This window comes from Rhipicephalus sanguineus, chromosome 4, assembly GCF_013339695.2.
Source record: "Rhipicephalus sanguineus isolate Rsan-2018 chromosome 4, BIME_Rsan_1.4, whole genome shotgun sequence".
NCBI lineage: Eukaryota > Metazoa > Arthropoda > Arachnida > Ixodida > Ixodidae > Rhipicephalus > Rhipicephalus sanguineus.
Genome location: NC_051179.1, coordinates 65,875,908 through 66,020,086, shown reverse-complemented (window position 1 = coordinate 66,020,086; position 144,179 = coordinate 65,875,908). Strand labels below are relative to the sequence as shown.

The window sequence follows — 144,179 nt, the reverse complement described above, 5'->3', positions numbered from 1 at the left end:
AAAAGAGACTGGGCTTGCGATGCACTGTGCGATGGAGTGCAGTTCCTCGCAATGTGCACTGAACAGCAAACGTGCAGAAAAGAACAAAAAGTTGCTTGCAGATGCATTTGCTGGCAGAGAAGTGCGACTGTCTATCTACACGTTCGCCCCTCGCGTTGTGCATTAGAAATAATTATTAGAACTGAGAACGGCCTCATCACTTCGGCGAAGATGCCAACATAACCGTGACCATATCTACAGTCTAAATTATGTTCACTGCATATTGCAACGCCATCTGCAAACTTCAAACCTAATATGCCGCTCACGCATGTCCTAACGGATTCTTACAGACCTTAGCAAAATCCTTCACATTAAAACGAAAGAGAGGACAATAAAAAAGGGGTTCACAGTGGTTAATCAACAAAGTACTACAATTGCATACAGTCTTTATGAATGACGCCCAACGTCCAGGGTTGAACTGGCATTAGCGGTCTGCCGGACTTGATGTAGGAGCGAGAGTTGCGCCCTCAGATCCGAGCTGACGAGTTGTGCCTCCCGCTCAAAACCCTTAATTTTTTTGCCTGCGTCAAGCAACAGAGCGTAGGTGCAACTGTATGTGACTATAGCGAGGACGTCAGTTGACGGCGCTTAAGATTTAATCGAGAGTTTGGTTTACAGCGCGAAGCTTGGTCAAGGACAACGATAAAGACACTTGAATATGCAGTCCCTGTCTTTTATGGTCATCCACGTTTAACTTTCGCGCTATAAGCCTAAGAGTGTGTATCATCAACGCGCGCAAATAGTCACCCAATTATGTTAATTTTTAATTCGATAGCGATTTACATGCCAGAAGCATGATATTATCATGAGGCATGCTCCGATTGAGTACGTTTGACCACTTGGGGTTTTTTTAAACTGAACAGCAAAGTAACTACACAGGTATTCTTGAATTTCGGCCCCATCGAAACGCGGCTGCTGCAGTCGGGAATTGAAGCCGCGTCCTCAAATGTAGCGGTGCGACACTACTGCCGCTATTCACGGATTTTTTTTTTTATTTTGAGCGAACACGGGGAGCTGTATGACTAACTGATAAAGTAGTATGAACAAAGTATTAACCCAAGAGATAGTAATGATTCTAAAAGTAGAATGTACAAATTAAAAGTTTCATGTACAAGAGCTTCATTTGGGCCAGTCGGTTCGTGCCTAATATCGAGGGTACAGCGCAACCAAATGTAGAAACAGTGTTAACTGAAGAATGAGACCTCTTTATAAGATAGGTGAAGTGATGGCGGGCTGATAACATCGATGCGCGGCCTTCCTGATCAACAATGGTATGCATAATCACGCGCGTGTTGTCGCGTATGTGCGCTGTTCTTTCGCCTTTTATAAAAGCGGCCGGAATGCCTTCAATAAATTCTGTTCAAAGTCAGCGCCCTTTCCTGCCGCTGTTTTCCTTCTTACATTAAGTTGCGCTGTACCTACGATATTTACGTCTTTCATGAATGTGACAAGAATAATCAAGTAAGAGTGCTACAACTAGCAGGTAGCACAATAAGAACGCACATGGTCTCTTATGCATTCGCGGAAGACGACTCAAACGTGAAAGCCATCTTCTTCTTCTTCTCGGTTGATGTACTGATCCTCCCCCGCCTCCTTCCGAAAGCTTCCTGCACCCAGCATGGTTCTGCACTGTCTGCGGAATCGGAGGCATTGCAAGCTTTTGCACTCCCTCCGTGATCGGCGCACCTTGGACCAAGCGACGATGTCACGTGATGACATCATCATGTGACGTCACGTGATGTGACGATATAGTCACGTCAGTCATGATGACGTCACAAATTCTGACGCTCTGTGATGTCATCCCGTGACGATGATTTTTTGCATCAGTCGTGTTGCCGCCGACGCCGCTGGACGCCAACGGTCAATTTTCGCGTTTGATTAGGCATCTAAGGCTATCGCCTTAAGAGTTTTCTTGCATTTAAAAATTAAACGTTGTGTGACAGACGCAGCCGTGAGTATGTGCTGTAGATGATCCGTATGAGCTGGCACTGGCGTCAGAGACTGGTGAAAAAGAAAAAGAAGTTTCACCGTTTTCCGCACGCGGAGCAAGCAAGCAAGCGATTATACCCGATACTGCTTACGCGACAGCAATAAGATTTCGAAATGCGTGTCTGCTTAATGAAATAGGCAAATTTTCATGGGATCAATTCAGCGACTTCGCACATCTAAGATTTGGCTGGAATAAGCAGTGGTGTGTATCACGGCAAGTAGAAGTTACTTTCACCACACTACGCTGCAGAATTCCGAAGTTGAATTATTATTTACACAAAGCTGGACTCAGCGCGTCTCCGTTATGTCAGTTTTGCGGTGAAATAGAGACAATAGAGCATTTCTTTTTATTCTGTCACCGGTATTCTAATCAGCGAAAAAGATGCCTCGTCGCTCCCCTTCAAAAGTTAGGATTACAAATCAATGTTCCGCAAATTTTATCATTTGGTGGCATTACATTAGGTTATAGCCACAGGGAGGTCCACTCTGCAGTGTTTGCTTACATACAGGAAACCAAAAGATTACCATGCTAGTTTATATTGGCTTATTTTCAGTACTAATTCCAACCGGTGTTACATCCGTCAAACTTCACACCTGATAGACTGACTGTGTGCTCTGCAGAATTTTCAAGTATTAGCTCTGTTTTTTTTTATCTATTTCAGTAAAAAATTACAACGTTTATCTTTAGCCTCAAGTATTTACCTCAAAATCCTGCCGCCCGGTTCTTGGCCCATCCCCCTTTGTGGGTAAGCGCCACTAGGAAGAGGTCATCATCATCATCATCAGCAAGCGAGCGAGGAGCGAGTTATCTACCGTACGTTGCTCGGCGTCTAAATCTGCGCGATGGAGCAACCTCCTGTGCCACCAGATCAGGTAAGTAGATTCTGAATATTATCGACAGAAATGACGCCATGTTGTGTTCTATTCTGTAGTGCCACTTAGCCATTTAACCAAGGGCAGGCTATGAGTTCAAATGGTAACGATAGAGGCTCTAGCACCGCGACGCCGTAGAAGCATTGCAGTCTGCTCATCTCTGTACACAGAGATGTTCTTCGTAAGGTACAAGGTATGTGGGTTCCTCCAACAGCTAGGTTAAACTGTCATCGCAGTTCGATCATGCGTAAGAATAGACGGAAGGGCGGGATGGCTCTATTAAGTGTTTTTTTTAAATTTTAGGTTCAATGCAATAAATATAAAAATTACCACAGCGTTTGCAGCCTCACGTACCTTAAAGGGCCCCTCAACAGCATCAGAAAATACAGAAAACGAGCGCAATATTCTCTCTTGACGCTTCTCGTCTTTCTGGCGCACTTCGTGACGCAGAACAGTGATTCCCGTGGCGTCTATATGGTACATACTCTCGATTGGTTCATACACGCGAAATATCAGATGTGAATTGTCCTCCGCACTGCTTTGCCATGCAGCCGCCCATCCGTTCTTCCTAGCCTCACACGACTGTCGTGCGCGATCTAATCATTTCTCTTCATTTTATGTGGTTGCGACTGCGCAAACGGAGATAGCAGAGTGTAGTCGACAAGCGCAAAATCTTGATAGGGTCAACGCTTAAGGCTCGTTCACACCGGCGACTAGCAACGGTCGCGCGACTAAGTTGGTCGCAAAGCGACTGGTCGCAAACGGTCGCAAATGGCCGTTTTGGTCGCAAAGCGATTGCTTTAGCTCAGTCGCTCGCTGCTCGATTTTTCAGTCGCGCGACTGCAGTCGCAAACCTCTGAATCAATCAGATGCGCAGGAACAGGACGTCGGCCTATTTTACGGGGCAACGGCAATGCGAGCTGTATACGAGCAGACGTGAATTCTATGTGGCGACGCATATAGGTCGCACGCAGGTGTGAACATCGGTCGCTTTGAGTCGCTTTTTGACCGCCAGTCGCAAACGGTCGCGCGACCGTTGCTAGTCGCCGGTGTGAACCAGCCTTTACCGCCTACCTTTAGTCAATCGGACCTATCCCGTCATTGTTTAATGTGAAGGGTTATGGCCATACGTGCTTTTGATCATAGTGGCGGCTCATGACCTGTGCTGTCGCATTTCAATAACCGTGCACTTCCCAACTCTATCCCCGTGATGCCGAGGACCAGAGACAGGAAGTTGTTAGCAGCACGTCTATGCTAAATTTTTATTTTTCGCGTCCACTGCCAAGCTTGTTTTCCTTCATACTCAACTAATGGGAGGTGAGGGGGGCGCCGAGGTAAAACTTGCCTCTCCCGTGATGGAGACCCCTGTGCGAACATACGGACTTCAATGACGCTCATTAGCAGGCTCCACAATGTGCAATGCCGGTCTAATGGGATCCCATTTTAAGGCGATGATGCGAAGTAACTATAGCACACATTTTGCTTGTCTGACAGCGTGTCACGTTACTAAATGTGACGCGCAGGTTTCTGATGTGTGCGTTCCTCGTCCGCAACATCCGCGCAAAAGCAAAATTTCTTTTTCTGGTACGTGTGTACGCTCGCAGTCGAATGCCGATATTAGTTAAGAAGGGCTTGGCATGTTTTGCAGCAACGGTGCTCCTTTCTATGTGAAAACCTGACTGCTGTGCTTGACACGGTCAAATTCCGCCACGTTGTGAATTTTCGCCATTAATTGGACAACTCTCATCGTCTCCAAGGCCTGCCACAGCCTCTCTAATTAACTTAATATGCCGCCGTTAAGAAATTGACAAAATCGCGGAATTTGACTGTCTAGAACAGCACCCCCCCCCCTGTCGGCCTAAGGAAATGCGCGTCGTCATCCAGTTCGGTGCATAACAACAGCCCTCGCAGCTTACCGTATTACCCGGTCTGCTGTGTCTTGAATCTTCCGGCGTTATCTTTCACAGAAGCCTGCCGCTAGAATACGTACAATGTTTGTAAGGATTGTATTGCAACGGAGTGGTAAAACAGTGTTCGTACAATGATACGTACTAGTGGGCCGCCACGTCCGGTAGGCTATCAATCGACCCTAGAACGACTAGCAACGCAGACTGCGTTGGTGCGTCTAGGATTGAAGCAAGGCGGTTAAACATCCTGGGACTGAAGAAGGTCGTCGCTGATCGCACGCAGCCGCACACCGCCGTACTTGCATGCTGGCACAGAAAGCTGCACCATGCGTCTCTTGTAACGAAGAATACAAATATGAAGCACGGATAGAGAACAGCGTTCGCGAAGTGCGCCTCGATCTCGTTACTGGAGATACGTATTGTGCTACTTCAGGAGGGTTTAAGAACTCTCTTATGCCTTATGGTGCTTCGTTGTCACGAAGATATTTTACATTCGCGAAGATTTGTGTGTGTGTGTGTGTGTGTGTGTGTGTGTGTGTGCGTGTGTGTGCGTGCGTGCGTGCGTGCGTGCGTGCGTGCGCGCGCGCGCGCGTGTGTGTGTGTGTGTGTGTGTGTGTGTGTGTGTGTGTGTGTGTGTGTGTGTGTGTGTGTGTGTGTGTGTGTGGTGTGTGTGTGTGTGTGTGTGTGTGTGTGTTTACTTTGCTGGATTTCCATCTTGTTCGTCGCTGGGATGCAAAGAAGCTTAAACTGACTGCTTCGTTGTTACGTTCCTTTCTCTTCCTTCAAACAGTGAAAGCATACTATAAAAGACGTACGCGGAAAACAACACACTGTAAAACCTTATTCGTCATTTCCGGCTTGCTTATAGAATAACAAAAAAAAGCTTTTCGTTCAGGAAAGCTTTGCCAGAGAGAGTGCTATGGTTGTCTAATGCCAAGGCTCTACTTCGGGTCCCCAGTTGTCTCTGTATCAACGTAGAGATCGTTTTATTCCGTCAAAAGGTCATAAAGGATTAGGAATAACGGCGTGTTTGCCCATTTGATACCCTTGGTCGCAATGTACGTGATCCGGAGACGTCGGTGCCAGGCAGAAGCTCGTCGACAACCACAGCGTGCAGCGTTCCCAGCCTTGCAACGGATTTATCCAATTGTTTTCGGACACCTAGTTGACGAGCTGGAAGGGAGTAGTGTTGCCTTCTTAAGACGCTGGCACAGTCGGTTTTTCACATTTCGTGGAGAAGAACTGGAATTTCCAGCGGCGCCATACTGAATCAAGAAAAAGAAACATTTTTTTTCTCCTACCTTATTGAGAAGTATGATACTTTTTGTTAACATGTTTATTGCAGTATAGTTGCTTGTTAACGTAAAGTGTATTACTGGAACCTGCATAAAATTGCTTGTAGCGTTTGTATAAGCTATACTGACGCAATTTATAAGTTGTTTATAAGCGCCTCTAGCGCTTGCGCGTACTGGTCCGATAAACTTTCCTTTGTGGTAATCACAGATGGCTACGCGCAGCCTTCCCATAATACAGTGCCTCATACTCTAAATCGATGATCTTTTATACCACACACATAGCTCTCTTGACTATCACATTTTTCGAAATACATATATAAATGGTGCATTCGGCAGGGCGCTACCGCTTTCTCACTAGGATTGCTACAATGCGGAGTCCGCTCTTCATCCGCCCTTACAAAAATAGATTTAAACTGTCTATAGACTGTCTAAAAATGAATTTAGACAGTCTATAGACTGTCTAAATCCATTTTTGTGAGGGCGAGCCAGAGAAAGCATGTCCAAACCGAACGTGCAGCCGCGCACCGGAGTAATAGGAGGCCGGAAGAGGATACACGTCACCGCGTTTCCGTTTCAATAAACAGTGCGCACAGTCGCAGTCGCAGCTGTCGTCGCACCAGAACGAAAGCTGGAGGAGTTGCATGATCAGATCTCGGATCTCGGTAGCGCTCCGGGAGCGGTGATGGGAGCGCCTCAGAAGCGCTCCGAGTTGGAGCGTGGTGCTCCGAAAGAACCGGTCCAATGTATGCAGTGTTCGGTTTCGATCAGCCGAATGTGAAGCGCGTCGCCAGAGCGCTCACAAACGGCCTGCCGAATGTTCGGTTAGTTTTCATCTCCCGTCCAAGATATTTACGGGACGCCTGGCCGCTCTCCCATATCAAACACACAGGGCTTTAAATCATCCCTGTAAGGTCTGGCGTGTCGAGAAGGGGAGATAGGCGTGTCTTTCTCCCAAAAGCGCGGCTTCCAAGAAGCCAGCCTCGAAGTCGAGGGTCGAAGCGCAGCGACGCTCGATTCGAATGTAGGAGGCGCGGGGACAGAAGAACACTTCTCAGCTGCCCATAACCGTTCGAAGAAAAAGACGCGCCCTATTTACCATCGGTTTAACGACCAACGCAGCGGCCCACGGCCCGCGGGATACCGGGAAGCGGCGCGAAGGAAGCCAAGACGGTGACACCAATAAATCTCGAATAGTGGCCACGACACCAATAAATCTCGCATAGTGTCCGCGAATGGCCTGTCAGCGGAGACGGTATGCCGCCGAGTATGGATGGCATGGTCCCGCTAACTAACCGGCCGCACAGTGTATGTAGCACGATCGGGGGAGCTGAACGGCGCCAACATCGCGTGTGTGTGTTTTAGTGCACTTCTAGGAATGTCGCTTCTCGGCCGTTTCTACGTCTCTCTCTCAGGCAGGTGGCTCAAAAAGCTTCAGAGAGAGAGAGAGCGTGGAGGCCTCCGGCAGACGAAATTACAGCCGGCCCAATAAGCGGTCTGAGTTGTTTTGATTTGCCGTGGGGAAAACTGGGAGGAGCAATGATGGTGTTAAAACCTGGCTCCCGGCTGCTCACGGGGGGTTCTTGTCGCAGGAGCGGTGCCATGCACTTGTCGGCTCTGCCGAATGCTGATGCGCAAGTTCCGATGTATATAGCTGCCACTTAACCTTGTATATACCCTGTATATAAATATCGAGTTGTTTTGCAAAGAAAGGAGTCGTCTCTCTCCTTGAGAAGTGTGAACAACCAAGATTAGGCAAGGCAGCTAGGACAACCTTCCACTCCCTTCTGCAACTGACAGCGGCTACGCAGCTGAGAGAGCTCTGCTCTGGAGTCAAGAGGGAGTGGGGAGAAGGTTGGGAATTTACTATCCCCATTCTTTCAAAACACAAGTTTTGCGTGCGACAACCTTACTTTAGGACCACGTTGTAGAGACAGCCTACAGTATCCAATATAGTATACGATACTCCTTTCTTTTTTTATATAAACACATGGCGCGGTTTTTCGTCGTCATGTCTAACCGGTCTTAGTATTCTGCGTAGGGACGGTTCACTACCCTCCTACAGTAGTGCATGGAATACTATAAATATTCACCCTTTTTTTTCTAAACACGGGGCTGTATTTAAACGCGTAAGCGATACTATGCCGACTCAACGAGAAAACCTACGCCTATCAACAAATGTTTAAGCTCTGAATAAATACAACGACGAAGAAAGGGCACAAGATGTGCGCTAACTTTCGACGAACAGTTTACTTCAACTGAGGCAGAACTTTACGAACTGACGGTGTCCACATGCTCTAACAGGATTCCGTGCGCAGAGGTAAGGTTTTTACCTTTGACACAACATACACAGCTGCTAATCATATCTCCTGGGTTGACACATTAAAAAGTTCCAGTGACGTTTCACACCGTGAGCCCGGGCAAAGTGCAAGCGAATCAGTGCTATCCCTTTGTGCATTGCCCGTAGAACGTCTCTTTACGTTGACCAGGATTGCTGTGATACATTTCACGACGGCGATTTCAGAAATGTGGCATGTACACGCTTGCGCGTAAAAGGGGTCGACCCGCCACCCCTTCACACCGGTCTGTTGGCTAAGTAGTGAGTTCTGGCTATTGTCGGCTCATATGACCTAATGTACGCAATCCCCTGCAAGAAAAACGATATAACCTTCAGTTAGTATGAATGTCATGATGTTCTTGCGTATACAGATATAACCTGTGTTGGCTATGGCTGAATACATTATAGCCTCTTCAGGTGGCGTTAGGCTAACTTTTGGCGTCGCGTTTACATATATTCGACTTCGCGATCAACAAGTGCACCCCCACACACATATCCAGTCGGACCGGTCACACGCAACAAGTTGCGCGCCTGCGTGCGCGCACCGTAACATTTACGTCTTCATTGTTTTTTTCGTGCAGCAACAGACTGGAACGGCCTTTGTAACGCCATCACAGTCATAACCTGTCCATCCACATTTTTAACCACCATAACATATTATTTGCACTGTAATAAAGTATGGCTTTCATTTTTTCATGTATGTACCCACCCTTTATGTAGTAACCATTTAATGGGGTTTTTAAGGAATAAGAATATAATGAAAAATGTTCCCTCTTCCTTTTAGACCCAGAATAACGACGGCGCGAATACACAGCAGGGCTTGTCTACCGCATCTCAGTCCCAGCCTGCAGGTGCGGGCAAGGTCGAGATGGCTTCTTCTGAGCATGCACCGACGGTACCCCAGTCAAAGCCTGCAGACGGTGCCAAGATTGAGATGGCGCCTTCTAAAGATGTGCCGACGGTACCCCGATCCCCGCCTGCAGACGTCGTTAAAGTCGAGATGGCGACGGTACCCCAGTCCCAGCCTGCAGATGCGGCCATTCTCGAGACGGCTTCTAAAGCTGCACAGACGATACCCCAGTCACCACCCTCTGATGCGGCTAAGGTCGAGATGGCTTCTCCTGAGGCTGTACCGACGGCACCCCAGTCCCCTGCAGGGACAGACAAGATCGAGGTGGCGTCTTCTAAGGATGCGCCGACGTTACCCCTTTCCGAGCCTGCAACCGGGGCCAAGGTCGAGGTGACTTCTCCGAAGCCTGCACCGATGGTGTCTCAGTCCCCGCCTGCAGACGCCGCCAAAATCGAGGTGGCGTCTTCTAAGGATGCACCGACGGTGCACCAGTCCCCTGCAGGTACAGACAAGATCGAGGTGGCGTCTTCTAAGGATGCACCGACGGTGCACCAGTCCCCTGCAGGTACAGACAAGATCGAGGTGGCGTCTTCTAAGGAGGCGCCGACGGCACCCCAGTCCCAGCCTGCAACCGCGCCCAAGGTCGAGGTGACTTCTCCGAAGGCTGCACCTATGGTGTCCCAGTCCCTGCCTGCAGACGCCGCCAAAGTCGAGGTGGCGTCTTCTAAGGATGCACCGACGGTGCACCAGTCACCGCCTGCAGATGCTCCCAAGATAGAGAATGGGTTCTCCGAGAGATGTATCGACAGTACCCCAGTTCCCAACTGCAGATGCGGTGAAGGTCGATGTGCCTTCTCGTAAGGCTGCACCGACGTTACCCCAGTCCCCGCCTCCAGATGCCGCCAAGCTCGCGGTTACTATTCCTAAATCTGCACCTACGGTACCCCAGTCCCATCCGGCATCCGCGGTTAAGGTCGAGGTAGCGTCTCCTAAGAATGCACCGACGGTACCCCAGTCACCACCTTCAGCCGCGGCCAAGGTAGAGGTGGCGTCTCCTGAGGCTGCAACGAGGACACGACTTTGCCACCTGGTGCGCCGTCCGGATTTCGAAGGTTATGGTTTTGTATTTCTCGAGGACAACGTGCGTAAGCAGCAGTTCGTCACATCAGTGGAACCGGGAAGCCCAGCCGAGGCTGCAGGTCTTCGAGTCAAAGACATCATCATTCAGGTGATATTACTCTACGTACCTCACATGTCCCACTAAACTAGATTAGTAGTGGTCAATGGCCGTAAACCGAATTTATCGCATAAGCCAAATTGCGCTTATGACATCATTTGCCCAAGGAAGAGCGAGCGATTTATAGCTGACTTTGATACTTCATCGTAAATTCTATGCCGCGTGCTGCACTATAATATTTAACTGGCATGTTAGCAGGAGCCTCGACTACCAATCGGCAGCATTTACTTACAATGTTCAAAAAGTGTTGCAGGGCCCGTTTTAATAATCAAAACATTTCACTAAGGCGTAACTGCTCGGTGGGACACATCGCAATTTAATAGTTGTAGGTGGTAGTATAGCGAGACATATTTAATTTGAAGAAGCTCTAAGAACGGCAAGAGAATAGAAGTAATATTATACGACATCAAAACTAGCTAGAAAAATGTAATGTCGTGCCAATCTGTCTAGTCACACTCTTTATAAACTCTTCCATTTAGAAAGAAAAAAAAGTCACAGTTTCGCCGCAAGGGCGAAGCAATGAATGCGATAGCAAGGAACTAATAGTTTCAGTTGGAACAGCGCTTCTGTTGCAAAGGCGGCCGAAGCAGCGAAGGAAACTAGCGTGCTTGAAGTGTCGAGCTGTGACACTTGATAGTTCGCGCTCATCTTCTGTTTTGTTCGTTTGGCGGCGTCCCTGAGCTCGAGTGACATTCGTACGCGCCGTAACATGAGCGCGGACATCACGGTGAAAGCGTGAAACATTCCTCTACCCCTCGCCACGAGAAAACCGCGCGAGCAGACAGCGGAAGGGCAAGCTTCTCCCATGCGCAAATATAAGAAGAAGCGAGCGAGCTCGCCGACGACTTTTAAATGCGCCCGTCGGGATCCTAGCGCCACCTCGCTGGTAATGAAGAAACGCTTATTATCGCCTGCTGTCTCCGAGTCCGTCCAGCGCTAAATGGTGTGTATATAACGCTCGCCGTTAGCTACGTGGAGGACCTGCGTTTCGTGGCGTAGTGGATAGCGCCGCTCGCTGCGGATCAAGAGGTCCCTGGTTCGATTCCGCGCTTCGGTAATGCACTACCTCTGCAACGTCTCTGCGTGAAAAGGAAAAAGAAAGAAACTGCCGCAGTAGACACCAAAAACTCGTTAATTCGGATTTCACGGGACCAGAAAAAATGTTGGAGTTAACCGAATGGCTATCATCGAAACAATCAAGAAACCAAAAACAAATTTCTATTACATCAATACACTTTCATTGGCTTGATGAATGCGTAAACCCTGCACTTAATTTGCATGAGAGCAGCGTGAAAGCCGCCATTTTTGCCATACTGCGACTTCGTTCTCAATGCGGCCACGGCGCCAGACTCGCGGGTTTAATTATCCTGAAAGGGGGTCTGCACCCCTCCCTTATTACATACCTCCGCCACCACCACGCTCACGTGACGATAGCTCTTTCGCAGATAAAATGGCCGGCAACTGACAGTTCATCCATCACGATCTAGCAAGCGAGTTCTATGCCAGGACACCGACCGCGGCTAAAAGCTCTTCAACTTCAACAGGTTCCGCCATGTTTGAGTTTTGTGACATCGCGAACGCATTGCATAAAGTTTAAACAAAGCTGCTCAGTGCCGAATCCGCGTGTGGACAAAACCGTGGTCACTAACTGATGAAGATAGCGATGCGCGCAGCGCCGCTTCGTTTCGATTGTCTGCGAAGGCCCTTTTCGCTCTTGAGTCACACATTTGCGGCGCTTCGCGCTCGGCGCGCCCCGTGGATCATCCGAATTCACCGGGTTGTGGCTCAATGTGGTCGAATTAACGAAAGTTTGATGCCATTAAACAATGCATATGCTGGCCGGGACCAAGGAAGAAGTCTGAATTATCCAATTTTCCGAATTAACGAGTGTCGAATCGACGAGCTTTTACTTTAGTATAGTAAGATAAAAGGCAGTGTGACATAATCGACGTCCTTCGTCCCGTTACTATGTTTGCGCTACTGCTATACAAATATGCTGAGGGTGCATGTACCCGTTCTGAGGAAGCAGCTGGCTGGGCGCAGCATGTGCAATGGGGCTATTTATCATCATCATCGCCATTATTAATTTTAGCCTATTTAGGTCCACTCCAGGAAGAAGGGCTCTGCCAATCATCTCCAGTTAACTCCATCTTGGGCCAGCTGATTTCATTTTATCTCTGCGAACCTCTGTTTCGTCACTCCACCTATCTTCACTGCATCGTAAACTTCAACTTACAACAAAGAACATATGTAATATAGCTTCGGTCTCAATGTTACTACGAATCGCAGTGCGCAACTCGACAAAAGCGAAAAGAGACGAAGACAGCAGGAGTGCACCAAAATGGGCTGGTTGGTACATCATAAAGACGGGAACAAACGGCGCTAGACAAGGGACGGTGAGGGAAAGACTCATAGGTCGTTCGTTCTGTCGCTGTATCACCGTCCGAGTCTAGCGCTGGTTGTTCCAGTCTTGACGATGACAAGCACTGACAGTGCCTTTGTCCAGCTACGTACTGCACTTTGTACCAAGATGGCAATCATGAACTAACCCAAACTTGAGGCTTCTAGCTCGAGCTGCTGAGCTTCGAGTCGCCAATCGCGTCGAGTTTCCACGGCACGTACTTCCCGCGCACATATGTTTATCACCGCATACGCTCGTGTGCGCAGGTGAACGGAGCGCAAATCGAGGGTGCCAGCCATCAGGACGTCCTCCGTCGCCTCTATTCGATTCCCAACGAGGCACGCCTGCTGGTGGCGGACGAAGCTGATTTTAACCGGTACAAGAAGCACGAAGACATCGACAGCCTGCCGAGCGTCACCGAGGTGAGCCTTGCGGCCGAGGCTGAAGCCAATCGCTCGGCCAGCAAGCCTGCTAGCCCACATGCCGGCCTTGCTCTGGCCAGCCTGCCACCTACCGTAACAGAATCGGATTAAATTAAATCTGAAGACATTCTTCAAGTGGTCAACAGTTTCACTGAGAAAGGGAGGAGAAAATGTTGCGCGCAAAGCACTTTATAGAGTGAGGTAGCTAGAAGCACTGAAGTACTCATGCACTGTTTGATTAGATTGCCATAAAGGTGAATAGCAATATTAGTCAACAGCAGGCAAACATCAGTCAATACCATTGCTATGCGAGAAAATATGGCAGCCTTTATAAAAACGATACGCATTCTTTTCTTCGGAATTAATAATGCCCTATTGTATACTGTCTCTTGACTTTAAGTGCGTGTGATGGTACGCAAGTCGTAATTTACGTCACTAAACGCCACAGACCGAAAGTTACATTTCCGTCCGTGGCGATGGCCCCAGTCCTTTCTCTCTATTTACCAACTGAGACGAACAGACGAACGCGAGAGAGATGAAGCGAATTAATAGTACGTTAACTTTTTCATTTTGCCCACGTCCTGCGGGCAGCCTGTTCAACTTACTTAGCGTAAATTGATGCTAGCCAAAGTGAAACACAAGAGAATATGGAAATGCCCGTGCAACAAATGGTTTGATAGTATTTTTCAGGCCACAGGTAAATGCCTCGGCGAGCTTAATATAGTTGATTTAAATACGTCTTGTAGGCGTTCTGATATTCAAGGTGTCCCAGGTAATCGACTATGACCCAATGGCACTTAATAAGAATGGCAAGAAAACTTGGAGACCGTATAGGAGGACTGTACCATCGTATATTTCGTGCAACATAAATGTCACAGTGGAATAAAAGTTCGATAAACCGGCTTAATGTGTGTCAAAGAGCCTGGGCCAAGTTTCGATGGGTGTTCCTGTCTTTCGTCAAATGCGGACTTGTCAACCATGTTCTGCTTGTTTCAATAACGTCACGTCAGAGATGCCAGGTGACCTCATCCACTAATTCTTTAAAACTAACCCAACAAGGTTGTCAAGACGCCTTTGACAAAGATACTTAGAGAAATGTGTGCCAGCCTGTCTGAGGCACATTACGCCCGTTTGTGCAATTTTTATTCCATACTGTGCTCCCGTCTGTTGGCTCTCAGTTTTACGTTGGATAGGTGCCATACACACCTATCCAACGTAGGTTAGATATCGTGCCATTCTATTCGTTTCCTGCAGCTTGCGTCACTATCAGCCGAGCACGGCGGCCGCCAGAAGTCGGTGGAGCACACCAGTCCGAATCCTACCATGCAAAAGCTACCCGCCGTCACATCTGGCACGCATGACCCTTTGGTGACAGTCAAACGGGAGCCCAGCAGCCCGACAGAAAGCACACTGCGACGACGAATTACCACCGACGAAGGATATCAACCAAGTTCCCAAGGCTCTGGCCGCCAGGTAGATACCTTCGCAAAAGCCATGCATGGTATTGTCCCATGTCATGATATATATGATCAATCCGCACTGACGCGCGCATGCTTGGGGCAACAGAAGAAAACGCTGAGCGTGTGATTCCACGAAAGACGTGTCCTCTTGTCTGTCACCAAGGCGTTACGAGTGATGACGAAAATTTGGGAATGAAGGTGCTCGTACCAATTGGAATGCAGCGCTTAATGAACACAAACACATGGGGCGAGAACGAGGACGGGCGCTGTCTGGGTGACACGGGTGAGAAGTGGGTGTCACGGGCGACACGTTATGTCACCCGTGACATAACTTGTATCAAGTTATGTCACGGGCACGGAGAAAGAAGTATTTGAGGAGGAGAATCTCTCGGCCGCGGCAGCGCGCGAGGGCGGCGCGATAGCGTCATGGCGGAATGCGGTTACGCCGAAGCACGACAGATGACGCTTTCGGCCTGTTGCCATTAAAGTCACTGGAACGGGAAAAGTACCGCGACCGTCGTGCGCGCCGCCATATTTGGTCCAGCGCCGCCGAAGCTGCGGCGGTGCGGTGCTGATTTCGCGTGGAGTAACGCATGTTTTACGCATTGCGTGCGATTTCGCAGCCCCGAATGAAGCATACCGTTGTTCTCTGACTGATTAGGAAAGAAATAGCGGCAATTTTCACTTGCCTACATGCGCACGCACGCGTACTAACGCGATAAAGAAATGCGAACTGCGCGGCATTTACGCGCTCGGCTGTCTGCATTTATTAAATGCGAAGCATTTCTTAGCGAATTTCTGTGACTATCTATCTATCTATCTATCTATCTATCTATCTATCTATCTATCTATCTATCTATCTATCTATCTATCTATCTATCTATCTATCTATCTATCTATCTATCTATCTATCTATCTATCTATCTATGTATCTGTCTGTCTGTCTATCTATCTATCTATCTATCTATCTATCTATCTATCTATCTATCTATCTATCTATCTATCTATCTATCTATCTATCTATCTATCTATCTATCTATCTATCTATCTATCTATCCGTCCCCGACTTTGTGTTGTCGTGGCCGCTTCGTTAATGGGATGTGCACCAAATTTGGTATGGCATAACATGACTGTATGACAAATTTAAATTAAGGTGACACCGTGAAAATAATGACATGCATGCCATGTACGGCATGATTTACATGCCACGCTCATGGTGCGCTCGCGACCGCTTCGATAGCTTGATACCAGTGTTGTATGCGTTACCGAAAAAAGTAACTAAATGCGTTACTCGTTACGCTAAAGAAAAAGGAACGCGTTACCGCCCTACGTTACCCATAAAAAAAGTTAACGCGTTACCGTTACCGTTACCGAAAAAAAGTAACGGACGTTACTTCTGCCGTTACTCCATGATCAGAAATTTTAATCAGCGCACCTTCGCAGCCGGAAGATACAATACCAACTTTATAAAGCCCATATTTATATTTAACATAATAGTTCCAGCCGAAAGAACAATTTTACTCGAAGTACTGATATAATTTTAACGAGAATAATTCGCAGAAATGCGCTGTACCTTGGCAGTACTGGCTAAAGTTGCCTATATAGTTACATGTGACGGCTTCTGACACTGCATGGGAAAGTCATTTTTTCGCGGTGGGACAATAAAATAAAAGTGATGAATTTCATCGTCAACGTTATCCGCAAAGAAAACTTCACTGAACAAATTTGCAGTAATTATGCGGCGGTGCTTTTACTTACAAACTAAATGCGCAATTTTTTAGCAGTAAATAAATGTTTAAATGGCATAAATCTAGGGAAAAGTATTTGCGCATATGGACATTTTTTTTTTCAATTTAACTTGTATAATTACCGCAAAGATGGCGTCTGTGTATGTGAAGGTGTTCAGCGTTAGCCTCAGTCGCAGGAATTCAATAACCAGAAACGCAGTTTGCAGGTAGCAAGAAGCAAACTGATTTTGAATACGGAATTGATGAACAATGCTAGAGTATTGCAGGGACAGCTTCCTAACGTAACTACTAAGTGCTGAATGCAAGCAACAGCTGCATTTCCAAGCTGTCATCGTACAGCTTGACTCGCTTCTTAGCGAATACGTCCACACCTATGCTAAATAGGTTCCATGAGACTGTTTGGCGTAGCGCACACCCACAAGGACAAAGAAGGAACACACACACACAGCGTACCTGTACTTTCGTTTACATCTGCGCACTCAAAGTTGGCAAAGCGTGCTGTTATAAGTTCATGTTTTCAGAGTTCACTGATGAAATCGTGCCGGCACAAGCTTGAAGCGAGCTTGTGGGCCCAGGCTAAACGTTTAATTGATTCTGGCTATCCCCTGCGCCTGTTAACCGCTGTCGCCGAAAATATCAGAAAAAGAAGGAAGAGCGAACACCAGTAATCAGACCGCCGCCACTAAGGCAACAAGGTTGCGGTGGTGCCCTACATGCACGCCATATCGCATAAATTTGCGCAGGATAGCGAGAAAGTCGGTGCGGACGTAGTTTTTTCCGCTCCCGAACGTCTGCAAAGGATATGCCAAAAAGGTTTAATGCGGACAGCAAAGAGAAGCGCGAGTGCACAATCAAGCACGCAAAAAGTTTGTAAATTGCAGTGAAGAGTAGTGTATTCTATTCCTCTCACGTGTGAACGCGTCTATATTGGCCAAACCGGAGGTGTGTAAACCAGAGATCAGAGAACATTCGTATAATGTCAACAAAGCTGTGTCTGGCCACTTGGGCATTCACTGCCAAAGGTGTGGTTGCGTTCCAGAGTTTGAGAGCACTCGTATTCTATATAGGGCTCGAGACAAAACAACCCGGGAAATAATCGAGGCATTTGAAATTGAAAAAGTGAAAGAAAAATGCGTGAGTGCGCCTTCTTTAGGTTTGTCCGATAAAGAAAGGAGGTATCTTGAATTGTCACTTTGAAGAAGGTGGGTGCAGATGTGATCACTGATGACGTGCACGCGGTCAATGCTGTACTATTACATGTTTTTTCTTGGTTTTATCGATCGCCTGTTGCTGTATAAAAAGGACACGTGTGATCAGAAATAAAACCATTAGTTGAAAGTTAGCGCTGTGTGCGTGTGTGTCCTTCTTTTGTCCTTGTGGGTGTGCGCTACGCCAAACAGTCTCATGGATCATAACCAACTAGCCCAACAAAGCGCCTTGAGCTAAATAGGAGCTCGACGGATGCGCTATATGGTACTCGTGTAATCGCTGTCGGGAAGAGCTGGTGCACGCGCGGAAAGTTTTCCTTGAGCCCGCTCAACGCAATATCATGCGGCACCAACGGTACTGAGACAGTCTCTCATCTTCAGATGGCGATGATGTCAAGAAGGCATTTCCGAAGAAGCCATCTTCCGTTGTGTTGGAGCTCACACCTAGCCTTGGTGTCCATACGCCTAGGAAATCTCGAGAGCTCACTTTTGACGAATAGGAGGACTGCATTTCGCTTCACTTCATCAATAATCAACGACAACTTGAAACTCGATAGCCAATCAACGACAACTGAAACTCGATAGCAAGGTAGCCGAAACTATTTCGGCAGTTTGCTCCCCATTGCAATTTCCCCCGCGCAAAAGGACCCCGTGCGGGCTCGCTTTGTCAGCGCTTGGCAGGCCGACAGCAGTCTGCCGCAGCGACAAAATAACCGAAGCAAAGTGCGAGTATGAATGAAGGGAGAGGGACAAAATAACGTCGGGGCGAGCTCTGAGAAAGGCGCTCCTACAAGACGAACTAATTTTGGTAGGACGGCGAGGATAATTGGAATGAAAAGTAACGAGTAACGTGAGACCTCACGTTACCGAAAATAGTACGAAAGTACGTTACCCGTTACAGTTCCCAAAGAGTAACGAGTACGTTACTAAGTTACTGAAAAAAGTAACGCGTTACCGGTAACGTCGTTACTTGTAACGCGTTACCGCCAACACTGCTTGATACACAACAAAATTGGCATGGCGTTCAAGAGTGTATGACGAACATAAGTGACTGGTTATAACGTGCAAATCTTGACAGACATGCCATGTAAAACGTGATTTACACGACATGGTTTCGGGGCGCTCGCGGTCGTTTAATGAAATGCATATATACCAATTTTTTTATGACGAGCTATTTCTGTATGACTAACGTTAGCGATAGGTGGTAACATGAAAATCATGACTTCCATGTCATGTACGGCATGACTTACTTGCCACGCTCATGCTGCGATGGCGGGTGGTTCGCTAGCTTGAAATGCACCCAAATTGGTATAGCGTGAGGTGACTGTATGACGAACACGAATGACAAGTGGTAAGGTGAAAATCATGACGGTATTTATGTTGGTCATACAGTCGCGTCACGCAATACCGATTTTGGTGCATATCAAACAAGCGAACCGGCCACGAGAGCATCATGGGCATGGCATGTAAATCATGCCATACATGACATGCGTGCCATTATTTTCATGTTACCACCTGTTATTAACGTTCGCATTACAGTCACGTCACGCAATACCGATTTTGGTGCATATCAAGCAAGCGAACCGGCCGCAAGAGCATCATGAGCATGGCATGTAGATCCTGCCTTACATGACATGCGTACCATTATTTTCATGTTACCGCACGGTATTTATGTTGGTCATACAGTCACGTCACGCAATACCGATTTTGGTGCATATCAAGCAAGCGAACCGGCCGCAAGAGCATCATGAGCATGGCATGTAAATCATGCGTTACATGACATGTGTACCATTATTTTCATGTTACCACCTGTTATTAACGTTCGCATTACAGTCACGTCACGCAATACCGATTTTGGTGCATATCAAGCAAGCGAACCGGCCGCAAGAGCATCATGAGCATGGCATGTAAATCATGCGTTACATGACATGTGTACCATTATTTTCATGTTACCGCACGGTATTTATGTTGGTCATACAGTCACGTCACGCAATACCGATTTTGGTGCATATCAAGCAAGCGAACCGGCCGCAAGAGCATCATGAGCATGGCATGTAAATCATGCGTTACATGACATGTGTACCATTATTTTCATGTTACCACCTGTTATTAACGTTCGCATTACAGTCACGTCACGCAATACCGATTTTGGTGCATATCAAGCAAGCGAACCGGCCGCAAGAGCATCATGAGCATGGCATGTAAATCATGCGTTACATGACATGTGTACCATTATTTTCATGTTACCGCACGGTATTTATGTTCGTCATACAGTCACGTCACGCAATACCGATTTCGGGGCATATCAAGCAAGCGAACCGGCCGCGAGAGCATCATGAGCATGGCATGTAAATCATGCGTTACATGACAGGTGTACCATTATTTCATGTTACCGCACGGTATTTATGTTGGTCATACAGTCACGTCACGCAATACCGATTTTGGTGCATATCAAGCAAGCGAACCGGCCGCAAGAGCATCATGAGCATGGCATGTAAATCATGCGTTACATGACATGTGTACCATTATTTTCATGTTACCACCTGTTATTACGTTCGCATTACAGTCACGTCACGCAATACCGATTTGGTGCATATCAAGCAAGCGAACCGGCCGCAAGAGCATCATGAGCATGGCATGTAAATCATGCGTTACATGACATGTGTACCATTATTTTCATGTTACCGCACGGTATTTATGTTGGTCATACAGTCACGTCACGCAATACCGATTTTGGTGCATATCAAGCAAGCGAACCGGCCGCAAGAGCATCATGAGCATGGCATGTAAATCATGCGTTACATGACATGTGTACCATTATTTTCATGTACCACCTGTTATTAACGTTCGCATTACAGTCACGTCACGCAATACCGATTTTGGTGCATATCAAGCAAGCGAACCGGCCGCAAGAGCATCATGAGCATGGCATGTAAATCATGCGTTACATGACATGTGTACCATTATTTTCATGTTACCGCACGGTATTTATGTTGGTCATACAGTCACGTCACGCAATACCGATTTTGGTGCATATCAAGCAAGCGAACCGGCCGCAAGAGCATCATGAGCATGGCATGTAAATCATGCGTTACATGACATGTGTACCATTATTTTCATGTTACCACCTGTTATTAACGTTCGCATTACAGTCACGTCACGCAATACCGATTTTGGTGCATATCAAGCAAGCGAACCGGCCGCAAGAGCATCATGAGCATGGCATGTAAATCATGCGTTACATGACATGTGTACCATTATTTTCATGTTACCGCACGGTATTATGTTCGTCATACAGTCACGTCACGCAATACCGATTTCGGGGCATATCAAGCAAGCGAACCGGCCGCGAGAGCATCAGCCATTATTTTCATGCTACCATCCGTTATTTGTGTTCGTCATACAGTCACGTCAGGCAGTACCGATCTGTAGCAGTCAGTTTTCATGGCGCGCTGATCATTATATGTGAGCCCAAAGGCGTCAATTTTACGCCAAACATAATAAAATGTTATTGTGCATGAACCTCCTGCGACAACCACGCGAACAAGCTGCACTAGTGCAGGGTAGGGGCCAACATTCCCCGAAACATACGCGAATTCTCAATGAAGCGCTTACCTCACAATGCGGGTATCAGTCGTGGGAACAAAATTTTCCCGCCTAATTCTGTGCAGCCACACAGCCCGTCGTTTGGCATCCTTTTTCCCGCTGGGAATGGCAAAAGAGAGCCTTACCCGGGCATTCTTCGATGCCTCGATAGGCTTTCGATGAAGTCTCAAAACGATACGGGATGTCGTAATGTTCCTATACGCTTTCCTGGGCCTATAAAAACAATCGCCCTCTAAAGCGCCGTGCGTCTGCGGCCGGGAGACACTAGCGAGGCGAGCGAGCTGGACCATTTATGTGGCGAAGCCACCGAAAGGGCGCGGCGGCGAAGAGAAAAGGAACGCGGTACTTTTCCCGTTACAGTGACTTTAGTTGCCATCTTTTACATGCTCTTCTATGGACGCGACGCATAAAAATCGTGATAGCGCCTCGTACATTGTAAAATTTCTAAGATTTCTGTCTGTAACATCAATCGGTAGATATCACAGACATTTTAGCTGCAGTTCCTAATCGATACTGCCAGAATTATAGGCCGCACAGCGCTTGGAACGAACGGCTAGTAGTGGCCCCTGAGCAGACGACGTCTGCCGCCGCATGCACGCGATCCTCGCTCCTCTCTCGCATGTTGTGCACGCGCATGCGCAGGTGGCCTTGGGAAGGAAAGTTCCCTTCGCTTTTGCTGGTTTCTTTCTCTTTAGCGATCTCAGTGGCTTCCGCGCGTTGCGCCGGCGGCGCCGACTCCTCGATGTTTGCGCGCGCTTGTCACGCCGCGACAAAGGAGAGTGCTTTGCAGATTTCGACCAGTGCTTCTTCAGGATGGGGCGGAAATGTGTCGTGCCGAACTGCAGCAGTGGGTACGCGTCCTGCAAGGAGAAGGTAATTACCTTCGAAGTTCCTAGTGACCCAGTGAGGTTGGAAGCGTGGGCTCGCGCCATACCAAGAAAAGACCGACAGTTGACGCCTCGTCACTACGTTTGCGAGAAGCACTTCTCGGACAGTGACATAGACAGGCGGCGCTATTATGGCGAACTTGGTGGCGAAGTTCTTCTTGACAAACCGAAACGGCCAGTGTTGTTACGAGACGCCGTGCCTTCATTCTTTCCGCACGCTGTTCCGGATACTTGTCTGCTGTTCTCAAAAAAAAGACAATGTGAAATTTCAACCACCTGGGGTTTTGTAACGTGCACCTAAATGTAAGCTCACGGGCCTTTAGCATTTCGCCTCCATCTAAATGCGGCCGCCGCAACAACCTAAATCTGAATTGATGGCATATAGGGTAAGTCCCATCATTCGTTGAAATAAATATACCCAACTCATTGATTTTACGTTATCAAAAATTATAGATTTCACGTTGTACAAAAAATATCACGGCGGTAATTTTCCTGCATGTGACGCCATTTTTCTCGTTAATTTACCGAAAAAATTTGGAGTGCGCTTGAGCTTTGCCTTTAAGAGTAGAACGCAATAGCGTAATCGGGCCCCGTGCGCATCGCCTTCTCAGTTGCTAGCCTCACCGACACGGACGCCGACACCGGTATTTCTGCGAAACGGGCTCTTCCCCGTTTCGCAAATATGAAGTCGATGTTGATTGTTGAAATAGCGGTCCATAAACCTCGTGGTGCTACTTTTGTGCCAAGGAAGTGCTTATTTTGAAATGAAATCACGTTTTAGTGGTCCGCATCGCGTTAGCGTACTTCATATCACCCGCCTGAACTCAGTCTTTCACACGTCACTGCTGCCGTGCCCAATGTTGCCCGCCTTTACTGCGCGGCGGCGTGTACTGGCGGCGTGCACCATTCGGGCATCCGGCAACAGCACATGTATGCGGCATTTTGTCGAACTTTCTGTTAGAGCGACTTTCACGAGCACGCAAAACACACGCGGCAGTACGCGATACCGAAACTACCACTGAGACGCGACCGCGTGAGCGAAGCAGGGTGCCGGGCGAAGCGCAGTTCGGCGAAAACAGAACCTTTGAACCACGCGCGCCATTCCCCATGGCAACGCCAAAGAGGTTCTTTTTTCCATGAATCAAACAGAAACGAAAAAACAGCATTTTATTGCGTCTCTTGATGCATGGAAGGTTCTTTTTTTATTGCTGCTAGTTTGATTACTAGTCATTAATCGTAGGCAGACTCTCATACGTCATCAGCATAATTTTGAAAATTTGCCACTCGTGGCGCTCATGGTGTTATACATTTAGGTTAATCTCTCGGTAAGTAGGGCACCGCTGTTGATAATATTGCCGTTTTGGATGTTGTCATACATTGAGCTTTCACTCTGACATAAAGTGTTATTTGCCTTTAGTGTCCCTTTAACGCTGTCGCGTTAAAATATGGAGCCGGCGAGGACGCACAAAAACACATCCATTCGGGCGTGAAGCGCGAACGGCGAATCGGCGACGAATAACCTTGAACCGACGAGCTTCGTTGGAGAGCGCGGTGAGAGGGACGCGCACATTTTTCCTTCTCCGCTAGCGGACTCTCACGACAGAGGGCGCGTGAGCGCTGTGCCCGATTTCGTGACGTTATTAGGGCGCCCCAGCGAGCGCAGTTTCGCCTCCTCAAGAATTCTTGCTCCGTGGTCACGGGTGAAGCCGTAGAGACAGCTACTAGTCCCCGTCTTTCCCGGAACCAGACCAAACAAGTTCTTCTTTTACTACAAGCGCGTACATGCCAGTGCGGATGGCTCATATATGACGCCATGTGACCCTATCCATACCACAAGTAAAGCGCAAGTAGTGTACACAACAGCCGCAACCACACCAGAAGCGTATCTTGGACAAATCGCGTTGATGGAGGTTTCTGTTACCCCCTTTTTCTACTTTGCCCCTCCTAATGCTAACGCTTTAACAAACGCAGGCCATTAGCCCTCGCGCACCAGCACCGTCGGCCGCTTCTGTCGAGCAGCGTGACGAGAGCAGCGAGCAGGTGTCGGTGCGACTACCACCGCTTGACCTTCTTGAGTTGACGGTGCGACTGCTGCTTCCGCTGCGCCTGCCCCTGCCCCTGCTTCTGGGCGTCATGATGACGTCCCTGCTTGCGGTGTACTACCTGTACGCCTACATCAAACGACCGTCGCAGAACTAGCCGTGCAGCGTCGCCTTTCTTTTGGACTTGTCTGCATGAACGTGCATCGCCGTAGATTTGCACAAAGTACCGTCTATGCTTGGGAAAATGAACAGTATCATAAAACAGGCCAGTTCATCTCTTAAGTGACGATGTTCACTGAGCAAATGTCGACAGCCGCCGCGTGCCAGCTGTGTGTGCTTACTTGAGCGCCTCTCGCTCATTGGTCTTCGAACGTTACTTTAGGAAGCAATACAAGAAATACTAGAAGTGTTAGGGTGCCCTACTTAGGAGATACGTTCACACGGAGGGTACAGGTGCAAGAGCTTCTCCTTGTACCCTCTCTTGTGAACGTGTCTACTTGTTCGTCCACCCTAGAACTTCCAAGTATGCATGCCATACGAGGCCACCGACGAGTTCTACTTGAATACAAGGGATAGAGTGTGCTGCTTTTTAGATGCGAAGCATCTCTTGCTCGGGGGTATGTCCCGCGGCATGAGCCTTGGCGTCCGCATTCACACTACGCATGCGCAACTCTCCTCGTTCCCTCTCTCCAACTGCAGCGCATTACTCTCCCCACTTCTCTCCCAGCACCTGCTTGCGCTTCTCCTGCGTTCTCGCTTCTGCGGCCGCTGCCTGCACGGCACCGCAGCTGGCATTGAAGCGCCAATGCCGGCTTGCCTACCTTGCGTCCTCCACCACGGTGGAGCTGGTAGGAATCCACCTCGCTGCTGACCTCATCCGTGAATCGGCGCACATCTATCGCGCCGCGATCTACACGGACTCGCGGTCGGCACTCCGCCAGCTCGCCAGAGAGGAGCGCGCCCCCCACTCGCACAGCGTGTAGCCGTCAAACTGCACGCACTGCGAGAACACGGTTGCGACGTGGCTCTTCAATGGATACCGTCACACGTTGGAACCGCGGGGAACGAAGCTGCTGACGACCTGGCGAGGACTGCACACGACCCTGCAGTTCCGCTGACAACGTACGCGGACTCCGTAGATTCAGCACGCCAGAACATCCGGCGAGAGCTCGCTCGCAACCACCCTGATGCGCGCGTAGCCTCCGGCTGCCCCCCGCGTTATCTACCGGAGGGAATGCTAAACCGTAAGGAGCGCTCCCTTCTGCTCGCACTGCGGACCGGCTCTGTCTGGCCCGCCGAGCGCCGGCACCGCCTTCGCGGTGCTCCCTCACCCCTATGCGGCGACTGCGGTGAGGAAGAAACACTCCAGCATCTCCTCATCTCCAGTACCGCTCTGGCGCCGCAACGGGAGCACCTCGCGCGCGCCTTCAGGAAGCTAGGGTTACCCTGCGCGACCATGAACGATGTGCTGCACCCGGCCGGAGCCATGAACCGTGTTCGCGGTGCCCTACGCGCGGTGCTCGAGTGCATTGATGCCGCGCAACTCGCAGACCGCCTCTAGGCCGTGCTTAGCGCCTGACCAGCAACGACAACGACGGATCTCCCCCCTTCCTCTGCCCCCAGCCCTCTACCTGTTGTGACCTTCCCTTTCCTCCCACCACCTATCTCCTCCTTCCCTTTTACCCCCCTTACCCTAAAGTGACGCGGTTGTGGTGTCCTCGACTGACAGACAGTTACTGTGTCATTCCCCCACCTTTCTATTTTCCATTTTCCATCAAGAACCTCTTCTCGCTTCTGCTCTCGCAGCGCATGTGCTACTCTCCTCCTCTAGTCTCCTCTCCTTCAAGCGGGTAGAGCGCTGCGCGCTTTGTCCAGCGCTTGCTTCGGTTGACTCCTCTGAGATGCGGGCTCGACATGCCGAAATTCTCTCCTGCACAACGCCGCGATGAGCGCCAGCGCATGCGCGTCCCCTCCCCCTCTCTCTCCTCTCCTACGCTGCCCCCCTCTCGCGCGCCTGTCGACCGCGTTCCCCGCTCGCCCTGTGAGATTTAACGGCTAGGCTAGAGGGAAGACACGATGCGCGTAGTGTTCTTCTTCGCGTTCCACGACGCGAGATCGGTAGCATGCCCAAGAACGCCAACGGAACGCGATCGTGCAAGTGCTCCGCCTTCGCATCGCCTCATGGTCCCTTTTAGCGGGAGATGGTGTAATTTTTTGTCGCTGTTCGAATCTGCTGCTACCGGTGCACTCGAGCGTATCTCATCACGAGAGGTGGTACGTAGCATAAACTTTCCGTGATCTAGCCGACTCATCTGACCATAAAAAAAAATTAAGTAATGTCACAAAACGAAGCCGCAATGTCTTCTTGCTTCAATGCACCTGAAGGTCCGTGTACACAGACGGTACGCATCCGTTTAAACCGAAGTCCGTTAAAAACCATGTCCCAGCGTCCATCGCCACCCCTCTTGTAGGTCCCCTTTTTTATATGTAAACATGTACAACTGTTTCTCATTGGTTCATCTGGCGGGCTGCGGAGCTACAAATTCGGCCATGTCGTGAACTGTAACGTCACGACAGCAGTTGCGTAGGATAGGGCACGTTGCGTTGAAGTGAAGGCATACCTAGATATCAGACATCACAGTACATATATATCACTATTGACTACGCACAGATGCATTCGCTTGCATCATCGAGGTTGCTAATTCACGTTACATTGCTGTACTATGCCATGCTATACATGCCAGTGCACCTACTTAAATCTGTCATTAATTTCGGACACCATATCGGCAACAGAGCAACAAAAACATTGTGAGCTATTCCACCGTAGTTGGATGACCAGCGAAGCTGGTTAGCACACGACCCAGAGGTGACCGAATTTGATCGAAGGTACGAATTCATTTATTGACTTGATTGCTGGTCATCGTTTTGATCGGTGGGTCATATCTTTTGGTCGTGTTGGCCTCGTGGTCACTATGGCACACACTGATCCACTCGCGTACAACCTTAGACACATTCTTAGCCAGAGTGAAATCTATGCACGAACGGCGCTGACTGGTGCATTGTGCGAAATGTGCGCTGCACATAAAACCAAACCACTCCAACACATATTGCGTAAAACGCCACTTATTCGGTCTGTCGATGTTCAAATAGCCAATGACTACGATTGGCGTGGTGCTGTCATCCCTGAGAGCCAATGAATGTGCGTCGGCATGAGTTTCTCGATTTGGCTCTTGGGTGCAGCCGAGAATTTGTACACAGCAATACAATTCCGTCCGCTCTTCGAACGACGCACACATCAGCACAGACGGCGACACCTTTATCTGGCGAGGCGGGCAGCATGTGCGGTTGAAAGCATGTATTGTCTTTTGCATACATGGCAACGCCTCCTGCCCTCGAGTCCGTACGCCGGCGAACTATACCTAACTATACGTTGCCTTACCCTAGCAGCTGTAGAACACAAATGGAACGTGCTACCGACAGCAGCTGGTTTCATTTATTTTATTGCGTTCCAGCGTGGACGACTACCGCCATTTTGGGGAGCCGGAGGAAACTATAGCCGAGCACGTGATCGGAGAGGGGACGTTTTTGTTGGCGTACAGAAAAAAATACACGGAACCCTAGCCATCTACAGCTTGGCTGTCATGCATTGACAAGAATGTGGAGAACGGCGGGGCAATCGCTGTTACTCTGTAACATAGCCTAAACAACTCGCCCAGATGTAAGTTTTGTTACCTTATTCCGCGCAGCTGAGTAACAGAACGTAGGCTGGAACGCTAATTTATGCGTGCTCTAAAGAGCATGCACATTCAAGAACCAAAGTGAATCTGTGCACTACATCCTCATTCATGTGTATCCTTCACTGCGTCGCTTTAACACCTAGGTTTCAACATGTGCCTTCAAGTAATCAGCTACAAAGTTATTCGTGCGACTTCTACAATCGCCTTATTTAACAGAACAATGTTATCGCCGGTGATGTCCGACTCAAGTAATGTGTCTATAGCGGCATAAGCAAAATTAATGTGTCTTTAGAGGCCAAACGAATTACGTGTCAAAAGTATTTTAATGCAAATCAAATAGTTTCAATGATTCTTTGCAGAGCGCCTCACGCCCTGACCCGAATGACAAGCCTTTTTCACAATATTTCCGGAGCATGCTACCAGATTTGGAATGCCATTAAGACGAAGGCCTAATAAAAGCGTGGTTTCCAAAAAAATAACCCTCACTTCAGGAGTTCCTTGATGGTAGTAGTATATTTTATTTTTATTTCTGAGTTATGAAAACGCGAGCAAGAGAGCATGCGCTTCGCACATACCCTTTCGCTACACGTTATACAAAAAGCGTGTTGTTGGAACTCACACCGGGCAGAATTGTCGGGCAGACTTTGGTGCCTTTACATATCTAGTTATTTTATTTTACTCTCAGGGTAAATTACAGAGAGGAGGGGCTATCGTACATGAATATATCAGTCGAATAATAGGCAAGAAAAAGTTTGAGAACTTAACACAACGTAGCAGTAATACATACGCAAATAAGCACGTAAGTACATTATTACACAGACCGTTTCAAGAAATGTGTCCGAAAAACCTCAAAAATGAGGCAAATTGATATTTTCAGGCTGCCTTCATAATTAATTTTTCTGTGCCGGCAGACATCTTAAGATGAGTGGGGGCATGATTTACGCCTGCAATTAATTGAAATTAAGTTAGATTTCTTTATTGGTGGAGACAGGCGGTCGTGTCAAATGGGAAAATTGCAGCCCTTCGTGTGAAGAATCTGTTGCCACTTTCAGATTTCGCAAAAGTGCTGGCAATTATTAGCGAGTAATGAAATCTGTCTTATTTAGCCGGCGTAACTGACACCGAAAATTCGGAAGAGCACAACTGCCATATTCTTCGGAGACGTCCAGAATGAGCGAGCGTCGTTGTACGAACCATCGATAAACTTTTCTTGTGGTTGTGCGTGTTTCATTTGCGATTAGAGCATGTATGGAGCTCGTACGGTAACAAATGCAGAACTAACACCTCTGGAATCGCCGTCACGAACAGTGACGTCATTCTGATCGTCTGCTAGTTGCGCTCATCAGAGCTTCAGTTCCGGTTTTTACCAGTGACTTTGGTTGAATTTCCTTCCTTCCCGATAATTACCGGAGACCATCTTTTTCAAAATCGCAAAGCGGCAATGGTCTCTTCTTAAGAATGACAGCGATTCTCCTACCGCCTGTCTCCGGTAATTCAAAATTTATTTAATTTATTTTATTTTACTGATGCCGTAATTGCGGTGTCTAGTCGTCTTGAGACGCCTCCCGCCACAGAAAAAGTAATTATGAAGGCAGCTATCAAATATTCCTTTTCCCTTATTTTTGATGATTTTCGGACACATTTCTTGAAACACTGTTTACGGTAAATATATAAGGCAACTCGCAGTAGTACAACACGGAGATAAAATCACGCAATGGTCAAGGTTATTAGATAACAAGGCGTTTTTAAATATATAGGGACGCGGATTGTTGTTAAGGACCAAGAAGCTGCTTCCAATCTCGTGCAGTCTTGGGCAATGATGACAATGAATGGGTAATTGTGTTACATTTGGGAACCTGAACCCTCGGCCAATTCTAGGGATGCTGATATGAAAAGTGCGGAATGTTTTAGCAATAAAGACCGATATGAGTTATGACAGTGAATCTTATGATCAAGACATGTAAAGGAAGTTGTAGCGATGCTTTCATGGTTACACTGGATATTTTGTGGCAATTAGATACGATGAAACGGGCAGCGCGGTTTTGTATTACCTCAATGTTTTGAATAAATGTAATGTGGCGGGGATCCCACAAAGCTGACGCTTTAGTGGTACCTTTGACATGTAACGTGTAGGAAAAAATATAAAATGAATTGAAAGCCCGTTTGCTAATACGCCAAAGCGCAGAAACGGAAGCAGTAGTACCTAAACCACGTCGAATAGATGATTATCTGTCTCTGTGACCAGTGCTCATCTAAGTCTTAAAATTAAGTTCTGTGCAAGTGGAAACTGATGTCAGTAACAGAGAATAAAATTTCACACTGACAACTTCGGGAGGCGCTACTTTGCTGGGTAGGGAGCGTGAAAAACGGGTCGTAAGAAGTGAGGGGACTGACCATCGTTATGTGCCGTTTTTGGCGCTGGTTGCCCAGCAAGTATATACTAAACAGCCCAAATACACCATCTTCCAAGGAGTAAGCTTCAAAACCGTAACACAAGCAAGCACTACTTTTTTACCCAGCGCGGGTTTTTCCTTTCTCTTTGAAAACAGTTATCGCGCTGCTAAGCTCGAGGACGCGAGTTCGATTCCTGGTCACGGCGGCCGCATTTCGATGGGGGCGAAATGCAAAGAACGCCCTTGTGCCTATAATTAGGTGTTCGTCAAAGAAGCACGGGTGGCCGAAATTAATTCGGGAGTCCCCCACAATGGCGTTCCTCATAATGAGGCTGTGGTTTTTGTACGTTGAATCGAAACCTCGTAGCCATATACAGTGATCGATTCTGCCGACAATTAGAAACAAGCCAAACTCTGAAACGGTTTTCAGATCGAGGTCTTCTGGGTACGCGCGGTGAACGCTTCGATGCGTGCGAGCCTATTGAGTATTCTTCATTCTTTCGCTTTTCTTTTCCTCCAATTCCCTCGCCCCACGTGTAGGGTAGCAATCCGGGTGCAACCTGGTTAGGCTCCATGCCTTCCTTTGGCCTTTTTCTCTCGCTACAAACAGCTGTGCAAAGAAAGACATACGTTTATACTTGTCAAAAATGCGAATAGCTCACCATACGATCCAGCCTTTCGCCATAAGACTTAACGATATTTAATGCGAAATGTATACATTATTTCCACATTCATGATTGCACTAAAAAATTAAAAAAGAACGTTTCAGAGTTCAACGCTATTTCTGGATGACCAATAGCGCCCGGCCCTCGGTTTCCGGCGCCAGCGCGAACACAGCCACGGCTGAGGTCACGAGCACAGCGCAGAATGGAAACGATCCGCCGTAGCGAGCGGCCGCCAGCAACCAACCATCCAAGTGCACAAACAGAAACGCCAGCAGCCAGCGTCCCGTCCAGGCACCCGCCACACCCATGGTCCGAACACGACCGGGCAGGAACTCGGCAACCAGCAGCGCGGGAACGTGGCACAGCCCTATGGAGTAGCTGGCCAGCAGCAGGCCGACCGCATGCACGCCAGACCAGTTGGTCTCGGCGGGCGGCTCTTCCAAGGACCAGGCGCTGCGACACGTCGGAGTTTCGTTTACGGTTTTTTCATGGTTTAGCTCATCGTAATGAGGTTTTGTAACCTGTGGCACGCACGTTTATTAATCCCAGTGGTGCCCTAGCATGACTCGAGGGCCAGCACATGATCGCATAAGGATTCACCTTTGTCAGGCATTTGTCTGCAGATATCTTACCAAAAGTGATAGTGTTCTATTTCGTAAGCTTCAACCTTGATACCGATTCCTCTGAACAAAAGAGTACGAAGAAATAATCCGCTTTTTTTAGGAAAAGTTGTAATTCTTGCATCTTCTCCTGAACACCTTGCCTATCTGCATTAATTATATTTGTTTCAAGGAAGGGGATGGCTCTCGGCCAATTCTTGGGGTTTTAGTCGGAAAAGGGTCTGGGTTAAAATATTAGAGGTCGAATGGGAATCTGATATCGGTATGTCACTCCGGTATATGTGGACTTGTCTTCGGTGCATGTTGGATTCGATCACTTTCGCACGACCCGGTTAACCTCTATTACACCACGTGAAAAATTGTCACTTCCATTTTGGGCCCACGGGGTCGTGACAAGTTCGCTTCGAGAGGAAGCTTAAAGAAAAGGTACTTTTATGAAATGCTCTGACACCGTCTCAAGTAGGCCTCAAGTCAAGTTCGAGTCAAGCGCGTTGAGCAATTCAGCTGTTTGACTATCGTATCGCCATGAAACGAAGCATTTACTCGCAATCTCGGCGAGCCCTACTCCCTGAAGGACTTGTGCGTCTTAGCAAGCGAGACACGTACACAGGACGGGCGCTAACACGTCATGTTTGTCTCTCTTCTGTGTTCTTTCCGTTGCGCTTGCTGAGATTCGCAAGTTCTGCACTCACCAACTAGCCCAAATTTCTGAGTTGACTACTCCCAGGAGTCAGGAAGTAGTGAACTCAGAAAGTCATCGGGAATAATAATAATAATATCTGGGGTTCAACGTCCCAAAACCACGATATGATTATGAGAGACGCCGTAGTGGAGGGCTCCGGAAATTTCAACTACCTGGGGTTCTTTAACGTGGACCTAAATCTAAGTACACGGGCCTCAAACATTTTCGCCTCCATCAAAAATGCAGCCGCCGCGGCCGGGATTCGATCCCGCGACCTCCAGGTCAGCAGTCGAGTGCCATAGCCACTAGACCACCGTGGCGGGGCAAAGTCATCGGTAGTCAGAAAATGAATTTTTGTTATCTGTGTGTATATATATATATATATAATATATATATATATATATATATATATATATATATATATATATATATATATATATATATATTGTGATGACAAAGACTCCGATGTTCGGGCGCGCGGGCAGTGAGATCGAGGCAGAGGAAGAAGAGGTTCAGAGAATAGAACAGCCGGCCTATTGCACAGGCGTTGTGTCTATGTCTCTTGTTTCTCGGCATTACAATGGCGCAGTCTACGAACTATCAACCGTAAGTGCGTCCTCGTGGCTCATCGGCGCTGCGGACCTTCCCTCCAAGGAACAATTATGCAGCCCGTCTCGCTACTTCTGCCGGAAGCACCTGTGCCACCATTCAAGGACGGCGTCCAGGCCTCCTCAGTGGCTCAAGGGCAGGCTTTTCCCGGCGCCGCCACGACAGTACACGGCCTACCGTTGCCTGGGAATGCCATCCACGCTTCCCGCAGCGACAACGGCTTACTCGGTGCTCCATCGGCACCCGAGCCGCTTAGGGGTGCTGTCCAAGCTCCCTCGGACAGGGGTCCCTCCTCTGTGAGTACACCGATTGTGTCCAACTCCTCGGACGTCACCACTGGGTCCACGCGCGGCTCGCCCGAGAGCGCCGCCGAGCTTTCCGCCACCATCGCCCGACTCCGAGTCACGGTGAACGCCTTGGCAGCGTCAATCTCCGTGCTGTGTCCTGCCGCCTTGCCAGCACTGCACTCACTTAATGCCGCGTTGGCCGCCGCCGCCTCCCAGGACCATCAAGAGAGCTCACCCGAGAGCCGCAGAAAGCTCCTGAATGCCTTCACGGAGCTCTCATACCAACTAGACTGGTTGGCGTCGTCATGCCCCGGAGTTTCGCCTACCGTAGCACCATCACCGGCTGCCTGCGAACTACCGGAGTTCCACGGTTTCCAGAACGACGCCGTCGACTGGGTGGCGACCGTAAACGCAATCGGAGCTCGCGAGTGCTGGACGGATCAGCAGAAGTGGTGCGTGGCCATTGACGGCCTTCGGAATGGTGCCGCGGCGTGGCACAGGTACGAAGGCGTGCGGCAGCAATCCTGGCCCGAGTGGAGCACCAGGCTCATAGCTGCCTTTGGACCAATTGACTACCACCTCGCTACCACCAGCCAGTCCAACCTCACCGCTACCGAGGATGGAGCTCTGAAGGGGCACCACCTCGAGGCTGCTACTGCGCAGTGCAGCTTACCACCACGACAACTCGAGACAACATTCTCTCCACAGCAGTTGGCAACGCGTTCCCCAAGCTCATCTTCCCTTCGGGATTTGGATGTGCCGGCTCCTCTGGTGCTTCACACGCTACCAATTCAGGAGCCGGACGAGTGCATGGCCACCAGCAACGTCTCTTCAGGCTCGTCGGAGCCACATCCCCGACTTCAAGCGCAAAAATTGGCCGGGTGCGCAGATGGCCACCTTGTGCTAAGTGAGTCAGAAAATGTAGCAGGGGAACTCATAAGCACAACGCCGGAAGAGCCACCTATACCACCTCCAGAGCAGTTGGGCGTCGATGAAAAGAGAGTGAGCGCCCCGTTGCTAACGTGCAGAATTTGGCTGAAGAAAAGCATGTTTCAGTCCTCCCAAAGCCACAGAATGTTCGAAACGATTTTCCGGACGGTCTTTCCGATTCTGACAATCATGCGGACGTAACAGAAAGGAAGCCACCCCAAGTGCCTCCTACGGGGCCTCTTGGGATGCTGTTCCGGCATCCTCTTCCGGGCATGCGGCGTCCACCGTTACCTCTGCAACAAAGCCAAACCCGGCAGCCAGAAGCATGTTTTACCGGTCGGATGACGTTGCAGCGTGGCCGAGATCGACCACTGCGATGCAGCCAGGGTCGCCCACCAGACCCACTTACGGCAGGTCCACGAGCCAAGTCACAGCGTAGCCGGGACCGTCCACTGCGATGCAGCCAAAGCCGCCCACCAGAGACACTGCCGGCAGCTCCGCGCGCTTGCAGTAATGGCCGAGTGTGATGACAAAGACTCCGATGTTCGGGCGCGCGGGCAGTGAGATCGAGGCAGAGGAAGAAGAGGTTCAGAGAATAGAACAGCCGGCCTATTGAACAGGCGTTGTGTCTATGTCTCTTGTTTCTCGGCATTACAATATATATATATATATATATATATATATATATATATATATATATATATATATATATATATATATATATATTTAGAGAGAGAGAGAGAGAGAGATAAAATAGAGATGCATCTCTCGCTCTGCCGCGCGGTTCTCACCTGAATGCGAGGTAGTCGAGCGGACGCAATACGGTCACGCACATGGCTGTCATGACTGCGGAGAGAAGCAGCAGGTGGCGCCGACCCGCCAGCCACGTGACCGAGGCGAAGGCAACCGTAAGGACCACGTGACCTCCGAGAAGCCACAGTGCCGCCAGCTGCGCCGCCTTCTTGTCGGCTATCAGCGCCTCCGTGACCTGGACGGCCCGAAGTAGGAAGAGCTGAGCGCAGGACAGGCACGGCACCAGCTGCACCAGCACGCCCAGGGCGAGGCGCCTGTTTGCGCGAGAGAGAGAATCGAAAAGTGAGCCTACAGCGCTTTATGCGTTTATAGCTGCAATTCTTCGGCGTGAGTGCATTAAAATTACAATAATAATAATAATTGTTGGCGATCTCGGGGCCATTGGTATCGATGTTGTTGCACGCAGCGGAAGCGAAACCGGGAGCCGGCATACGTCATAGACGTCAAGCGTTGGACACCAGTTACATCCTAACTCTCGGAATAATTTCCAGAGCCGCAAGAAAAAAGGTGTGTGGATCTAACGCCCACTTTTGAACCAGTTTGAATCAAATATTTAGCGAAGTGGGTAATTAAATGCTGCACTAATGTAAAGCCTGGTAGCTGTGTTTATTTCCATCGTAGGCAAAGGGTAATCAAATTCAATGTCTTATGTTTTGTTTGAACCTTATGCCCTTTCCGAATCTCAACTTGAATATCATGCAGCCTTTCCGCAATTATGCGCAATGCGACGTTCAGATGATAAATGCATACACCATATTGGAGGATGCACAGCGTGAAACGTATGTGCTCATAACACAAGTACGGTGGCGATTTATGGTGACTGCTGACCTAAGGATGCTGATGACAAAAAAAATGCATAGAAAATTGCGACACATTCAAATGCATTTAGGAACTCTATGCGGATCACTGTGATATTAATAATCATATATTGAAGGCATGGAAGCCTCTCTTTAAAACGGTCTTGTTTATGACATTTTGATTTCGCTTCACTTTCGCTGCTCAGAACTTGGCTCTAAGACATATTCGGGGTCATTGGACCTACACGTCAGTGTATTGCTATCAGTGGAAATGAATTATTAGCTAGGCTCCGCTACATTATTCGTGCAATCCGCGTGGGCGAGCTCTTCGCCACTCCGTAAACCTGCGTTGTACGGCTTCATTGCTGAAACCATGTCCACCACCTTTGCTCTGTTCGATGGGATATTCTCAACGCGTGAATTAGTCAATGAATTTACGATATGAAGAATCTTCACAGCAGAGTACCCTACGGGAACTACTTAAACGACCGATGGCACGCATATATGATTACTCATGGCAGGCAAATATGGTAACTGAGCAATCAGATAAACAGTTATTGTAAGCTATAGTATACAAGAATGAAGCGCTGCAGTCGTTTATTTTACTGATCTGCGAAGACGTTTCCAGCAGGTATTGATGACACCAGCGATATTCTAACTGCAACCGAAGAATTTCACTAATCCGGTTTTAATTTTCAATAAATGCGCTGTGTCTTATCTACCATGGACCACGACAAGTATCACGGAACATCTCGCATTTCAGGCTATAGGATAAGATTGGTCAGCGCCCAACGCGAAGTAGACTCACTGACGCCGACGTTATGTGGCACGGAGAACATGCAGAGGAAGTGGAGGGAGGAAGAAAAGGCAGGAAGGCGAACCAGACGCGCGTCCGGTTTGCTACCCTGCACTGGAGTTGGCCTTATGGGATGCGATAACGTTAATTCGCTGTTTCGCTGCGGTGCCTTAAATGAATGAACGTCAGGGGATTATGTGATTACTTGCAATCTATAGATTCGAAAGACGACTAACATTTTCAACATACTACGTACATGGTTGAATACCGTCTGGAAGTCTCTGCCAGTTCAAACCGGTGTAAAGTGGCTTTGGCAGGTCCGTATACTAAAGAGCGTGAGCTCAAAACGTTGTCAATAGGCTTTAAAGTGCTCCTTTGTGATCGATGGCAAAATTCATTTGTAAGTAGTCATAGAAAGTCTCCTTTAAGAATAAGAAGTGTCAACGTAGTTCACTCTACCAAACATCAGTGGCCTACTTGTTCGAGCAGCATTATCATCGCCCTCGCTGATGTCCAACAAACACTGTATTGGAGGCGCGCCTCTGAATAAAGCGTAATGGGTTCTTTCAGAGCATGCATATACCCGCCTGGCTGCCGTGGCTGCCGGCACGCGGTCCCACGCATTCCTGATGTCGCGCTGTGCCCGGACGGCGAACTCTTGCGGCACGCTCGGTCCGTACAGGCGGTGCAGCACAGGCAGGGCATCGCGGAGCCGGCCGTTGCGCATTAACCACTGCGGGCTGTCCATCACACGGCTCTGCAGTAACATGAACACCAGAGGCGGCAGTACGCACAGGCCGGCCTGCACCTCCCACGAACAGCAATAGCCCAGCACGTAGGCCAGCAGGATGCCCGCGTTCCGCGTCGCCTTTCGTTCAAAGAAAACCGACGGCACTGGTACTCAGTGCAGTGTCATTCATTCGATAAAGTAATACGTTGGCGGCTAGTTGGTTTCTGTTGAAATTCACGTTTGCTAGCTCAGGAGCATGAATGCTCTTCATATTCTTAAATATCATTCATTAAACCTAAATATCATTCATTCAAGACAGCTATACTATACAAGGCTATGATGTACATGGTTTTGCCTGCGTGATGCCATACATGGCTGTGCTATGTTGCCCTCTCCCCTCCTCCTTTCCCTCCTCCTCACCATCTTGTCGCTCCTCCACACCCTCAGTTCCCTTTCCCGTCCTTTGCTATTCTACACTATACATGGCTAAGCTATACATGGTTTTGCCGGCGTGACGCCAAGCGACATGAGATGACAGATGACAGCGGATGACATGAGACGACAGTCTGGGTTCCTAAAGTGTTCCGCACTTAAAAAAAGATATGCTCCCATTTTAAATGCGAAGCATTCCTTAGCGAACTTCTGCGAGTTTGAGCGTATCTATCTATCTATCTATCTATCTATCTATCTATCTATCTATCTATCTATCTATCTATCTATCTATCTATCTATCTATCTATCTATCTATCTATCGATCTAGCCGCCTACGACTTTGTGCTCTCCTGGCCGTTTCGTTAATCGGATGTATACCAAAATTGGTATGGAATAACATGACCGTATTACGAACATAAATGACAGGTCATAACATGAAAATCATGACATGCATGTCATGAACAGCATGATTTACATTCCACGGCCTTGGGGCTCTTGCGGCCATTCCGTTAATTTCATATATACCAAAACTGGTATGACGTGACAAGAGTTCATGGCGAACATAATGACAGGTCCTAACGTGCAAATCATGACACGCATGTCATGTGCGGCATGATTTACATGACATGGTCTCGGGGCGCTCGCGGCCGTTTAAATGAATGGATATATACGAAAACTGGTATGACGAGACATTTCGACATGACGAACATAACTGACACGTGGTAACATGAAAATCATGACACGCCATGCACGTCATGATTTACATGCCACGCTCATGACGCACTCGCGGCCGTTTCGCTAGGTTGATATACACCAAAATTGGTATTGCGCGATGTGACTGTATGAAGAACATGAATAGCAGGTGGTAACATGAAAACCATGACACGCATGTCATGTATGTCATGATTTACATGCCACGGTCATGACGCACTCGCGGCCGTTTCGCTAGGTTGATATACACCAAAATTGGTATTGCGCGACGCGACTGTATGACGAACGTAATTTAGAGGTGGTAACATGAAAATCATGACACGAGTGTCATGCACGACATAATTTACATGCCACGCTCATGACGCACTCGCGGCCGTTTCGCTAGGTTGATATACACCAAAATTAGTATTGCGCGATGTGACTGAATTAAGAACATGAATAACAGGTGGTAACATGAAAACCATGACATGCATGTCATGATTTACATGCCACGCTCATGGTGCATTCGCGGCCGTTGCGCTGGCTTGATATACACCAAAATTGGTATTGCGCGACGCGACTGTATGACGAACGTAAATTAGAGGTGGTAACATGAAAATCATGACACGCGTGTCATGCACGACTTAATTTACATACCACGATCATGACGCACTCGCGGCCGTTTCGCTAGGTTCATATACACCAAAATTGGTATTGCGCGGTGTGACTGTATGAAGAACATGAATAACAGGTGGTAACATGAAAACCATGACATGCATGTCGTGTATGTCATGATTTACATATGCATGTCATGTACGGTATGATTTACATGACACTGTTATGGTGCGCTTGCGGCCGTTTAGATAACTGGATATATACCAAAATTGGTATTGCATGACAGGAGTGCCTCATGAACATAAATCACCGGTCATGCAGTGTATATACCAGAATATACGTTTCATTGGCATGGTATATACCACATTGTGCATGCACGCGTGCATGACAAACATGCGATATATGGTGAACTAGATGCCATGGCATGAATGATTTCATTCGGCTCAAAAATAAACAAAGCGATGTACGTATGCAGCTCTTTGCTGGCTGCTTCGCATTACATCGATTCCCACAGTGCGTGGGATCTGCCGGATTTTTTTTTTTTGCCATCCCTATTACATTCTCTTGTATCTGGATTTGCGATACAAGCGAGATCTTTGGCTGCTATACCTCTACGAGTCCAAGGAAGAAGGCCCTCTTGGGGCTGGGGCATATGTCAGCCACGTGCATGCCAACGGAGCATGACAGGGCGCCCAGGAAGATGCCGGACATGACGCGTGCCACGAACAGCGAGACCGTGTTGGAGCAGAAGAGCAGCGTGATCCAGCTGCCCAGCAGGCCAAAACAGGCAAGCAGCAGCGTCAACCGGTTTCCCACAACTTCCAGTAGCAATCCTGCAAAAGATTACGCGAAAAACGTGGAAATATATTCAGAACCGAGTAGATAACTTCTGGGCGCGATCTTGTACGCCTTCTACAAATGAATAAACACTGCTGCGACACGCTGTTGGTCGAGGACCGCGTGACAAGTGGTATCTAAGCGCGAGCCGCAACCAATCGCGTGCGGCAAGAATGTCTTTTATACAACGCCTACAAGATGCCGGTCCAGAATACGGAGATGACAGTGGGAGGGCTCCAAAAAGGAATATTGTGTTTATTTGCACAGGTTCTGCAATAGCAATAGAGACAGTCATGGCTAACGTGTTTGTTTGTGTTAGTGTAACATTGTAAATTTTTAAAAAATGCGGCAGAAGTTCAGGGGAAGACGGAAGCTTAAACAGGTGAAAAATTCTTGAACACGAGGTGTCTCTGGCGATAACGTTTCGACAAGCCGACTTGACTTCTTCAAGGCTGCAACTAGTTGCAGCCTTTAAGCCTTGAGGCCCTTGCAGGCTTGCGTTGCAGCTTTGAAGAAGACAAGTCGGCTTGTCGAAACGTTGGCTCCAGCGACACGTCATGTTCACGAGCATCATAGGCGTGCGCACAGGGGCGCAGGGGGGTCGCCCGCCCCCCTAATCACCTAAGAGGGGGGGGCGCAAAAGGCGCAAAATCTGCCCCATACATTGACTTAGTAGGGTGGGGGGGGGGGCGCTGCGATGAACCTTCGCCCCCTTGATGGGGAACCCTACGCACGCCTATGACGAACATTCACTTTAACACTGCAAGTACTTACAGTGTCTGCAGACGAACGCAACGAGCGGCGACGCATAAATGATATGCTATTTCGATAGATTTGCTTGGTGAACAGATCTATCAATAAATTCAGCTATTATGGGTGCCCAAATCACCATCTTACGAATCATGCCGTAATGCGACGCTCTCGATTAATTTTGACAGCCTGGCATTTCCTTTTTTTTTTTACGTGACAGCAAACTTAACACACATGCATTTTACATTACGCCTCCATCGTAACACCGCAGCCACGGCTCATATCACACCTGCGACCTGCAGCAGTTCAGCGCCACACCCCAGCAAATTGACCACCATTGTCCACATAAGTGGCAAGTGGTCACATTGTCTGCAATCACGCATTGAATCGGGCTTGGCACATCACCGCGTTTAAAACGGTGCTGAAACCCGAGAAACGATGAGAGAAGAGCACGGCCTTGTTAGACCCATCTCCAATAGTCTTGTCGTTAGCGCTAACTTTCTAAGACGAAAGCCGTAGATGCCTCATCAAAAGCAAAAACTGACCGTCGGCTGCGTTAATGCGAGTGGTGCAAAAAATCATCTTCACGTGATGATGTCAACATATGACGTCACAATGACGTCACAGATCGCCAAAATGTGTGACTTCATCATGACGTCACATGATGGCGTCATCACACGACCTTGTCGCTTGGTCAAAAGTGGGTATTTCACGGAGGCAGTGCGAAATCCGGTGAGCTGCAGGAAGCGTGCCGCCGATCCTGGAGGCAGTGCAAAACCACGTTACGTGCAGAAAGTTTTCGAGGTGGGGGGGGATCAATACATCGACTGAGAAGAAAAAGAATAACACGGCTTTCGCGTTCGTGTCGTCTTATTCGAATCCATAAGGGACCCCGTGAGTTTCTTTCTCACGCACCCGTGCCGAGTGAGCTGGGCGCCGCCACCAGTAGCAGCAGGTCGGCGAACCAGCGGTTGTCGGGTGACCGCCGCTCGAGCGTGTACCAGGGCTCGAGCTCGATGGACTGCGCTGCCGTGGACGCGTAGCCTAGCGTGGTGCCGGCCGCGCACGATGCAAGGCAGGCGATGAGCATGCAGCTGGTCACGCATCCACCGCCGCCGGGCCGGAAGGGCGGCGACTCGGGCACCACTGAACCGGCCGTGACCGTGGCCGAGGCCGGAGTACCTCCGCGCACCGAGGGCTGCCAGTTGCGCAGGGCATCCATGGCCTTTTCGCCCGGGTCTTGCTCGATACACTGCACCGGCGACGTGTGGTCGGCGCCATTTTCGCCGGGAGACGCCACGGCCGACCTGCGAGTTCACACCTGTTGAATGGCTAAACGACAACCCTAACAGTTAGGATTTTTCGTCCCAAAATCACGATAAGATGACGAGGGATGCCGTAGTGGAGGCCTCCGGTAATTTTGACCACATGGGTTTCTTTAACGTGCACCTGAAACCAAGTACACACAGGTCTCCAGCCTTTAGACTCCATCGAAGTGAGGCCGCCGCTGTCGGGATTCGATCCCAAGACCTGCGGGTAAGCACTCAATCACCATAACCACTGAACCACCATGCCGCATAACGACAGTAACCATTATTGGATTAATGCATATCGCTCTATACCGGAAGGGGATACGAAACGAAGGCTTCTCCCGGTCAATCTTGGGATGCAACGCTGTCCCGAGTAAGCAGACTACGTTTTGTTGGCCCACACTTTATTATCCGTCGTCTGTGCGACTATACGTCTCCCCATGCCATAGCCACCTATCGATCCTGCTAGATTAACGTATAAATTGCAGTACATACTCCTTGGTAGCCTTTTCAGCCAGGATGCCGACGAAGCAATACAGGCCGCCTGTCATCAAACAAGGCCACTTCTTCTTCCGCCCTCGTGCAAGCGTGCAGCGTGGTGGTGGTGGTGGTGGTAGTGATGATGATGATGATTTTCTTTATGAATGCCTCACACCCACTCTGAGGGATTGGCCAAGAAAAGAATAATTTACAGGTAAAAGTGGTCGCGTATGAATTATATGACTAATGAGTTATAGAATAGTTAGAATACCCTAATAAGGCTAATTTAAAAATTCTAAATCATAACCATCCTGATTCAATTAAGAATTTTTGTACAGCGGAACAGACATCCCAGTGACAAAGAGCTAATGAGGAGGCTCCCAAGGATAGAATACTAGAAAAGCAATGAAATCCAATCTAGTTCGATTAAACGCCGCTTTGAGAATGTTTTTCCTCAGTGAATTGAATTGGTTACAGGATAAAAAATAATGTTCGACTGTGTCGTCCTTGTTACAAAACGACCAAAGAGGGGAAGGAGCCAGACCAGCTCTATGCATATAAAAGTTTAGTTTTGGAACGCGACGTCGTAATTTTGTAAAAATAACTTCATCTTTTTTTGTTGAACAGAAATTCTATGTCACGGGAACAAGAGGTGTCGATATTCGTTTAGATGAGTGATTAATGTTTTATCAGAATCTTGAATTATGGCACGCCTTATGAGTGCTGCTGTGGAAATAATTGAGAGTATCGGACCACTGAGAGTGGCTTTATCCAGAGTGTCCGCCATTTCATTCATTTTTATCCCTTTGTGGCCCGGTACCCAGATTAATCTGAACAAAGTTACGTGGGTGGGAACTAGAAAATGAAAAGTGCGTGGTAATTGAGAATCACTATTTGCAGCGAGCGCTGAACACAAAGATAACGAATCTGTAACTATGGCCACTCTAGAGATTTATGGGCTGAGCTTTCGTAAAGCTATAATCACCGCTAGAAATTCTGCCGAAAATACTGACAAGAAATCGACCACCAGCTGAAGTTCTTCTTCGTCATTCGCGCGCCCGCTTCTGTACGCCCCACAACTCGCTACAACAATAGTCCACATAACTTTATTTAATCATTTCAAGTAATCCGTATTCTAGCCTTTCGAAGAGTTCTCTCACGATATACAGTAAAACCTCGGTGATACGAATCTTGCGGGGTTACCAAAAATATTCGTATCATCCGAAATTCATATCACCAGAAAACATGGAAAATTAGTATGCGACAAAAGAAAGTTGGCATACGTTTTGATTTAGTGTTTCTCAGGGCCGCAGCGACGTCATGAACGCCTTTCAATGATTGCCAGTAAAGTTTTTAGACGTCAAAGATCATACTTGTACTCGTAGATATACGGTGCATGCGCGCGTGTGTAATTAATGAACCAGATGTGTTGTGCCCCGTGACAGCTAGTAGCCCCTTCCTAATATTACCACGCTTTTTTGCATGACACTAGAGTACTGCGGCGAAAGTGGCTTAAGGAGCCCTTTGCACACGATAGATAGAGACCAAGCTCCTTCGCCAAGACCGTCCGCTTCGTCTCTTGGGGTCTTCGTCCACCTTTCATGGGACTTCATAACGGATCCGCAGCCCAACTTTCAGTCTTGATTCGTAAAACGTCTGATTGCGGGGACATGACTTGCATCGACGTGGCAGGCACGTGTTAACACAGTACAAAGACGCTGCTGCCTCGAGCACAGAAGCACGCGTCAACGCGTCGGGGAAAAAAAAGCGCGACGTCAACGTCATTTGTAATCTAAACGCGAAGGCGCATAAAGGCCTCCAAGGCTCGCGCGTACTATATCGGAGGCAACGGCGCACCGTTGATGGTCGCGCAGAGCGCATGCCCGCGCCCGCGCCCGCGCGAGACTGCCGCGTCTTCTGCAACAGCGCGGGCCGCACCTGTTCGTACCTGTGCGCTAACGTACGTTCGTATCAAACGTCGCGGGGTGCAAATCGGTTCGCAACAATTGAACTCCAATACATTGCAGGCTAATGGGCCTTGGCCGAAACCACACAAAAATTCGTATCACCCCGAAATTCGTACGAGCCGTGATCGTATCACCGAGGTTATATTCTTACACTTTCTATGAAATGGTTCAATAACATTATGTGAATTATGAACGTATGTGTGTATTCGTGAAATCTAAAATCTAGAAGGTGATCATAAGAAGGTATGTGTGAAGTGGTATCAATAAACTTTATACCCCCTCTCCCCGGTAATCGCAATTCAGGGAGAGGGAGAGAAAAAGGCAACTTAATATAGCAGTAAACTGGATGCGATACCTTGTGCAGTTATAATCTGCGCTCGGTAAAATTTAAAAAAAAGCGTAAGAGTACGTAAATGCATGAATACGTGGTGTATATAAAGATAAAAGGAGTACAAGTAAGTAATATATAAATAAATAAATTCTTTTTGGCGTCTTAACCGTGGTTTGAATACCAAGCAAGAGGGAAAGAATTGTGGGAAAATTTTGCCTTTATCTGTGCTTTTGCTTATTCAGAATGGTATTATTTATTGTTTAATAATACAAGCTCAAGTAATATACCGCTTCTGTTCCATTTGGCTACGAATTTTGTAATAAAGCTATATGGCATGGCTACTTCTGGCTACTCTTAGCTTGACATCTGCCTCCTTTTCAAATCTACACAACGGCAACCCTGTGCACCAGGTCTAGCGTTTTCGTTTGGACACAAATTGAGACCCAACATGAAGTAGTATACTCTATTTTGCCTGTAGCAGGGGGTAATGGCGTATAACGATTACTCAGACGCGTGAATTTTAGTATCGGTGTTACATGGCTGTTCTGCAACATACAGGTGCTGTCAGCGACAAAGTGACAGAGTTGACCCGGCTGCTGAGACATACTCTGCTGATATCGTACAGGCAGAATTCTCAGCACGGTGTGTTGAGCACGAAATGAAACAGCCCTTCTTGAGTCACGAAGCACAGTGGCGTTAATGGCATAGCACGCTGATATACCCACCCCAACCCGGCCTCTCAAGGTATACTCAGGAATTATGAGGGTAGATAGCGTGGCTGTGGCGCCTCCTTTCGCAGCGACGGCGTCTTTTTATGCCTTTGTTGGACACTAAAAAGAGCGTGCCTAAAATGCGCTGCAACGATGACCCCGTTCGCATGCTTGAATGTAGCGTAGACCAACCGCAATTTCGGCTAGCTTGTGGGACTCCATCTTGACTTAACAGGCAAAAATAGGTGAATAAAAAAACCTAACAATTGCTAGTGTTTTACGTGTCAAAACAACATTGTGATTACTAGACACGTCTGAGAGGGCGACTCTGGATAAACTTCCACCACCTGCTGTTCTATGAGATGCACCTAAATCTAAGTGCACTGGAGTTCTTGCACTCCGCCCCCATCGAAATGCGGCCGCCGTCGCAGGGAATCGAACCCACGCCCTGTAGTTTAGCAGTGCGATACTTTACCTGCTGACACCTTCGATACCTGCTACACTTACCTGAACGCTGGGCATGTAGAAATGCTACACAGCTTGGATGAATTCCGCATATCCTGTATGCAGGCTTCTCACCGTGTACATTCTGTCTTTCATCATGACGGCCAGCGCCAACGCCTGCCAGCGCAAATGTTGTTGTTAAACTTTCTTACGCATATATATCTTTGGTGTTTTTTCCCAATAAACATTCAATTGCAAGACGGCGCCTGTGTCGTCGTTTCTTTTTCTCGTCCGTGTTTCATTTGCGCTGGCCGTCATGTATTTTCTAACTCGCCCAACTCGCTGCCCTATTACATTCTGTCTTTGTTTCTATTTTTCTAGTTGAAGTCAAACCTGAAGATAGCTTCAGGCATCCCCTTGATGCAGGCGGAAATGAGTTTGTTTGACGTACTGATGTGGTTCTCAAGACACAGCAAGCAGTTTTTTTGCTAGGTGCAGGCTCTGCTTTTGTGGCCAATATGAGAAAGGGCTCCAGCAAAAAGAAAGGAGAGCCGTCTCCTTCCACGCTGGCGCTAGCACCGCAGGCGACAACACACTTATGGCGAATGGGCGTCTGTGCAATTCCAAGTCTGCTAACTCGAAAGCTTTTGTTTGTCAAGGGATCCCTTATTTACCTAATCACGTAATGAAACACCGGGCGTCGCTTTATTATCGACGCTCTTATAAACGTGTAAAAAATTGAGAGCACCATTATTTTTTTTTATTAAATTGGATAGTTTCCTGGAAGCGTCCAGCTATTCAATGTCATTGAAAGTGTATATAAGCATTTCCCGCACGATATCACATTCGCTTCTCCGCACTTTTCTACTGCTACTGCTAATTTTCTTTCTAACCACTTGTTTTAAACCGCGTTTACCTGCTTTGCAAGCTCCATCGGGTGCATTCACGCTGTCTTGACACCGCTTAAGCTGCAGGAGCGAAGAAGACAAAATGAACTTAGCATTTGTCAAAAGGCTCTACCTGCCTCCTGGCTTTAGTTGATGCATGAAACTTCTTTTCCGCGACTTCTGACGATTCCCAAACATTGAAAGGACCAGCCCATTGGAAGCTTGCGCCGAAGAAAACCGACGAATAATTTTTCCCTTTTCAGCACGCTGTTAGTTCCTCCAAAGATATTGCGTGCCCTTAAAGTTCATCGCATTTTGTAATTGCGATGAATACGGCTTTAAAGTACTCGATAAACCCTGTACGCCGAAGCGATCGAATATCTTGCTATAGTCATGCTACCGCCTGTGAATTGATCTAAGCTGCGCCCACAGCCATCGCTGCCTCACCTAGAGAGAATTTGCATATCTGCCCTAGCCAGTCACACTTGCTCAATTCCATGACGTGGAGCACCTTTCGCGTCTTTCAGGTAGGTGATTTTCCCATACAGACACATGTTATTGTCGCTGGGTTTCAGTTAAAAACTTGAACTTCCTGCCAAATTTCAGCAAGGATTCCTAGAGCACTGTTTAGCCAAATGCAAAATTTTAAGTAGGGACGACAAACTTTTAATTCTTAGTATACGTGGTATTTACATTAGTAGCCAAAAAGTACTTAAAGGGGCCATGACACCCAATTTTCTATCATAATATGTGTTAAGTGTGTTAATCCTTGCGCGTTCACAAATAACCTGGCGAAAGTTTAGCGCATTTGGTCGAGCACTTCATTTATAATTGGATATTTTTTATAAACACGCTAGCGGCCTGAGAGTCGGGCAACACTGACGCACTAGCGAACCGCGACGTAACAAGTAGCTTGCTGTGCGAGCGTCTGCATTCCGGCAAACGATATTGTTCTGTGGTCTGCTGCGCCTGAAATCGAGATATTTTAGCTTTCTTCAGCTTGGCATTGAAATTTCACCACTTGCAGCGGCTGAAACTTTGGTAGAAGATGACGGCTGGCGCGCCATGCAGCACATGACGTCACACACGCCATGGCAAAATGGCTGTCGCTGGTGGTGGGTGGGGTTTATAACCGGCGATTTCTAGGGCTTGTCTTGCACTGAAATATTCTATTTTTCGCTGAAACCCCCAAATTGTTGGATAACCGCGTCATGGCCCCTTTAAGGTGTCAACTGAAACCACCTAGCACGACTCCCTTGCACAGATGAATGGCAGACGCGCCGCAGTTCAGGGGGCGGAGCTTGTATTTGCTCTTTGGTTGTAACCGACTATAGTTCAACACAATGACACATGACGCTGTTTTAGCGGCCGTATCAACCACGTAACCACAGTTTCCGAAGTTCATTTGTTGTCACGCCGAAGCTACTTGCAGTTCCTTCAAACACAGGGTCAGTCACGTTCTCAGTCGTCAACATTGCGACAGATCATTTCTTCAGTGTCGTACACTGTACCCAGTGTCTGTCCAGCAGGTTTCCTGTTGGGGTTGTCGATGTCCAACGCTTTACGACGTAGTTTGTCCTTCACCGCTATGCCACCCATAAGGCAGGCAGACATGAGGCTCACGGCGGTCAGCATCCAGTAGAACTTGTCGTACGAACCCAGTTTATCTCTGAAAAAGCCTGTCAACGTGAAAATGTGATATTAGACAAGCAAAAATGTGACACTTGCGCAGCTTCTCCACTTCTGTTGCTGTAGTGCATCTCAGATTGGATATTGGGTGATCTGGAGATTTAGAATGGCCAACGCCAAGCGTACGGTGTCATAATTTATGAGCTCGTGCCTAACCTCGTGCGCCCATAAAAGCGAGTGTACAAGAACACGAAGGCATTGAAAAAAATCTAAAACAAAAATAAAACATGCCTATATTTCCAGCCAGGACGTCAGAGGTCATCGTCATTTAATGAAACTTTCAAAATATCCGCAGAAAATTTGCAATCAAGACTCTAATATAAGTGATGAACATTTCTAAAGTGATAAATAAAATCGTTCATCACTTAAGCCTCCGTCTTCTCCGAAACTGATCTGTCTCGTGAAATTTATTAAAACATTTTCAGTAATCCAGTGATGATTACGTATGACTTGTAGGGGTTAAACATTTTAAAATGACAATAATCACACATCCTTTGGGAATACTTGCACACGAACATAATGCAACGCGTAACTTGATGCCTTCCAAAGGACGATAATAAGTGGAACAGCGCCTTCCGGTTTCCATTTCTGTTTGCGTGTCGACAGATAACGTTGCTATATTACACTAATTCGCCCGAAAGTAGCATCCTATATCACTCGACGATTAGTTTGTCGTTGTTTTTTTTTTACATACGTGGGTCGGACAACAGTCTCCTTCAACCGAACCATGACTCGAACACTATACGTCTTCAGGAAGGCGCATACAGAACGTTGTATAAGCCACATCGTATCTCTGTCACACTTGCGCTTAGAGTCATCACGTATCGGAACGCCCAGCAATAGTATTTCAGGTTTGGCTAAGTAACAGTTGCTAGTGAGCGATAAGGATATACCGGATACTACCGTGGTCATTTTTTCCACCTCTTCAGAAGCCCCCTTCTGAAGATGCCTGCACCCCACAAGCGACCAAAACTCTGCACTACATTATGCAAGTAATTTCTTTCATCCCCCAATTGTTCTTTTTAGATGAAAATACCTTCAAGATTACGTATGCAGACCATTTTGAATGCACCCTATTTAGATCACCATATCTAACACATTTTGGCTACCAACTTGAAGCTAAACGTGCTGGCGTTTTAAAACTTAAGAATCCTTTGAAAGATCGCCTAATATTGTTCTTCAAACATATCTAACTTTTTACCTTTTAGGAAGGAGGGGGGAAAGAAACGAGGTAAGATCATTACCTATAATGGAGGGCGCACTTAGCAGGGCTGGAACACTGGCTACTCCAAGCAGTCCACAGACAGAGGCGACGGTCTCAACGCCCAAGTAGTCGCCGACGAGCACCCATCTGATGCACATCAAGTACCCTTCGCAAACACCTACAAGCGCGGTCAGGCCAGTGAGCGTGCCGAAGTGGTTCACGCGGGATATGAGGAGCAGGCAAGCGGCTGTCACAGCGAGGCTCGCGGCCGTAAGCGGACAGCGGCTGTTGGCGATCTTGTCCGAGACGAAAGGCACCACGATGCGGCCGACCAGCTGACCCATGGCCTGGTACGTCTGCAGCTGCTTGGCGTCCTTCAGGGCCGCCGCTCCTTTGTCGATCCCGTACTCCACGATGGTAGTGTTGACCATGGCCATCATGTATTCGATCTCCGTGAAGGCTATGAGAAGCACGTAAAACACGGGAGTCCGGAAAAGTGTCGCGTAGTGTCCCACCAGACTTGGCGAATCCACCCTCATCTGCTTCGCGCTGACTGGCTTTTTCTGACAGTTCCCAGGCGGCGCGCTATTGACACTGCACAGATTAGGCACGTCTAACTTCGTAACTTCAGTCACCACAATTATCCCGCCGCTGGGTTGCAAGGTCTCCTTCTCCGTGTGTTTCTCCTTTGCCACTGAATCTTTATTCGGGTCTTGATTTGTGTTGCATCGTTTCGTTAGTCTACCCTCAAGAAGTGCCGGCTTGGGCATCGGTTCACCACCTCCGGCCAAGTGTTGCCCGCCATTTTGAGCGACAGGTGTCGTAGAGTCCTTCGCTGATAGCCTAACGCACCACTCCGGTATGGTCAAGGGTTGTGGATTGCCCAGCAGCATCACCAATGGTATGGCGTGTAAGGCCATCGCTCCGACGAGAAGGAAAGCTCCCTTGGCACCGTACTTTTCGGCAGTGTAGCCCAGCAAAGTCGGACCTATTATGCCCGACGCTGCGCCACCGACGTACTTACAGGCGGTGGCCGTGGCGCGGTACTTGTCGAAGTACAGCAGAAGGTATAGTGATAGGTTAATCATGCAGAATCCGGCACCGGCTCCTAGGTAGGAAAACAGATCACTTTAGAGCTATACGGCTAGCAACCGCGTCCAGTTGTTTCTGTGTGCATCTTGCAGAAAAATAAGGACAATGTTTGCAACAGAAAGCGCAAATTTCAAACACAAATATATAATGCTACCTCGGCGTCCGCGCCCTTGTCACCGCTTCTTCATGTCGCCGCACGGGAAAGGCTATTGTGGTCACGCTGTGTCTATTTGGCTCACCATTTTTTGTTAGCGATCCTAAATATCAATGAGTGCCATTTCTGATGTTGCTTACAACTTAAATCGTTAAGGTTTTCTTCCAAATAACACTTCCTTACAGAAAATACAAGCTCCACGAACAGAACCACGGCGCGCATGCAGCTTACCAGAATAAGAGTCGTGTCAGCTAGTTTTCGTTCTAAGCGTAAGTGATTTCTCTCTACTAATGTCAACTCTACGCCAATTGTAAAAGTTCGTTCTTGCTGTAAGAATATTACGTTTGGCTGAGAAGCAATGCAAAAAGTGACAGTTCCTTTAGGTAAGGCTCAGTAGGGTACATGCGAAAAGCCTATGTACTCACGAGGCACTCATTAAATTAATTTCACGTTCTCAGTCTGGGCGTTGTCCCTTCCTTGAGGGGTGAAGAGGGAGACAAAAAAAAGCAGCAGCGATGTGAGTATTCGGACCACGTGGTAGGGAGATAGAAAATGAGGAAATGCCGAAATGCATGCGCAAGTATACGTTTCCAGAAAAATTTTCCGAGTAGACTTAAAAGTCTTGCGGGTAGACGGTCCACAATAGGTAACAATCGTCATTTGGAATGAAGACATTACTGAATAGTGTACGGGACACAGATTTTGGGTCATCATTATCAGCCCATTCATGTTCCCTGCAGGATGAAGGCTTCTTCCAATGATCTCCAATTTGCCGTAACTTGAGCGATGTGGTCCGATTGCAAGCCTGCGAACTTCCCACGTTTATAATCCCTGGATAACCATTCCGTTGATCTAACTTACCACCGGTTGTCAACCCTACGCATTACGTGGTCGGCCAAGGCCCATGTCTTTCGTTTAATGTTGCCTAGAATATTGGGTACCCCTGTGTTTTCTTACCCATTCTGATGTCTTTAGATCTCTTAATGTTACGCCTATCATTCTTCGTTCTAATGTACATTGCGTGCTTCTTAGCCCTTGCTCTAGTTTCTTCTTTCTTTTTTTTTTGTTACGTAAGGCTTCAAATCCTAGTCCATCTGTTCAGAATAGCAAAAACACTCGTGAGGCTATTGCGCTGCATGTTCGAATTCACTTTTTTTTGCCCTTCGTTAGCTCCAATATAGTTTACAAACAAGCCCTCTTACCGTATACGCCACCGTATAGTGCTGCCATCCATTTGATGTCCGGAGCGAAAACTGACGCAACCAAGCCTGCGCAGGTAACTGCGACTCCAAACAAAGTGAGGTAGTACAGTGGTACCCTTTGTTGTAGCACGCTTTGCAGCAAGCCTGGGAACAGAAAAATCTGTGCTTAGCTTAACGACGCGGGCGGCAGAAGTATCCCAACATATGACTCCATGCTATTGCTATTACTGGGCTCGATATGTTAGTTATCTCTATTCCGTTACAACGCACGTGTGCGTTTTGATATCTCTCTATCCGTGGACGGTTGCGGAAGATACACAAGTTCAGTGCCTAGGGTAGCGCACCAGGCTGGTCTCTCTAATGTTCCTGGCGGTGTCTACTACCATTATTTGTGTCGTGGCGCAGGCGTCACAGGCATTTTCAGCATGACCGACGGCAACACTTTTAACGCACAAATTTGATGAGCAACAACTGCAGAAGGTCCAATGTGCTCTGTCGGAATCTCGACGCAGCGATGCTCCTTGGCACTTTATCTTTCATAAAGTGCCAAGGAGCATCGCAGTTCAGTAAATTTGAGCGTAATTTCTTGAACGCAACAGCGCTCATTCTCGGTGGCTTTTAGCGACCTTCACGCACTACTTCGCCGCACCGCTCCTTTATGGCGCCACCATCACAGATGTCCACACACCAAACAGTTTTATAATATAACAACTAGAGGGCAATCTGGTGCTGTGATCGTTCAACCACCATGGGAGTGACTGAAGTGCAGGCTTCGGATCGAATAGTGTTAGTAAAGTGCCGTCAAGTCTATTGCCACAGCTTCAGTTTCGTTCAGCGTCCAGCTGCCGTATTCTGCCACAATGCGCCCGGTGTTCTCTCGCGTAGGTGTTTGGGTGCGGCGCAAAAGAATTCAAGCGGCGTCTGTTGTTGAAAGTGGCTGAAGCGCGCTAGGTCTCTTGGCTTTGCAGGTTGCATTAGGCAGTTTCGGCAAAGCGTCGCTCACTCTCTGTTATTCCCAGGTGTATCGTCCTGAGACAGTACAGAGAACTGCACAGATTTTATGTATTTGATAAGCCCCTCTTGCCAAGACACGGTGAATCAGCTTTACAGCGAAGTGATGAGAGATGCTTTGCACGTACCGCTGCCCTGACGATCGTTCAGCGCACGGGTCGACGCGTCTAGGCGCCGCAGCAGACTATAGTTTAAGAGTTTCTCACAGGCACACAATACTCTTCACTCGATACAGTACTTTTATTACAATAAATAAATGAGACCTTCTTTCGAGATAGAAAGACGCATGTTTGTTTTCACTGTTGTAAAAAAAATCATTACTTGGTAGCCCTAAAATAAAATACTACTGGAGAGCATGGCATACCCTGGCAGTTTAAAGTCGTCATGCGTCACTTCGATCTTACGGTCACGCAGACTTTCTGCAGTAAGTTTCAGACACGGAAGAATCAAGCAAAGTTTAATTGAAAATAGCTTCACAACCCTTTGCTTAAAGCAGATAAAACAAGCACCGTTAATCTCCGGAAGGAAATCCATTCGAAGCAGATCCGAAGCCTGTACTTCGGATCATTCCCATGGTGGTTGAAGCGCCACCTAAGGAGCCCCCCATAGACACTAGCGCCTGATTTCTCTCTAGGTTTTGTAGCATGAAACTACACCATGTCGCACCTAAGGAAGGAAGGAAGGCAGGAACCGGAGAGAGAGAAAAGGCAGGGATGTTAACCAGTCTAGAAGGACCGGTATGCTACCCTACACTGGGGGAAGCGATGGGGGACATATAAAGATAGAGAAAGAGAGATGGAGAGCGCGCACGCACAAAGTCACACACATCTCAGAGTCATAATAACGCCGTTAGTCTATAACCGCCAGTGCAAGTCTGATGTTTTCAAGAAGTTGAGCACGGCCTTCGTCGCCTTCACCCGCGATGACCTCTCAGGACGACATTCCAGAATGGTCCTGCCATCATTGGTCTGGGATCTATGCGAGCAAGAGCGACTGCGAATGATTTTCTCTGCGCGTTGTAGCGAGGACAGTCGCAGAAAATGTGCTGTAGTGTCTCCTCGCTACCACAGTTTTCACAAAACTGGTTGTCAGCCATTTCGATTCGAAAGGAGAATGACTTCGTGAAGGCCACTCTTAGCCTAAACGGCAAAGCAACGGACCACTATACATGCAAACCTACTACCGTGACTGCAAGCTGGATTATGCGCGACGGCATCTCACCTATCGTGTTCGCCATCACCGTGTACGTGGACTGGGGCCACGCGGCCATTTCATGGCTGATACCGAACTCGTCCATGAAGAGCACGTACAGCAGGCCCGCGCAGCAAGCTGGCATGAAGACGACAAATGCCGAGAAGAACACCACCACGGGAACACCCCAGCATCGGTCCAGTATGTGGGCTGGAGGAGACATCTTGGGTTCTTTTGTCATATTCTGTTCAAATCCTTGTTGGCCAGAGAGAAAATAGCTTTATTATTGAAATTGCGATTGATTGATTGATTGATTGATTGATTGATTGATTGATTGATTGATTGATTGATTGATTGATTGATTGATTGATTGATTGATTGATTGATTGATTGATTGATTGATTCAAATGCCTAGTTCTGCATGCCGGAACCACAATCTTATGATTGAGGTTATGGCATCTATCGTTTTCTGTGGAAGCATAGACAACGACTCCGGAATAATTTTCACCACCTTGACGCCAAGCTCACTAAGGAAAAAACCACAGCATTCCGAAGACTGCAAAGCAACACGGACACGCACGGTATCCTGCTACATCGCATCTACCCGACGCTTCATGCATACCACTGCCGGATATGCGACGTTCCCGACACACTGGCACACCTAATACTCGAGTGCCCGTGGCGCCACCAAGATGCCGATAACAAGCCCGCCACGACCGCCCGCATCAACCTCCTCGCCGAGACGTGGGAGGCCAAGATCTCCGCACGGGGCCTAGACGACCAACGAAGACTCGTCGCCAGGGCCCGGGAGGCGATCGCGGCCAGAGGATTTTTGGACTGAGGGACCCTCCCACCTAGGGTCACCCCGAGCTTACGTGCTCGGGAATACTGTTTCGGAAAATTAAAAGTTTATTTTATCATCATTGACTTTCTCTCTTTTTTTAACGTGTTCATGAACATGAGCATAACAGCCTTTTTTTTTCAATTCTTCCTCTCTCATTAAGCGGTCGTCATGCTCGAAATCGGTTCCTCAAGCTCACAGGTGCACCGCGAGAAGCATTCGGTACCATGGAGGATTCCTTCATTAGTTCATTCACTCTCAGTAGAGCACCTGTGCTATCACGGCAGGCGTACTGGGAGGCTGGACAACAATTTAAACCCCTGTCGTCCAAATTTGTGCAATTGTCAATAATTCAAATGTGTGATACTTGGAATGCAGGAACATCCCCCAGAAGATCGACCACGTCACGTACTGGTGCATGTCACCACGGAGGGCCAATGTTAGTTAGTGGTGATTCGATATGTGCATTTCGGTGACTCTTCACCTCTGTGACATCCGTGAGGCTGGGAGTAGCTTTTAAAAAAACCAGCTCCTGAAGGCCTTCCTATAAATCTGTTTGCTGCATCATGCCGACCTGGCAACTTTAAAGCAGCACGTCTTTGTGGGCTTGACGCAATGTTTTGCTCTACCGATGTACCTAAACAGGCATCTTTTTTTATTATTGCTATCACCTTTTCCTCGTCCGCGTAGGATAACATAATCTTTCGTGGGACAGGCATATCAACACCATAACTACCAAAGCTTCCAGGTCACTTGGATACCTGCGCCGCAATTCGCGGACCTCCCCGTGCAACGTAAGGCAAATCGCTCATGAAACCATCGTACGTCCGCAGATAGAACATGCATCTTTATTGGGGACCCTTCATCAAATCTATCTGACTAACAAGCTACAGTCTTTGCAAAACAGAGCCGCTCGCTTCATTACTTTTAACTACAGCCCACATTCCAGCATAACGCAGATCAAACATGACATCGCACTTTCGCCATTAAATGTACACCGTTCCATCGCTCTTTTATCCTTATTCGATAAATATTGTTACAGCATCAGGCCATCTATTTTACCACTGGAAGCGCCGTCATGCATTTCACGTCGCTTACATAGTCAATACAGCATTTAACGCATAAATGGACGAACTAACGCTTTCAGTTCATCAGCATTTCTCCGAGCCATTCTTCTATGAAATGATCTTCCCGGTAATATTGCATCTATCAGCAACCATCAATCATTTCTTGACCAATTGCGGAAACATTTTCTGAAATACATCATGTCGCCATCATTCTTTACTAATTCGCGATGTGTTCATGCAGGCCCGTAGCCAGAGGGGGGAGGGGGAAGGCTAGGGGCCCCTCCCGAAATTTTGGTGAAATAGGTGTTTTTACCAAAAATAAATAATGAAAATAGGTGTTGTTCTCAAATTGTCAAGGTTTTCAGCAAGTGCCCCCACCCCCGAAAAAGATTCCTGGCTACCGGCCTGTCTTCATTTATTTTTGTTACGTCTGTAGAGCCACTTGTGGCTGTACGACGTAACAGTTGGCGACGAGGAAGACTCTGGGCTCACCGGCCCTTCACCGACGTCAAGGAACGGAACGAGATGGCGACGCCTGACTTTGGTCGGCTACCCGAATTCAGCGGCAGCTCCGGCTCCTGGAGATCCTGGTATGGGAGGCTACAGTTCTTCTTTGAGGCTAACGACATTACGGACGCTTCGAAGGAACGTGCTCATCTGCTAACGTTATGCGGGGAACAGACTTACGACGTCGTCTGCGCCCTCGTTCAACCCAAGCAGCCCAACCAAGTGAGCTACGATGACATAGTCGAGATGCTCAAGGCGCACTTTGATCCACAGCCGTCTGAGGTCTTCTGCAGGGCACGCTTCCAACGGCGTGACCAACGGCATGACGAAACGGTCAGTGATTACGTAACAGCGCTCAAGAAGCTAGCAGCAGATTGCAATTTTGGAACATTGCACTGCGAGCTGAAAACGCCGTCGAAGATCAGAAAAACGTGAAAACGGAATTCAAAGAGATTCACGAAGCCTGCACAAGTATCGGCAAGACAGAAAATCAACGGCACTCGAGTGCCTGTGCCCCAAAGAAGAAACAACACTGTTGGCGTTGTGACGCGCAGCATAGTCCGGACACTTGCAAGTTTCAGACAGCTTCCTGCAACTACTGCAAGAAACGCGGACACATTGAAAAGGCCTGCCTGAAAAAGCGGAAAGAGGCAAGAACAAACAAGAACAAGAACATCGAATATCCCCGACAAGGAACTTCGACAGTGGCCTCAGCACCAGTCACGACTCAGCAGGAATCACCAGACGTGGCACTTTACGAGCTCAACACCTTAATCGACGCGTCCAGCACGCAGAAGGTCATGACTCAACTACGCATACTTGGCAAGACCTTGGAGTTCGAAGTCGACTCGGGTGCAGCCTGCACACTCATCAGTGAGGCCACGTTCAAGGCCACGTGGACAGATGACCCACCACGGCTTCAAACAGACAACATTCTCCTACGCACTTGGTCAGGCCAGTCCCTCCGAGTTCTCGGATGTGCAACGGTGGATGTAGCGCACAAGAACAAGAATTTCACACTACCGCTTGTTGTCATCAAAGGAGCAGGTTGTAACCTCCTCGGACGAAACTGGTTTCATCATCTGGGTATACAGATCACGGGCATCAATGACGTATCAGACGACAAACTTGTTTCGAAGCTTCTAGACAAGTACCAGTCTGTGTTCAACGAGGACATCTCAGGACACGTCGGTCCTGCGGTACAACTTGAACTCGTGGAAGGAGCGAAACCAAAGTTTCTAAAAGCACGACCGGTTCCTTTCGCGCTGCTGTCAGCTGTAGAAGCGGAATTCGATCGACTGCAAAGTCAAGGCATAATCGAGCTTGCGCAGCATTCGGATTGGGCAACGCCTCTCGTACTTGTTCGAAAGAAAAACGGCTCGTTGCGAATATGCTGCGACTACCGTTGCACAGTGAACCAGGTATCGAAGAAGGCAGACTACCCACTTCCAACAACTGATGAAGTCCTTAGCCACTTGAGGGGAGGCAAGGTATTCAGCACCCTGGATTTGGCACAAGCTTACCAGCAACTTCACCTAATGCCAGAGACACTAGAGATATTGACCCTGAACACGCTGAAAGGGCTTTACAAGGTCAAACGATTGCCTTTCGGAATCTCTACAGCTCCAGCCATTTTTCAACGCTTTATGGAGACTGCGCTGTCTGGCATCACAGGCGTTTGCGCATACCTAGATGACGTGATCATCAGTGGAAAAGACGCCACTGAACACTCCGAGAGACTGGAAGAAGTTCTGAAGAGGTTGCGCAATTGCAACCTTCGTCTCGGCAAAAACAAGTGCTGCTTTGCAGTGCGAGAAGTTTCTTTTCTGGGACACCGAATTGACGAGACAGGCGTCCACACCAACGAAGAGAAAGTACGAGCAATAAGGGATGCTCCAGCACCAAACTGCAAGCAAGCACTTCAATCATTTCTTGGAATGCTGGCTTTCTACGACAGGTTCTTGAAGAACAGGGCAACAACTGCCAACTGTCTCTACCAGCTTCTTCAGAAAGACGCCACGTGGAGATGGGAGACCAAGCATCAAGAAGCATTTGATAAACTGAAGAGGTTGCTTCTCAGTCAGACCGTTCTGGCACACTACGACGAACAGAAGGAGCTTCTAGTCTCATGTGACGCTTCACCGTATGGCATAGGAGCTGTTGTGTCTCAACGTGATGACCAGAATAGAGAGGCGCCAATCGCTTTCGCATCTCGGACGCTAGGGACAGCGGAACGCAATTATGCTCAGTTGGACAGAGAAGGCCTTGCCATAGTGTTTGCAGCACACAAGTTCCACAAGTATATTGCGGGAAGAAAGGTGACTTTCGTCACGGACCATCAACCGCTTCTCGGCATACTGGGTCCAGGGAAGCCAACGGCTCAAGTCCTGTCACCACGGATGTCCAGATGGTGCATCAAGTTGCCGGCCTATGACTACAACATCGTCTACAGGCATGGCAAGAACCATCAAAACGCGGACGCGTTGAGCCGCTTGTCATTACCAGAACGTCTCGATGAACCCTGGCCACCAGGCGACGTACTATTGTTCGAAGCTTTGTCGAGACCTCCGTTCACTGCTACAGAGATAGCACGTCTGACACAAGAAGACAGCATCCTGCAGAGGTTGTATAAAGCAGTGCAGGATGGCACAGTGGAGAAACTCACTGGAGATGAGTTCACTCCTTACCGACGACGAGCGACCGCACTAGCATTTCATCGCGAGTGCCTCACACTTGGATCACGGGTGATCATACCGAGCTCAGCACGATCCCACGTTCTGGCACTTCTGCACTCTGGTCACCGAGGCATGGTAGCCATGAAGAAGTGCGCAAGGAGCTACGTATGGTGGCCCCGAATCGACAAGGTTATCGAGGAAACGGTGCGACAGTGCCGTGAATGCCTTTCAACGCAGAAGAGCCCACCCAAAGCTCTTATCCCCTCCTGGGACCGTCCCAAGACACCATGGCACACGGTGCACGTTGACTTCGCGGGGCCACTACTTGGGCGCACCTACTTGGTTGTTGTGGATGCACACACAAAGTTTGTGGAAGTCCAGCACGTGACACAAGCAACATCCACGGTTGTCATCGATGTGCTACGAAGCATCTTTGCTACGTTTGGCATCCCCCGAAAGGTCGTCTCCGACAACGGAAAAGCCTTTATTTCCAACGAGATAAGGCAGTTCTATACGGCTAATGGCATACAGGCGACAACATCACCAGCTTACCATCCTGCCACAAACGGCCAGGCAGAACGCTATGTGGCAGAGCTGAAAAGAGCACTCCTGAGGGATACAGACAAGTCCATGCAATGCCGACTTGCAAGATTCCTGTATCGGCAGCACACAACCATTCACACTGCTACAGGAATGTCACCTGCGAGAGCGATGTTTGGACGAGAGCTTCTATGTCCTCTCGATCTTCTAAAACGGGAGACGGATATACAAATTCCTGAGAGCCAGGAGACATTGAAGAAATCCCGTCGTTTTGCAGTAGGAGAGAAAGTGCTCATCCGACAGTTTTTGAAAAAGCCAGATTGGATTGAAGGCGAAATACTGCGCCGCGTCGGACCACGATCCTGGCTTGTAAAAAGCAACCACGGAAAGGTTCGGCGCCACCTCAACCATATGAGGAAAACGAGCCAGACCGGACACACAACCCAATCACCGACAGATTGGAGCGTAGCAGATGATTTCTCGGACACAACGTCAGAAGAGACGCCGTCGAGTTCTGCTGATCGACGGCCTGACTCGCTCAACATGGAAAACAGCCCTCCCTCGCAACCGTCGACCTCGACGTCACAAGCAGGAACCACCCGGCAACTGCGACCACCAGAGGTTAGGCGGCCTCCAGACCGCTATGGAGACTTCGTCTAAGGGGGGAAGAAGTGACATGTCTCGCTTGAAGACGACGACAACGAAGTGCCCGCGCGACACACTGGCGCTGTGGCACGAGCGTAATTCTGGTGTCGAACGTTAGCCATTCGTGACTCCAACGCCTAAGCTGCGCTTTTTAAAGTGTTCATGTTTCCTTGTGTAAAATAAATCGTCGCACAGCCACAAGTGGCTGTACAGACTTCGTTGTCGTCGTCTTCAAGCGAGACATGTCAATTTTCTTTTGTGATTGTGTGTGATTGGCGATTATTCTTTTGCCATTTAAGAAGAAATGCTGTTTTTCTGTGTGAAAATGTCTTGCACTGTACTTTTTGCTGCATTTTTGCCCTGTATAATAAGTTCACATTAACAACGATGAACTTTTCATTTATTTACCTGTATATATGTATGTATTTTCCTCTCATAAATACTTTATATTTGTCTCCCATACTCAGTGCCCCATTGGGCCCTGTAAGGTGTCATGAATAAGTAAATAAATACACAAATAAACAGCCGAGTACTCTTTCTTGCTCGACACCAGAAGCCAATCGCAACATCGTTACGTGGTGAGTCGGGTCGCAATCGCAAATGATTGCCGCAAGACGCAGAGTTAAATTGTTCCTTGAGCAGAAGACGTAAATCTAAATGAGCAGACAATACGAAGGACAACGTTTCGCTTAGCAAGCATTAAACATACAGATACTCCGCAGTGTAGGTTAAATCTGTGTACTTTTGAGGGGCGAAGAGGACTCGGTAACAGACCTCGTATCATGATGTAAAGGGGTGCACAATTTATGTGGCAATTGAAAGTGCACAATTTATGTGCCCTTTCAACGTCGCCTTCCAAGGCGTGCCTTGATTACGCAGCTGAAACGCAAGCATGAAGCATATCCAAAGCATACCAAAAATTTGACGCACACCGAAAACCAAATTAAGCACACGTGAGACACGGTCGCCGTGTCTGAAGCAAGGAAAGACGATCTGGTTGGTCAGAAACGATTTTTAGAAGCCTGCATCTGCTTGTTGATTTCGAGAGGCTTCAGGACTGAGGCCAATCCGCCTTCGACAAGGGAGGACATTCGAGGAGACGGGAACGTCGAAGACCCCGCGTGGTACTTTGGCGCCCAAGGTGCTTCGCTGCTGCATCTTCAAGTCGCAGGGTCGATTTCCGGCACACGGCAGGCGCATTTCAGTGATGTAAGAAAGGAAAAACAGCCGTGTACTTCGATTTATGTGCACTTTCAACGTCCCCCCTTACAAAAATGAATTTAGACAGTCTATGGCCTATCTAAATCGATTTTTAGAGAGTCTATAGACTGCCTAAATCTCTTTTTGTAAGGGCCCACCAAGGCGTGCTTTGATTACGCAGCTGAAACGCAAGCATGAAGCATATCAAAAGCATGCCAAAAACTTGAAGTACAGCGAAAATTTATAGATTCCTTCACAAATATTTAACTCTCTCATTTTCTTTCCAAAATTTAAAAGCGTCAAAGAAAATAAAAAAGCATGGGTTCTATTTGCTACTACACGCGCAATAAAAGAAAAAAATAAGCCATTTCACGCATTCCTCCGATCTCGAGAGGAAAAGGCCTTTAGAAAAAAAAAACTAAACAGTGCCCTTGTAGAGGCGAAGGAAGCGTAATATGAAAACTTATTTTCTGGTATCTGTACAAGATACCCAGGTACAGCTTGGAGAGCAAAAAAAACAGGGCTCTGGGAAGCAGAAAAACAGACTTTGTGCCACATGAAAACAATTACCAATCGCGTATTGACGTGTACAATACTTGCTGATTCTTTTAATAAATAATTCACTTCCAATAAAACTCCACTAAATGAGGCCACGCTAGTGGATAGCTCAATTATTCGAAATCCTGAAAGTATATTTGTAACAAGAAGTTTTCAGAACATCCATGCGTCTTAATAACACTAGTGCCTCGAGAGAGAGAACAAAACTTTATTATGACATAAGGTGGGGTATCGCAAATGGTCGGAATATCGACAATCTTGAGATCACACCTGTACGATTTGCATATATTTAATTTAGCAGTAGAGTCGGGATAATTTCAACGTCAAATGAAGAGCCCTCGAGCGTCCTCTCTGTATAAAGGTAGTAGCAACCACCTAATATCGATTATTCGCGCACTTGCTAAGGCTTCTTAAAAAATGTATCACCAAATTTTGCAGCGTAAGCTGTTACGAGTTCCCAACAACAGTCGGTCTTGGTGGCGTGTCTGACCGCCGCCGCCGGTGTCATTCGCAGCTGTTGCACACAATGAGGAAGAAATACAAGGATTGAGTCGATTTCACACGAGACCTGCTGTGTGGCAAGCAAGCTACACACCAGAGAGCCACGCCAGTGCTTGAGTTTTTCTCCTAAAAATACCCTATGTAAGCGTCAAGTATGGAGAGGAAACGAGTTAACAGGTGTAATATTGCGTGGCAGAAGAGCAGAATCGCACCAGTCGTCATGTGAATTGCGTTAAGAGTGAGGTGGGTTTTAACTAAAGCTTCCCGCTTATTATAACTGGCTCAGCAATAATTCTTCGTCATCCTCATCGCGATCCATCATAGCAACAACAAAATGGGCAGCTACGCAGATGCGCGTACGAGTATTGCCTTAGGAGCGCGTAGTGGGTGCTTCGCTGCTTCATGGGATGATTGATTGCGGATATTGCGGAAAAAAACGGGATGATTTATTGCGTAGTGGGTATATCGCAACTGTACTTGCACGTGCCATAAGAGAGTGTACAGGGGGCTCTACGAAGGCCGCTCCGCCAGCCTGAAGCTGTGAGTGTGCTGCGTGTTCCGCTCAGGCCGGGCGATATTTTTTTTAGTAGGGCCTCATTATTAGTGATGCTGAGTTTGGTTTCAGGAAGGGAAGTTCTACGGAGTTAGCTTTGTTAAGGCTAAAAAAATAATTTCAGAGAACGTCAAAAATAAGCTGCCTACATTAGGTTGGTTCATTGAATTCACTAAGGCTTTGGATTCTATTGACCATAATACACTACTCCATAGTTAATGATATGTGGTATTCAAGGCACGCCTTTGGTTTCAGTTAAATCATATTTAGCAGATCGATCACAATGTGCGTGTTTGGGTAACCATAGCTCATTTTCATTGCTATTTAGTAGAGGTGTGCCGCAAGAAAGCGTATTAGGTCCCTTCTTTTTAGGGGCGAAGCTCCTTAGGGTGTGGGTCGATCCCTCCTCTGTAGTAGTAGTAGTAGTATTAGTAGTAGTAGTAGTAGTAGTAGTAGTAGTAGTAGTAGTAGTAGTAGCAGTGGTAGTACTAGTAGTATGTATGTAGTCAGCTCTAGTTTAATGAACTGCTCACTAGATGAGCAATTTACTAGATATAATTTACAAGACATCGTAGTGTACCTTGATTTAATCACACTAAAAGAAATTCTTTGCGGGCGATATACTCTAGTGAGCCTTCAACTTTTCGTCTTAATGTAGATGATAAAGAAATTATTTCTACGAAAAACGCAAAGCAGACCTTGAGCAAGATGTTTGGTTTTGGGACGCTTTATGTGCAGTAAACGCCGTGCATTGTTCGCGAAGCCAGAGCACTTGCACGATTGCGTTCCGTTGGATTTCGTTGGGCATGCTACCGACCTCGCGTCGGGGAACGCGAAGAGGAACGCTACGCGCGTCGTGTCTTCCCTCTAGCCTTGCCGTTAATTCTCACAGGGCGAGCGGGGAACGCGGTCGCTCTTGGCGCGCTTTCTCTTTCGCTCGGAGTCGCGCTCGCTCTTGGCGCGCTTTCGTTCGAGAGCGGACACTTTCCCTGCATTTCACCGGTCACAAAGCGGTGATAATGAAGGGACCACGTAAACCAACAGTACAATAAAAGTTTGATGTTTAATATATAACGGTGTTTCACACTCTTTATATGATGTACTGGGCGAATTTCACGGAAGAGTTTCACGGTTTACCGATGATTCCCTCCGGAGCTTCGCCCCACTCATCATCGTTCACCCCGTGGATATGCTGTGATTTTGTTTAAAGCTTTTATAAATGATATAGCTAAAGTCAACCAATTAGTGAAATTTGTAATATATGCTGATGACGCCACGGTTTTATTATCCGGTGAACATGTAGATATGTTGGTAAAAAGATGCAGTCGATTGTGAAGTAATATTACATCATGGTCACTATCAAGTCAAATTAAAATGAACCCTGATAAATTGAAGGTAATAATTTTTAGTGACAGAAATAAGATGCTGAACATCAAACAAGATATCAAGTGTGCAGATCAAGAGGATAGATATTGCTGAGGAACACAAGATGGAGTAACATTTACATCTCATCTAAGCTGGAACTCTCACATAAATTATTTGTGTAAGGAACCTTCTTTCAGTACGAGAGCTCATTCGCGTTGCGAAGAAAGTATTCCTACACAAACGTATGTCCGAATATAAGAAGCGCTCTTTCGATCATACATAAATCACCGCCGTTTGGTTTAGCGTGCTACAACTCAACATAATATAAGTAGAATGCTCCTTTTGCGTGCTGTCCATCCAGTTGCCAACACTGGTTATTTATCTGCGACCTTCACATACTTTCGAAAGCACACGAGAATTAGGATCCGAGATATCTATGACTTCTGTACCTTGCGTTCATTTTACATATGTCCTTCTGCATTTCAACAATTGATTCTGACTACTGCAATTCTAGAACGCAAACTAACGTGATCAATATTCTTAATGTAGGATAGTGGCTTAGACCACATTTTCACACCGACTGTAAACTACAGTTTTTTAAATATAATTTCGCTTTTATTCTAAATAACCATAAACACTTACAAAACTTGCACTCAATACATTACGTAAAATATTTGCGGAGTGTTAATTTACTTACTAATTTCAATTATCGATAAACAAGTAGTCCGTCAGCCATGCATTGTGCTGAACATAACTATAGTTTTCAATTGACTTAACTATTAATATTGAGTTATTGCCTTGCAGTCAGAATTATCGGTATATTTCTTTCTACTTTTGTTAGTTATTGTACTAGTAGTACTACCATTTTCTTTTCTGTTACCAATTTAAGTATTGTGAGATTGGTAATTTGACAAGCCTGCACGGGTATAGCTATGGATTTCATCCACATCCAAAACTTTTTTCCACAACCTGTGCAAGCACTTGTACATTTTTATGTGAGTGTTTTGTAAACCTTTATCTCTATGTTGTCACATTTTGTGCGTAGTCTTGTGCGCCCCGTCAAGCTGCTTTTTTTTTTTGCGGTTTCTAGTCCATGAGCTCCTTCAGAATATTTTTTATTCTATTGTGGTAAATAAAAATAATTGAATTGAAGTGAATTGAACACGGCTGTACAAACCATTGTATTCTCATATATAGCTCCGGCCTAGCGGAAAAAATATAACCATGTTTTTAACTCGAAGAAAGCCACAAAAACGCCAAAAAAGGAAAAACGCCAGGCCTGCGCTGAAATCGCAGCACAGTCACAGCGAAAGCTGGAAGAGCGGCGTTTCTAGATCCCGTTGTAAGCTCTCTTGGGGCTACAATAGAAGTACACTAGAATGGTACCCACTAGGCCATAAATCACAATTTTTGTGAAGTTGGGAAGCACCTACTGAGACATTATTCGTCATTCTGCGGAGAAGCGAGGCACCAGCTACACGTCTGTAAGGCATTATGTGCACTTTGTTGACGCGACGACTGATGACGATGAAGAATTATGGCTCAGCCCATTGTAATGGGTTGGAAGCTTTAAACGGCCCACCAGTTATGCAATTTGCATTGGGTGACGCCCGGTCGCTATTTCCCTCTCCCATCATGCTGTATAACATACGTTGACGTGGGAGAGAGACGGGGGGGGGGGGGCGAAGAACTTTACTGAGACCCCGAAGAAATGGATCATGCGCTTATGGGCTTCCTTGGCAACCAATACAAGTGCACTTGCGAGGAACCCACTACGCTATAAATCATTGTAATTTTACTGAGACCCCGAGGAAATGGATCATGCGCTTATGGGCTTCCTTGGCAACCAATATAAGTGCACTTGCGAGGAACCCACTACGCTCTAAATCATTGTAATTTTACTGAGACCCCGAGGAAATGGATCATGCGCTTATGGGCTTCTTTGGTAACGAATACAAGTGCACTTGTCAGGAACCCACTACGCTATAAATTATTGTAGTTTTTAAGAAGTAGGGCAGCAGACACTGTGCCATTTTTCGTCATTCTACGGAGAGCCGTGGTACTTGCTAAACACATGTAAGGCATTATGCGCACTTTGTTGATGTTGTGCCTGATGACGACGACGAATTATGGCAGAGTCCTTTGTAATGGGTTGGAAGCATTCAACAACCTACTCGTTGCGCAATTTGCATTGTGTGACGCCTTGTTACAGAATTCGCGTTGTGCGACGCTTGGTGCTTATTTTACTCTTCTACCACGCTATATTGCATATGCTAATGTGGTTCCTTCCCGACATGAAGCCTGTATAGGACCTTTTTGCAAAGCAGTTTCAAGCACCGGCAAGGCTCAGAGGTTGAATACTGGGCTCCCACGCAGAGGGCCCAGGTTCGAACCTCGTTCCATCCTGGAATTTTCTTTCTTATTTAGTTTTTTTTTCTTATTTCGAGCGATACTGGTTACGGACACCGGCGGCGGCGGCGGCGGCGGCGGCGGACAACTACGGCGCCAAAAACGGCCGGTGAAATGATCTCATAACAGCTTTCGCTGTAAAAACTGAGAGGCAGAAACAGCGGCAGTGATACAGAGGTGGCTACTAACAACTGACATTTAATTTAGAGAACCGCCTCCTCCTAAATCCGTAGAGAGTACGCGCAAAAGCACCCTACTAGATCACTGCTCCAATCTTATCCATAGAAATCACCACTGATCGAGAAAATCACACTCTTTAACGACGTTATTTTTGCAAGCTAAAACCACTATATCATTAAGTGGCACGCCGTAGCTGGGGAATTCCGATTCACTATAACACGCACCTAAAACTACTCTGCAAGGTGTCCAGGAACAGAACAAATAATAAAGCCTGTTGATGTGCAATAACAGGTTATCACCTTCTTTCCGTCGTGCAAGATTAGCGGACGTTCGTCAGTCGTCAACTTCTTGTCGATCTTCTCGCCACCAGCAGCATCGCCGGCCGCGTCAGAAGCAATCTGTATGTCCCACAGCTGTTCTTGGCTGCTGCGGGTAAAAATACCAGTCCACGATGTTAGCGGAATGAAGTACGCGATTGGAGGACTCAGCATAGAAAGGCAATGAGGAAGTAGGGAGTACATGGAATAATAAAAAAACCTGGCGAGTGACAACGGCAGAAGCGAACGCGTGCAAAACCTTCACGCATGTGCACAAACCCCTCCCCTCTTCTTGCTCAATTGGAGAGAAAGATAGAGAGATTTAGTTAAGTAATGTTTAACGGTACAGGAGAGACAGACTATGCCGCGGCCGGCACGGGATGAAAAATGCCTCCACTAAATGTAGCACAACCTGCATTGCTGAAAAGTTATTTTAAAAATTTACGTCGCTTAAAAGTTGATCACGTCGTTCAGAGGTGCCAGTGCATCTTCCCCCAAAATGAATATGCGGCGAAGTATGTTGTGTCATTCCTGATGCAGAACGTGTTAGTAGCAATCTGACGTCGATGGATTCTCGGAATCTTGTTTTTTTTAAGATTGGACTGACGTGTGTCGGGCTCTCTGATGTCCTGAAAAGCTTTTAAGACCGCCGCGTCAGTGATTTGGTGGTCATTGCGCTGTATTACAAGTTTGCCAAAAACAGCTGTTCGGGCAAGCAAGCTACCGAGTCATGAGGCTTAACAGTGGCGACGAGGACGGGATCTACTCGCGTACAATCACCGGGCCTCAGCCGTAGCCCTGGTCACGGCTTCTAGGAGCATTCTAGGAGCGCGAAGCGTCTAGGCGGACTACCACGACATGGCTTCCTTCAGCTGCTTTGAGCCGTTCACGGAGGAGGAAGACGAAGACTTCGAGTTTCATGTGGTACGCTTTGAACACTACATCCGGGCCACCCAGGTCAGTCACGACTTGAAGGTATCTGTTTTTGAAACTGCCAATGAAAAACAGGCCCACCACACGTCGAGGACTTTGTTGGGCCCAAAGAAGCCGTAAGCGAAAACATACGATGAAATGATCCAGATTCTGAACGGGCGCAGTCCCCCCGAAGCTTTGGATGATGGTGGAAAGATTCCGGTCGAACTGTCTGTCGCCGCAGGACGACGAACCAGTTGCTGCGTTTGCATTAGAACTAGTGTGCCGCCCAGCGGGCCAGGGTCATTACCGGGGGCCTCGGACGATCTTCCTCGAGCGATGGACCCTCGGCAACCTAGTCCCGTGCGCCAGCAGCAATAAACGTTGGACAAATGAAGTTTATCCCAATCCAGCCAATTAGAACTAAAAGTAAAACGGTTGGCTGGATCCTGCGAGCCCGGGCAAATCTTGGGTGACGCTTTACGGGATCAGCTCGTGGTCGGACCAGGAGACGAAACGGCACAAGCCGAGCTGCTCAAGGAGATTACCTTGACCTTTCAAGCTGCCTATGACCTGCGCAAAAGCGGGGAACTCACTCACACAGAAGCGAGGAAAACTCACCTTAAAGAACTCGGCGAAGTAGATCTGGTCCAGAAACCCCAACAACGAAGCACAATTAGAAGAAGGGCAGCGAGCAAAAACGCGGAGCGGCAAGCCGAATCAGCGTATAATGTTTCCGTTGCAGAGTTACGCATGACGCCGTGGAATGCCCCTTTCGCAAATACTGATACCGTGCCTGCAAGAAGATGGGACACTTGTGAAGGGTCTCCAGAACAACGCGACGTTCGGTGCACTGTAGATAGTGCACTGGCTCAGAAGACTCCGGTTACTCGGATGGTAGAACGGCTCAGAACTATGTCTTGCTTAGCAGCAGTTTTTCATGTCGGTGTAGTTGCGGTGACTACATTGTGGTAGTTAAGGTGACAGGTGGGAATGTCACAATGGAAGTTGATACCGGAGAAGCCGTGTCCATTGTATTAGAAAATATGTACAGACAGTATCGACCTGACGTACCGCTTGACAGTTGTACTCCACAGCCTGCTGGCCCGTAGCCAGGGGGGGGGGGGGCTAGACCCCCCCCCCGAAATTTTGGTGAAGTAGGCGTTTTTACCAAAAATAGATAATGAAATATAGGCGTTTTTCTCAAATAGTCAAGGTTTTCAGTAAGTGCCCGCCCCCCCCCCCCCCGAAAGAAATTCCTGGCTACGGGCCTGTTTACACCTAAAAATATACGCAGGTATAGCACTGCCAATAGGGGATATTCAAGATGTACAGCGTTATCTGTCGACAAGTCCGCAAGCTCGATCCGCCATGTTTTGGTGGACGCGAAAACGAAACAAGTTGCATATCGTAGCCTTTCAGGTGCTAGCTGCTGGTATCTTTGTCTTCGTTCAGCGATGACTACCCAATACATCGTGCAATGTTCAGGCAACGAGGGAGCCATGACAATGGCGGCAACAAGGTAACACTGATTTTAAATGCGAAGCATTTCTTAGCGAACTTCTGCGACTTTGAGCGTATCTATCTATCTAGCCGCCTACGACTTTTTGCTCTCCTGGCCGTTCCGTTAATAGGATTTACACCAAAATTGGTATGGTGAAACATGACTTTATGACGAACATAAGTGACAAGTCATAACATGAAAATTATAATATCCCTGTCATGAACGACATTATTTACATGCCACTGTTTTGGTGCTCTTGCGGCCGTTTCGTTAGTTTGCTTAGACGTCAAACTCTGCCCAGGCGGCGCTGCGAAAAACACCGCCACCAGCGCCCTCATCGTAGCCCTGGCACTAACTCGGTAGTGCAAAGAGAGCCGTCCGCAAGCGCATGTGCATAGGCCGCAATATAACCCTCCTCTTTCGTTGGTGTCGAGGCGCGGTTTCCTGAAAATCAAGGACCTGGAAAGCTTCTTCCGCCAATCCACGCTTCAGGAACAAAGGAAGCTGATGAAAGCGAACTGCGAGTACAATGCAAAATAAGTTTTAGTTATTCCCGCGCGCTGCAACTCGCAAGTACAAGCGAGCATCACACGACACCGAGCTCGAGGCAAGCCCTCCGACATCCGTTCTCTAGAGCCTAAATGCGTTAAAATCGGGTATATACGTATGCCACAGCGATAAAGTACCTACATACACGATCAATTTACTTAGCTATGCATCTTACGATCAGTGGTACAAAACTCGGTTCATCAGGGACGAATGGCTCCAGCGATTTTCACCTTTTCAGTTGCATTCTCCCTTAATTCATCTCTCACTTTCTGTGCATTGGACTGTTTTATTACGCATCCTCAAATGGTCTCTTGATGGTCGTCTTCCGTTTGTATGTACTGCAAATGGGGATACGTGAGTGTCCACTTTCGCGGGGTACAACCAAAGGCAATACCGTGGCCTCCGAGATAGCTACGGCAACCGCGAAGGACACGGGCGAAACAAACCTGAAGGGGGTCACGACCAACATTCTGCGATTCACTTGTATGACGCACGTGGTGTTCGCTAGTTAGAACCAAAACTCTGAGCCTTCAAAACGTACGTCCGCGATGCTGTGTTGTGACGACCAACTCGTCGCGGTGTGCGTATCACGCGTCTCCAGTCTGCCTCTAGCTGCTCACTTCGTGCTACACGACAAGAACCGCGGTCAGAGCCTCTGCTGAACTTCATAATCAAGGTTACCACGGTTTTGCATCAGGGCTACGCAAAACAACAGCAGAGCCACACATTCATGCCACCGGCTGTGGAGAACGCGGTTACTTCGCTTACCACGCTCGCAACGGCCCGTATCAAGCGCTCTCGCCTTTCTTCTTCGTACGAAAACTATGGAAATCGGTAAAACAGAACGTTGTTATTCAGTCTTTTCCGTCCGTGGCAATTCACAACGCAACAGTGCGTCTTTTGCGGAGTTTCTTCGTAGCGTGCGGAGGGGTCTCGTCTGCTGCTGTTTTCGCCGTCGTTCAGGCGAGTGATCCAGCAAGCACTTCACGACGGTTCGGTGGCGCGTCCGACTAGCGGAGAGCAATTCACAGCTCTCGTTCTGAGTGCTAAATGCGCAAACACACGCGATATTAAGCTCAATCGTTGTTTCGCACTCGCTAGTTGCACCTGGTCCCATAGCAAACTGTGCGAGGGAGTCGGTCTATGCACTACTCAATACTTCTCCGACAGGTGGCGCCACACGTCTTGGAAACTCCAGAGTCTGACGTCTATATACCAAAATAGGTATGGCGTTACAAGAGTGTATGACCAACATGAGTGACAGGTCCTAGCGTGCAAATCATGACACGCATGTCATGCACAGCATGACTTACGTGCCACGCTCATGGTGCGCTGGCGGCCGTTTCGCTAGAATGATATACACCGAAATAGGTATCGCGCGACGTAACTGCGTGACGAACATAAATAACAGGCATTAACATGAAAATCATGACACGCATGTCATGTACATCATGACTTACGTGCCACGCTCATGGTGCGCTGGAGGCCGTTTCGCTAGCTTGATATACACTAAAATTGGTATGTCGCGACGTGCCTGTGTCACGAACCTAAATAGCAGGAGTTAACATGTAAATCATGACACGCATGTCATGTACAGCGTGACTTACGTGCCACGCTCATGGTGCGCTGGCGACCGTTTCGCTAGGTTGAGATACACCAAAATTGGTATCTCGCGACGTGCTGTGTCACGAACCTAAATAGCAGGAGTTAACATGAAATCATGAGACGCATGTCATGTGCAGCATGATTTACATTACACGCTCATGGTGCGCTCGCGGCCGTTTCGCTAGCTTGATATACACCAAAATTGGTATCGCGCGACGTGACTGTGTGACGAACACACATAACAGGTGTAACATGAAAATCATGACACGCATGTCATGCACAGCATGACTTACGTGCCACGCTCATGGTGCACCGGCGGCCGTTTCGCTAGCTTGATATACACCAAAATTGGTATCTCGCGGCGTGACTGTTTCACGAACCTAAATACCAGGAGTTAACATGAAAATCATGACACGCATGTCATGTACAGCATGATTTACATTCCACGCTCATGGTGCGCTCGCGGCCGTTTCGCTAGCTTCATATACACCAAAACTAGTGTCGCGCGACGTGACTGTGTGACGAACACAAATAACAGGTGTAACGTGAAAATCATGACACGCATGTCATGTACAGCATGGTTTACATGCCACGCTCATGGTGCGCTCGCGGCCGTTTCGTTATCTTGATATGTACCAAAATTGGTATCGCGCGACGTGACTGTGTGACGAACACAAATAACAGATGGTAACGTGAAAATCATGACACACATGTCATGGACAGTATGACTTACGTGCCATGATCATGGTGCGCTGGCGGCCGTTTCGGTAGCTTGATATATACCAAAATTGGTATTACGCGACTTCTGTGTGGCGAACATAAATAACAGGTGGTAACACGAAAATCATCACATGCATGTCTTGTAGGTATGATTTAGACGCCACGCTCACGGTGCACTCGCGGCCATTTTGTTAAGTGGATGTATTCCTAAATTGGTATGGCATGACAGGAGTGCCGAACATAAATAGCAGGTCACGCATCCTATATATGTAGCAGAATATATGTTTCATCAGCATGACATATACCAGATTGTACACGCATGCATGTATGACAACCTCGCGATATATGGCGAACTAGATGTCACGACATGAGTGACTGTCACGACATGAGAGCCTCAATGACAAACAAGACGATGTATGCAGCTCTTTCTTGGCTGCTTCGCATTACATCGATTCCCACACTGCGTAGGAACTGCCGATTTTTATTAGAATGTAGTGGTTTGCCTCAAAAAAAAAAATAATAAATTACCGACGCGAACTCGTTTCTTCAACAAGATCGGCACTGAGCTTTGGTTCGGAAATGGCCAGCGCGCGCCCAGGCGCTCTTCAACCGCAGTGCTTATTTCCTCATGCAAATCATACAAATGCAGCTCGCTTGCAATATAAGCTAGACTTGCAGAAAAATACGATATACTCATTTTGAAGCGCTCGGACGTCGATCACCAGTGACAGAGCATGATTGATCAACAGTTGCTTGTCGGCCGGTGTTGCAGATCAAACAACGCGATGATTTACATTTATAAGCGTGTGTAAGCCTCCGTCAATGGCTCAGGCTAGAGTGTACTGGAGCAGGGGAATGCTAGGAACGAGCTTCTAAAAGTGACGCCCAAACAGGGTCAATACGCTTGTGTCGCTGCGATCGGTAGTCTGCAATGTGTCGTTGTTTAAGAGTTGCGCGCGTCCCCGCCGAAGTGGTGCAGGGATAGAATGCCGGCTTCTCACTCAAAAGGCTCGGGTTCAAATCGCAGCTGTAGATGGTGGGTTTTTATTATTAGTGCCACCTTTTCCAGCTCTATTGGTTGCCCTCTGTTTCTTGAAACTGGCTTCAGTTGCTAGGTGTTGCTGCAAAAAGTAACGCGAAATTTGACGTAAAATAGAAGAAATTTGACAGTGAACGTAGTTATTTGCAGCGCCATCGCCCGGGATTGAACAAAAATGTAAAGTATGGGCTCCGAGATTTTTGCGAATTCGAAACTATATTTCCCATTCGACGTTAGTTTTTGTAGCAATACGTAGAAACAGAAGCTAGTTTTAAGAAACAAAGAAAAATCAAGACAGCTATAAAAGGTGACACCAAGAATCAAAACCCACCACCTACAGTTGCGATTCGAACCCGGGCCTTTTAAGTGGGAAGCCGGAATTCTACACTTGCACCACACCTGCACAGCTCTTAAATGACGACACATTGCAGACAACCGATCGCAGCACCACAAGTGGATTCCCCCGGTTTGGGCTTAACTTTCGGTACATTGGTGCTGCGGCCTTTCCGAGCGCTCCCCTGTTTTAGTACACTCTACTTAGGCTCAGAAGCACATCTATTAAAAATCAGTGCCAGAGAGTCTGCTGCACGCGTGAGCGGAAAGTCAGTGCCGCCACATGAAACTCTGTCGGCACAATGGCCCTTGTACAAGCACTATATGCAAGGCTCGCAAGGCAGTGCGCACCGAAGTGTATAGTGCGCATGCCGCGTCTACCCTTCACTACACACCCTTATCTCACCCCTTTTATTAAATGCGAAGCATTTCTTACCGAACCAAAGGCACTTTCAGCGTTTCTATCTATCTATCTATCTATCTATCTATCTATCTATCTATCTATCTATCTATCTATCTATCTATCTATCTATCTATCTATCTATCTATCTATCTATCTATCTATCTATCTATCTGTCTGTCTGTCTGTCTGTCTGTCTGTCTGTCTGTCTGTCTGTCTGTCTGTCTGTCTGTCTGTCTGTCTGTCTGTCTGTCTGTCTAGCCGCCTACGTCCGGGTGACCTCATGATCGCCTGCTTAACTTGGTGTAGACCAAAATTTGTATTGGAGGGTAAGAGGGTATGACGAATATGACTGTCTGGTCATCACAAAAATAACGTGAAAATCTTGTCGTGTGCGTTGTCGAAACCTTTCCACCAGACACGTGTGGCACATACCCGCATACCACGGCCCGTGGTATGCGGGTATGCGCCACAGGTGATTGGCTGGTTATATCTATCCAGGAACGGCGAGAACAGACATTGGTAATTGAAATGTGAGAACTTTAATAAAAACCGATATCGGCAGCGTTGACCCGACGAATGCAAAGAATAAATATCGGGATCCCAGCAGGAATCGAACTCAAGGATTCTGCGTGGCAGTCTACCACAGAGCGACGTCAGGTCTTGAACGTGCTTTGGAAAATGACCCTATGCAAGTGTAATGTCGGTGCAAAGTCAGTTGTGGTTGCAATGCTGGATATCTCATTTTATGACAAAGCAACAAACATTACATATGCACTTATATGATGCAGGCGTCATGTCGGCTGAACGTCAATTGTTGTTCCAATGTTGGCTCCGCTTTGATAGCAGTCTAATAAACATTACGATTGTATTCCTATGATTCAGCAAGCAACATTGAACAGTTGTTGGACCCCTCAGGAATACTCCAACAAAAGTTACATGTGATATTGGCATCATCGTGCAGTAGAGTGTACTTCGTTTCTAAAACACTGACGTATGTGCTCTAACGTGACTGCTGACGTTACGTCAGACCATCAGTTACCATTTAAACGCTAGTGTAGTCGACGTTCCTGTTAAGCCCACGATGTGCACGCTGCTACTACACTTACAAAAACACTTCGATCCACCTCGTAACGCTTGGCTCAATGGCAAAAAATTCAGCAAAAATGTAACTCTTCGACTGCTTCGCATGGAACCGATTCCCACAAGACGTAGGATCTGCCTAATTTTTTCGCATTTGCTTTATTCAGTCAGCGTGTGCGGCGAACACGTTGGAGCTAGACTTACGGAGCCCATACAGTGGATGGAGCAGATTGTTCGGTAGATCATCGCACTCATATCGGTTACGCTTATCGCAGGCCCTCATATGCTATTCGCAATAGCGCACGGTAAGGCAGCGTCCTCGTGGGATGCGAAAACGAAGTGCTCAATATTGTAAAACGATATGTCAAGGAACGCTCACGTATAGAGTTCAAGAAAACCAGAACAACCAATACTAAATCTGTGCGATAGACTATGTCACACAACGCGTTGCAAATAACCAATCTGTAGTAAAATCGCGTTACGTACCCGGGCCGCTCTCTTTGTATACAATTGTAATGCGCGATTGGTCTTTGTTTTGCGGCGCACCGCTCACGCACTTTTCCATGCCTTACTTCTTGGAAGTTCGACAGTCACATCTTCTCGGCAATGAACACTTTTCTTGAACGCCTACCTCAGATCGGAAGCGCACGTCACTAGAGAACAACAGTTCGGCTTTGCGAAGCGGTGCGCCTCTTGCAGTTGCCGTTCGGGTGTTTTAGAGCGCTGCTCTTAGGCGCCCGTTCCTGCGTTGAGCGGCGTCGTCGTCGGTGGCGTAACCAATAGACATGAAAAAGTAATCGATAGACACGAAAAAATAAAATGAAATACCCAGGATTGAATGGGATTTGAACTCGGGCCCGCTGCGTGGCCGTAGTGTTCTACCACAGAGCCACGCTGGAGCTTGAAACTCATTTGCAAAAAGACCCTATACAGGCGTCATGTTGGGCAAGGAATGACGTTAACGTATGTAATAGAGCGTGGCTGTAGAGTAAAATAAAAACCAGTCATCACACAATGCTAATTGCGCAACGAGTGTGTGGTTTAATGCTTCCCACCAACTTCAAAGGGCTCAGCCATAATTCTTTATCGCGATCAGCCACATGCAGCATCAACAACGTGCACATACCTGATAGATGTGTAGCGGGTACCTCGCTTATCCGCAGAAAGACGAATAATGTGGTAGTGGGTGCTCTCCTCCTTCACGAAAATTGTGATTTGTGGTGTAGTTTGCCTTGCCTCAACACGAACCTGCGGTCAGGATTTGCATTAGGCAGTATCGTAATCGTCGGTGAAGTTTTTTAACCACGCAGAACTCTGGTATTGCGTTCTTGTCAATGGGGGTTGAAACTTTGTAAGGATGATGATGATGATGATGATGATGATGAAATAGACTTTTAATATGCCGAAACAGTGTTCCCGAGCTTGTACGGAGAAATGAAAGTTTTACAGCGAAAGCTGTTATGAGATCACAACGGACGATTTTGGTGCCTCAGTTGTCCACCGCCGCCGGTGTCCGCCATCCCAATCACGCGAAATAAGAAACAAATATGCAGGATCGGGTGGGATTTGAACCAGGGCCCAGTGCGCGGCAGTCAACATAGGCGGGCGCAGGGCTCCTCAACAGGAGGGGCAAAGGTTTGTCGCAGCGCCCCCCCCCCCCCACCCCTCCCAACTACATCAATGTATGGGACAGGCTTTGCGCCCCTCCTCCTAAGTAACTGTTTAAGCTGCAGCACACTGGAGCTTAAACAATCGCACGATTTGCTAGCTGAGAATGCTAAATGAAAATAGACGAATGCCGTAGAAAAACCCCTCAGAGCATCCAAGGGCTGGCTGCTCAGTGCGTGCGTATATACTCACCTTCCCTGACCCTTCAGATGAGTTAGGAGTGGTTTTCGACGCGTCTGCGTATGGTTTATGCTCAGTCCTTTTTCACAGGGAAGGATCTGAGGAAAGGTAAGTCGCTTTTGCGTCTAGGACTCTAAAACGGAGCAGGCGTAGGTCCCTATCAAAAAAGAAGTCCCGTCCGTCGCGTACGGGCCAAAACAGTTTCGTCAGTACGTTGTGGGCGGACATTTGGAATCTACTGTGACCATCAACCCTTAGCGAGACTACTGAGACAGGATACGCCAGTTCCTGCTATGCGATGTGGCTTACATATTGCTGCTTATGACTTCACAAGGGTTTATTTTAAAGCACGGGATATCAGCATTGCGGGCGCACTTTCACGCGTGCCGCTTCCTAACTCAGATAACGGGTTGGAGTACATAGGTTTTTATGTGCTGGGCGCGCTCCCACTCTCCGCAGAACACGTTCGAGGGGAAACAAGAAAATACAAGCTGTTATCAAAAGTGTCATTATACACGCAGAGCGTTTGGCCTTCAAAGGTGTCCAGAGGTGTTCAGAGCTTTCTGTTGACAGATAATGTGCGCGGCGAGGTAACCAGATGATAGTGCCAATTTATCTTCGCGAAAAAGTGCTATCGCTGTTCAACGAAGGCGTTCCTGGAATAGGACGTATGAAAGTAATGTCTAGACGCCACGTGTGGTGGCCTCCCCTTATGCAAGACGTTGAGCAAAAGAAAAATGGCCGCCATCCCGCCCTGCGAACGTGAATGTCCAGCGAAGCTGTATCAGGAAAGGGGACCCAGGAAAGGGAAGTTGTTGAGTTGCTGACCCATGAAATGGGAGTTGTTGAGCGACAAGGTAAACAAACGTGCGAGTTCAAGCACTTATGTGATAGGCCTAAGGAACCTGGAGAGGTACAGCCGTGAGCACAGTTAGGGTGAACACGCGAGCGTGTGGCCGTGCTCTGCGAAGATCCAGTGCGCCCGGAGCGGCCGTGCGTCGGAGCGGAGCGACGCGGGCAAACAAGGACCTACGAGGAGCTGCTTCGTGCCATCTACTACAGCGCTGGTGCGCGCTGCTTTTGTTTTGCGGCGAACTCGTTCGATTCGTTTATTCGTACCTCAAGGGTCGCGAGGGACATTACATGAGGGGTGGGCAAAAAGAAAAACAACAGCACTTCACAGTTAAAATGATCAAAAACGGATCTTTGCGGAAATTTTAAATTGGGCAAGATTAGTTGACATGGTGATGTGGGCGGGAAGGTCGTTCCAGTTTTCCGCCTTCTGAAAGAAAAAATTGCCCCCACCTCCCCGAAGGGAATCGTGGGGAAATGCGAATGCATTTCTTGCGCCGAGAGAGGGTACCGTTGCCGTCAGACATTCGCCTTCACCGACTTCTGCCATCGCCTTGAGAGGCACCCAGGCAGCGAACGGTCGAGAGTGAGGCGCGAGCGGACTGGAGAGTGGGGCGCCAGCGTTCTCGGCTCGGCGTTGGCCTTTCACAGCGGCGTCTCGAGCACACGTTTCCGGATGTTCTCGAGAGGCGCCCAGTCAGCGAACCGTCGAGAGTGAGGCGCGAGCGGACGGGAGAGTGGGGCGCAGGGAGGAGAGAGAGCGAACGGCGAGAGAAGGAGCGGCGAAGCACTGCACCTACTCACTCCTACACTCTCTCGCACCACATGCTCCGGTTGCTAGGGGCGAGGATAAGCGCGCGCGCCCGCAGCTGTTGCTATGGGAGAGGGCGCCGCGGACAACGCCGGATGCCTCACATAGCCCGACTAAGAAATGCACTCGAATTTAAAAGGATTTCTGGATGGTCTTTATTCGGGTGCGTACGAGATAGGCGGCGTTCGAATGACAATGGCGTGATATCCGATGTGCAGGTCTGATAATACATTGCCTGGCGGCAAGGAATGAAAGAAGTTATAATGATGGCACAGACGTAAAATTTTACGGCGAGATGCGAAATGAGGAAGGTGAAGCTGAGATTTTACTGTTGTAACGCTTATGTTCGCCGAGTAATTCGAGATAATGAATCTGGAAGCACGGTTCTGGATGGATTCGAGCATATTAGTAAAGTTATCTTGAGGAGGATCGAAAATGACATTACCATACTCAAGTTTAGGCTTTACAAGCGTTTTATAAGCTATTAGTTTACTAGAGGAAGGTGCCGAGGCAAGGTTGCGACGAAGATAACCGAGGAGTCGACTAGCAGAATTAGTAATGTTAATAATGTGTTAATAATTAGCAATGTTAATTATGTTAAATCACAGGAAATTTGAACACCTAAATATTTAGTGGTGTTAGTAGCGGCTACGGTGTCATTGTACAGGGTGTAAGTATTAGCGATGTAGTCGTTGCGTCAGTGCAAAGTTATTACAAAAGTCTTGTTAATATTTAGGGACATTAAGCAGTTTTCACACCATTCCTGTATAATGTTAAGATCCCTCTGCAAAACGGAAGAATGTAGAACGTTAGATATAGGGTGATATGACACGCAACCATCAGCGAATAGTCTAATATTAGAGTTAATGTTACGTGGCAGGTCGTTTATATAAATCGAAAAAAGGATGGGGCCTAGTACAGTACCTTCTGGAACGCCGGAGTGAACACGAGAGAGGAGAGACTTGCAGGAGTTAGCAACGACATACTGCCGGCGATCAGTTAAGAATTCGCGAATGCAGTTGAGCACGGAGGGTTCTAAATTAAGGCACGAAAGTTTAAGCAGTAAGTGATGATGCGAAACTTTATCGAATGCTTTTTCGAAGTAAAGAAATATGGCATCAGTGGGAATATTATTATCAAAGTGCGAGTGAATTTCGTGGAGGCAGAGGGCTACTTGGTTTTCACAAGTGACCGGGACGAAGACCATGTTGATTAGGATGAAAAAAATTGTTAGCAGACAAAAATTACGCTATTTCAGAATACACGATATGCTCCATTATTTTGCAGCAGACACTCGTGATGGATATGGGAGGGTAATTGTTCTTGAAGACAGGAACGACCTTCCAGATCCGTCAGTCCTCTGGAGCTGAACCTGTGTCTAGTGATGGCTGAAATATTAGAGATATTATAAGACAGATTACATGTTCAGTGTTTGAGCATCTTGCTATTTATACCGTCTGTTCCAGCTGCCTACAATTTTTTTTTTAGTTTGTCTATGATAACTGCTCTTCACTAAACGCAGGCTACCGAGCGCACGAGGCGTCTTCACGGGAAAGAGCGCTAACCGGAGCACTAACCGCAGCATTTTGCGGCTGGTTTTGTCTGCAACTTGTGAACAGCCTGTTTAGCCAACACGCATAAACAAAGAGAAGCTTCTCAACACATACACGAATAAGTCATTCATAGTGATACCAAGTGCAAGCACGAGACATGGAATGGGAGAACATGGACGCAGCGACAATACCAGCCTCCAAACGATCCGTGTAGGGAAGCGCGCTTGCCCGTGACGCCGCCTCGTGCGCTCGGTGGCCAGCGTTTAGTGAAGTAGTAGTAGTAGTAGTGGTTCATAAGGAAAAGAAAAAGGCACCCAATTTCTGTCTGCCTATAGGCGACACGGCGCAGTGCCTTATTGGGGTGGGGGTAAGGGGGGATAAAAGAAAAGTAGAAAGAAATAGGAAAGGAAGTGATAGGGCGTCGACAGGCGCGACGAAGAGAGAAGACCGGAAAGATGGGGAAGCCGGTCACAGGAGTTCAAGGACGGGACCACGATCAGCTAGCGGCACGATGCACGTCGGTGACGAGGCGGCGAAGGCCCCGTCGATGAGAGGCGCACGGCATCGCGGACGAGGCAACTGTCACGGGGCGTCGACGGCGAGAGGCACGAGTACGTCCTGAACGGGCGAACGGGACATCACGGGCGACGCGACCGTCTTGCGTGAAATCCTCCGAGCGACTCCTGAAGTGGAGCTCACCGCAGAGCAATAGCAGCACGCTACCAACGCTACGGCGCTGCAGCACGCAACGCGAAGCACCTCCTCTAGGTGCCTGTGCGCCTGCGCCGCTCCGCTTCGATGCACGGGCGCTCCGGACGCAATGGCGCTCCGCCGAACATGGCCACGCGCTCGCGTGTTCATTCACTTCAACTGTGGTCACGGCTGTACGTGCACGTTGATAATACGAGGCGACGAACGTTCTAGGAGTGCTTCCCGCCATCGGTTCATGCGCCGTCTGAAAATCTCGAACCGCCAGCATGCAGCCAACACATCGTGTCTCGCAGGTCTTTATAGGTGCCGACTCTGTACGCGAAGAAGACGCACGAAAGACTCCCGATTCCCATCAAGCAGGTGAGCAGGCAGAGGATGCCAATAAAGAACAGAACTACCTTCCAGACCTTGCTTCTGCAGGCGGGGGTTTCAGCGGTGCCGCAGCATAATCTTCCCAACCGGAGCTTCGACGCAGGGCCGCCAACCACGACCGCCGGACCGTTGCTAAGGGCACGTGGGAGGAAGCGAGGGTTGTGTCATCCTCCAGATAAGGAACGCGTTAAGGACGCTGTGACCTTACTGAGTTCGGGGAATGTCTTATCTAGGATAGGACGCACGCGCAAGTGTCTGGCTGACTGATGACACTGATTAGTTTTGTATAGATAACTTTTAAGACCAACACGTGAGTGCTTTGGCGATAATTCCCTTGTATTGCAAGTTGTAATAAACGTGTGTTCTTGCAAGTATACTACAGAGTGATGAAGCTACAACAAAGTACTACGTGTAAGTTGTGCAATGTGCGGCATGTTCTATGTGAATCCGATTTCGGGCACGTAATTATAATATGTACCCTGACATTCGCCACGTGTTGGCTGCTCCTCCTTTATCAACAAGTAGTCATACGTGATGTGCGTATGGCCCATAGGGAACCCAAGCTCAAGTTTGTGGAGCGACGACAACGTCGCGCTGCGGCTCTGGAGAGAAGCTCTGGCGCAATTGGGTGCAAGCGCAGCCGACTCAACCTGTTTGTCGGCAGCGGGAACACGCGCGCGCTGCTCAGTCGGTGCGGGGAACTGGGGCGCCGTGCCGACAGCTTGGCACGCTGAACTGAGAGGCTTGCTGTGCGAAGCTGCATTTCCGCGTTGGCAGAAGCTATCCCGCGGAAGCGCAAGCGAGGTCCGAAGTATTGCGGTGTCGTGGCCTGCCACAACAGTGCAGACAACACCAAGACACGCGATTCACGTGTGAAACTGTATCGGTTCCCGGGCATGTCGCACGGGAAATAAAGGCGGCAAGCGTGGATAGCTGACAGCGCTGTCTCGCCTTCTATTTTCGTTGTCTGAGTTCATCGCTTTGGTTCTTTTCGGCTACCTGAATCAGTACGTAACGCGGCGCATGCACGCAGCGACTATAGTTCTGTTCTGTTCTGTTCTGTTCTGTTCTGTTCTAACTGTTTTGCTGTGGAGAGGTTGAGGTCCATATTGCCTCGGCTACTCCATATCACGAAGTTATGCAGCGAAAAAAAAAAGAATAATACTGAACGGTACCTAAACATGAACAATCCGCACACTGAAATCACTTCAAATACCAATACACAGTTTGCTTGCAGCAGTTCACACTGTCATAAACTGTTCACCCGCACACCTTCCTTTTCTACTATCAATATATGCACTAACACCTTTCATATAAATCAATCCCTGGCTGTCTATCACAGGCGCTTATCCAGTCCGGTCTCTACTAAAAAATCTGTCAGGAAGATGTTCGCCTTTTTCTGAAGATGCATCTCAAGCCATGGTCCAAGTAATTTCTTTAATGTGAGGGGCCGTCTGTCCAACCTTGCTAATTGTTTCTTTAATTTTTCTCTTTCATTCGCGTATTTAACGCACTCCAAAAGAATATGGCGAACATTTTCTTCTGCTTGACCACAATGGCGTTCCGGGGATATGGATCGATGTATCTTGTGCAGGAAGCTGTTTGTGTATGCTACTTCCAATCGAAGTCTGTGGATTAAAGTTTCTAAGTTTCGTGGGAGATCTGTCGCTATGAAAAATTTTCAGTGTGGATCAACTTCATAAAGTACTGATTCCTTTGATTTAGGGCTATCAAACCACTTCTCCATCGAACAATGGTTAGCTCCTTGCGTTATAAAATGTCGAATATCCGCCCCAGACACAGGGATTGTGCAATCCCGTCCTTCGTTCAATGCTTTCTTAGTAATAATTACTGGCTGTCTTCTCGCATTGTGAAAGTACTTTTAAATGATGACTTCGATCTTTCAGTAGCATCTAATAAAGATATCAAGCATTACTGTATGGGCAGGATCACCACAGAATTACATAGCACGCAGGAATGAACTTACGCTCTATTTTCATTTCTGTGATGTGTTAAACGATGTGTTTCTTATTTTTGCAATGTACCGATATATGTATCCATTCAGTTTCATGTTTGTGTCGAGTGTGTAATAATTCGTTGTTATTTTGTTAGCTAAAGTGTAGCTACTACTTCTTTTAACTATTGTATAAATGTCCACTTTGATTATCTATTGTATTTTAAGTGTCCGATTGCATTTATTTTTATGAATGTCCACTGCACTGCCATGTAATAGGGAGTCGGGACCCTTGTCAAGCCACCTGTGTGGCTTTTAGTCCCGTCCCCTCCATTTTTGACAAAGGAAATAAAGACTCATTCATTCATTCATTCAGTCAGTTACGGTTGTAGGTGAAACAACTTTGTGTTTTGATTCCCCGTGTTCGTGAGACCTACCCTGGGGATATGTTTTGGCTGTGAAAGGTTTCACGAGTTCGCGTACGGAAGAAGGGTGCGAATCGAAACGGACCACGAGCCGCTAGTAGCGATCGCACGAAAAGAAATCGCCGACTTGCCGCCGCGGGTGCAAAGGAAGATTCTTTTTGCGGTTACTAAAATATGACTTTGTGTTGCAGTACATTTCCGGAAAGCAGCTGGTTCTCGCCGACATGTTGCCACGGTCGACAGCGGATCCGACCGGAGATAAAGTTGGCCCTGAAAACTACGTCGAGGTTCATGCGGTGCAGTCCTTGCGATACATGGTAACGCCGGAAACGCAGCGGCTGTTACAGCTGGAAAAATCTCGAGACGGCTACCTACAGTCGGTGATGAAATGTTTCGCAAGGGAGCAACCGGCAACAGGTGAACTCAAGCCATTTTCGAAAGAACTGTGTCGTTAATGTGGTGATACTGAAGGGTCCTAAAGGTGTAATACCGAGGAGTATGCGACAAAGCATGCTTAAAAGAGTTCATGCTGGCCTCCTTGGGCTGCAGAAGTGTAAAGAGAAGGCTCGAACCCTTGTATTTTGGCCCGGTTTGAACGGCGACATCGCGGCGCTAGTAGAAAGCTGCGCAACATGCAGAAAATACGCCTACTGGCAGCCACAGGAATCACTACTAATGCGAGCAGTTCGCAAATGTGCCTGGTACAGGGCCAGAGTTGATATCTTTTTTTATGCTAGAACGTCGTGCGTGATTGTCTATGACTCTTTTTCAAACTTCCCCGATGTCGAAAAGCTGGAAGACACAACCGCAGGAACCACGATCGCAGCTCTTAGCGCCATGTTCGCCGGCTACAGTGTACCAGTAGAAGTATGCGCGGATAATGGACCCCAGTTTTCGAGCCATGAATTTGCCAAGTTTGCCACAAAAAAAAAAACGACTTTAAGCACGTAACCTCGAGCCCCCGTCATCCGCAGTCGAATGGCTTGGCGGAAAAGGGTGTGCAAATTGTAAAGCGGATCCTGAAAAAAGGCCCTAGAGGCCAGGGAGGACTTGTGGCTTTGTCTTTTACCTTACCGATCAACACCTCTAGAAGACGCGCATTCGCCGGGCGAACTTTTGTAAAGAAGGAGCCTTCGTTCTAACCTTCCCGGCTTTCGCAGGGTGTCCCGAACGAAGCACCACCAAGACAAAGCTGGAAGGCCTTTGGGAATAGTGCACAGGGGCAAAACGGTCCGGCTTCAGGATGCTGCGGGCTGGTCACAAAAAGCGAAGGTGGTCGCTGAAAGTGCTCCACGATCCTACCTGGTAAAAACTCGAGATGATCGCATGCTGCGGCGAAAGCGCCGACATCTACTTAGGACGGAAGAGCGGTTTAGTCGTGACAGTGATGACCACGACGAGAGTACCACAGGTGCCAACTCCCGTTCACCAGATCCTGCCGCACCCTCAAAACAAACTGCGGAAGCGGCTGAAGCGACATCTCCAGAAACACCCCCGGGGATCAAAGCTACCAGCAAGCCGCTGCGATTCTTCGCCGGGCATCTCATTACCGCCAGCTCCGAGGTCGACGTGTGTATCACCCTGCCCCCACAACGATTACGCTATGACAAAGACTTTAGTCAAGTGCCATAAGCTGTGGCGAATGTTTGTAGTTATGTAAGTGTTTGGTTTGGTTGTTCCACGAGAGAGGATGTATCGGACACGTCTACTGACCGAATCGGCGCGGATGCGCATCAGTGATGCGCAGTATGTTCATTGCACTCGCTAGTGCCTATATAAGCTATGGCTCAATAGACGTCGTTGTTATTCTTGCACTGACCACGATGCTGTAAGCGTCGTCCCTATGCCCGTGACATTAGCCATACAATGTTCTATCTATGAAGTGTTCGGGCTAATTTTGTTCGATGCAGGCGTATATTTTCCTATGGGCTGATGTTAAAGCTTCGTCGTGGTGAAAAATAATTCGATAAAACGGATAATTTGATTTATATAAGTTCGCAATAGTCGGGTTTTACTTTATATGCATCTATGTAGCATGGGAATGTGATGCAAGTATACATTTGTTAGCTCTAAACTCATGTCAGTGTACTTTGAAACCGACAGCGTCCATTGTTTCGACTAGGGCGCTCTCCATTTTGCCCACAGATGCGAAGCGACTTCTCAGAACCGTTAGCACTTGGTTTGGAATTCAAAACTCTCACCTGAAATCTGAACGAAACCATAGAAATATACTCCGTGTAGGTTTCAGCTTGCCTATTCGTCGGTGCAGAAGTGAAGTTGCGATGAGCACTGTTTGCGCTCTTCCAAGCAAGTAAACAGCTGCGTTTTTGTCAGCTGTTTCAAAATAACCGGGGCACTTCTATTTCCTGTTTGGGGTGCTAAACTACATGCACTAACAGTTGCCAACCGGTTGCGAGAGCATGCATATTTTTTGTACGGTGAGAAATATTTATCTCCGGAAAATATTGTTAGTTGAACCGCGAGTCAGAAATCTCATCTCCCTAGCATCAGTGACTTTGTTCGGTTACTACTCGCAACGTTGTAGTAGTTTATAATATTACCATATGGCGAGTGCATCTATTTCGTCTCTGAACGGCTGCGGCAGTGCGTACTAAAATGATATTTAGTGAGAGTGATCGTTCATAACGTTGCTTGGCATATGAGTTAAGCTTTCGTATGCCGACATGCACAAAGGCAATTACGGCGTTCTTTTTCACCCTTTGAGGGTCTAATTTTATCGCCAATTGCAATCCAAAAATATGTAATTTTTTTATTGCTGCAATAAATTCTTCAGACGATTATATTTCAAATAAAGTGTCTAAAATTTTTTGCGTGACCGTAAACTGAGAAAAAAATCATTTTTGTTGTTACATACACATGGTTTATTCGTAGTAACATCAAGCAAAATCCCGAAAAAGAACACTTATACATTTTTTTGTAAATAAAAATTATGCATTGTATTAAACCTATCTCACAGACATACAAAAATAAGCGCACCAGAGTACTTTCTCGGTAAAAATATGTTCGTGCTCCCCAAAACAGGAAGCGCCACCACGGTAGCGTCGTTTGTGTAATTTAGCGCCGCACGGAAACGGATGTAACCATGCCCCGGGGAGCAATAAACGAGAGAATCACAAGCGGTCACCCTTTGAGAGATTAGAAACCAGACAGTGACACAAACAGTTATGACCGATGGATACATGAAAACACATTCCACAAGACACTTCTTCACTTCATACACAACACCGGCCTAACGGCGCACATTTAACACAAATATACAAAACAAATATTATGCCTTAAGGGCAAGTCTATGTCGCAAATAAATAAAAAAAGAAACCAGACAGCCATCAGCTCTGCGGGAGCGAGAAGCTATAACCACCCGAAGGACGAAACCGAAACCAGCCGCACCGCGTGCGCGCGTTTTCGAGCGCAAGCGAAAGCCGCCGCCGCTTCGGAAAGTAAAAAGAAAGAAAAGAAAAAAACCAACGGAGAGACATCGGCGCATGAAAAAAGTTCCACGTATTCCCGAAGCGTGGCAGCACATGCCAAGCAAGAGAAATGATCGAAAAAGGCGCGCGTTTTAAACATACAGGCTGGGCCGTACATGTACGACGACAACCCTATGAGGCCTGTTAGGTGGTGACGTACATCTACGCCGAAAACCCTCAACGGGTTAAGTACATAAGACCGCAAGAAATATGAGCCTCGTTCACAAAATTCTTATGCAATGTGATATCTGCGACATGTCAGCATGGAAGCTTAAAATTAAAAAAAAAACATGGTTGATCCCCCCGTCATAGCCATCGGTATAACAAGAAAGTGAACCGTGTCTTAACAGGAGTATGGTTTATTGTTAATTGTACATTGATGTATGAGAGCTTCAACAACGTCCATTGGTATTTGGCATCTATAGCGCCATTTGACGTGGATGCACCCACTTTGACGCCTAGTGACCCATCTCCATCCCGACGACTAATGCCCGATATCATGATGTAACCCTTGTGGTAGCTGAAGTAATTAAAATGCACCTGGACACAGCATATGCTGGATCCCGCGCAAAGATCGCGTCAACAAGCACATAACAGCGATACTCGATATGCACTCGTTCAAAGCGTGCATTAGTGATGCAAGGCTGGAGAAACAGCTGAGCGGGGGGTGTCAACATTGTTTTTTTCCACAACCACACCCCCCTTGGGATCCGCTGTCAGTGTGGGGGACTGACCGGAACTGCCCAGCATATCTTGGCATAAACGTAGCAAAATCTTACCAATACCTAGCAAACTTACAAAAAACTTGGCAACTGCGCCTAGCAAAACTTAGCGAAAGCTTAGCAAAACATAGCAAAACTTTGCAGCAACTTGGCAAAACTTACTAATACGTAGCAAAACTTAGCCATACGTCAAGCGCCATGTAGCTATGGGTATAAAAGGGAAGTGATGGTGAAGAGTTGGAAAAGCAGCAGGGGAGAGGGTAAAACATAGCGCAGCCATGTATACTGCAGTATAGCAAGGGTATGGGAAAGGGAAGTGAGCGTGAGGGTGAGAGAAAGGAGGTTCCAGCTCCTATGTTTCAGCAGCCTCCGCAGCCCTAGGCGCAGCTGTCCCAAACGAGTGTGGCCTTAATTTAGCCACACTCGTTTTAAACAGTGCATGAAGAGCTTATTAAATTAAAGACGTTATTCTTAGCGTTTTCCAAAGTAAGCAAATGTGCACGAAACACATGTAAATAAGCTGATTAATTAACGTGAATTAAGTGGCGAGACAGCAAGAAGGTACAGTGCCTCTGGGGAGTGTCCAGATAAGAATGACACGAGGTCATGGTCACCATTCTCTTGGATTTTATGAAATTTACTTTAAGCGCATATTTTGGACCCAGAACAAGAGCGATCGAGTTAGTTTCGTGAAACAATATCATTTTCGCCTAAATAAATCTATATACTGCAGAATAAAAGTAATATGTAGCCACAATGTTACACATTGAAAAGCCGTTTTACACTTTCTTCAAATGACGGCGAAGAACATCTGATAGAGGATTCGGGTAACATATTCCATTCATCGATAACAGGGGGGAAGTAACTGAACCTAAAGCAGTCATTACGAGAGGCAAGGGGCAGGATGTACATACTATGGCGATGTCTGGAATGCTCCTGCGTGTCCATCAGTTTTGCCGACACGGCAACGAGCGGCACTTGCTGACACTATCAGGTTTACACACACAGAAATACCGTTCAAAAAGTTAAATCGTAACACTACCAATAGACGATCGCTTGTGTCGGGTGAATACGTTATAAGAGAAACTTCGGTAATCACACTATGGTTCATTCGTTAACCATAAGTGCAGCGTGTTCAATGTATTGAAAGCTGTTCTAGCCGGTTCTCCTACGAGCCGTATAATCAAAAGTTTGATCATATATACGAGAATTTTTTTAACACGAAAGTGTTTTATGCCGCGATCCACCACGGCTCCACCGATGCATTTCCGTCACGGATATGACGTTGTAAAATATAGAGACCAACATATGGCAAAGAAAAAACTATAAGAAAAAGTGCCGTCACCGGGAGTCGAACTTACGACCTCTCGCTCGCCAGCGCGCAGCGCGAAACGACTCCGCCACAGACGGCATGTTGGTTGCCATGCTAACGGCGAGCTATAAATGTACACCATTTGCCAGTGGCGGTACTCCAAGATCGGCGGTATAGCGTGTTTTTGTTATCACTAGTGAGATGGCGCGAAGGGTTTGAAGAGCGCGCTTTAAAAGTCGTCCCCCACGCGGATTAGCGCGCGCCTCGGCAGGGCGTGGTCGCTCGTGGGGGCGCTTGTCTCATGATCTCGGTGGTTTGTACGTCTTGCGCTCTGCCTGCTAGTTTCTGTTGAGAGCACGAAGGTTACCTCGCTCACTGCAGCGGCCGCTTTTGCGAAAGGAGCGCGCTGCTCACACAGAAATAAGTTACAACTGTGACAGTTCGCGCTCATCCTGTGTATGTTGGTTCCGCGCGTCCTTTCTGCTTGAGAAGCGCATTGCAAGTTTCGAGCGGCTTGCCGTTCTTCGCGTAACATTACAATTTGATGCTGTAGCATTCATTCCTTCGCGCTTGGGGCGAAAAAATGCACAACAAACGCTCAACTACGTCTGTGAAGACACGTTTCACTTTCGTGTTATACCGATTCATATGACAGAGGGATCAGCCATGTTCTTTAGATTTAATTAGAGAGTATGGTTACAAACGTGCACCATGGTTGGCGTCACAGTAATCCATCCATGAGTGCTTATTCGAGAAAAATGCCCCCATCACGCTTATATTTATTAGTAATCTTATTACTGTGGTGTAGGTATACAAATAACACAATATAGCTATGAGGCACGCCTTAGCGGGAAACTCCCGATTAATTTAGACCACTAGGATTTACTTAGCGTGCTCCTAAACCTGAGAACACTATAGTCGGATACAACTTTAGAAGGCAGCGGCATTTCCTCCTCAAAGGCGGATGAACACAAGCCTGCACCAATGGGCGCGCACTCGGGACTGACGTCATGAGCGGGACGGCCGTTGGCTCCGCCTTCGGAGAACATCGGCGCGTGCATGAGCGGGACTATTTCTTTAGTCGCGGAGGCGATCGGCTGCCGCGCTTTGGTCGTCTGGGCGGGGCCTCTCTCCTGCCTTCTAAAGTTGTATCCGACTATAGTGACCTTCCATTTCACCCCTATCGAGAGGCGCCCTCCCTTGCCGGGAATCGAAACCGTGTCCTCAAGCGCAGAAGCGTAACACTTTATCCGCTAAGCTACCACGGTGGGTCATTTCGAAGACCGCATCGCGCCCATCACGTGCCCTTTTGTAGCATTAGCTACACTTGCCTAGCCGGAGCAGGTTTCGCGTGGGTCATCATGAGCCGTGCTGCGCATGCGCGAGGATGAGTGCGGAGCCGGCATCTCACGCGCTCTCCGCCATCGCCGCGCGCGGCACGCCACGGCTGGTGGCGGAGAGCGGGAGGAGTGGCGTCGTATCTGGGCAGACGGATTGGCGCCGGCGCGCGCGACTCGCCGCTGCTGCTCTACGCATTCGAGAGGGGTGACGTCGTAGCCATGGCGCGCGCAGCTATTCGCCTTCGCTGTGCAGTCGCCGTCTGACAATGCGCTGGTGCCGCTTCATAGCGCCTCTGACTGGCGTTTGCAGGCGGGTAACGCCATGGAGAAAGAGAGCGCAAATGCTGCTCAACGGCGCAGAAGAGCCGAGAAGCTTATGTCATCGGATCCCGAAGTAGTTGCCTGGCAATTAGCGGTTCAGCGTACGAAGAATGAACAGAGGAAGGCTAAACGTGCCGCGGAGACACTGAAGGAAAGGGAGGAACGTCTAGCAAAGCGGCGTCGCCAGGATGCTGAGCGACGTGCCCGACCATCTCTGCAGCAGCAACAACAAGACGCCGTCGATGACGTCAAGGCTCACCGATCGACTGCCTATACTTTGAAACTAAGCGAAAGCGCCAGTGCGACTCGGAACTTCGAGACGGACTTCGTAAACAATCCGTTTGGATACGTGTGCGACGTGTGTGAAAGACTATGGCACATGAAAGACTTGACGCCGCTAAGTAGTGCCATGCGTGAAACGTTGAGTTTAGTGGCGGCGCCTGAGTGGGGTGAAACCGTGGCGCGGGTTCGTACAACGTGCAAGAACTTTCTCGTTAAGCAGAACATCCCGCTCTTTAGCGTTACCAATGGTTATCGTTACCCGGCCATGCCGCCAGGTCTACCGGTTCTGAACGATGTGGCCGAATATGTGTCATTGGAGCAGCGGTAAGCATGAAATCAAGCTAATCCTAGACAATCGGAAAGCTCAGAATAATCAGCTGAACCTTTGCTAACGCTACGTATATCCTGGCATAGCCGAGCTAAGCCACTGCAATTTTTTTTATCCATGAAATGCCTCGTCATTACGCAGAGTACCAGGAGTCTTCCTAAATAATCCCAAAAATTATAAATACCGCGATAATAACGACATCCACACTCTCTATAACTCACACTGTAGCATAGCTATTAGCGCTATGGTTGTACAGCGAGGCTGTCTTAATCTGCGCTATGCCGTCGTCGTCGTCGTCGTCGTAGTAGTAGTAGTAGTAGTAATAGTAGTAGTAGTAGTAGTAGTAGTAGTAGTAGTTGTAGCTGTTGTTGTTTCAGTAGTAGTAGTAGTAGTAGTCGTATTAGTAGTAGTAGTAGTAGTTGTTGTTGTTGTTTTAGTAGTAGTAGTAGTAGTTGTTGTTGTTGTTGTTTCAGTAGTAGTAAAAGTAGTAGTAGAAGCTGTAGTAGTAGTAGTAGTAGTAGTAGTAGTAGTAGTAGTAGTAGTAGTAGTAGTAGTAGTAGTTTGAAAATTAATGAGAACATGAATTATACCACCGCATTTCAGATTTATTTATTGCGCAACTTTTACATGAACGTGCCATGAACGTGCGTTTGCTCTGCCTTCCAATATATCTTTTCTTTCGAGGGGCAGCTGCGATTTCAAACTCGAAAGTTGCGTGAGCTGTAGCACGCAGTGGTTCAATGCCGAGATAAGCATACGGCAACGAATATCATGGGCGCGCGTGAGAACGTAGCCACGAGTGAAACCGGGAGAAAACTGGCCAAGTGAGTTTATTTGACCCGCCGATCAGGCAGAAGTGAAACAGAAATTCGCTAGCGAAATCGACCCGCGCTCCTTCTATCGTTAGCTACGGTAAACATACCATGTCCAACGCTTGGCGGCGCTGGTTTCAGTCGAAGTGCGTCGCGGCCACGCGGCGGAGAGTTCGAGTTAAGCGTGCTGACTGCTGTACACGGTACAGACGGCGGCCCTCACATATTTAAACCACATATCAAGTTAATCATTTTCTGTCTGATGAATTGAGACCTAGCGTTAAATAGTCTCTACTTTGTATGCATCAAGGGGAAAGGGCGTATGAAGAATACTCAAATGTGTAAATTTGAATATCGATGTTGCAAACCTGTTCCGCGTCGTACAAGTGTTGTCAGCGACAGGGTGACACAGTCGACCAGGGTCTTCAGTGGTGATAGCGTACACGCAGGATTCGCAGCTCCGTTTGTTGACCACATTCGGCAGGAATTACCTCGCGTAAATGGCATGACACGCTGACATGGCCACAACCAATGTTGCGGAATGGGCGCCTCCATTCCATTCCAATTCCATTCCGGGGAACTAGAACTTGCCGCAAATCCATTCCTTTCAATTCCTCGGAATGAAAAAAACAGAGCCCATTCCCACTTCGGGAATGGCTGGGCAGTTCAATTCCATGCCTGTAATTCGTCAACGTAGGAAATGCATCTTGATAGTTTTATCGAGTTAAGAATGAACGCCCCATAAAGCTTCTGTCATCAGATGCAATAAGAATTGCAAAAGTACGCAAAACACGTGACCAAGGTCCAGGGATAGTAGCTTGGTGACATTTCTCGTGCAGTACAACCACCCTACTAATTCCCATAGGGCAGTTCTCCCGCTACCTATAGTATTTGCATGGTGACCATGTTTGAACGAATGCTGATGTTTTAATATTGTTTATGCTTAAATGTGTTAATGGTATAATGACAATATAGCGTATTTTTAAGCTGACAAAAGTAGTGTGCAAGAAGACTAATCAGTTTTGCCACGCGTCTGGAGCGGTCGTGAATATAGAGAAAAGATTAGGTTAACGGACAGAATTGTCGTAGGCGCATTGCTTATAAATGTACCATGCTTATAATCAGCCAAGTCATTTTTAAAATACTGTTTTATTGTTAAATTCGAGGCTCTGGCTTACTAATGTTTGAAGTTCGAAAAACAGTGCGTAGACGAAAACGTGCTCTATTTTCGGAAAAAGACGGTAATTCTATTCCGTGCAAAAAGCGCTTAATTCCATTCTCATTCCATTCCTCCTAGCGTTGTCCCCATTCCATTCCGGGGTCGCCAAAATGTGGAATGATTCCGGAGTAATTCCAGTTCCGGAGTGGCAACTCCGCAACGCTGGCCACAACCCGTTGCCTCAAGGTATACTCAGGAATTACGAAGGGAGATAGTGAGCGTGGTTGTGGCGCCTTGCGCAGTGCAAGCGACCTTTTGTGCTGTTGTTGGACAATAAAAACAATGTGCCTCAACGTGCTGCGACGCTGACACCGTCCGCATACTTGAATGCATCATACAAGAACCAAGATTTTGGTTCGTTCTTAAGAAGTCATTTTGACATTAAATGCAACAAGAAAATCACACCATCTCCCGCTAAAGGGGAACCATGAGGCGATGCGAAGCAGCGTTTCGGCATGTAGAGCCCGCGTTTCAGAGGGGGAGTGGAGAGGGGAGGGGAGAGAGGCAAAGGGGAGAGGGGCAGTGGAGAGTGGGAAGTGGAGAGAGGGAAAGGGGAGGGAAAGGGGAGAGTGGGAGAGTGGAAGTGGAGAGGGTGAGGGGGAAGGGAGGGGAAATGGGAAGGTGAGAGGGGGAGGGGAGTGGAGAGGGAGATGAGGTTGTGGAGAGGGCTTGCGCATGCGCAGTAAGGGTGGCCACGCCGCACACCACCACCACCACCACCGGATTGAACTCCGCCATAAGATGCTTCACATCTAAAAAACTGAAAACTGTGGAGGAAAGCGAACAACGCCTGGTGTTTTAGGCGCCAAAAGCGTGATATGATTGAGGCAGGTTGTAGTGGCGACTCTATATTAACTTCGACCACCTGGTGTTCTCAATCTGAGTACATGGGTATTCTTGCCTGTCACCCCCATCGCAATGCGACTGCTAGGGCAGGGAATCGAACACACGCCCTCGAGTATAGCAGTGAGACACGTCACATGTTAAGCTGCCATGGCACGCATAGAGAAAAGCTACACAACTTGCATGAGTGCTGCACGTCTGTCTGGCTTTCCTTCGTGCATATTAAAAAGCTTAGGTGTCTTATAAATGTGAAGCATTTCTTAGCGAACCTTTGGCACTTTAAGCGTTTCTATCTATCTATCTATCTATCTATCTATCTATCTATCTATCTATCTATCTATCTATCTATCTATCTATCTATCTATCTATCTATCTATCTATCTATCTATCTATCTATCTATCTATCTATCTATCTAGCCGCCTACCTCTGGGTGGTCTCGTGATCGCCTCCTTAACTTCGTGTAGACCAAATTGCCATAGGAGGGTGAGAAGATATGACATATATTTCTGTCAGGTCCCGACATGAAACTCGGCAGATCCCCCGCCATGTGAGAATCGATTTCATGCGAAGCAATCAGCAAGTAGTTGTCTATGCTGCATTGTTTATTTGCTTTCAGCAAAGCGTTACAAGGTGGACTGACGTTTTTTTGTAAGAGTAATACGTTAACGAAAGTTGCGTATAATATTCACATAATTACACCATAACCTGCACGTAGTTTTGATAATACTGACGTATGTACCCTAACGTCACGGCTCACGTTACGTCGCACCATAAGTTACCCTTTAAACGCCAGTGCTGTCGACGAGCCTGGTAATACCACGATGTGCACACAGCTACCACACTTGCACAAACACGTCGATCCACTTTGTAACACTTGTCTCAAAGCCATAAAATACAGCGTAAAAGTACCCGCTGACTGCTTCTCATGAAACCGGTTCACACAACGCGCGGGATCTGCCGAATTTTCATCTCACCGTCGCGTCGGTGAGATGAAACTACGTTAGATCATAATTTACCATTTAAACATCAGTCGAGTCGGCGTGCCTGGTAAGCCCACGATGTGCACACAACTCCTCCATTTACAAAAACACGTCGATCCACATTGTAACACTTAGCAAATGCATCATAGAACCACTGGTCGCCTGCTTCGCATGAAACCGATTCGCACAGGGCGTGGGACCTGCCATCAGGTATTCTATTAGAGAGCCACGCCAGGTCTATGAACTGGTTTGGAAACACCCTATGCTGGCGTAATGTCGGTGCAACGTCACTTGTGGTTGTTGTGCTGGCTATCTAATTTTATAGGAGAGCAATAAAGACTGCATATGTACTCCTACGATACAGGCGTCATATCAGATTAACGTCTCTGGTTCCAGTGTTGACTCCGCTTTCAGCAGCCTAATAAACATTAACTTTGTATTCTTATGATTCAGCAAGCTATTGAAGCATTGCTCGACTCCGGAGGAATATATTAACGACAGTTACGTATGATATTCACACGATTGCACCATAAAGTACACTTAACTGCGATAATACTGACGTATGTACTATAACGTGAGGGCTGACGTTACGTCGCACCATAAGTTACCCTTTAAACGCCAGTGTTGTCGACGAGCCTGGTAAGCCCACGATGTGCACGCAGCTACCACACTTGTAAATACACGTCGATCCACCTCGTAACGTTTGGCTCAAAGCCATAAAATACAGCATAGAAGTACTGGCTGACTGCTTCGCGTGAAACCGATTCCCACAACGCGTGGAATCTGCCGATTTTTTTGAAAATCCGATCGTAAAACTGATGACCTTGACGCGAAACACGCCTTGTTGAAAAGAAATCCTTCTGAGGATGCACGCAGAAATCGCAAACTGCGAGCTGATGAAGAAATCGTAAGTAAGTACAGCCGACACATTCTCTCAGCTTTACTCTGCAGAGTAGGCCAGTAGGCGTTGTTGCGCATACAAGAGGGCGCGCGCCCACTGTGCACTTACGCCAAACGAAGCTCAGTTGCTGCGGCGTCGGCTCAGTCGGCTGTTGCCGACGGCGCTAGTCGGCGGTGAGAAGGGGAGCGAATGCACATCCGTGCGGCTCGCGGGGACAGTCGCGCAAGGATGCCACTGCGGAAGCAGCGCGTGTCACTGCTGGTACTTCTGCTTCTGTACGAGCACGATGCCGAAGGCAAGAGGATTCCGAACTTCGGAAGTGCGAAGCGGACGATGTAAATACATGCACAACACGAAAAGGGGCACGCATAACGCGCTCAAAGGGTCCCTATTAATGTCAAAGATACTATGCTGCTCCTTGCAACTCATCTTGTCTTACACAAGTTCAGCAAAACTTTCGCCTTCTTGTGTTACAGGAGGGAAACACCTGCCAAACTTTTCTTCTTTGCTGCCAAACTTTTCTTCTTTCTCTTGAAGTCAAACTTAAGCGTAGCTACGGCAATAAACATGCGGACCTAATTCTCAAGGCACACCAAACAGTTTATTTCTGTAGATACAGGCTGCGCGTTGACAACTGGACATGCCATCAAATTACAGCTGAACGCGAGGGGAAAAAACGAAGGAAAAGCAAGAACTAAGGATTCACATGAAAGAATACATGTCCGATGTCGCCACGTCCTACAGAAGAATTCAAGCGGAGTATACTCCCAGCAACAGAAATAAAATGACTAGAATCTGATTATCAAGCGAAAGCGTGTGGTTTCCTTGTTTACGTTTTCTTTTATTATTTTGTATACAAAACATTAAACCACAAAAGTGGATGTAAATATCGCCCTAACATACTTTTTTTTACAACCATGGAAAGGGTTAACGTAATAACCTATTCGCAGTCTTAATGACGTTTCAGTACGAAGGCGGTGACCGTAAACAGCGTAGGGTGATTCCACGTAAGATCGAACAAACGATGGCTGGTCGACCTCTCAAATTTATTTCAAAATTTTATATATTATTGCCTGATGAGTGGAAAGAAGAGATCCGCAATTTGTTTTGCCGCCAAAAATTTTTTCGAACCACAGGAAATCAATAATGACGAAGAGGTGGAGTGGAGCGCTCAACCGCTCTGCTGTTTTGGCCAACTTTCGTTATGAATTGCACAAAATATATTAAAGTTAGGTAGCTGAAATTTATTTACCTAAATATATGCATGTTTTTGCTTCTGCTCAGGTATTTTTAGTTTTTATGTGTAGTGTAGATGTCTTTATAAAAAACCTCAAAAATGGCCCAATCGGCAAAATTTTCTTTACTTTGAAGGTCTTTATCTCAAAAAAGCCTTGTAGCAGAGGTACGAAAATTCCGCATTACGTTCTTCGCATGCGTATCTACCAAACTGCCAAATCTTGTATTTATATAGCTTTCCAGTAAAGAGATATAATCGGGCTAAGTTCAAGAAAACACCGAACAATGAAAATTTCTGACGACAATTAAAAAAAAAACCCCATTTTTTAAATTTCTTAAACTTTGTCCACTTATTCTCCTCCACATCAGCTTTCACAATCATTAAAAACATGTTGCATAATGTCGTTGCACTAATAGTTACGGCCCCTCCAATGAGACCCTTAGGCAAGGATGGGCAATTCCGACTTCTTGCCCAGCAAGTGTATAAAATGCAGGCAGGATTGAACTTCTTTTTATTAAAAGGTCAGCAGGTACCTAAAAAGGTGCCGCCGGCACTGAAGACGTTAATTTTGAAATTATTTGGTCACTGCAGCGGCCACGAGCGCGGAGCTACCGAGTAGGCGCGCGCGCACCCGAGATGCTCGTTGTAAGAGACGGCGCAGTGAGAGCTCGTTCTCGCGTCCTCAGACCGATTGAATTCGAAACAGCAACACCTCTCAGGTGACTTGAACGCACGTGCACCGGTAGTCGCAGTGATCTGGTTAATTGCGTCGATTTCTTTTTCAGGGGGCATAAGAATGTCATCGTTAAACTGTGCGTTCCGTGAAGATCTTTCATTGCAGTGGTAGCAAAAGCATGCGTAGCACAAGTAGTCCGTCTCACTGACAGTCACTGATCTTTCGGGCGTTAAACGGTCCTTCAAAGCATTTATGTCTAGGTCGGTAACTCTGCGAAATTTTGGCTACTTTGCAATAATTAAAGGAGTACTGACACGATTTTGAGACATCGCAAAAGGGACATTTTTTGCTTCGTTGGTATGCAGTGTCCACGCTGTCCACACACTGGAGTCGGAGAACACGTATAAAATATTTTAATTTGACTTTGAAGTTTTCGTCGCTGAGCATTTGCAAGCCAGGCAGACTGCAAGGACATTATCCCGACAAGTCAAGACAGTTCCTCCGAGTTCGCGAGTTCTGCGTCCTGCATACAGCCTAAATCGTAGAAATCACTGTCAGGGTCACTGGACGACAATTCACTCATCGTTGTCTATTGCACCACGAGCAGATGACGGATTTCTCGCTAGTACGTCGCGAATTTCTGTATCTCCGTGACGTCACACTGCTATGAAACGACACTGAGAAGCCACCCCCTCGATATCGAAACCGAAAGTGTCTTTTTAAGGTGGCGCTAATTAAAATATATAGGATGCATTCCCAGGCACCACAATAGTCGTTTTACGTTTCTCGACACCAGTATTTTTATTTAGAGCAACAATGGGAAATTTTTTAAAATTCGTGTCAGTACTCCTTTAAGCTTCTTGTGCTTCGAAAGGTAGTCTCCACAATAGACTCATTCAGAGCTATACTTTCTCGTCATGAGACGCACAGGAGGAGTAGAGTAAGAGCAAAGCACAAGAACTATCCGCGCCGAATGAAGTGTGAACAGCGCACCGAACGCGCGGCCAGTTCACGCCGTCTGCTGCCGACATCTAAGATAGCCAAGCGCATCCGGTTACCGATAGTTTTGCTTTTCTTTCCTTTCACAATCCATATTTTGCTTTGCCACTGGAGCGCCACGTTCATGCTTTCCACCGATCGCAACTGGCACAGCGCAGTTTCTCTGGCAGCAGCGTGCGTGAAGCGAGCGCTCATAGCTCCCTTATAGAGTTTTCATCTTGCTTCCATCTCCGCCGTGTTATCAGCGCCTAGCTGAGATGCGAACAGAGGGCGGATAGAATAGCTAAGCTACAGTGCACGTGCGTTCAAGTCACCCGAGAGGTGTTGCTGTTTCGAACTCAATCGGTCTGAGGACGCGAGAACGAGCTCTCACTGCGCCGTCTCTTACAACGAGCATCTCGGGTGCGCGCGCGCCTACTCGGTAGCTCCGTGCTCGTGGCCGCTGCAGTGACCAAATAATTTCAAAATTAACGTCTTCAGTGCCGGCGGCACCTTTTTAGGTACCTGCTGACCTTTTAATAAAAAGAAGTTCAATCCTGCCTGCATTTTATACACTTGCTGGGCAAGAAGTCGGAATTGCCCATCCTTGCCTAAGGGTCTCATCGGAGGGGCCGTAACTATTAGTGCAACGACCTTATGCAACATGTTTTTAATGATTGTGAAAGCTGATGTGGAGGAGAATAAGTGGACAAAGTTTAAGAAATTTAAAAAATGGGTTTTTTTTTTAATTGTCGTCAGAAGTTTTCATTGTTCGGTGTTTTCTTGAATTTAGCCCGATTATATCTATTTACTGGAAAGTTATATCAATACAAGATTTGGCTGTTTGGTAGATACGCATGCGAAAAACGTAATGCCGAATTTTCGTACCTCTGCTACAAGGCTTTTTTGAGATAAAGACCTTCAAAGTAAAGAAAATTTTGCCAATTGGGCCATTTTTGAGGTTTTTTATAAAGACATCTACACTACACATAAAAACTAAAAATACCTGAGCAGAAGCAAAAAACATGCATATATTTAGGTAAATAAATTTCAGCTACCTAACTTTAATATATTTTGTGCAATTCATAACGAAAGTTGGCCAAAACAGCAGAGCGGATGAGCGCTCCACTCCACCTCTTCGTGATTATTAATTTCCTGTGGTTCGAAAAAATTTTTAGCGGCAAAACAAATTGCGGATCTCTTCTTTCCACTCATCAGGCAATAATATATAAAATTTTGAAATAAATTTGAGAGGTCGACCAGCCATCGTTTGTTCGATCTTACGTGGAATCACCCTGTACCAATTATGCTAATATTTAATGTAAGCTTTAATGAAGTCTTGCTGCAACTCGGGCACATTTTGTGGATCATTTTCTTTTCGCAGTAATACGCCAATTGTCCCACGTCTTGAAGTTTATTCGCCTATGTTCTAGCTTAAGAAAAATATGCGTTTTTAAAGAAAGTGTTCAGAAAAAAATACGATCTCGGATTCCTATGAAGATGGGCGTATCCTGCAACTGTTTATCTAGCTTTCTTTAAACACTCTCCCGTCAGCAGATGCTACATTTTCCTGGCGCCTATGGCGTTTCATCGTACTGGCCGCAAAGGTGGAGCGGTTTTGTTGTTTAGACCGGCATGGTCTGCCACGTTGAAAAACAAATGCCCTCATTGCTGGCATATCACGTAAGCTATACGCATCAAAGCGTGCGCTCCTCGGAAGAATAAACATCTTGTAATGCTCACCTCTTGTGCGTGTTTCCTGGTTTCATCGGGATTTCAGATATTATGAGAGCGCGATAATTTTGAAAGCGCATGACATCTCCTGGTCGTCGAGAGTCGGAAACAAATCTGGTATATGTTCACGTACTGTACAGCTATACGATCTCGCCACCCCAACTATCAGCAGAATGTGTTGCTTTATTACCGACACTCTAATAAGCGTAAGCACTTAGGTGCGCCACTATTTCCCATATTAAAGTGCATAGTTTTTTTGGAAGCGTCCGGCTCAGGCCCGCAGCCAGGAATTTTTTTCGGGGTTCGGGGGGGGGCACTTGCTGAAAGCCTTGACTATTTGAGAAAAGCACCTATTTTTATTATTTATTTGCGGTAAAACACCATGCATCAGAAAATTTCGGGGGGGGGCGCCCCCTCCCCCTGCCTACGGGCCTGGTCCGGCTATTCACTGTCATCGATGATATTCAGCAACTTTTGCCGCGCATTGACACATTTGCTTCTCGGCACGCTTCTACTGCTGCGGCTGTTTTTCTTTTTAGTCACATCTTTTATACCGTGCCCACCCGTTTTACCAAGTTTCACCCGGTGCATTCACACAGTCTGGGCGCTGCTGTAGCTGCATGGGTGTAGATGACAAAATGCCCCTGAGGACCTCACTGACGAATTCTCTGCACAAAGAAGCTTCATCCATCGACTAGCCGATGCAGGAAGCATCTTTTCCGTTAAACCAGAATATTTCCACAAAACAGTTCAAAGGACTAGCCCGCAAATACTTGCGCAGAAAAAAAATGGATAAATTTTCCCTTTTCAGCACGGTGTTCCTAGTTCCTCCAGAAATCTCACATGCTCACTAGACACTAGAAACAATTCACCAATGCCATCCTGAAAAGTCATCGAGAATTCAAGCAACCAAGGCATTGCTCAAATTCCTAAGGACAACAGACTTACACGAGCGGCTGTAGACTCTTAATGATGCCACGTACCGCACAAGACTGCCGCTCTGCGCGGTGAAGTTATGTGTGTGCCTGTATGTTCCCCTCTCTTTCTCTCTTTCTTTACTCTTTTCTCAATCTCCCCCATCCCTTCCCCCTGTGCAGGGTAGCATACCGGTTACGCCAAACTGGTTAACATCCGTCTTTCCTCTATCTCATTTTCCTTCCTTCACATGCCCATCAACTTCGTCACATTTCGCGATAGAGACGGTTTTATAGTGCTCGGTAAACCCCACACACCAAAGCCGCTGAATATCACGCAAGTGTATCACGATGACGTGTAACGCGTTCCGAGCATCCGTAGCGTTCACTTTGCCACAATTTCCGAAGTGCATTCGGTGTCGCGGCTAAGCTGTCAAAGCTGCTAACAGACTCAATCACGTTGACAGGCGTCAGGAGGGCGAAGGATCACTTGAAGAACGCACATCAGTGTCATAAACTGACACCACTGCCTGTACTGCCAGTTTCTTTCTAGGCGTGTCGATGTCCCACGCTTTGCGATGAAGTTTGTCCATCGCCGCTGTGTAGCCCACAAGGCAGGCAGACATGAGGCTAACAGCAGCTCCTTGAAACACAGAGTCGATGACGTTGTCAGACGTCATGACGACGAACGGTCCTTTGAAGAAGCTACATCTGTACCGTACGCTGTCCCCACTATCTGTCCAACCGGTTTCTTGTTGGGATTCTCGATGAGCCAAGTCTTTCGATGCACTTTGTCCATCCCCGCTATGCAGCCCATAAGGCAGGCAGACATGAGGCTTACAGCGGCCAGCATCCAATAAAATTTGTCGTACGAGCCCAGTTTATCTCTGAAAAAGCCTGTAAATGTGAAACGGTGAAATTAGACAAATAAAAAATCGCAGTTTCGCCGCAAGGTTGAGGCAACAAATGCGTTAGCAACAAACTGGAATGTCACGCGAAGAACGGCAAGCAGCTCGAAACTTGCAGCGCGCTGCTCAAACACAAATGACACATAAAAAGAACACACACAAGACGAGCGCAAACTAACAACTGTCACAGCTCACCACTTAAAGCGTGCTGCTCAAAAACAAAGAAAGACGCACGAAACGAGCGCACAGGTATACACAAGACGAGCGCGAACTAACAACTGTCACAGTTGTTACTTCTCTGTGTTTCAGCAGCGCGCTCCTTTCACAAACGCGGCCACTGCAACGAGTGAAGTGACCTTCGTGTGCTCTGTACCTTGAACACAAACTTTGCGGTGAAAGCACAAGACGTACAAACCGCCCCCATCGCGAGATAAGCGCGCGCGCACGGGCGACCATGCAATGTAGGGCAAAGTATAGATGGTAGAGGTAGGAGGCGCGCGCGCATCGCAACCAGGGGGGGATGACCCTTAAAGTGCACCCTTCGCGCCATCTCGCTGGTAATAGAGAGAACACGATGAAAGCCTCCGAGCTCTGCATACTGCCAGCGGTAAATCGTGTACATATGTAGCTCGCCGTTAGTATGCTGAAAGACGCATGCTCTGTGGCCGACTTGTTAAACGCGCGCGCGGCCGAGCGAGGGGTCGCAGGTTCGAATCCCCTGTCATGCGCTTCAGAAAATATTTTATTGCGATAGCAATTATATGGAGAGTCTCGGCTGATTTTTGCCGTCGGTGGCCGCCGTCATTCACCGTATATGTATATGTGTATATATATATAGAAAAGCCGCAAAGAAAAATAATTCAGAAAGTCTTCCCGACGCGCGGAATCGAACGGGCGACCTCTCGCTTTGCAGCCTGCCGCGTTAGACGTTAGGCCACGACAGCACAGTCTTTCAGCCTGCTAACGGCGAGCTATTTATATACACCATGTAATTCAGGATGCTTTCTTAGTGGCCACATAGATGGCGCGACGTGCGCGCGCGCTTTAAAGATCGTCGCCCCGCCCCTGCGAACGCCGTTGCTGTTCGCTTTACAGGGCGTCGTCGCTTTCGTGCGCTTATCTCAAGGAAAGAAGGGGCGGACGGTGGGGTGCTTCGCTTCGCTCGCTGCAGCGGCCGCGTTTGCGAAAGGAGCGCGCTGTTAAAACGGAAATAAGTAACAACTGTCACAATTAGTTCGCGCTCGTCTTGTTTATATACACCTCTTACATCAGTATCCTTTCTGAGTTACCACGTAGATGGCGCGATGTCCGCGCGTGGCGCGCTTTAAAGATCGTGACCCCGTTCCTGCGAACGTGGTCGCCTTCGTGCGCTTATCTTGAGGAAAGAAGGGGGCGGCTGGCGGGGGAGCGAGGGTTGTATGTCTTGTGCTCTCCTGGCGATGTCTGCGCTGAAGTGACAGAGCGTACGAAGGTCGCTTCGACGCTGCAGCGGCCGCGTTTGCGAAAGAGGCGCGCTGTTCAAACGGAAATAAGTAACGACTGGTACAGTTCGTTCGCGCTCGTCCTGTGTGTACCTGTTCGTTCGTTTCGTGCGTCCTGCTTTATGTTTGAGCAGTGCGCTTCCAGTGTCGAGCTGTGACGCATGATAGTTCGCGCTCGTCCTGTGTGCGTTCTTTTCGTGCGTCTTTTGGGCTCGAGTGACGCGCTGGCAATTTCGAGCTGCTTTCCGTTCTTCGCGTTACATTCCAATTTATTGCTATCGCATTCATTGCTTCGCCGTTGCGGCGAAACTGTGACTTTTTTTATATTATTTTTCTTTGTGGCTTTTACACACACACACATATATATATATATATATATATATATATATATGTACATTTATATATATATATATATATATATATATATATATATATATATATATATATATATATATATATATATATATATATATATATATATATATATATGTAGACAGCGATTTCGGCTCGCGCTTCCATGGTACGTATACTTTTGCTCACGGGTGTACATACTTGGTTCTTGCCCGAGCGTCTGAGGATACCGTCACGTAATGAAACTGTCGCAATATCCTGCGAAAATATTGCACTCAAGGACTCCACCATATGTGACCAAAGTTATCAAATCGCTTTTATCATTGCAACGATCATAATGCACGACTCATAGAGATGCAAAATTTAAAGTTGCGATAATAGAAGCCGATACGTGACCATTGTCAGACGAACATAATGCAACACGGTAACTGAAGCCACGCAATGAACAAGAAATAAAACGGGAAGGCAGAGCGCAAGTTCATAGATCACAGGTTGTGATTAGGGTGGTATGCGCTCGCTGTGTGCCTAGTTTGCTGCGCATGCCTATGCCTATATATATGGTTGCACTGTCTCTTGAATAAACAGTCGAAAGTTTGCGCTCGCCTGGATCCCTTCCCTCGTTATTTCCTCGCGCAAAAACAGCCATACTTTGTGGCTTGTACTTGGGTAAAACGGGAACAGCACTGTCGCATTTTCCATCTTGTTCTTTGGGTGTCGTTGACCAGTTTGTGCGCGTTGATACATTATACAATAAAACCTCGGTGATACGATCACGGCTCGCACGAATTTCGGGGTGATACGAATTTTTCTGTGGTCCCGGCCAAGGCCCATTAGCCTGCAATGTATTGGAGTACGGTTGTTGCGAACCGATTTGCACCCCCCGACGTTTGATACGAACGTACGCTAGCGCAGAGGTAAGAATAGCTGCTGCCCACGCTGTCGCGGAAGGCGCGGAAGGCGCGGCAGTCACGCGCGGGCGCGGGCATGCGCGCTGCGTGACCATCAACGGTGCGTCGTTGCCTCCGAGATAGTGCGCGCAAATCTTGGATGCCTTTAGGCGCCTTCGGGTTTAGATTACAGATGACATTGACGTCGCGTTTCTTTTTCTTTTTTTTTTGCCGACGCGTTGACGCGTGCTCCTGTGCTCGAGGCAGCAGCGTCTTTGTACTGTGTTAACACGTGCCTGCCACGTCGATGCAAGCCATGTCCCCGCAATCAGACGTTCTGTGAAACAAGACTGAAACTTAGGCGGCGGGTCCGTCATGAAGTCCCATTAAAGGTGGATGAAGACCCCAAGAGACGAAGCGGGCGGTCTTGGCGAATGAGCTTGGCCTCTATCGTGTGCAAAGCGATTCTTAAGTCACTTTCGCCGCAGTACTCTGCTGTCATGCAGAAAAGCGTAGTGAGATTCGGAAGGGGCTACCAGCGGTCACGGGCACAACACATCTGGCTCGGTAATTACACAAGCGCGCATCCACCGTATCTTTACGAGTACAAGTATGATGGTTGACGTCTAAAAACTTTACTGGCAATTATGCGGAGCTGTTCATGACGTCGCTGCGGCCCTGAGAAACACTGAATCAAAACGTATGCCAACTTTCTTTTGTCGCATACTAATTTTCCATGTTTTCTGGTGATACGAATTTCGGATCATACGAACATTTTTGGTAACCCCGCGAGATTCGTATCACCGAGGTTTTACTGTACACGCTAGCGCACGAACTCACTTGAAGTTAGCATTATATCATTAGGCGACTGGTGTTTATTTATTTATTTATTTATTTATTTATTTATTTATTTATTTATTTATTTATTTATTTATTTATTTATTTATTTATTTATACTTGTGTCAGAGAACAGCCTCTTGGAAGATAACCGTGACTCAAAAATCAACCGTCATCAGGAAGGCGCGAACAAAACTGCATAGGAAAGAGGATAATACTCCCAGTCCTGTAAATAAAATAATTACCTGCCGTAGCGACCACCGCAGTGACTGCGGATTTGGTTGCGTCACAGATGACGGTAAACGAACATCGGCGTCTAGCATGCGATACGGACAGGGCGAAGCTACCATGGTTATTCGTTCTGCCTCAACCACAGCCTCTTCTGTAGGTGCCTCCCTTCTGTAAGCGATCAAAATCCCGGTCGATGGCATGCAAAGCATTTTATCGCCGAATTATTCTGTCTAGAGGTATGTGTTATGGCATATGATCTAGAGGCATATGTCATCAAGCTTACACATCTTCAGCCTTGTATTAAGGCGCACCCAATCTAGCTCTCCCTATCTAACGAAAACCCGGGTGTCTATCCTGAACTATAAGTGAGCGTTTTTCAACGACATGGAATCCTTTGAAAGATTGCTGAAGATTGATCTTCAAACACGTCACAGTTGTTGCCTTAACAAAGGGGAGAAATGCAATGAAGTAAGATCATTACCTATAATGGACGGTGCACTTAATAGGGCAGGAACACTGGCCACTCCAAGCAGTCCACAGACAGCAGCGAGAGTCTCGACGCCCAAGTAGTCGCCGATCAGCACGCCCTTGATGCACAGCAGGTACCCTTCGCACACGCCGACAAGCGCGGTCAGGCCGGCGAGCGTGCCGAAATGGTTCACGCGGGATATGAGGAGCAGGCAGGCGGCTGCCACAGCGAGGCTCGCGGCCGTGAAGGGACAGCGGCTGTTGGCGATCTTGTCCGACACGAAAGGCACCACGATGCGGCCGATCAGCTGACCGGTGGCCGTGTACGTCTGCAGCTGCTTGGCATCCTTCAGGGTCGCCACTCCTTTGTCGATACCGTACTCCACTATGGTGGTGTCGACCATCGTCATCATGTAGTCGATCGTCATGAAGGCGATCAGAAGCACGTAAAACAAGGGGTTCCGCAGCAGTGCCGCGTAGTGTCCCAGGAGACTTGGCGAATTCACCCTCATCTGCTTCGCGCTGACAGGCTTTGTGTGACAGTTCATAGGCAGCGTACTGTTAGCACTGCACGGATTAGTCACCTCTAACTTCGCAACATCGGTCAACAGAATTTTCACACTGGTGTGTTTCGTGGTCTCCTTCTCCATGGGTTTTTCTTTTGGCACTGGATCTTTACTGGCTTCTTCATTTGTGTTGTATCGTCTTGTTAGTCGTCCCATAAGAAGCGGCCGTTTGGGAGTCATTTCGGCGCCTCCGGCTAAGCATCGCACGCCATTCTGACCAAGTGGTGTTGTGGGGTCCTTCGGTGGTGATCTAGCGCACCACACCGGTATGGTCAAGGGTTGTGGATCTCCCAGCAGCATCACCAACGGCACCGCGTGTAGGGCCATCGCTCCGACGAGAAGGAGAGCTCCCTGGGGTCCGTAGATTTCGGCAAAGTAGCCGAGCAATGTGGGACCTATTATGCCCGACGCTGCCCAGCCGGCGTACTTAAAGGCGGTGGCCGTGGCGCGGTACTTGTCGAAGTAGAGTAGAAGGTAGAGCGATAGGCTGATCATGGAGAATCCGGCACCGGCTCCTGCGTAGGCAAGCAAATTACTTTATTAGATGTCTTTGGCTTGCCCTTATACTTTTCACGTTGCCGTGTTACCGAAATACCGGATGAATCTGCGCATGCGCCTACCTTTGCGTAACGTAGACTTGATTTCATGGAACGTAAACTACTCGCCGAATACGTTTTAGGTGTCGGCCATATCGCGCGAATGCTCCTTCATTCGTAGCTACTCGCGATATCCGCTTTTCGGTGACTCCAGCCGCCGAGTCAAAATAAACCAACGTGCGAGCGCCAATTACGATCACGTTGTTTGAGCCGGATTACCGAAGCTAGAGTGACCTAGAATACCGAAGCCGTAAACGTGAGAGGTCCTAAGCCCCTGAGAGGCCGGATAGGTGGCGCCATCTAGCGAAGCCGAGATTAATCAGGTAAGCATAATATTGTTATGGCAGAAACAATGTGCATTCTACTTCTGGTGTAAATGCCTCGCGGCGGCGTAATTACGAATGAGTTGCCTTTTTAATCAGTTTTTTTCCTCAAAAACACTAGGTAAAAAAAAGAAAAATTCTACAGTTCCCACGCCTTGTGGGAATCGATTTCATGCGAAGCAATCAGCGAGTGGTTGTTATGCTGCATTTTTTTGGCTTTGAGCCGAGTGTTACGAGGTAGATCGACGTGTTTTTGCAAGCGTGGTAGCTGTGTGCACATCGTGGCCTTAACAGGCACGTCGACTAGCCTGGCGTTTAAAGGATAACTTCGGGTCTAACGTAACGTCAGCACTCACTTTACAGCACGGACGTGTGTATTATCGAAACGAAGTGCACTTTACGGTGCTATGATGTGAATATCATACCTAACTTTCGTTGGCGTATTCCTCCGGGGAATACGCCAACTGTGTCCTATTACACGAGATAATTTATCTGGCGTATATCGGGGTTGCGGTGGTTCGGAGTGCGACGGGCACCCATTTCAAATGTATTGAGGGGTGTGCGGTAATGATCTGTTTCGTCCTGGCTGGGTCGACTGTGCCTACCGTGGACGTCGGAAATTCAAGCCGCAGATTTTTGGGACAGATTACAGCTGCCCCATAGCACATACAGTACATGCAGTACTGTAAATCGTATCTGTTTTTTTTCTAAACACAGATAGGGATGTTGGGTGCAAGGTGCAGATTCATACAATAGTAGAGTGCACAGTGCTCCGAATCGTTCATTTCTTTTTTTTTTTCAGAAGATAGACAGGGAATGAAAGCGTTCGCTTTTTACGTTTCCGGGAAAGCTTACTGCTCTTCCATAGTAAAGCACTTAGCGCTCTAAATCAACCCCCTATTTTTATGGCGATAGCCATTATATGGACACTCGAGGCGCATTCTTGCCGTCGCCGTGAGGTTCCGTGTAAAGTCCAAATCGATAACATCGCCCCGAGCGTCGCATGTTTCATGTTCGAGTGCAAACGCGCGAGGGCAGCCGACGATCGTAGTTCAAGCGTAGAGGAAACGCGCTGGCCGCTTTTCGTCGCGCGAGAGGCTCACTGAAGGAGCAGGTGCCCAGGAGGCGAGGCTGCGTCGCTCCGACGGCAACTGCCTACTTTTGATCGGCCGGGCGTGGTCGCACTCTCCCTAACTTCGCAGAGATCAACGAACAGCTTATCGACCAGGTTATTTCTACTACCACAACCACGTTTAGGGCGAGCATACACAATCTTGGCCGAGCTATTATAAGTTGGGGCTGCCTGTGCTAGGGGCTGCGGGCTTGGTTACGTCAAAACTGACGGCCAGCGAGCACTCGCAGCCAGCACGAGATAAGGACAGGCCGGGCATTATCATGGTCGTACGTTCCTCCTGATTCGCAACCCCTCACCAAAGATGGCTGCCCCCTGCAAGCGATGAAAATTCTGGTTTGTAGCATCGTACCTGCTGCAAGGTCGCTTCGTTCGCTACAGCGTCCGTGTTCCAGTACCAGAGTGTCTTGTTGAGTTACGCCGGATTGGATGCAAAAGGAGCTAGCTGCTAGCCTTACTTCATATAACATTCCAATTTTTTGCTTTCGCGTTCCTTGCTTCGCTCTTGCGGCGTGACTGTGACTTGTTTTAGAAAAACACTCCCCTTCACTCCGATAGTCGTAAGTTAGGGATACCTTAGAGCTTTGCCACAGTTTAGGCTGTCACCGGCAAAAATGACATCATTCGTAACGTTCTTATTACCAGGTATCAATAGTAGCGTTCGTTATTACAATCCGCAGTATTCATGATCACTGTGATGCTGCTGCGATATCTAAATACTAGGGCCACCTCCGAAGCTGCAACAAACCTCCCATTAATACTGGATGCCTTAAAACGAGACAATGGCTGCCAGCCTTTGTCACAGATTAAGCTCGCTGCCTTTACACGTGAAGAAGGGTGTGGAAAAGAAGCAGAAATGTTTGTATTCGGACCACGTGGTAGAGGGCTATAGGATGAGCAAATACCGAAATGTATATGCAATAGAACGCGTTCAAGGTAAAGTTGCCGGGGAAAGTGGAAAGATTTGAGACAGAAAAATTGCTCAAAATGGATAGTTTCTTCAATTGCAATGGGAATTATTCTGGATAACACACGGAACACCGCTGTGTGCAATTACTTTTGAGAGCGCTAGTAAGTATGTCTGTTCAATAAATCAACAGCACTCGGAAGTACATTGCCCAGCATGTTAGCCGTTATCTTTAACAGCGAAGCTCTTTAGGCCGGAGGTTAGGCCGTTCGGTGCAGCGTCACCAGAACCAATTGGTTCTAGTAACGTTGGTTCGCTGGGCACAGAAACGGCTCGCCGAGCGATGACGTCACCATGCGTAACCTAGCAACGCGTTGGAGGAAGGAAATGATGATAAGAGTAGTGTAGAGGAGGAGACATAAATAAAACGAAAGAAAATGCCCTGGCTAGGCGGGATTCGAACACCGGTACGCACAATCCGAAGGCGAGCATCGCAACCACTAGGCTATCCAGGCACGCTCCAGGCATGACTGCGTTGTTATGGACGACAGAAAGAGAAAAAGATAGAGAGAAAGAGAAAGAGAGAGAGAGAGAAAGAAAGAAAGGAAGACAGGAAGAAAAAAAAACAGAGAAAGAAAGAGAAAGGAATACACACAGAGAAAAAGAAATAAATAGAAAGAGAGAGAAATAAATAGAGAGAGAGAGCCTCAACATGGCTTCCCTAGACTTAACTGCCCCTCTCTGTGCTCATGTGGCTATATCTAGGCTTAAATGACCATCGTTAGGCTAGGCTTGGCTGGTATAGAAGGGCTCCCAGCTCTGCTGTTCCTTCACGCTCGGCCACCAGTGCAAATCTGCCCTAATTCTTTTACCCTTGCCAAAGAACACAAAAGTTTAAACACGTGCTCACATACCGTACACGCCACCGTATAGCGCTGTCATCCATGTGATGTCCGGCGCAAAGGCGGAAGCAACCAAGCCTGTGCAGGTGAGGGCGACTCCGACCAGGGTTAGGTAATAGAGTGGTACCCTCTGTTGTAGCACGCTTTGAACCAGGCCTGGGAAGAGAGAAACTTGCGTTTAGCTTAACCACGAGCGGGGCCGCAGAATCCGAGCCTACGACTCCATACTGTCGCTGCTACTGATCTCGATGTGTTATTTATCTGCCTTCCATTACAACGCGCGCGTGCGTTTTGATACCTATTCAACTCTTGACGGTTGCGAACGATGTACAAGTTCAGAGCCTAGGTTGGGACACCGGGCTGGTCTCTTTACTGTTGCTGGCGATATCGGCTGTACGAAAGTGTACATCATCGTTTGTGGCGGGGTGCCACAGGTGTTTTTACCGTGATCGACTACAGCACTTGAACCGCACAAATTTGATCAGCAACTGCTGCAGACTCAACGTGTCTGTGGGAGCTCCATGCAGCGAATCTCCTCCGCACATTGTCTTTTGAGCGAATGCTCAGCTGCGCACGACGCGACATCGCCTTGTAAATTCTGCGCGGATTTCACCTCAATATCTTGAACGCCGCAGCGCTCATTCTCGGCGACTCTTAGCACCCTTGATGAATTACTTTGCCGCACCGCTACCACAGAAGTGCACACACCTTTTCGCGGCAAGCAAAATCGACCGCTATGCATACTGCCACGGAGACCGTGAGCCGGATTATACGTAACGGCGTCTCACCTATGCTGTTCGACATCACCGTGTAGGTGGACTGGGGCCAGGCGGCCCTTTCGTGGCTGATGCCGAACTCGTCCATGAAGAGGACGTACAGCAGGCCTGCGCAGGACGGCGCCAGGAAGACGAGAAATGCCGAGAAGGTCGCCACCACGGGAACACCCCAGCACCGGTCCAGAATGTGGGCTGGAGGAGACATCCCGGCTGCTTCTGTCGTACTCTGTTCGAACACGTGTTGACAAGAGAGAGAAAGTTTTGTAATGAAAAAAAAATTGTGACTGGTTGAGTCTTCTTAATTAAATGCCTAGTTTCGCATGCCAGAGCCACATTGTTAAGATGATCCCGCCCTAGAGGCCGGACTCACAGCGGAATATAGTGTTCCCCGCCTCGAGTTTCATTTCCTTTTTTTAAAGTGCTCAATAATATGAGCATAGTAGTATTTATTTTTCATTTTTCCTCCATCTTTAAGCGGTCGTCGGGCTTGCGATCGAGCCCTCAAACTGAAAGTTGCAACGCCATAAGCTCTACGGCAATACGGCAGTTTCATACAATATTTCATTGGCTTCCAAAACAACCGTTGTGCTGTGATGGGAGACGTAGCATGATGTTGGACAATAATGGCGACCACTCTCATCCAAATTGCTCAAATTGTGGCTAATGCAAAACGCTATGTTATATTTGGGATGAGGGAATCTCCAATTGAAGATCGATGACGTCACGTAATGGTGCATGTTGCCATCGATGGCACTGTTAGTTGGCGGTGATTCGACATTCGCATTTCGGTCACTCTTCACCTCTTTGATATCCGGGAGGCTCGGAGCAGCCTTTAAAACATCAGCTCCTGAAGTTTTTCCTCGAAGTCTGTTCCGCGTACCATGCGGACCAGGAAACTGCAAAGCAGCATTTCGTTGTTGGCGTATCGTCAAACCAATGTTTTGCATTACAAACCTGCCTAAGCAAACATTTTTTTTGTTACCACCTTCCTCTCGGCCGCCTAGCATAACAGTTGAGTAGTACTCTTTCTTGCTCGGCGTCAGAAGCGATTGGCAACTTCGTTCTTGCATGGAGACTCACGTCGCCATCGTAAACGATAGCCGCGAGAGGCAAAGCATTTAATTGTTCCTGCGGCAGAAGACGTAAATCTAGAAGAGCAGGCAACGTGAAGGACGATGTGTCGCTTAACGAGCACTAAACATACAAGTACCACTCAGTGTACGTTAACTATGCGAACTTTTGAGGGGTGAAATAAGACGGCGCGGTAACAAACCTTGTACAATGATGTAAACTAAATACACGGCAGACAAGGCCTAAGTTAATGTACGACGCAAGGAAAGACAATTTTGTCGGTCAGAAATAGCTTCTAGAAGCCTGCTCCTGCTTGCCAATGTCGAGAGGATTCAGGACTGAGGCCAGTCCGCATCCAACAAGTGAGGCAATTCGAGAAAATCGGCGGCTAAAGTGCTGCACTGCTACATCTTGAACTTCGCGGGATCGATTCTCGGCACACGGCGGCCGTCCTTCAGTGGTTCGCGAAATGCAAAAACGCCCGTGTGTGTTGATTCACGTGCACGTCCAACTTCCCGTACCAAGGCCTCGACTGCGCAGCTGAAACTGCGCATTCGATCGACTATGTTACGCGCATGTTTCATTCAGAGCCGCAAAAAATGCGTAGCGGCACGATTCACACGTGCTTTGAAACGCTCCGCTCATAAATTCTTATCTTTATTTGAAACCAGGCGTAATAAAGCGAGAAATGCGGTCGCTATGCGCGTGTTACACAAAAAATAATGTACAATAAATGTCTGCCGACGTTCTAAGAAAGGGCTGGAACGCGAGTTGGCCACGGGACACATATTTTTACAGCCAACTTTATTACTAAAGCTGCGCATTCAGCTCTTTTCTTTTTGTTCTGGGAGCAATAAAGATACCACTACCACCTCATGTATGTCGTCACAACAGATCAGCTAAATTGCATATTTGTGTACGTAGAGGTGTGATGACATGCCACTGAGTGTACGCCTGCAGCAGTATTGAACACAAACACATCAGGATAAATCGCAAAGTAAATGTAACTGGTATCGAAGCTTCCATAGAAGCTCATAAGTTCAGAAGATGGTCGCTCACCAGCTGCTTATGGGGCTTAGTGCAATCAGTGTGAGGATAGAACACTTACAGTGGAACCAAAAATAAAGTGAATGTGACGCAATATTCGGTAGAAAAAGTGACGTCATGTTGGTCCTAGCAGGAAGTTTGGCCTAAATATGGCTTTCGTAGGCTCCTGATCGCGAAGGACTCGCGTTAAGGCGAGCCGGCTAGTTTTTGGCTAGTGCGCTTCAAGTCAACACCAACTGAACTAATATCGGCTCACGACTAGACAGTGTTTAAGTGTACTGCCGTTTAATTAGAATTGCTTTTACTAGGAAACTTTGTCCTTGGAACTTTTATTCTGCGATCGTGGCATCTTCCGCAGCTAGATTAAAATAAGCAACAGCGTACATCTGATATTTGCAGCGTTCCCTATTTGCTTCGCACGTAAGCGTGTGCCTTAAACTCCACATTGCTTGAGTGTTTCGTGTGCTTCAGTTCTAACGAGGAGAAATGACACCTAGTCACGGAAATATATGAAATTTGAGATTTAGTCAATGTTCGCAGTATCGCAGTTTTATTACACTGTTACACAATGAGCAACACGTGGTAATAAGTACAAAAAGTGCGTGGACACTACGTGCACTATGTTTTGCCTTATGCTCCGATAAATTAACCTTACGTGTAACGTATAAAGGCACACGAATTGCACAGCGCGAAAGATAACTTAGCGATCTGCTCACGCTAATCCGAACCGCTGCTCTGGTTCCTGATCTAGCAGACAAGGGTCGCCAGGCGTACGTGTGTTGCTATTGCATCATTGCATAGCACATTGTTTCCGCGCGTACTGAGGAAAGCGCTCCGCTTTAAATGTTTGCCGCATCATTCCGTTGCCCGTTTGACACTGTACTCAACACGTTCACCAGTGATGAAACGCACCTCACAACTCCGCGCACAGCAAAAATTCTCACCGCAACAATTCAGAGAACGCGTGCAAGTGATAAACGCCAAAACACGTGAGGGGCGTGTTGTCGCAGACAAACTTTACCAGCGCACCTTTCCACACACCGCAAGGGCTGCCCTGAATGATCATGGCTTGCGCGTCTCCTCAGATGGCGCTAAATAGTTTTTCGTAATAATTAAACTCTGTCATAAATTATTTGCACATTGCGACTACATAATACTGTTCGAGAAATAAATACAATTCGTAAACTTAAAGATTGCTTCGTCCTTGAATGGAATTTGGTTTTTATATATTAGTGTTTGTTCCCTCCACATATATAGTCCCGCTTCAATCGCAGCCCCTTTAACTCCCCTTGCTGACGTTGCTGGCTATAGGTTCTGAACCGCTTTTCTACCGAAGCTTCGCCATCTACAGTGAAACCTCGGTGATACGAATCTCGCGGGGTGACCAAAAATATTCGTATCATCCGAAATTCGTATCACCAGAAAACATATAAAATTAGTATGCGACAAAAGAAAGTTGGCATATGTTTTGATTCAGTGTTTTTCAGGGCCGCAACGACGTCATGAGCAGCTCTGAATGGTTGCCAGTAAAGTTTTTAAATGACAACAATCATACTTGTATATAAGGTGCACGCGAGCGTGTGTAATTAATGAACCAGATGTGTTGTGCCCCGAGACCGCTAGTAGCCCCTTCCTAATCGTACTACGCTTTTCTGCATGACACCAAAGTACTGCGGCGAAAGTGACTTAAGAAGCGCTTTGCACACGATAGATGGAGGCCAAGCTCCTTCAAGACCGTCCGCTTCGTCTCTTGGGGTCTTCGTCCACCTTTAATGGGACTTCATGACGGACCCGCAGCCCAAGTTTCAGTCTTGTTTCATAGAACGTCTGATTGCGGGGACATGGCTTGCATCGACGTGGCAGGCACGTGTTAACACAGTACAAAGACGCTGCTGCCTCGAGCACAGGAGCACGCGTCAACGCGTCGAAAAAAAAAAGAAAGCGCGATGACAACGTCATCTGTAACCTAAACGCGAAGGCGCCTTAAGGCCTCCAATATTCGCGCGCACTATCTCGGAGGCAACGACGCAACGTTGATGGTCGCGCAGCGCGCATGCCCGCGCCCGCGCGTGACTGCCGCGTCTTCCGCGACAGCGCCGGCCGTACCTGTTCGTACCTGTGCGCTAGCGTACGTTTGTATCAAACGTTGCGGGGTGCAAATCAGTTCGCAACAAAGAGAGAGAGAGAAGAAATAGTAGAGAAGAAAAGGCAGGGAGGTTAACCAGTATAGGACAACCGGTTTGCTACCCTACTGTACCCCAATACATTGCAGGCTAATGGGCCTTGGCCGGGACCACAGAAAAATTCGTATCACCCAGAAATTCGTACGAGCCGTGATTGTATCACCGAGGTTTTACTGTATTTGGATCAACCTTGTAAACTGTCCGCAACTAGCCCTTTGATGCTGTCTTAGAACGACTCCTACGTGATTGGCCAGAATCTCGCTCGCGTCATGCGAAAGCATCATATTTGTCAGGTTCACTTTCTAACCGTTACAAGATAGCACACCTTGTCTCAGCCGTTTTGAACTAGTGTGGGCTTCTGTTTAGTTTTGCGCCATAGTTTGGGCGCAATGTAGAATCAGCACATGGCGTCGCTCAGTTTAGCATCGGGATTTCGCGCGTATCGTCCGCTGGCTATTCATTCGCGCATGTGTTGTTTAGCAAGTGTGGCACTTCACTGAAACTCAACTATCTCACAGCAGCAGTTGAGAATCGGTCCTGTGACTGCAGACTGAATTTTCTAGCGCACAGCCGGCATGCTGTCGCCCTTCGATTCGACGACGGAGCTTTTTCTTCTAGTTTTTTCTTTGTCATCTGTTAGCGTATATTTTACAACGTTATATCCGTGACGGAAATACGTCAGTGATGTCTTGGCGAAACCAGGTATAAAACACTTTCGTGTTAAAAACAGAGGTTCACAAACTTCCTGTCACTACACCTTTAATATGGCCTTTTGGGGATACCACCGAAAATGTCGTTTTCACTGAGCGTTGATAGGCTGATTGAAGAAAGGCGGGCAAGTAGTCGCTTCAGTGATTGAACCTGCGACATTCTACGTCACGCAAAGCGACACTGTCACTGAAAGTGACCGTCTCGGAATGCTGTTCCTGGAAGCACCGGTGCGCATCGTTAAAGGGCCCCTCACCAGGTTTGACAATATTGAGCTAACGAGCGCAATGCATACACTGGGCGTTCACGATCACATCTGCCAAAATTTGCAACGCTACGCGCCGCGGAAATGGGTCAAATTTCAAGATGACCGCTGCTTGCCCTTCCTCTCGCGGGCGCGCGCTTTAGAGAATGAGGGGATGACGTACATGAGAAAATGGCCCTACGTAGATGGTAGTGCTTATAGTGTACTAGAATAATTTCCAGTACACTATAGTAGTGCTGTGACGTCGCTCCTCTACGTAGACGACTGTGCTCTGACGTCGCCAACAGTAGCAGGTGACACTGCGATAATTATTTGACACGACATGTGTAGTTTGTGTAATTTGTTGCTTGAATAGATTAATAAAACTTGAGAGAAATAATGAGACACACAAAGGGAATGTGTGCGTCGTTTTCATTTTTTTTCGTGAATTGCAGCGAGATGCGGGGCTAATGTGCCTCCCTTTCTCATGCGTTCGTGTCCCCGCTGTTAGCGCATCGAGCAGACGCCAGCCCTGGAAACGAAAGAAATGTTCTGTCGCGTTCGAGCACTCATTATGCTCATTTATTCTACCGCGTCCAAGTAAACGTTAATGCGGCACTGGCTCATGAACCGCCACTCTCGTGCCCGTACAAATGTCTCAACTTTCATGCCCGTCCCGCAGAAACAGGCAGTACACCACACAGAACGCCGACAAAACGCCCACGGCCGCTACATAAAAAAAACGTTAGCGGCCGTGCAACGCATAGAGTTTCCTACAATACTTACTAGAGGGAACTCTGGCGCTAGTGTCTATGGGAGCTGCAACGCATGACGCGTCAGCCAGCATGGGAATGATGGGTAGTACACAAATTTGTCTAAACTTCGTACTTTCGGCTCCGTTTGGCTCTGCGTCGGCTGCATCCGCTTTGTCGCAAAACGAATTTCAGTAGATGTAGATGTAGATGTAGATCCTGTACAGCTGGCAATTTCAGTAAAAGACAGCAGTTTCACTTCGCCACTTTCTCTTCTTTAGGCTCAGCGATTGAAATCTGGTCACGAAGTTCACAACGATCCATTCTTTAATCCGAAAAAAAAACAAAACATAGCAATAAACAAAGCCACAAGTACGTTTGAAGCCGTAAGCACGAAGACTAGGCAAATTTGTGTACTACCCATCAATCCCATGGTAGCTGAACGATCGCAGAGCCAGAGTCCCCTCTAGTTAATTTTAGGAAACTCTATGGTGCAACCAAGGAGGTTAAAAGAAAATTTTTGTAACCTCCTTGGGTGCAACGCCGCTCGCGTGCTCGGGCTGGCTCGGGCACGTCATGCGCACGTGACCATGCATGCGCATGGCGTGTTCATGCGTATGCGTCAAGTGAAGAGGGCAGGGAAGGGATTTGGCTTGCGAAGGCTACACGGGGCGAGTGACAAGGGTTTGAAACTCGCCTTCTCCCATCATGGTTTCGCGCCGCTACAAATTATTGTTTTTCTCAGCTCGTAATGAACCCATTTGAAAAATTCTTGCGGCATACTGCTCTTCATTCGGCACGCAACAACTTCCAAGCGTCTAACTAAAATTCGCTATGTGGCCTGGTGAGGGGCCTTAAGGAAAAGGAAAGGCTGGTGATATAGACGATGACTATTGTTTCTGAGGAAAACATACTCGTGAGAGGGTGAACGCTGTTTTTATAGCGTGTATGTCTCGGTCGTCATGTGCTCCACGCTCTCACAAGGAATGGCTTATTTGAGGCCATCTTCGTGTTCTACGACGATAGTCGCCGTCCATCTGGCATCACTTTCCTCGTCTTATCACCGCGTGCCCCGTATATCGAGGTCACGAGCGGCACGCCAGTTATCAGCGTGACATAACATTCTTGATAGGAAGTGGCGAGCGCGTCTTTTTCAAGACAGGAAGCCGAGGAGAGTTAGATGACGAATGCGTGTTACTCCTCCTGTGATATGGAAAACGTTTTTATTCAACGTAGTGGGTTGTTGGGCTAGTTTGTTCAGCACATTGCGTATAGCAGCGCAGAAGCGGTTCGGAAGAAGATACGCGAAGCCGTCACTTTCCAGTCCTGTGCACTTTCTTCCGAACCGCTCCTGCGCTCCGCTACGCAAGATTCTTTTTATTGCAACTGGTACTGTAAATATGTCATTATTACCACTTATGTACTGTTTAGCAGACCCCCTTTCTGTAATGTCTTAATGGCGCTGAGGGTACTGTGCTAAAAAAATCACACGATCCGTTGTGCATGTGCCTAAAACGACTGGAAGGCGAAAGCCACCTTCTTTCTATTCTCAGTCGATTGTAACCCGAAGGTCGCGGGATCGAATCCCGGCCGCGGCGGCTGCATTTTAGTTGGAGGCGAAAATGTTTCATCATATAGCAGGTAGCGCAAAGATTACGGGGACACAAGAAAGCAACATAAACACGAGACGAGCGCTAATGTTTGAGGCCAGTGCGCTTAGATTTAGGTGCACGTTAAAGAACCCCAGGTGGTCGACATTTTCAGAGCCCTCCAATACGGCGTCTCTCATAATCAAATCGTGGTTTTGGGACGTTAAACCACAGATATTATTATTATGTTCAGTCGATTGTATTGATGCCACCCGTAAGCTTTCCACCCAAGATGGTATCGCAGTGCCTCCTGGTTCGGAGGAATTGGAAGCTTTCTTCCTCTGACGTGGTTTTGCAGGGCCTCAGTGATCGCCCTGCCCTTGACACGTGACGACGCCATGATGTCACGTCACGTGACGTCATGGTGAATTGACGACGACGTCGCAAGTTTTGGTGACCAGTGATATTATGATAACGTCGTAGGGTGACGTCATCACATTATGATTTCTTTCATCACTCCTGTTGACGCCGCCGACGCCGAAGGTAACTTTTCACGTTTGATGAGCCATCTAAGGCTTTCGCCTTAATAAATAAACAAAAATGACGATTATTGTTGTGGGACGAAAAGCGCTCTCTAAAGATGGACTCTCTCTTTAGACTACGGTTAAACAGATTGCCAGAATGATCCGTCGCATCACCTACCATAAAAAAGGCATGAAAGAAAAGGATACCCTCCGGCTTGTCCAGGCCTTGGTTATGAGCAGAGTGACGTATGGCCTTCCGTACCACTTGCTCGACAGAAGCGAGGGGAGCCAGGTGGATGCCCTCATTAGAAGCGCTTTTAAGGCAGCACTCGGTCTACCCACGAGCACTCCGACCCAGCGGCTCCTAGCTCTTGGTATACATAACTCTTATGCTGAGCTAAGCGCGGCGGTCTTCATCTCTCAGAGGAATCGCCTAAGTGAAACTTCTGGAAGCAGGGCAATACTCACTAGGATAGGGATCTCGCCCCACCCCCAGCACATTGATGAGGAGCTGGTCGACGTAGTTCAAGAGGTACGGAGTAAGATCTCGGTCGCACCGGTGCCCAAAAAATATGCATCACGACTTCCACGTTGAGCGACGTAAGGCGAGAGTCAACTGGCTCTGAAAGCAGTTCGGGTCAACTTCTAATGTCACGTACGTCGATGCGGCCAGTTACGATTGGCAAAGACATGTAATTACGGTCGTCGACAACAAGATGACGCTGCTGACGAGTGCCTCCGTGCGCACGACCTCGGCCACAAAGGCAGAGACAATGGCCATAGCCTTAGCCGTAAGGTTTCAGGAGCGCAAAGGCGAGCCGTCAATTATTCTATCCGACTCCCAGGAGGCCTGTCGGCTCTTTTTAACCGGCCGCCTTCCCGCTATGGCGCTGAGGCTGCTAACACCCAAACTCACTCGCCACCATCGGTTGATCTGCTGCCCAGGGCACGCAGGGCTCGAGGGCAACGAAAGAGCGGACGCTCTAGCTCGCGCATTTTGTAACCGAGCGGAGAATCTCTCTATTTCGTTGACCGTGCCAATTCTACCTAGGGAGATTCTTGCTCACCAGCGCTTCACGCGACAAAAATGTGGTACGCCTCACAGATCCCTCAATGGGGAAGAGGCCGCTGACCTTCGAAAAATTCAGACGGATGTATTCCCGCATCTACTTAAATTACACGCAATACACCCAACGCTTTACCCGGCCGTGTGTCCGTGGTGCGGCGGCAGACCGACTCTATACCACATCTCGTGGGGATGCGGTCATAAACCAAGCGACTTAACCAATTTCCTCGGCAAACCTCTAATACCTAGTACGGAGCAGTGGGAGGCACAACTCGCCAGCTCGGACCCGGGAGTGTAGCTAGCGCTCCTGGATCATGTCCGGCGGGCAGCTAAGGCCAGTGGAGCCCTGAACGTAGGGCCCCAGCCATAGAAGCTCCAAGATCCCCCTTTCCCCTTTCCCTTGAATAAAGTTTCACTCTCTCTCTCTCTTTAGAATGCAGTATACACTAAGGCGAACGTTCTAAGGCATAAATACCCTGTCGAGAATAGACGCTGCAAGGGGCCTTCACTCGTTCGCTGACAAAATGTCGAAAACTTGGTTGAGCGATCCAAGTGTCTGGGATCGTCGCCTACATAAACTAGACCCATCGAGGACGCTGCAAATTCCATTGCAGCTCTCCCGCCATGACGCAACTTTACTGTGCCGCCCGTGGTTAGGAGTCGCTTTCACGAAGGCGTACTCTTATCGCATAGGAATGGCAGACTCCTCCGAATGTGACTCGTGCAACAGTTACGAAACAATAGAACATCTACTGCGTTTCTGTGATCTTTTTGTGAGCGAACACAACGTTCTTCGCATTGCGCTGAACAAACCAGACGACAGACCGTTTTCAGAAGAGAGGATCCTCTGATCGCGGCCGTACACGTCACAGGCCAGCAAAACGACGCGGGCACTCATACTGTTCTTAAAATCGACCGGGTTGCGCGATGGCATGTAGGCGTGTAATGGACAGGCGCACATGTACCCTGACAGTGCTTTCTTCCCTCTTCTTTCTTTCTTTTGATCCCTTTATTCCTTCCCCCCAGTGTAGGGTAGCAAACCGGACTACCGCCTGGTTGACCTCCCTGCCTTTCCTTCCTCCTCCTTGGGGAGTCTTTTTATCGCACAACAATAATCGCCATCTGGCTTGCTTGCATTTCCTTTCTCTAAAACTGTGCGCCCGCAATTTTCCTATCAATAATGTTACGTCACGCTGATAGCCGCACGCCGATGGAGGTCGGGCACGCGGCGATGGCGCAACGAAAGCACGCGAAATGGATTACCGTTATTGTTGTGTGGCAGAAAGACATCGCTAATACTTCTTTTCTTATTTTTATTTTTTGCCTATCAAGGAGAAGGAGAGAAAGGAAAGGCAGGGATGTTAACCAGTCTAGGAGGACCGGTATGCTAATATATAATAATAGTTACACCCTCAGAGGCGCCTTTCTATAACATAACGATCCTCTTTTTTCTTGAAAATGCGGCGCTCGTCACTTTCGAATGTGCACTGACAGTGCGCACGCTTTTTGTGACAGTGAAATGTGCGGTTAACTTAGTTGACCCGTCCCGCCGAGGCGAGGCTCGTGCCCACGTTATTCGTGTCCTTCTTTGGCTGCCACGGTGGAAGTTCGTTTCCCCTCTTTCTAATGAGGAACGGAAGGCTGTCAGGCGACTTTAGGCAAGCACTGCAATCGTGATCTTCCCGCCGACAAGGGGAATGCGGCTGTACTAATGAACACGGCTGTTTACAAAACCTAGGTGTTCGCTGTGCTTGACGACCAGGACGCTTACGTCCGTCTTAGCCGAGACCCGACCTTGAAGGTACAGAGAGACTTCCACAACTAATGAAACCGAAGGCAATGAAGCCAAAGAATGCGTAAGGGGCATCATTTGTGGTTTCTTAATTGTGTTGTGTAATGGTTCTCGCCTAAATTGAAGGGAATGAAAGTGGACGAAAAACCACCCTTTCCTTCGATGGGATCCGATCCCACAACGTTCTAACAGGACTTGCTTCGCAGGCTGTGGCTTCAGATCCCACAGACGGAAAGGATGATTTTTCGTCCACTTTCATTCCTTTCGATTTAAGAGAGAATCATTACACCACACAATTAAGAAACCACAAATGATGTCCCCTATACCTTGCCTAGCTTAATTGTCTGTCAGTTTTGTTAGTTGTGTATATTGCATAAAAAAATGGGCCGCCATCCCGCCCTGCGAACGTGACGGTCCAGCGAAGCTATATCAAACACCCCACAGGCTGATGGGGGGGGGGGGGTATGTTTTATGTTTTATTACTATTTTAGAGTAATAGTAGTGATAATAATCGCTTTGTTGTCGCTGCTGTAGACCGTGATCACTTCTGCGACCACCTTCAGCAAGACGACCTTGTTCCTTTCATCGAGCATTGTACACACGCTGTTCTTCTTGTGTCTTTAATTTCCGCGGTCTACCCATGGCGGTCTTAGAATGCACTGATTGAGTTGCCACACGCGTCTCCCTTTTCTATATAAAAGCGGTAAACACGCGGGGAGAAGGAAGGGCCGTTGGACGGCATGCGAAGCCCTCGTGTGAAGTGCAAAGCAGCTGCAACCTAATCTTTACAAGGATCTCGTGGGAGGGTGTTAACATTGTTCACAGGCGCCTTATCATCCATCATGCGGTTTTGATGCTTGTTTTGTTGTTTTATTTATTGAAACGAATACTGAGTTCTCTGCTGTATGCCTGATTGCAAAGAAAGGTATGTCGTCTGCCTTTTCCTAAATCACCAAGAGGTCGAAATTTAGTTGTGGCGTTGCAGCTGTGCACGAGTCTATAGCGAACGCTAGCGGAGTTACACGCGTTTGCTCGTTTCGCTCTTTCCTTCGTTACGCTGCGCTCGTCGGCTGGTCTGTCCACCTCTCCGAATGCCCTTCCTCAGCGTCAGAGGTGAAATCGCAAGGAGCGCGCGCGTCTGCCAGTAGAGGAGCACGCGAGCGTCTGTGGTGAGTAGTGGGATTTGCCCAACTTCTGTGCCACATACACTTTATAGGAGATTTGTGCTGTCGCCACGAAATTTTAAGGACAATGAGAGGTACGCGGCTTCGCTGTTAAAAACAAAAACAAAAAACATTGTCATTCCATATGCACGTAAACTATCGCACGAGCTCAGGAATGCAGCAGGCAGATTCACTGCAAATGTTCTCTTTTCTATCACTAATGAGGTTAGCAAAACTGACGGAAAATTGTTAAGGGAAGTTGCCACGCGCAGCTTCAGGCGTTAACACGAAGGCACTCCACGGTGGGGGGACCCGTCACTTTAACGCCTGGAGGAATAAAAAACAACAAGGAGGGAGTGTCACGTGACATTTTTGAAGCCCAGCAAAAAAAATGAAACAGGGGCATGCTGGGAGATGAGCACCCCCACGTGATAGGCAGTCGGTGAGTTTTGGAGTACGAGGGGGGAGCGACGTCCGAGGAGGTTGGCTTGTGGACGCTAGGCGCGCGCTAGTCACATTTTGTTTCTCTTCATGAGCCCGCCAAGAAAAGAAATGAAACAAAAGCATTATGGTATATGAATGAGCCACGAACGCGAGGAGCAAGCGACTTCAGAGATGGTTGGCTTGTGAACGCTAGGCGTGCTCCCTCCTATTTTTTAACACGAAAGTGCTTTATGCCGGCGTCCACCACGGCTCCACTGACGTATTTCCGTCACGGATATGACGTTGTAAATTATAAAGACTAACAGTGGGCAAAGAAAATAACCAGAAGAAAAGTTCCGTCACCGGGAATCGAACTTTCGACCCATCGCTCCGCAACGCGCAGCGCGAAACGATTAGGCCACGGACGGCACGTTCCTCACAATTCTAACGGCGAGCTATTTATATACACCATTTGCCGGTGGCGATACTCAGAGATCCGTGTTACAGCGTGTTTTCGTTATCAGTAGAGAGACGGCGCGAAGGGCTCGAAGAGCGCGCTTTAAAAGTCGCCGCCGCTGCGACGAGCGCCCGCCTCTACAGGGCGTGGTCGCTCGTGCGCGCGCTTATCTCGTGATCGCCGTGGTTCGTACATGTTGCGTTGACAGCGCGAAGGTCACTTGGCCCACTGCAGCGGCCGCTTTTGTGAAAGGAGCGCGGTTCTCACGCAGAAATAAGTTGCAAATTTGAATGTTCGCTCTCATCCTGTGTATGTTCGTTCCGTGCGTCCTTTCTGCTTGAGCAGCGCGTTGCAAGTTTCGAGCTGCTTGCCGTTCTTCGCGTGACATTACAATTTGTTGCTGTAGCATTCATTCCTTCGCCCTTGGGGCGAAAGAATGCACAACAAACGCTCAACTACGTCCGTGAAGACACGTTTCACTTTCGTGTTATGCCGATTCCTATGACAGAGGGATCAGCCTTTTTTTCTTTTTTCTTGCCTCCATGCTTTAACGACTACAGTGGCGGAGAACAGTTATTTTGCAAGTGCGGCGGCCGAATCATATGACGAGGCAGCATTTTTTATGCTTGACTGGTCTGGCCGTGTCACTTCGGCGTGCATAACATACGGTTGGGCTATGGTATGCACAAGGTAACTGTTGTCCCGTCGCTATCGCGCATTTGTTATAGTGACGGTCCCTCTCACTTTAGTAAGTTCCTAATAAGAAATACTGCACAATTTAAATTACGTTCTCTATCGTGCCTTGTAAAGTAGGATTTGTTTATCAGCTCCCTTCATCTTGTAGATACATTTTATTGGCCAAAAGGGTCGCTGTATAAATATAATATTGACTGAGCACAAGCACCCGCTGTAAGGTAATGTGTACTCACATGTACCAGGGAACTCTTCCGCACGCGGGTGCGCGCCAATTTACAATGATTTCCGTGCACATGACAATCGGGCCACGGAGGAGATAACTGAGGCTTATCACGTAAAGAAAAAAGAAAGCGAGTTTCATGAGTGCGCCTTCAATAAGCCTTCGTTTCAGTTAATTCTCTTTTTTTTTTTAACCGCATCATATTATAGCGTAAGAATGTACTTTCACCCGCCACGGTTGTTAGTGGCTATGGTGCTCGACAGCTGACCCGAAGGTCGCGGAATCGAATCCCGGCCGCGGCAGGATTCGATTCGATACTTAGATTTAGGTGTAAATGTTGAGGCCCGTGTACTTAGATTTAGGTGCACGTTAAAGAACCCCAGGTAGTCGAAATTTCCGGAGCCCTCCACTACGGCGTCTCTCATAATCATAGCGTGGTTTTGGGACGTTGAACCCCAACAATTATTATTATTGTGCTTTCCAAAGGCCCCTTTCGGTGCTTGTAAATGCGCTAGAATGACGTCATCGATGCTAGAACACGTTGGTGTAGGTAATTTTCTATGTATGCGTCGGCTTTCTCGTAAACGTTAATTGTAAGTCAGCGACACCACATCAAGACGTTCAATCAGAGATGAAGGTGTTTTCTTTGTTTTATTTTCTTTTCTTTTTTTGTGAGAGAGAGATGAGCTCCGAAGGGTGTCACTCTCTTTCGAGCGTGCAGAAGAAAGAGTGGGGAAAATGCAGCCACCTACACTTCGTGAAATCCTTAGAGTAACAAAGAGCTGAGCTAGTTGGTAAGTATTCATGATAAAGAGACAGGGCTTGCAAACACGGACACAAGAGTGGAGTCAATAAACCAGAAACGTCGACTAACAGCTAAAAAGGCGTACAACGGCGGAAAAGAAAGAAGGCACGAAGACTTATCTGCGCATGCTCAAGCAATAGTCGAACCTATCAATCCGGCAGACGTGGTGGTCTACGTGAGAGATAACTATTCATACACTTGATTTCTTCTTTATGCAGGTTAATCGATGGCTGGCTGACGCATGCGCTACCACTATTATCGATATGCCAGGCCTCAAACATTAAACGCGTTTCTGCATTCCTGTGCGGGTACGAAATCGCGCATTCATCGAATTTCGGCGAGCACTTACGCTCTCGACAATGTAAAGATAGATTAGATGGTGAGCTTTCGGTGAGCGACCTCTTAAATTCCATTAATCTCTGGTCAACACAGCGACCCATTTGCCCTACGTAGAAGCGGCCGCAGCTAAACGGAATCTCATACACCACACACGTACGGCCATAAGTAACTGTGTTGGTATCTTTCACAAAACAAATGTCAGTCCGCTTCTTGTATATCACTCGCCCATTCTTTTTTTGTAGCGGGGCACATATTTTACCTATAGCTTACTGGCAGCCATAAAAACAACATTAACGCCGTATCTACCCCCCCCCCCCCCGCCTTTTTTTAGCCTACGATATATGCAATGAATGTAAAGAATACCGACGACACGCTTTTTCCTATAGCTTTCTGCAACCATGCTCGGACTTAACAAAACGGACTTCTTTAAGCGCTCAGCGACGGTGGCTACTGCCCCGTGAGGATAACCTACACCTAAAAGACGCGTAACCTGTGCGTTAAAGCTAGCACTCATTTTGTGTTCACATCACTTAGTGAGAGACGCCTTAAGGTGTGACATGGCCATACCGTCTGTTTTACTAGCTTAGAATGTTTCGACGAGAAGCTTAACAGCTGTTTAGAATATTTGTGCCTATGTGCATTAGACGCTGCATATACAGGCTGTTCTTTTTTTTCTTAGACATTACAGGTTTCTAATAAAGAGCTACCACAGTAAGGAACCTATCGTCTTTACAGGGGAACTCCACGTCGAGGAGGGGATATTTTGCCGCAGCTATTCTTACTTTCAAGAGACCAATTATACAAAAAAATGTTGTCTTTTTTCTTATCAACTTTAGGGAAGTTGTTTGTATAGAAAAGCGGATGGCGTACTTACGTTCTACAAATAATAAAAAAATATGCACTGCAATTACATGTATGGATCAGGCACTGCTTTGGCGTACTCATGCTCTAGAAATAAAAAAGTATGCACTGCGATTACATGTATGGATCAGGCACTGCTTACCAATGTAAATATTATTGCTTGCTATTGTTAACAATACGTCGATCATTAACAATATGTAGCTGAAACGCTACCATAGCCGTGTCTCTTGCAAATGATTGCCACATTGAATATTGTCTATTCACTGTATTTTAGTTTAGAATAAAGTGCATAGCTGCCAAGGAAGGAAAACGTTCGCAAAAAAAAAGAAAGAAAGAAAAAGAAACTCAAAGGGTCCCTTCTCCATTCTCGGGAGACGACTCGAAAGTAAAAACCATGTTCTTTTTGTTCTCAGTCCGTGTCTTTATCCCCCTCCGCCCCCCTCCGAAAGTTTTCTGCACCTAACGTGGTTTTGCGCTGCTTCTAAGATTCGGAAGCACTGCCAGCTTTTTGACATTCACCTGGTTTTGCACTGCCTACGTGGTCGGCCCACCTTATACCAAGCAGCGATGTCACGTGATGACGTCATCATGCGAAGTCACATTATGTGAAGTCATGATGACGTCACAAGTTTATTCGATCTGTGACGTCATGATGATATCTATGGTGACGTCATCACGTGATCATTCGTGTTGACGCCGTCGACGCAGGTTGCCGACGGTAAACTTTCGCGTTTGATGAGGCATCTAAGGCTTTCGCCTTAAGACATGTTATGCCTTCTTCAAGGGTCGAACAACCCATCGTTCCACCTTGGCAGAATTGTACGTGCGCACGAAAGCGGTGAGCGGTATCTGCGCTAAAGGCACAATCCTGTTCCGCCCGTTTTCTTATTGGGGTACATAAAGAAGAATGAGCGTGATTGCGGTTGTGCAAGGGCCGCATCTCGAAATTCAAAAATATATATGAAGGTGTGTAAATACATTTAAAGGAGCGTTGAAGAATCACAGGTGTTCGAAGTTCATCCGAGTTCGGCCGCTATACATATGACATCCCGGGATTCTGGCACATCGTGATTCGTGGCCCGCAAAATGCCCGGAGTTATCTGGTTAATGGTATGCGCTACGCTTAGAAATGGGAAGAGGCGCAAGAGATATATTACTCCCACAGGCCAGTATTACAAACATAAACAAAAAGACCAAAGAGGGACGCCACAAGGCACGAGCTTAATAGCATAGCGTTGCATTCGTTGGAAATTTGGTGGACTTACATGTATTAGGCGTCAAGCACATCTACAGTTTCAGCCCATCTATATACGAAGCGGGGTAGCACAGCGCTGCCAATTGTGCACAAATAGGAAAGGCAACATGCAAATCCACAGAGCGAGCGCGCCTGTGTGTGTGTGTGTGTGTGTGTGTGTGTGTGTGTGTGTGTGTGTGTGTGTGTGTGTGTGTGTGTGTGTGTGTGTGCGTGTGTGTGCGCGCGTGCGTGCGTGCGCGTGTGTGTGTGTGTGTGTGTGTGCGTGCGTGCGTGCGTGCGTGTGTGTGTGTGTGTGTGTGTGTGCGCGTGCGTGCGTGCGCGCGTGTGTGTGTGTGTGTGTGTGTGCGTGCGTGTGTGTGTGTGCGTGTGTGTGCGTGTGTGTGTGCGTGCGTGCGTGCGTGTGTGTGTGTGTGCGTGTGTGTGTGTGTGTGTGTGTGTGTGTGTGTGTGTGTGTGTGTGTGTGTGTGTGTGTGTGTGTGTGTGTGTGTGTGTGTGTGTGTGTGTGTGTGTGTGAGAGAGTCCTACAGGCGGGAGGAGAACACGTGAAGGGTGTTTTGACGGACGCGCGTGCGACAGGTACGTCAGCTTCAAAAGGATGCGGCGCAACCCAGGTGTTTGCGGCCTCCATGCGTTCACCGAGCTCAGATTGTCGGAAAGCGCTCGCGCAATGCATACGCACGCATATTTTCATTGCGGCACAGGAGCTGTGCCTCATTTCGTCCAGCTGTTCTCGCCTGTGCACGTGTTAAGGTCAGGATCCAGGCCTGCTCACAAATTCAGTGTGCGGACAGCGCTCCCGTGTACTAAATTTGAATAATTTGATCTCTATTAATTCCCTCCTCCCGAAAAAGTATATGCAGGCGTAGTTGCTATACCATGCTAACAGCCTATTTTCCTCCTCATGATGATGATGATGATGATGATGATGATGATGATAATAATAATAATAATAATAATAATAATAATAATAATAATAATAATAATAATAATAACAACAAAATAATAATAATGGGACCATACAACGACATAGACACAAACACAGCATTGTGCGTATGTCTCTGAGTCGTTCCTTTGGTCCGACTTCAGTTGCGCTACACGAATTCGCATTAGCGTGCTTATCCTTGATTTAACATCACGGGCCCGGTACTTTGACGTCACAAATGGCGTGACATATCATTCATTTTTCTTTTAATAAATATATTTATGGGGATGTTGGTGCGTATGTGTGGCTCCGGTTCCTTCTCTTTTATAGGTGATAGTAGTCATCGTAAAGTTATCATTAATCTCAAAAGTATACAAATGAACACTTGAATGGGGATTCACACACCTAATCTCAGTACTACAACATAATGCTCTCGCAAGAGGAGAGTTCACGCATCGTAAATGTTTTCAAGACCAAAACGTCTAGACGTCACAGAAAAGTTCACCAAGTTGTTCACACAGTAGGCACTGTGCATTTGCCAATTATCTCCGAATTGCCTCACTCTGCAAATTAAATTAAAAGCTGTAATTAAAAAAGGGGCCGTATAAAAGCTTATATAACGCTATATATTATGCGTATATGTGGGACACAGCCTCGACGCAAACACGTTTGAATGCGTAAAGAAAAGCTTAAAGGAACACTAAAGAGAAACAATGAATTGGTTTAGATTGATAAAGTGTGCTCGGAGAACTCTTGTGTAGTTTATTTCACCACCATAGGTTTATTATTAGAGGAGAAAACCAAGTTCAAAGTTTCACTTTTAAATGTCGCGCCGAACTTTGTAATTCGTGACGTAAAAGACTTCAAAGAGCATTTAACGTATTTTGGCGCCACTGGCTCGACGAAATTTCCACAAACTCATTATGTCAAGTCTCTGGCCCCCTCAGAGGACAATGTACTTCGGTTTAACCGATTAGGAACTACGTAGGCCCAAGCAGGCGCCGTCGAAAATATGTGACGTCACGGCAAATGGTGCGGGAATTCCAAGGTGGCGTCGCCACCTGTATTTTCTTTTTGCGCGTTTTCTCGCTTATTAAGCGTCTTCGCGCAAAAAGCGTGGTTTGTTTGGTGTCGTGGAAGACTACTTTACTAATGCGAGAAAAATCGTTTGGCTCTTTAGTGTCCCTTTAACGAAATTTCACTTTTGACGTTTATATCGACATAATATTCGTCTGTCGAAATGCAAAAGAACACAGAAAGTTGTGAACTAAACGAGGTCGCTTTGGTATGACCTTTATGATCGAGTTAGGTTAGGTTAGGTTAGGTTAGGTTAGGTTAGGTTAGGTTAGGCTAGGTTAATCACTATGACACCGAGGATGTTTCGCATGCCGTGTCCTGCGATCTACGTCATATGTGTATGGCATTGTATAACATTGTAGGATCTAAATAAAAATTAGACACTAACAGCCCTGTCGGTTTCTCATAATTCCTTCAAAGGTAGAGACAGTTCATTTTTTACTATAGTGAAATCGCGATCAGTTCGCCTGAAACACTAAAAAAAATGTCTTAAGCCACTGAGAATTAGGCATCGCAAGTGTAACCCTTGACGTTCTTACGACCTAGGGAGTAAAACCAATGAACCATTTGCAATGCGTTTCCATTGAGCGCTTGATGGGTGATCCCATCGTCCAAGCGCGCCCATGTATTCAGGACTGGTCGGCTGTAGAGGGTTGATGAGAAATTAATGTACACTACTGGGCGAAAAAAATGCCAGCATTGTACTCGTCATAACTTGTGCTACTGTAAATCTATCATGGGGGAATTGCGTTCCGCCTAGGAAATAATTCATATCACCATGTGTTCTGTATATGCGTGTCCGCTAAGTCGTGTGTTTAGTGTGTTCCCCCACGCATTTTTTAAGGTCGCTCTTGTAGACACACGAATTTTATGCGCCGAGAAATTACGTACTTTATTTCCCACAACTCAACTAGGTTTCTTGCTACAGCAAAATAGGAAAATTATTTTCCGAGATTAAATGGCCACGCGGCTGTGCGCTATTAATCTACTGCATAGTTCACCACACTTCATCAACGTGAGCTATCCCTTTACTTCAATTTTTTTTTTCAGTATAGTTTTCGTACCACTTACTTTTAAAACATTGAGGGGGTTTATGATAGATGCTAACATCATTGTATAAGTACACTGCCCTCCAATGACGAATTTGACGCAGGTATATTATTGTTGGTTGTCATGGTCATTAGATAAAATGGACAGTGACGGAATAAACGACCGACGATAAAATTGTACATCTCAGTAGAAGTGCAGTCGCGCAGTTTCCATACACGTTCTTATATCTAGCCTTATGTACGTGCCCGCATAATGACGCAACACCCCTGGCACTACGCATTTACACACGCACTGGTCCACACGGCTTATCGCAGGACACTGTTTTTTGTAACGGCGCAAAAGTTTATCAAGTCCGTGTGCTTGTAGCGTCGGTGCCTAGGGTATAGCAGGTGGATAATAAAGAGGTTAAACGTTTACAACACTGCGAAACTTGCGAGACGGCTGCAAACATAGAGACGAGCGCCCGTGTTGTCTGTATCTTCGTAGTGGCCTCGTGTGACCCGCGCGGAGTTAGCTTTTCGGCCATTGAGGTTAATGAAGAGACACAAGCTGGTTAAAACTTATAGCACTATCACGGAAACAAACACTGCCGCGAGGATGAAATCGACGAATATCGAGTACGATTCTTTTGGCCAAGAAAACGGCGAAGAACGTGTTTAGTATTCTTGATCAAAATTTCTTACGAATGAACATCGGTAACTTGGCTTAAAACTGCGTTGAGACGACATTCAGGTGAGTGACAGCTGCCCACGGCTGTAAAAACACTTTTCTCCTTTACGCATGCAGCAGCAATGCATAACTGAGTTATTTTTCCGCAAAATGGTTATTGTTGTAGTTCTACGTGCCAAAAACCTCACGATACCATTATAATGAGGCACGCCCTGGCGGCGGACCTGGGATTAACTTTAACGCGCACCTAATACTAATCCGCTAACTATCGAGCAACGGAACGAGATATAACGGCAAGTGATGAATAAGAGCCGGTTATCACCTTCTTTCGACTGCGCACGGCGAGTTGACATTCGTCCGTCGGCGCTCCTTCGACAACCTCTTCTTGTCTATCCTCTCGCCACTAGCAGCTTCGCGTCAAAGGCAAAGCTATGTGTCCAACAGTCGTTCCTGACTGCTGCGTGGAAAGATACCAGACCGCGCGTAGTAAGGTATCTGGATGGAGGTCTCCGTTTACAAAAAACGAGGGGGAAGCAGTAAGCACGCGACATAAAAAAAACTAGCGAGTCGCAACGCCACATGACGTGCACAAACATCTCCTCGTCTCCTTCCTTGTCAATGGGAGAGAATGATAAAGAGAGAAGATAAGGGCTGTACGCGTATGTTCGCGGGGTGCACACTGTTTTGTTTCTCTTCGCAATATTATCCAGCTGTAGCTATATGCCAAGCATTTCATACGAAGCGTCGCCTCGTCGTCATACAAATGCAACGCATCTATATGGATATCTGTAGAGCGGGAATGCGACGCAGGCGCACAGCTGGAGGACTATTCCATTGCTTAAATTTCGTAGTAGTCTGCGGCTGTTGTTTACTGTCCACATTTCGCCAACAGGCGCGAAGTAGGCGTGTGCGAATATTCGAAAAGTTTCGAATATTCGATAACTTCGAATATTCGAAAAATTTGAATATGCGATTTGATTAGCATGCATAAAATAACTCGTCTTCCACATTTCTGCTGCGTTCGTATAGCTAGAAACGTTGCCTAGAGGAGCGATACACATCGTAAGTACACGGAGGCACGATATCTGCCTGCGACGAGCGCCCCAATACGTATGATTTATTGCTGGTGCATCTCCGACGTGCAGCGCTGTTGGCGATCATGTAACCGTACGTTTTTAATATTATGCGGCCGTAACGTGCCGCACTACCACTCGTTCACTATGCGGGACCACTTCTGAAGAAAGACAGTGACCCACGTGACTGGTGGCGGACTGTAGACACCTTCAGATACCCCAGTATGGCAAAGCTTTGCCCCATGTAACTCTCTATACCAGCCACTTCTGTTCCAAGCGAGCGTGCCTTTTCAGTGGCAGGGGGGGGGGGTCGTCTCTGTTAGGGAGCGCCTGCTGCCTGATCATGTAGAGCAACTCATATTTCTTCATGATAACATCTAGTCATTGCTTTCATTGTGCCGTGATATTTGCTTGTGTTGTGATGTGCATTGTGCTAGCCTGGACATTGTGTTCTGGAGATAGCATTGTATGTTATGTTGCCAGTCAGGCTGTTAATGTTTTTTTTTTTTCATATAGCTACATGTTAAATCAAAATATTGTTACTGTGGAGGCATTTTCCCTTTGATATTCGCTATTCGATTCGATATTCGAAGGTGGATATTCGTATTCGATTCGTATTCGAAAAAATTGATATTCGCACACCCCTAGCGCGAAGCGACCTTTCAAAATTGTTAGCAGCTCGTTTTAAAGCAAAAACTTTTACCCGAACAAAAAAAAAACAATGTCTTCCTTGTATTTTTCAGTTTTCCTATTCGTCGGTGCAAAAGTAAGGTTTCGGGGTGCACCGTTGGCGTTCCGCTAAACGTGTGAACAGCTGCGTTTTTGTCGGTGGCTTAAAAACTACAAGGGCAATTCCACTTCGTGTTCGGGCACTAAAGCAATTTTCACTAGCAGTTGCGAGCCATTTAGGCTTATGATGGCACGCATCCAATGAAAAATATTTGTAATCTCCGGAAGATAGGGTTAAGCTCAACCTGGAGTCAGAATCGCATCTGCTTCGTATCAGTGATTTTCTTCTATATTGTAACGACGCGGGATCGACGATCAAAAGGAGAACGACCAACAAATACGCTTTATCAGTAGCTGAAATGACAACAACGTCTTCTTCGTCCTTGCACTGGGGCCAGTGTCCTCGCGCTGCTTCATTGTCGACGCTACTGGCACATACGCGCGGCATTATTCCCCCTTTAAAAAAAAAACATCGTCCCGATGATGAAAGCCCAGAAAACAGGGTAAAAAACACTGCGCAGTTAGTCACTGAAAGTATGGCTTCATCCGAAGCACGTGGACGATTTCTGGTGAATGTCTTCGGCGTTTGGAACACTGAAGGCCGCCCGGAACAACCTCGTAATTGACGTCACTGATGCGTCGGAGGACTTCGTAAGGCCCGAAGTATCTCCGCAACAGCTTTTCAGAGAGTCCACGACGACGAATAGGTGTCCAAACCCACACTTTGTCGCCCACGCTGTATGTGACGGGTCTGTGCCGGAGATTGTAGTGCCTGGCGTCATAGTCCTGTTCGGTGATTCGCAACCGGGCAAGTTGCCGAGCTTCTTCTGCTCGCTGCGTAAATTCTTCAGCGTCCGTCTCTGTGCCATCATTTTCATGAGGGAGCATCGCGTCTAACGTAGTTGTAACTTCACGGCCGTAAACGAGACTGAAGGGTGTCTTCCGAGTGGTCTCCTGACGAGCCGTGTTATACGCGAATGTGACGTAGGGTAGGATGTCGTCCCAGTTCTTGTGCTCTACATCTACGTACATGCTTATCATGTCAGCCAGGGTCCTGTTGAGACGTTCGGTTAACCCGTTGGTCTGTGGATGATACGCCGTTGTCTTCCTGTGGGCGGTACCACTTAGTCGCAGAACGGTGTCCAAAAGCTCGGCCATGAACGCGGTACCTCTGTCAGTGATAATAACTGCGGGAGCACCGTGCCTTAAAACGATGGCTTCGATAAAAAATCGCGCCACTTCAGCCGCTGTTGCCCGTCGCAGAGCTCCTGTCTCGGCGTATCGGGTGAGGTAATCGGTGGCGACGATTATCCATCTATTTCCAGTAGTAGACGTGGGGAAGGGGCCCAGAAAATCCATGCCGATTTGTGCAAATGGCGTCGTCAGCACATGAATAGGTTGCAACAGGCCGGCTGGCTTGATGGATGGCGGCTTGCGGCGCTGGCAATCTAGACATGTCTGCACGTAAGTTTTCACGACCGTGGCAAGTTTCGGCCAGAAATAGTTCTGCCTAATCCTTGCCAATGTCCGAGTGTAGCCCAAGTGACCAGCGGTCGGCTCGTTGTGGCAGGCGTGCAGGACCTCACGTCGGAGCGATGAGGGAACGACGAGTAAGTAGCTGCTGCCACGAGGTGAAAAGTTCTTTTTGTAAAGAACGTCGTTGCGCAAGCAGTACGACGCCAGCCCCCTTGCAAATAATTTCGGCACGCTATTGGTTCGTCCTTCAAGGTAATGAATGAGCGGCAGCAGTTCAGCGTCGTCCCGCTGCTGTCGTGAAAAAGCGGCAGTGTCCACGACTCCCAAAAAGGCCGTGTCGTCGTCGTCTTGGTCTGCTGTTTCAACGGGAGACCGAGAAAGACAGTCGGCATCGGCGTGTCGTCTTCCCGATTTGTAGGCAACAGTGAAGTCGAACTCTTGGAGCCGAAGACTCCAGCGTGCGAGACGGCCGGATGGATCTTTCAAATTAATTAACCAGCAGAGCGAATGGTGATCGCTGGTAACGGTGAACGAGCGACCGTACAAATACGGGCGAAATTTGAGGACTGCCCATACCATTGCGAGGCATTCTTTCTCGGTCGTAGTGTAGTTGGCTTCTGTTCGGGACAGCGTCCTACTGGCGTAAGCGATCACCTTTTCGCTGCCGTCCTGCCACTGTACGAGTACTGCTCCAAGGCCCACATTACTAGCGTCTGTGTGCAATATCGTTGGCGCGTCTTCATCGAAGTGGGCGAGCACGGGAGGCGTTTGCATGCGTTGGCGAAGCTCGTCAAATGCCCGTTGCTGGTCTTTGCCCCATGCGAATGGGATATCTTCCCTGGTAAGCTGGGTCAATGGCCATGCGATGCGCGAAAAATTCGCAATAAATCGCCGGTAATAGGCACAAAGTCCCAAAAAACGTCGCACTGATTTTTTGTCCGATGGGGTCGGGAAATTCGCCACGGCAGCAACTTTATCCGGATCGGGCCGGATTCCTTGGCTGCTGACGACGTGACCTAGGAATTGAAGTTCATGAAAGCCAAAGTGGCATTTTTCGGGTTTCAATGTCAGACCGGCCGAGCTTATTGCGTCAAAAACTGTTTCCAGTCTTCTTAAGTGCTCCTCGAACGTTGCAGAAAAGACAATCACGTCATCGAGGTACACCAGGCAGGTTTGCCACTTAAGTCCCGATAGCACAGTGTCCATTAGACGCTGAAACGTTGCTGGCGCCGAACACAAACCGAAGGGAAGCACCTGAAATTCATAAAGTCCGTCGGGCGTGACAAAGGCGGTCTTTTCACGGTCTCTCTCATCCACCTCAATTTGCCAGTAGCCGCTTTTTAAATCCATTGACGAAAAGTAACGGGCGTTTCGTAGTCTATCCAGGGAATCATCAATACGCGGCAGAGGATAAACATCCTTCTTTGTGATCTGGTTGAGCTTCCTGTAGTCGACGCAGAAACGCAAGCTGCCGTCCTTCTTTTTCACTAGTACTACAGGCGATGCCCAAGGACTGTTAGATGGCCGAATGACGCCATCTTCCAGCATCGTTTTCACCTGTTTTTGAATTGCCTCACGCTCCTTTGGGGCAACGCGATAAGGATTTTGCCGGATGGGTCGGGCATCGGAGTCTGTGATGATGCGGTGTTTCGTGAGCGGTGTTTGACCAACTCTGGAAGTGGATGAGAAGCAGCCGTGAAACTTGTGGATCAGCGCAAGAAGGCGGTCTCGCTCGATGGCCGATAATGTCGGGCTAACGTCAACAGGGGCCGGTGTATTGATAGTAGACGGTGCCACCTTCTCCGCCAGATGGCAATCTTCGATTTGCGCAAGTTCATCGAAATAGGCAATGGCAGTGCCACTAACGATGTGTCGGCGTTCCTTGCTGAAATTCGTCAACAAGAGTTCAGCGCATCCATCGCTGATATTGATGACGGCCCTGGCAATAGAAATGCCGCAAGTGAATGTTAGCTCACTGATGTGTTCAGCGACGCCAGTGGCGCTCTGCAGGCTGTCGCAGCGCACGGGTACAAGGGAGCAACTGCGTGGCAGTAGTATAACGTCGTCACCGGCGATACGCAAACGAGGTCGCTGGTTTTCCTCATCGTTAGCAGTGCCCGAGTGTGAAGCAAATGTTACGCTCTTGTCGCGGATGTTAATCACAGCCCCGTATTCGCGCAAGAAATCCATTCCTAATATGAGCTCTTTACAGCATTCACGAAGAATCACAAGGGTGGCGACGAAGGTTGAACCCGCGATGATGAGTCGGGCCGTGCACTTTCCAACAGGTGTCATCAACTGACCTCCGGCAGTTCTGATATTGGGCCCGTGCCATGCTGTCTTTACTTTCCTTAATCTGTCGGCTAGTTGTAGGCTGATGATCGAAAAGTGGGAGCCAGTGTTACCAGTGTGAACAAGAGCCGTCACTTGATGGCCGTCAATGTGAATGACAAGGTCAGCGCTGACCACTTCGCTTACATCGGCAGGTGTCGTATTCGTCGTATTCGTCGCAGTCGCCGTAGTCGTCCTTGTAATCGCAGTCTTTGGCGTCGGTGTCTTTGAGTTGGCGTTCGTCTGTAGTGGTGGCTGTTCGGAATTTCGACGATTGGCAACCCCACCCCCGGAGGTCGCTGCGTCTAGTTTCCCCGTCGCGGGCTAGGGGACCTGCCTCTGGTGACGTCGGCAAAACTGCGACGATTCGGTGAACTATACCGTGCAGGAGATGGAGAACGTGATCGGGGCGTGGTGAGATTTTGCGGCGGAAGACTCAGAGGAGCGTCGTTGTGCGTGCGCCGACCGTCATGCGTAGCGTAATCGGGGTGGGGAGGAAATCTTGAGTATTGAGCCTCGCGATAACGGCAAACTCGATAGACGTGCCCTGCTTCGCCACAATGAAAGCACACCGGTCGACGGTCAGCGGTACGCCACAAATCGGTTTTCCGGCGCTGGTAGTTCAGTGGGGATTCTCCGTTGAACCACGTTGTCGCGTTCGGGTGTCGACCGTACGGCATTCTGCGTGTCGGCGAGATCGGCAAGGTTGGTGGCGATGAGATAGGCTGCGTTTGCAGGGTAGGCGGTGGCCTAGTCGGAGTCGGCGGCGTCGGAGGTGCGATGACTGGACATCGGACAGCATCAGCGTAAGTAAGATGCCGTTGTACATCACCATATCCTGGCGAAGAAAGAGCTTGACGGACCTCTTCCCGGACGACATCAGCGACAAGAGATAATGCCGGCGTCGGTTCTGTTGGTGGAATCAAACCGAGCTGCCGAAGCTCCTCTCGCAGAATCTCCCGGATGACTTCACGCAGAGGCTTGTCGTGACTCAAAGTCATGGCTGAGGTACTCGCTACCGAGTTTATCATGTGTTCATGCTGGCGGTATCGCTGCTGTAAGGCCCGTTCGATCGCTGTGCCCTCTTTAGTGAATTCAGCGACTGTTGTCGGTGGATTTCTGACAAGCCCGGCAAACAACTGCTCTTTCACTCCTCGCATGAGATACCGCAACTTCCTTTCTTCTGGCATCTCAGGGTCTGCCCTACGGAAAAGACGGGCCATGTCTTCAGCGAACATAGCAACGCTCTCGTTCGGTTTCTGGATGCGAGATTCCAGGAGACGTTGCGCATTCTCCCTCCTGTCGACACTGGTAAAAGTGTCGAGCAGCTGGGTGCGAAAGTCGTCCCACGTAGCCAAACTCCTCTCCCGGTTTATGTACCACGTCTGAGCATTGTCCTTGAGGTAGAAATAGACGTTCGAAAGCTTGTCGTCTGAGGTGGTCCATTGATTGTATTTCGCACAGCGTTCGAACTGGTCCAGCCAATCGTGGGCGTCTTCATAGGCTTCACCATGAAAACACTCAGGAACCATAGGATTCTGCAGTGTCAGGTGCGATGGAGCTGCAGTGGTGGTTGAAGGACGATTGCTGGAACCTTCTGGCAGGGGATTGAGCTCGGGCGCCAGGCCTAGCCGACGGCGACTGAAACGGTGGACCGGTGTTTCGACGCGCGGTGGTGATTCCGGGCTCGATCGTCGGCTCCGCGAAGGCGTGCCAAGCATGAAGCTTACCCAGCACCTCCACCAGTGTAACGACGCGGGATCGACTATCAAAAGGAGAACGACCAACAAATACGCTTTATCAGTAGCTGAAATGACAACAACGTCTTCTTCGTCCTTGCACTGGGGCCAGTGTCCTCGCGCTGCTTCATTGTCGACGCTACTGGCACATACGCGCGGCAATGTGCGCAGCATTAAAGCAGTATGTATTGGCGCGAGGCGTATACAAGAAAGAGAACCACAATACGCACGAAGAGACATGTTAAAACATGTGAATGTTGTAACAAATATAATGGAGGGGGGGGGGGTAACAGTTGCTCATAAGCGTTTCGGTGGAGCGGATAGTTCTGTTATCTAACTGTACAAGCTGAATGCGAAACGGTGTCATAAACGGGTTTCTCGTCTGTTTGTTGAAGTTTATTACCATTAACTCCCCCCCCCCTCATGAGGAACGTCTTTCATGAGAGGCTGCTTTATGAGAGGCTTTCATGAGAGGCATTGAAACAATCATTACTATCCGTCCATATGTGTCCACTGTAGGACGAACACCACTTCCAACGACTTCTACATTGCCCCACTTGACCTCGCCTTATCCCTGCAAATTTCATGACTTCATCACCCCGCCGAGTTCTAAGCCATCCACGACTGCGTTCTCTTACGTTGGCATACGTTTTCAAATATAACAAATCACCGGTTATCGGCCCTACATATGACATGCACAGTCTAAGTGCGTTTTTCTTGACATGGAATACAGGTGTACGATACACTGATAGTTATTGCAAAACACAAGAAATTAGTCCAGGTGTGGACCTGCAAGGGTCAAAGATGAAGCCTAGAGGCGAGGCACGTAACCGAAAATAGTAGCAATAGTTGAATGCGTAAAAGTCACTGCGAAGCGAATGGCATCCTCGCCATGCCAGCGAGCATATTGATGGAACGGTTTTCGCCTTCGAGTGCACACCAGAATTCCTGCGCCGCATGCAGAGGCATATTTATTTCTTGATTTTATTTTTTTTTATTCATCTTGCGATTACTCGTTTTAAATTTCTGCAGAATGTCTTCGCTGGAGATTATTTTCGATCCCCGAGCAGAACAGTCGGCCGAGTGGAATCTCATCAATTAAATGCCGTATACCGTATGTACTAGTGTAATTGATTGATTGATTGAAATAACTTTAATGAGGTCCTGCGGGACGCGCCCTAGCGCGCAGTGGGCGACTCCCACGTCGGGACCGTCAGGATGGCCGCCGGTTTTCTTTTTGTCTTTTCCCGACATTTGGAGTGAAAGTCGCAGATGCGGCCATCACACGGAGACACATTATTCTTTTTTCGCGCATGATTTCAGCGCTACTCGCCTTTACTGAACTGCACTACTCGTTTTTGCTGGGAGAAGCGAAAAGCAACCTTTGTCACTTTCACGCGGTTGCAGGAATATTATTTTTTGCCCTCGTCCTCCTCTTTACTCGTCGCATCTTAAACTCGCCTCCGTCCCAGATGAGTTCATCGTCCGTTCCGTCGAATTTGTTCGAAATTCCAGTGACCTTGAAGCTTTTCTCCACCGTCTTGAAGGAAGCCCCGGCTGGACGGCTCTTGAGCCGTCCAGCCGGTATTGTTTGGCCGACGCGGCGTCCGGAGGCAATCGTTAAATCTCGGAGATATTGCTTCTGCTACCTGGAAGCGTCGGCAACTCGGCACAGCTGTCTTATTTTGCGTCCGAAAACAAAAACAAAAAAATGGGGGGCGCTTGAGCTTCGCCTTTAAGAGTTGAACGCGATAGCGATATCCGGCCCCATCCTCATCGTGCTCTGTTTCGCTTGTCATTATGTTCAGTCGCCCGGTCTCACACACACGCGTACACGCACACACACTCGACATATCTATAGTAAAGGTTTCCGCTCTCTTCAACAGCACTTTTACGACAACAGTGTACCCACTACGTGTGTGTAAGAAAATGCGCGCACTAATGTGTATGCCCATTGTAATGCGTGGCAATGCTTTAAACCAGCATATCGTTTGTAACAAGGAGCACTACAAGGCTGTTCAGTTGGTGCACCGACTTGGAAACGCGAGGTAGTGATCACTATCCAATTCTGATATCAGCTCATGATGCTCAGGCGTCACCGGAAAAAATACAGACAAGATCCGTTGACTGGGAAGCGTACACAGAAGCAGTAAATAGAGGAATCACAGCCGCAACCAGGAGCGCTGAGATCATTCCTACGATTTCCTACTGCCTCAGAGAAAACACACGTACCACAAGCAAGCACTGTGATGTCCCAGCCAATGATGAAGAATTTCAGAGACTAGTTGCGATACGAAGGCGAGCGGAACGAAGAGCACTAAGGACTAAAAACACCGAAGATCTCCGTGCTTGCCGGCGTGCACAGAGACATATCCGTCGCTACTTAACCAAGCTGAAGAGGCAGAGATGGAGAAACTTTTGTGCAACTCTGGACGTCCGAAAACCGTTAGCCAAAATCTGGCGTGTAATCAAAGGAATTCGCAGAGAACCCCAGCAACTTCACCCGTTCACAGCGCTCTCACTTCATGAACGAATGCCGCTCAAGGCTGTTGCCAACGAATATTGTAGACGTCTGTCTGGATGCGCAGGACTGCTGCCAAGGACCAACAGTCTTAACACTAATGTACCACGTTCGGCTGTACCAGCTTTGGATACTCCATTTTCCCTGGAGGAACTGAGGGTTGCTATCATTGATTGTAACAAACGCTCTTCTCCAGGGCATGACGGAATTACTTATAAAGCTATCGCACACTTATCCCAAAACTCTCTTCTTCGGCTGCTGGAATTATACAATGATTCTTGGATAAATGCAGAAGTTCCTGCTGAATGGAAGCTGGCAAAAATAATCCCAGTCATGAAACCAGGCAAACGGCCAACGAGCTATGCCTCTTTCAGACCTATAGCTCTTTTAAGTTGCATCGGAAAACTCATGGAGAAAATGGTACACAAAAGACTAACATGGCTACTTGAAAGCAGGAAACTGTACCCCCAAGAAATGAATGGATTTAGGCAACACCAGTCAGCTATTGACAATGTGATAGCCTTCACCTCATCAATTGAAGAAGAACTTACCCAAGGACAC

At 47.8% G+C, this 144,179-nt stretch overlaps 4 protein-coding genes across 5 annotated transcripts in view; 2 read left to right on the top strand and 2 right to left on the bottom strand.

Moving 5' to 3' along the window:
* The window catches only part of LOC119390158 (solute carrier family 13 member 5-like), an 18,295-nt gene extending 17,932 nt beyond the window's left edge, over positions 1-363 (top strand). The window contains exon 14 of the mRNA XM_037657723.1: positions 1-363. This exon is cut by the window's left edge and continues 247 nt beyond it. The gene's annotated coding sequence lies outside the window, so the exon portion shown is untranslated.
* Positions 364-2,871: 2,508 nt separating this feature from the next.
* LOC119391272 (proteoglycan 4-like) lies at positions 2,872-24,456 on the top strand. The gene is made up of 6 exons (XM_037658950.2): positions 2,872-2,901; positions 9,223-10,087; positions 10,185-10,516; positions 13,193-13,441; positions 14,603-14,821; positions 24,229-24,456. Exons 1-6 carry the CDS (start codon positions 2,872-2,874, stop codon positions 24,454-24,456), a joined length of 1,923 nt encoding a protein of 640 aa, XP_037514878.2.
* A 6,751-nt stretch (positions 24,457-31,207) lies between these two features.
* Positions 31,208-42,543, bottom strand: LOC119391271 (uncharacterized). The gene is made up of 6 exons (XM_037658949.1): positions 42,488-42,543; positions 41,598-41,989; positions 39,705-39,928; positions 37,216-37,496; positions 35,014-35,289; positions 31,208-31,547 (listed from the first exon to the last, which is right to left on the bottom strand). The coding sequence occupies exons 1-6, from the start codon at positions 42,541-42,543 to the stop codon at positions 31,208-31,210; spliced, it is 1,569 nt and encodes a 522-aa protein (XP_037514877.1).
* A 5,507-nt stretch (positions 42,544-48,050) lies between these two features.
* Positions 48,051-134,223, bottom strand: LOC119390154 (monocarboxylate transporter 9). Of its 2 annotated transcripts, none has more exons than XM_049414683.1 (5): positions 134,072-134,223; positions 112,849-113,062; positions 112,073-112,216; positions 107,648-108,715; positions 48,051-48,490 (listed from the first exon to the last, which is right to left on the bottom strand). In XM_049414683.1, exons 2-5 carry the CDS (start codon positions 113,039-113,041, stop codon positions 48,273-48,275), a joined length of 1,623 nt encoding a protein of 540 aa, XP_049270640.1. In that variant the 5' UTR covers positions 113,042-113,062; positions 134,072-134,223; the 3' UTR covers positions 48,051-48,272. The 2 variants fall into 2 exon arrangements, with proteins under 2 accessions (XP_049270640.1, XP_037513645.1); XM_037657717.2 differs by lacking the exon at positions 48,051-48,490 and adding an exon at positions 102,725-103,368.
* Between the last annotated feature and the right edge of the window lie 9,956 nt (positions 134,224-144,179).

Excerpts from the sequence above, each read along its gene's own strand:
- LOC119390154 (XM_037657717.2), bottom strand. The coding sequence starts at position 113,041 with ATGTCTCCTCCAGCCCACATTCTGGACCGGTGCTGGGGTGTTCCCGTG. Across the intron at positions 112,217-112,848 it reads GGTGATGTCGAACAGCATAG|GCCTGGTTCAAAGCGTGCTA; the intron begins GTGAGACGCCGT and ends CTCTCTTCCCAG. Across the intron at positions 108,716-112,072 it reads GCTATACGGTGGCGTGTACG|GAGCCGGTGCCGGATTCTCC; the intron begins GTATGTGAGCAC and ends TTGCCTACGCAG.
- LOC119391272 (XM_037658950.2), top strand. The coding sequence starts at position 2,872 with ATGGAGCAACCTCCTGTGCCACCAGATCAG. Across the intron at positions 10,088-10,184 it reads GAATGGGTTCTCCGAGAGAT|ATGCCGCCAAGCTCGCGGTT; the intron begins GTATCGACAGTA and ends CCCCGCCTCCAG. Across the intron at positions 10,517-13,192 it reads TCAAAGACATCATCATTCAG|GTGAACGGAGCGCAAATCGA; the intron begins GTGATATTACTC and ends TCGTGTGCGCAG.
- LOC119391271 (XM_037658949.1), bottom strand. The coding sequence starts at position 42,543 with ATGACAGGCGGCCTGTATTGCTTCGTCGGCATCCTGGCTGAAAAGGCT. Across the intron at positions 39,929-41,597 it reads GCCCAGCTCACTCGGCACGG|GATTGCTACTGGAAGTTGTG; the intron begins GTGCGTGAGAAA and ends AATCTTTTGCAG. Across the intron at positions 35,290-37,215 it reads CCGGCAGCCACGGCAGCCAG|GCGCCTCGCCCTGGGCGTGC; the intron begins GCGGGTATATGC and ends TCGCGCAAACAG.